The 144179-nt window shown below is 29.2% G+C and overlaps 3 protein-coding genes across 4 annotated transcripts; 2 read left to right on the forward strand and 1 right to left on the reverse strand.

Moving 5' to 3' along the window:
• Nucleotides 1-18710: 18710 nt before the first annotated feature.
• Nucleotides 18711-57702, reverse strand: LOC122855027 (ionotropic receptor 25a). The gene is made up of 13 exons (XM_044156139.1): nucleotides 57444-57702; nucleotides 57153-57356; nucleotides 56877-57043; nucleotides 56597-56788; nucleotides 56311-56484; nucleotides 56048-56248; nucleotides 55726-55947; nucleotides 43415-43692; nucleotides 43159-43342; nucleotides 31384-31505; nucleotides 30968-31285; nucleotides 19415-19536; nucleotides 18711-19278 (listed from the first exon to the last, which is right to left on the reverse strand). The coding sequence occupies exons 1-13, from the start codon at nucleotides 57493-57495 to the stop codon at nucleotides 18983-18985; spliced, it is 2532 nt and encodes an 843-aa protein (XP_044012074.1). The 5' UTR covers nucleotides 57496-57702; the 3' UTR covers nucleotides 18711-18982.
• Nucleotides 57703-83648: 25946 nt separating this feature from the next.
• On the forward strand, nucleotides 83649-91668 carry LOC122855025 (dedicator of cytokinesis protein 1). 2 transcript variants are annotated; one of them, XM_044156133.1, is made up of 6 exons: nucleotides 83649-83933; nucleotides 84483-84721; nucleotides 84794-87142; nucleotides 87546-87644; nucleotides 87784-87974; nucleotides 88049-91668. In XM_044156133.1, exons 1-6 carry the CDS (start codon nucleotides 83900-83902, stop codon nucleotides 91047-91049), a joined length of 5913 nt encoding a protein of 1970 aa, XP_044012068.1. In that variant the 5' UTR covers nucleotides 83649-83899; the 3' UTR covers nucleotides 91050-91668. The 2 variants fall into 2 exon arrangements, with proteins under 2 accessions (XP_044012068.1, XP_044012069.1); XM_044156134.1 differs by lacking the exon at nucleotides 87546-87644 and having other exon boundaries at nucleotides 83720-83933.
• Nucleotides 91669-91685: 17 nt separating this feature from the next.
• On the forward strand, nucleotides 91686-109658 carry LOC122855036. Its single transcript, XM_044156152.1, has 3 exons — nucleotides 91686-93131; nucleotides 93216-93457; nucleotides 109573-109658. The coding sequence occupies exons 1-3, from the start codon at nucleotides 92952-92954 to the stop codon at nucleotides 109598-109600; spliced, it is 450 nt and encodes a 149-aa protein (XP_044012087.1). The 5' UTR covers nucleotides 91686-92951; the 3' UTR covers nucleotides 109601-109658.
• Nucleotides 109659-144179: the final 34521 nt, after the last annotated feature.

Here is a 144179-nt window from a genome sequence, read left to right on the forward strand (position 1 = left end):
GATATCTGTAATTGACACAATTTGAAGGTTAGGCTGATAGTTGAAGACATTTACGTATGTAAATATGAAAATTGAATGTAAAATTAAGAATGAATTTACAAAAAAACTAAATTTAAATAAATTTATGACAACACGAGTACATATTATATTATATTACAATTAGAATAGTATCACAATATAATGTCAAAAAAAAAAGATGACAAGAAGTAGACTGGCGCATCAAAATATTTGGCCGCGTAAAGATACGTATGTTAACTATAAACATACGTATGTTAACAGTTAAGATATCTATGTTTATTGTTAATATATATATCTTAACATTAAACTTTTGTATGTTCAATGTAAACATATTGGTATGTTAACTGTTAACTTATCCTTCTCTGAGTGTAGAAATTTACTAGAAAATGGCCGCCGAGGACTATGTTGAAAAAATGCTGCATGCAGCATTTTCAGCATAGAACCGCTAACTTCACACTAGTTTTTTTTGATACAGCCAACATTAAAAAAATACAACAACAATTGTTTACCATTAATGGTTAGCGTTGTTAATAAATTTCTTTCTTTATATTTACACATGTATAGTACATATATATAATGATTGACTGTCAAAATATCAAATTGTCAACAAATAAAAAAGGTTATATTTTTATTTATCTTTTATGTGTTTGTAAGCAAGTTGGTACAGCTGAAACAATTTCAAGAAACGATTAAAACGCCGCCCTATAGCCATCATATGTAAACTTTTCCTTCCATAGCGCTATGGCATAGAACTTGGTCGAAAAACTATGCTAGATTTTGGGGGCGTGTCCTAAATAAAACCCTATGCTTTTTACATTGTAGATTTTGTCATACCAACCCCAAAAAACCAAAAGTTTGAAGTTTTCGTGATTACTTTTTTAGCGAAAACCATTCTTTTTTTTCTTTATTTATCAATTTTATGCAATAAAATTATATATAATTCAATAAAAATCAATTATATATTAATAAAAAAAATTATCTTATGATATTTATTCATTTCAATATTGCACACAAAAATTTTTTTTTGTTAGTAAGCATCACTGATTTGCACTGATATTGAGTTTTCTATTTATATTCAATTAATATTAATATTCATTATTAATCTTAATTTTATATAGTTAATAAAAACATTTTTAATAATATTTTTATTAACACTTGCATTTATGATGCTCAATTATTTGGTAATTGAGTTTCTTTTGTGCAAATTTAAATTTTCCCGCTATTTCAATATTGCCCAGTTATTATGGCTTCTCATTAGAAAATCATAAAAATCCGTGTTTTTGATAGATAATTTTATTTATTACTCAAAAAGCAGTTTTAAAACCCCATGAGAACAGAACATTAAAAATTTCCTTATTATTTTTACTATTATTGATTAGTTTTTCAAAAAAAAATGAGTGTTAGAAATGTAATTTAGTTATGTTCAAAGAAATTTCAAACATAGCCTCCCATAAGAGCCCATGTATAACCCCTCCAAAAGTAGTCAACTTTTAAAAATTATTAAAAAAAAAAAAAGTTTATAACAAAAAAACTGATTTAACAAAACGATGCATTAATATTTCAACTATCTACTGTATAAATTTCAAGAAATTCTGATTGTTTGGACGTAGCTATGAATGTACCTTAAATTTAATTATTATACTACACTAGCACCGTCGACGGCCGCCTCCGTTGTTGCTATTGCTATATGCCAAATGCCAATGACGTAGAATCATGTGGTGTAAATAACGAAAAAAAAACAAAAATGAAACTTTACATTTAATATTTGACGATGCCTAATAGAATGCGTAAGCCCCAGCCCACGGAAACGGAACCGTTTTAAAATATTCATTGGAAGCCTTTTGATTTGTACTAATTTGTAATAATTTGTTCTATATATTTTATTTACACCTTATGGAAGGGTTGGAGCCTATAGGATGGTTCAATTTTTATTTTAATTAACTCAGAATCATGAAAAAAGTTGCTAAATGATCAGAATTGTTTTTATTAATTTGGACTATTAACATCGGAATTTTCACTTGAAGAATAACGACAAAAAAAGAAAAAAATTACTCCAAAAAGTTTATACAATATACAGACGCATGGTGCCTTTCATGTTAAATTCTTTTTTCATTTGCTTCTTATCTATTTCGAAGAAAATAGACACCTCAATAACAATAACATAGATTGTAAAGTAAAATCATGTAGCTCATATGTCTTTCTATCAATAAATAAATAAGCCGTCCTGAGCTGTACTAAGTTTATAAATAATTTTCATTCAATGATTTATCAACGGTGATGATATCGACTGACCTGATTTATTTCAGCGCCGATTTCCGGCTCTGGCCGCTCCGTTCGACGTCGAAATTCGAGCTCGAAACGATGTCGGAGGGTGACGCTATTCGATGTCGGATCGACGTCGTTTCGGACTTGTTCATAAAATAATCGCTTGCATTGAATTTTGATAGATGGCAGTAGAGTCAAGTTCTACATATAGGTAAAGAAGGCAATTTTTTTTATTAGCAATATCATTAAAAGCAATAAATTAAAAAAAAAATGCCTCATACGCAAGGATGGGCATCTGTGAGTTTTTGAGTTGCTTACAATTTCCCATGAATGAAACGTTTGAAACAGGATAAAACGGATAAAACCCACGTGATCTCTCAGTAGCTCAAATTTTTCAGTTGTCACATGTTAATTTATACAGAATTAATTCAGCCATGGAAATTAACATGTAGACAACCTCCTTTCCATAGCTTTTTATTGATTTAAATAAATAAAAAGCTATAGGAAAAATGGTAGCTATGGAAAAGAAGTTGTCACATGTTAATTCATACAGAATTAATTTAGCCATGGAAATTAACATGTAGACAACCTCCTTTCCATAGCTTTTTATTAATTTAAATAAATAAAAAGCTATAGGAAAAGGGATAGCTAAGGAAAGGAGGTTGCCACATGTTAATTTATACAGAATTAATTTAGCCATGGAAATTAAAATGTAGACAACTTCCTTTCCTTAGCTAAAATTTTTTTAATAGTTTTTTATTAACTTAAATAAATAAAAGCTGTAGGAAAAATGGTAGCTAAGGAAAGGATGTAGTCACATGTTAATTTCTACGAAATTAATTTTGCCAAAGAAATTAACATGCAGACAACATCCTTTCCTTAGCTAATATTTTTGCCATAGCTTTTAATTTATTTAAATAAATAAAAAGCTATAGGAAAAATGGTAGCTATGGAAAGGATGTTGTCACATGTTAATTTATACAAAATTAATTTTACCAAAGAAATTAACATGCAGGCAACATCTTTTCCTTAGCTACTGCTTTTCCTTGGACCTTTTTGATTTTTTTCATAAATAAAATACATGTAAATTTATTTTTAAATAATACAATCGTCCAAGGAAAAGATGTAGCTAAGAAAAAGATGTAGCTAAGGAATTAAGGTTGCCAAAAAATTATGTTTCAAGGGAATAATGTTGCTTAAAATATAATTCTTTGGCAACCTTAATTCCTTAGCTACATCTTTTCCTCAGCTACTGCATTTCCTTGGACATTTGTATTATTTAAAAATAAATTTACATGTATTTCATTTATGAAAAAAATTAAAAAATGTCCAAGGAAAAGCAGTAGCTAAGGAAAAGATGTAGCTAAGGAATTAATGTGAGTAAGGAATTATTTCCTTGAAACATAAATCTTTGGCAACCTCAATTCCTTAGCTACATCTTTTCCTTAGCTACTGCTTTTTCTTGGACATTTGTATTTTTAAAAAATAAATTTACATGTATTTCATTTATGAAAAAAATTAAAAAATGTCCAAGGAAAAGCAGTAGCTAAGGAAAAGATGTAGCTAAGGAATTAATGTGACTAAGGAATTATTTCCTCAAAACATAATTCTTTGGCAACCTCAATTCCTTAGCTACATCTTTTCTTTAGCTACTGCTTTTCCTTGGACATTTTTTATTTATTTTATTAATAAAATACATGTAAATTCATTTTTTAAAAATACAAATGTCCAAAAAAAAGCAGTAGCTAGGGAAAAGATGTAGCTAAGGAATTGAGGTTGCCAAATAATTATGTTTCAAGGAAATAATTCCTTAGTCACATTAATTCCTTAGCTACATCTTTCCCTTAGCTACTGCTTGTCCTTAGTCATTTATTTAACAAATGAAATACATGTAATTTATCCTGTTTTAAACGTTTCATTTCTGGATAATTGTGAACAACTCAAAAACTCACAGTATGCCCACCCTTGCTCAAATTAATGATACGTAAATAAATCTGATGAAAATCACTCACTCTGCCATCTACTGAGCCCTATCATAAATATGTTAATATTATCACCGTATGACGCGCCACAGTCGGATCGACATCGGTTCGACGTCGAGAAACGTCAACTTTCGATGTCGTTTCGAGCTCGAATTTCGCTGTCGAATGGACACTGCGTGTCGGAAATCGACACTAAATTCAACCTTATAAGGTTAAATGTAAATCGCATCGGTGGACAAAGTTTGGGTCCGAGAGGGTGCGCATCTAGTAGAGATGCACACGAGACAAGACCAGTCTCGGCACTTTCTCGTCTCGTCTCGCGAACTCGAGACGAGACCGAGACGAGACTGACAATTTTTGAGGCGAGACGAGACCCCCTGCATGTTTATTGCTGGAGTAGTATTAGTGTCTGTAAATATAAGCCGGCAACACTCACACTACTTATGACGCATCAGTAAAGTGAAAAGATTTTAGGCATGAGAGGGCACTATAATTTTTTTTTTTTAATATGAGTTTATAAGCACCCTTGTGGACCCAAAAAGTCGCCCGATCATGCGATTTACATACAACCTGAAAGATGTGCAAACAGACTGGGACAGTAATTGATTGGTCTATGTCACCATCTCTAAGGTCAATTTCTTCCTTGCAAATATTACTGTTAGTGACTTCATATAAGCCATACATAGACAACCCAGATGTAGTCATGGTGAATATTATTTAACAAACAATATAGAGGTTATGTTGACTCTATGCATTTACTTTTCTATAACACTTAAAAATGTGCCAAGTGAACAAAGACTATATTAAATATCCAGAACGAGAAAAAAGCCCTCAAAATTAAATGTAGATAAGCCTTTTAAATAATTAAATCCTTAAATAAAAAAAGCATTGGTGTCATAGCGGCATAACATGCGTGCGCATTCGAATTTGAATTTGCCGCTTTGGTTTCAAACTTAGCGCCTGATTTTCGAATTTATTTGATTCTGATTGGAGGATCAGATAAGTCACGTGCATATCTTATAAATTATTATAGATGGCACTAAAAACATATATATAATTGTGTAATTGTGTGTGTTGACAGAACATATGTAAATCATAACATCGTTATCTGTCAAAAAATGTTAATAAATATAACCTACAAATTATTTGTTATCATTCAATAGATTTGTTATTAATAAAAAATGTGAACGAATAATAATTAAAGAAATAAAAAAAATGATGAAACAGTTGCTGAAGCAACTGTGCCTGCCCTGCGGGGGGAATTTTAATTTCTTTATTGAAATTCGTGATTACAAATTTTTTTTATTCTCTATTGTTACAATGATTACTGTTACAACTAAAAATTATCCATCATTTTGTTTGTTCCTTCCATATTTTCTTTAGTAAATTTAGTATCTTTACTTGGTTTATTAAATTTTTTTTATTCCAATTTTATTTTACTTCATAATCACTGTCGTCTGCTAATGTTATTGTTCTTTTTTTTAATAACCGTCCTGTCATTGCATATATAAATTCTACTTTATTTATTGCTATTATGACTGCCCTGGCAGAACTGGCGTGGTCGCTTTTGTCGCCAAAGCCAAAGCAAAACCAGAGCAAAGCCAGAGATAATAAAAACAGAATATTAACGATATCAAACGTAAATTTGGGCTTCATATGGATATATTATTTAAATTAAATTATTATTAAACTTATTTTTAGCAATAATATTGATGTAAAGAGATAAATATAAGTATAACAAGTAATGTAAAAGTTGACAGATTTTGACTTTTTGAGGTTGACTTGAATCGGCTAAACACAAAAATCCCTAGCGTGAAGCAATAGCAAATCCAGACCTTTTCCAGAGTAAAGCCAGACTTGTAAAAAAGACATTTATTTATAACAATAGCACTAACTATTAATTAACAATATTAAATTAATCAATTTTAATAACTTTTAGAGACTTTTTTAATAATATAATTAATGTTTCGCGTGAAAAAAAAAACACATCAATTTCTGGCAATACAAAAGCCAGAGGAGAGCCAGAGTAAATCCAGAGTAAAACCAGACAAAAGCCAGAGCAAAGCCAGAGTAAAGCCAGACTTGCAAAAAAGACATTTATTTATAACAATAGCACTAACTATTAATAAACAATATTAAATTAGTCAATTTTAATGACTTTTAGAGACTTTTTTATTAATATAATTAATTTTTCGCGTGAAAAAAAAAAAAAAACACATCAATCTCTGGCAATACAAAAGCCACACACAGAGAAGGATATGTTAACAGTTAACTTATCCTGTTTAATGTTAACATATGCCATGTTAAAATGGGTGGTGGCTGATAAGTTCACATCAAAGATATATATATTAACATTAAACATACGTATCTTAATAGTTAATATGCGTATGTTAACTATTAAGATATCTGTAATTGACACAATTTGAAGGTTAGGCTGATAGTTGAAGACATTTACGTATGTAAATATAAAAATTGAATGTAAAATTAAGAATGAATTTACAAAAAAACTAAATTTAAATAAATTTATGACCACACGAGTACATATTATATTATATTACAATTAGAATCGTATCACAATATAATGTCAAAAAAAAAAGATGACAAGAAGTAGACTGGCGTATCAAAATATTTGGCCGCGTAAAGATACGTATGTTAACTATAAACATACGTATGTTAACAGTTAAGATATCTATGTTTATTGTTAATATATATATCTTAACATTAAACTTTTGTATGTTTAATGTAAACATATTGGTATGTTAACTGTTAACTTATCCTTCTCTGAGTGCAGAGGAAAGCCAGACTTGTAAAAAAAACATTTATCTATAACAATATCACTAATTATTAATAAACAATAATAAATTAATGAATTTTAACGACTTTTAGAGACTTTTTTATTAATATAATTAATTTTTCGCGTGAAAAAAAAAAAACAAACACATTAGTCTCTGGCAATACAAAAGCCAGAGGAAAGCCAGAGTAAAGCCAGAGTAAAACCAGACAAAAGGCAGAGCAAAGCCAAAGGAAAGCCAGACTTGTAAAAAAAACATTTATTTATAACAATATCACTAATTATTAATAAACAATAATAAATTAATGAATTTTAACGACTTTTAGAAACTTTTTTATTAATATAATTAATTTTTCGCGTAAAAAAAAAAAAAATACACATCAATAAATGTCTTTTTTACAAGTCTGGCTTTACTCTGGCTTTGCTCTGCCTTTTGTCTGGTTTTACTCTAGCTTTACTCTGGCTTTTCTCTGGCTTTTGTATTGCCAGAGATTGATGTGTTTTTTTTTTTTTTTTACGCGAAACATTAATTATATTAATAAAAAAGTCTCTAAAAGTTATGAAAATTGATTAATTTAATATTGTTAATTAATAGTTAGTGCTATTGTTATAAATGAATCTCTTTTTTACAAGTCTGGCTTGCCAGAGATTAATTTGTATTTTTTTTTTTTTTCACGCGAAAAATTAATTATATTAATAAAAAAGTCTCTAAAAGTCATTAAAATTGACTAATTTAATATCGTTTATTAATAGTTAGTGCTATTGTTATAAATAAATGTCTTTTTTACAAGTCTGGCTTTACTCTGGCTTTGCTCTGGCTTTTGTCTGGTTGTACTCTGGCTTTACTCTGGCTTTCCTCTGGCTTTTGTATTGCCAGAAATTGATGTGTTTTTTTTTCACGCGAAACATTAATTATATTAATAAAAAAGTCTCTAAAAGTCATTAAAATTCATTAATTTATTATTGTTTATTAATAATTAGTGATATTGTTATGAATAAATGTCTTTTTTACAAGTCTGGCTTTACTCTGGCTTTGCTCTGCCTTTTGTCTGGTTTTACTCTAGCTTTACTCTGGCTTTTCTCTGGCTTTTGTATTGCCAGAGATTGATGTGTTTTTTTTTTTTTTTTTCACGCGAAACATTAATTATATTAATAAAAAAGTCTCTAAAAGTTATGAAAATTGATTAATTTAATATTGTTAACTAATAGTTAGTGCTATTGTTATAAATAAATGTCTTTTTTACAAGTCTGGCTTGCCAGAGATTAATGTGTATTTTTTTTTTTTTTCACGCGAAAAATTAATTATATTAATAAAAAAGTCTCTAAAAGTCATTAAAATTGACTAATTTAATATTGTTTATTAATAGTTAGTGCTATTGTTATAAATAAATGTCTTTTTTACAAGTCTGGCTTTACTCTGGCTTTGCTCTGGCTTTTGTCTGGTTTTACTCTGGATTTACTCTGGCTTTCCTCTGGCTTTTGTATTGCCAGAAATTGATGTGTTTTTTTTTTCACGCGAAACATTAATTATATTAATAAAAAAGTCTCTAAAAGTCATTAAAATTCATTAATTTATTATTGTTTATTAATAATTAGTGATATTGTTATAAATAAATGTCTTTTTTACAAGTCTGGCTTTACTCTGGCTTTGCTCTGCCTTTTGTCTGGTTTTACTCTGGCTTTACTCTGGTTTTTGTATTGCCAGAGATTGATGTGTTTTTTTTTTTTTTTTTCACGCGAAACATTAATTATATTATTAAAAAAGTCTCTAAAAGTTATTAAAATTGATTAATTTAATATTGTTAATTAATAGTTAGTGCTATTGTTATAAATAAATGTCTTTTTTACAAGTCTGGCTTTACTCTGGAAAAGGTCTGGATTTGCTATTGCTTCACGCTAGGGATTTTTGTGTTTAGCCGATTCAAGTCAACCTCAAAAAGTCAAAATCTGTCAACTTTTACATTACTTGTTATACTTATATTTATCTCTTTACATCAATATTATTGCTAAAAATAAGTTTAATAATAATTTAATTTAAATAATATATCCATATGAAGCCCAAATTTACGTTTGATATCGTTAATATTCTGTTTTTATTATCTCTGGCTTTGCTCTGGTTTTGCTTTGGCTTTGGCGACAAAAGCAACCACGCCAGTTCTGCCAGGGCAGTCATAATAGCAATAAATAAAGTAGAATTTATATATGCAATGACAGGACGGTTATTAAAAAAAAGAACAATAACATTAGCAGACGACAGTGATTATGAAGTAAAATAAAATTGGAATAAAAAAAATTTAATAAACCAAGTAAAGATACTAAATTTACTAAAGAAAATATGGAAGGAACAAACAAAATGATGGATAATTTTTAGTTGTAACAGTAATCATTGTAACAATAGAGAATAAAAAAAATTTGTAATCACGAATTTCAATAAAGAAATTAAAATTCCCCGTAGGCAGGCACAGTTGCTTCAGCAACTGTTTCATCATTTTTTTTATTTCTTTAATTATTATTCGTTCACATTTTTTATTAATAACAAATCTATTGAATGATAACAAATAATTTGTAGGTTATATTTATTAACATTTTTTGACAGATAACGATGTTATGATTTACATATGTTCTGTCAACACACACAATTACACAATTATATATATGTTTTAGTGCCATCTATAATAATTTATAAGATATGCACGTGACTTATCTGATCCTCCAATCAGAATCAAATAAATTCGAAAATCAGGCGCTAAGTTTGAAACCAAAGCGGCAAATTCAAATTCGAATGCGCACGCATGTTATGCCGCTATGACACCAATGCTTTTTTTATTTAAGGATTTAATTATTTAAAAGGCTTATCTACATTTAATTTTGAGGGCTTTTTTCTCGTTCTGGATATTTAATATAGTCTTTGTTCACTTGGCACATTTTTAAGTGTTATAGAAAAGTAAATGCATAGAGTCAACATAACCTCTATATTGTTTGTTAAATAATATTCACCATGACTACATCTGGGTTGTCTATGTATGGCTTATATGAAGTCACTAACAGTAATATTTGCAAGGAAGAAATTGACCTTAGAGATGGTGACATAGACCAATCAATTACTGTCCCAGTCTGTTTGCACATCTTTCAGGTTGTATGTAAATCGCATGATCGGGCGACTTTTTGGGTCCACAAGGGTGCTTATAAACTCATATTAAAAAAAAAAAATTATAGTGCCCTCTCATGCCTAAAATCTTTTCACTTTACTGATGCGTCATAAGTAGTGTGAGTGTTGCCGGCTTATATTTACAGACACTAATACTACTCCAGCAATAAACATGCAGGGGGAAGTTCCAAAACCGTAGATTCCGAACGGTGGTATTGGAACGTACCCCAAATTTTCAATGTAATTCAGCCGGCTGAAACCCGTAAATTTCAAAAGTAATTAGCCAATATCTTTGAAACGGTGTTGAGGAAATGAATAATTTTTTTTTATAACTTTTGGAATTCTACAAAGTACAAATCTGTAGAAAAAAATCAAAATTTACACAGAGAGAAAAAAATATCAGGTTTTACTAAAAAAAAACGCTGGATTTTCTATGTTTTATAGTACTGGTGGATGTTTTGGGAAATTTAGCAACATTTATCATGTAAACAGTGAGTTTTACTATGTTTGAGAATTTTAATCAGACGTAGTAAGTATCATAATACTCAATCGTAAAAATGGCCATGTTTAAAATAAAAAGTACTATGTTGTATAGTCAAAAATATATTTGATTAAAAAAATATTTTAAAAATTCGTCATTTTATTTTCTGTTGTATTATTAACGCAGAAGCTTTTGTTTTGTTTTGTTTGTTTTGTTTTTTTTTTTTCACACTCTGACCGGGGATTGAACCGGCGAAGTATGTATTGACGTGGTGTCGGATACGCTTTAGACCGCTCAGCTACAGGACTAAACTGGAATTAATGTAAAATTGACTCTTTTGTTTGATATTTCGTCTTTCTGCATTTTTTACCATGTGAACATAGTAAAATTCGCTTCAAATATCGTAATTAATATAAAACACACAGTAAAAATTAAATCGGGAATCGTATTGTTTAAAATTGATGAGTAGTATAAATAACATTGTTCGAATTTAGGTACCGAATGATTATTTTAACGAGCGTCAATTGTCAATTCTACTATGCTAACATAATAAACATTAATCTACACATACACTGAGAGAAATTTTAACTAAAAATTAAAATCATGGTTGAATAGAAATTACTATAGTACTTTGTAATTTTTGTTTTAATTCTGGGACTGGCCGCGAGAGTTGGAATTCTACAATAAAATTATGTAAAATGTGTAAAATGTCAAAACATTGCTAGGTTACTTCAAGCCTCTATACATCGTTATCCATTGCAGATAGACATGGGGTTGAGTGAAGTTTATTATTGAAAATTCAATTCTAAACAATTTATGAAGAATTACTTTTTTTGATTAGTCTCTTAGATTATGAGTTATGAGTTAATTAAATAAAGAACATACATGTTTAGTGAAAACAATAAAAATTATTATATGTTTGAATGAAAAATACTGCACAATTTAATAAATATTCTTACATATATAATAAAAATTATCATGTAGACATATAAAAGTTAGCATAGACTTAAATATTTTTTACTATATAGCTTTGTAAAAATTCTGCTTGTGGGGCGAAATAACACAAAGATGGCCGACCAATTGAACAAATGATTGAACTGTCATGTAATTTCAAGCATTTCTACAGCCTTATCTGTTGAAGCTAGGTATGGGGTTAAGCGAGGTTTATTATTAGTTATTTATTTCTAAACAATTTATCAAGAATAACTTTTTTCTATTTAACAATTAGTTTTCGAGTTTTGAGCGTGTAAACAGAAAAGAAAAAATGTTGCCGGGAATTGATTGCTATTCTCCGTGAATCTAGCACAAACTGCCCAACTTAACACAAAAAATGTCCAACTTTTAAATAAAATTTGTAATAAAATTTAGTAAATTCTAAAACTGGTAGTGGGTAAATTCTCAGTCTGCTAGAATTTACTTGTGAGTGTCGTGAATTTAGTCATTTTTTTAAACAGAAATTACAATAAAATTGTGTAAATTTTATGGCTTAGTAGTGTATATAGTCAATGGCCAGATTTTTTACATAATTTTATTGTAAAAATTATTTATCAATATACGAATAATTCTTATAAATGACGGGGGAACGCAGTTTTTACTATTTATTTTGTAATTTTTTCTTTCACGTTTGTAATTCTTAGTTAATATTTCTCTCAGTGTAGCACTTTGTAACTACAGTTTATTAAAAAAAAAGATTTCGTTAGTACTTTCGGCTATGTCTTCAGTAAAAAAAATCTTGTTCCATAGTCTGATTACAAATGATTTAATTTACTATGTGCCTTTATTAAAATATATAAAATAAATAATAAAAAATATAAAAAAAATATTATATCTTATCAAAAATCCGAAAACATCCACCGGTACTACAGTAGCATAGTAAAACATAATATTTTTTTCTCTCCGTGTAAATTAAGAGTTTTAAAAATACAAGCGCAAACGTACCTATACTCCCTATGCTTGCGTGTTAAAGTTGCCAACTTTAACACTAATTATCTGGATTTTCGCGAAGAGGAAAATTACGAAAAAATTCCACCAAATAGATAATTATTTCATTTAAACATTAAAAAAAAAAAATCGAAAATTAAATTCAGGGAAATCCATTCATATACAACCTTAAATGTGCAAAAGACTATTTCATCAATTGCAATGCTGCTTTTGCTGACATTCTGAACAATGTTGATGACGTAAAAGCTCAAGTACAGGATGACTGTCCCTGTTGTGGTATTTTGGACAATGCTGACGGAGAATTCCTATCTCCTAATGAAGACTTACTCTCACCTAATATCCATGTCACAAATAAGTTTATCAGTACCACTCTGGGTACAACAACTGTCACCACAAGTGCTTGTGCTGTTCCTAGTACGATGGTCACTTGTAGTACCAACAATGTCACCATGTCAGCAATGTCATCAATATCTTCTGCTAATACCATGTCTCGTCCTCACTCCTCATTTTCAGTCAACTAATCAGGACAGAATTGTTGATGCTGGCTTAAAAGCACTTGAGGCTTTGCCTAATATCTTGTCCAAACTTGATAATGTTTCATTGCAGTTGAGTACCTTGTCTCAGAGTCACATTATTCTGGGGGGCTATTCTCGAGTGATGTGAGTCGATTCACTCACACGGATTGAGATCCGTGAACGGATCTACTTGAACGACGAACTGAGATACGTTCACGGAAAACAGTTCGTATGAGAGCAGCCAGTCCGTCCACGAATGTAAATATCCGTCTCTCATACAATTTGAGTTGAGCGCGAGACAATTGCTTGTATTTTTTATTTTGTTTTATTGTTTATTGAATTGTTTTTTAATTGATGATAGAATAAAATAAATAAAAATACAACAATTGAAATAAACAAGCAACAATAAACCAAAATAAAAAATACAAGCAATTGTCTCGCGCTCAAATCAAATTGTATAAGAGACGGATATTTATATTCGTGGACGGACTGGCTACTCTCATACGAACTGTCCTCCGTGAACGGATCTCAGTTCGTCGCTCAAGTAGATCCGTTCACGGACCTCACTCCGTGTGAGTGAGTCGACTCACATCATTCGAGAATAGCCCCCCTGGATGCACGTGTTACAGACATCAATGATACAACTTTATCTACTTTTAAGGTTGTTGGCTCAGAACTTAACAAGTTAAAGTTGAGAATTGCTGAACTTGAAGCAAAGATATCAGCTAATCCATTGACCATAAATAATCCTGTAAATTCATCTGGTAACCAAGGACAAGCTAATCCTTGGTACAATGAATTAGTTGGATTTAATTTGCCTTTGAAAGTGTTAAATAACATTGATTCATTAACTGGTCAATTAAAATCCATACAAAAACTTCGATCATCATCAACACAATCTTCAATTACATCTAATTTAAATGAGCATAAAAATGAAAGCAGCAAATCACCCTGGTGGAAATCTAACTCCGAATTTGTCCGAATTTCTCCCTGATTACTCCAAATTTCTCCGCGGTTACTCCGAATTTCTCCGCGATTAGTCCGAATTTCTTCCAAATTGACCCATGCGGAGAAATGAGTGGAAAAATTTTCTCCTCGTCGTTGATTTCGGAAGAATTTTTCCGTGGTAAAATTAGTTTTTTCATATGTTTCTCCGCGTGTGTTTCTTTTCGTGGAGAAATATTTCCGAACGTTCTCTTACCCAAGTTGATTCGGAGAAACGACGGAAACATTTCTCCTCGTCGTTGACTTTAGAAAAAATTTCTCAACAGTAAAAATATTTTTTCACCCGGTTGGAGAAATGGTGGACAAATCCTTCCACCCTTTATCCAACTTTCTCCACCATTAGTTCAATTTTTTTCCAACTTTTTCAATTTTCAATTTTTCCAAAAAAAAAAATGACTAATTATTAATTGTTACATAACGCAAAGCATAATGATGTTTATTTTTTTTGAAAAAAATGGAAATTGAAAGACACTTTTTTTCAAAAAAGTTGATATACCTGAAGTACTTTGTATACAGAACTTCCGTGATCGTTTCATCAAATTGATAAGTGTGGGGAAATGAGTGAAAAAATTTCCCCCGTCGTTGATTTCGGAAGAATTTCTCTGCGGTAAAATTTTTTTTTCACACGCTTCTCCGCGTATTTTTATCGCGGAGAAATATTTTCAAACGTTCCTTCATCCAAGTAGATTCGGAGAAAATTCGTAAAAAATTTCTCCGCAAAAGAGTCGCGGGGATAATTTCTCCGTGGTAAAATTATTTTTTTTACATGTTTCTCCGTGTATTCTTATCGTGGAAAAATATTTCCGAACGTTTCTTTTCCCAAGTTGATTCGGAGAAAATTCGAAAAAAAATTTTGATAACTTTCTCCACTGGTTTCTCCGCATGGGTCAATTTAGGAGAAATTCTAAGTAATTGCGAAGATATTCCGAGTAATCGCGGAGAAATTCTGGAGAAATCGCGGAGAACTATTTTCACCAGGTGTCTTTTTTGTCACCACGAATATCAACTAGCTCTTTTAAACTTAAAGAGGTAAAGTTGAAAGATTTAAAAAAGGCTTTCTGTAATGTATCAACAGCTTCAGTTGGCTCTGATGGAATTTCAATCAGTCATTTAAAAGCATTTGGTACTGGTATTATACATTTCTTAACGTGCATCTTCAATTATCTGTTAAAACCCCTGGTGGAAATAATTTCTCCGTAAAATTCCGGAAAGCCCCGTATCGCTCCGGAATTGGCCCATTAAAATCTTTTGGTCGTTTATTTTCCTTTATTTGATTTCCTTCAGTGATTCGAGTATTTTGTAATTGCTACGGATTTCTCGTATTTTTCCGAATTTTTTCGAAGTGAGCCAATTCCGGAATAATCCGATGCAATTCCGGAGCAATTTGGAGGAATCCGAAGCAATCCGGAGCAATTCGGAATAATCCGGATAAATGTTTCCACCAGGGACTTCGTGTTTTTCCTAAGTGTTGGAAAAAATCTATTGCTCTACCAGTTGCAAAAATAGCACACCGACTTGATGAATCACACTTTCGTGGTATTGTGTTACTACCAATTATATCAAAGCTACTTAAAAGAATTGTTCACGATCAAGTCTCCACTTATCTTCACGATGCTGGATTGCTTGATAAATATCAAACAGGTTTTAAAAAAAACTCAAATACACTGTCATCAATTACATAGATATTAGACGACATTAGGTTTAATATGAATTGTAATGAGTTTACTATTGCTGTTTTCTTTGACTTCAGCAAGGCTTTTGATATGATTGATCATTGTCTTTTGTTAGATGGATTGGATCATTACGGTATACGTGGTGATGCTCTTAATTGGTTTTCGTCCTATTTAAATGGAAGAACACAAGTAACTGTCATTGATGGATTAGAATCGTCAGCACTTACAGTAAAAACTGGTGTTCTCGAAGGCTCTGTTTTGGGTCCACTGCTGTACTCTGTATATATTAACAACATCTCTTCAGTTCTAAAATACACTAAGCATTTACTATTTGCTGATGACTTGGTAATTTATCTTAATTCATCATTAGTTGACTTGTCTAATTCCATCAACAAAATAAATAAAGAAATTAACTCAATTTTAAATTGGGCAAATAGTAAAAAATTAAGATTAAATCCTGATAAAAGCCAAGCTATCATCTTTGGGAAAAAAAATCAATTAAAGAAATTAAAACAAGTTCCAGTACCTGATGTCACTGTCAATAATATTATTCTACAGTTTAAGAATGTTGTTAAATATTTGGTGTTCACTCGAATGAAAATTTATCTTAGAACTAACAAGTATCTTCCACATGTTCTCAAGTTTATGCTGCCTTGCATAGGCTGCATATAAATTCTGACTTATTAACTTCAAAGGACATTAGAAGGAAAATGGTTTCATCATTAATTACACCAATTTTTGATTATTCTTTGTTGGCCTTAACAGATATTTCTAATCAACAATTATCTAGATTACAAGTAGCTTTTAATTCTTGTGTGAGATTTATTTCGAAAAAAAATAAAAGAGAACATATATCAGCTGATAGGGTTAATCTAGGATGGCTTACACTTAAAACTAGAATCAATTTTTTAGCTTCATTATTTTTAAGTGCTATAAAATCAGGCGAAAATTTGTTATTAAATGAAAAAATTAAATACAGGCAAAGTACTTTGAATTCATTAAGAGCAAGAGCTGTGACCAACGAACCGCATTATCCAGTATCGTGCTCCCATAACTTGGAAAATAGTTTGTATATTTCTGGTGCTAGGCTTTGGAATCATCTTCCAACTTATCTAACGTCATTGAGCTCATTAGATGCATTTAAAAATAACTATTTAGATTTCTTACTAAACCAAGAAAAAAGAAATATCTAGTCATCTGTTTATTCGTTAATATTATAATTTAAAAAAAAAAAAAGAAAAGATGAAATATTTTTTATGTTTACTTAGCTAATATTAAGGCAGTATGTCAAAATATTGAAAAAAAATTCCCTCTCACAGATTTTGATCAAAGAAGGCTTATTTTTTAAGTGAAATAAAGATCTATTTTATCAAATTTTTTTTGTAATTTTCTACGACGATTTGACCGAGATAATTAGGGTCAAAGTTGACAACAATTTAACACTTTAACACACAAGCATAGGAAGCATCGGCACGTTTTCACTTCTATTGAAAAAACGCTCTCACAGAAAACCTTTATTTTACTACAGCTTATACTTCTTTTAATAACAAAAATAATTTTAAAAAAATCATCGATTTCTACCACGAATTTTAAAAGTTATTAATTATTTAAGACGAAAATTTAGGGTCAAAAACAGTCAAAAAGTACCAGGCGAAGCATTGAAAATCTGCTGAAGTAGTATTAGTGTGTGTAAATACGAGGCGCCCTCACTCATACTTCTAAAGACGCGTCAGTAAAGTATAGAAATTTTAGACATTAGAGGGCACTTATTATTTTTTTAAGCTATGGTTACAAGGGTGCCTCTTTGAACCCAAAAAATACCCTTGGGATTTACATACTGCCTTAATGTATAAGAAATTATATGTATTTATTACATGTAATTTTATATCAATTTACATGTGATGTGTTATATAATTATCTAATTATTATATTATCACATATGTAGCCCAAAAAATGTAATGTTAAGGGCAATTTAAATAAATAAATAAATAAATAAAAATTTCCTAGAAAAAAAGTTCTATTTTCAAGAAGTTTTGTTATCAAATATAAAATTTTTTTTTACAGTATACACTGAAAAAAAAACTTCTATCTGACAGATTTTTTGTTCTTGGAAATTTTTAGTATTGAATTATGAAAAAGATGTCTTGATAAAAAAAAAAAAAAATTCTCAATCAAAACCGTAAATCTTCTTGAATCATTAAATATTTGATTCAAATTAAAACTAAACTGTATTTGATAAGAGTAATACTTTTCTTGTATCAAAGAAAAATTTCTTTAATTAATTACTGTGGAAGTATTGTATTAAAACATAAATGATTTGAAACAATACCTCACTGTCTTGATTCATGACTACACTGCCTTAATTTTAGAAGTTGGTTGTATAAAATAAGTAAAAAGGATACTTACCCTCGTTTATAGTGACTGAAATAGTAAAAGAAAACTGTTTTATACAAATAATAAGGGGAAATAATATAATATTAAAAAGAAATTCCGATAAGGTAGAATGAAAACCCAAAAAAAGCTTAAAAAAATAAGCCCACCTTTTTTTAGTTTGAACAAATATTGACAAAGTTGTGCTAGCTTAAGCTAATTAGGCTTAAGGTAGCACAACAATAGACTTAAAAAAAAAAATTCACTATGACAGAATGAAAACCCAAAAAAAGCCCAAAAAAATAAGCCCACCTTTTTTTAGTTCGAACAATTATTGACAACAATGCATATAAAAAAATCTACAACAGCCCAAAAATCGATATTACCACCTAAAAAATGCCCAAAAAGAGCCAAAAATTCTGATTACAGCCTTTTTTATTTGTGCCCATGTTGGTGAGCTAGCTTTATAGAAGTTATCTTTTCTTGATTCTTATTTGAAATGACTACATATATACATAGTATCATCATAATTCATAAAGTTTTTACTCTTTTAATTTTATTGTGAAATTTTTTTATATTTATTAGCTGTCAATTCAGTGTGATTAAGAGCTAATTTTTTAACAATGTAATGTATTACAAATCCTGAAGCTTTTTCGAAAAATATGTCATGTACCGCAAAAACTGAATTAATGGAAAAATATATTTGCATTATTTAAAAGAGCACGTAATTTCTTTCTAAATTGAAAACATTTTATAGAATAAATTTAAAAATATTCAGTACAAAGAATTTCTATCAATCGTTAAAAGGAAAATTTTTTGGGTGTACTGAAATATGTGATATACGTGTTTTAGAACCTCGGCGACGTGAAAGGCCTAAGGAAATGGCAGGTGATGATTTTATTTGTATTTTTCCTCCTTTTTGGGTGATCCTCTGTATGAATTTACTATTACCAGAACGTAGACGGCCTCCACTTTCCTGTTTTTGTTCCTTACCACTGACTGTATTTTTGCGACGATAGTATATGACTTCACCTGCTAGAGTTATCATTGCTAGGGCCAAACCAAATAATGTTGCAATGAATACTCCACCTATTTCAAAATTAAACAAAAATACTCAGTGCCAGACCCTTGTTCTTCTTTTGTATCATTATGATAATATAATCTAAATAAAAAAATCTACAACAATAAAGAGTTGTTTGTAAAAATATTCATTTTTTTTATTTACCCAAACTCTCTAAAGTTATTCCTTCATTTTCATCGGCAACTGCGCATTTGCCTTTCAACGATGAATTCCAATACTTTGCGGTGAGACTTTCAAAGTATCTATTTCTTTGTAATTCTAAAATACTAAAAAATTAAAGAAAAATGTTTATATAATTTTTTTTTTGTTCAAGAACTAGTTGTACTAAATCCAAAACACTATGAGTAAATAATATGTTTGATTGCGTAGGTTTACTTGATATCAAGTATAAATTCGCGGTAAGGAATCGACATAAGCTATCTCGATAATAAGTCGGGTAAACGGTCGATGTGACGTCGATATCGCCTTAATATCGACATTGTAAGAAAACCAAAAATATGAAATTATTCACATCGACATTGTAAAAAAACCAAAAATATGAATTTATTCACATTTAGAAGAGAATTGTAAGTATAAAAAATTATAAATAACTATATTTTGATACAATTATTGATAATATTTTTTCATTTCTTGATAACATTGTTAAATTTGTTGTTTTGAAATTTTTATATCGATGTCATTAAAAATTATAACCTAGAAAACAAATATTGAAAAAAAAAATTTTGTGAGCCATCTAGACTCGCGGGTTTATCATGTGTAAACATCTTCGGCGTGTTTCTACGAAAAATTCCTACGAATGCGCAAAGTGGTTAAAAATAAGTTGAAATATGAAAAAAACGGCTATTTATCGGTTATATGTCGTATAGTTATTGAAATAACGAATTATTCTCAAATTTAATAATGGCAATCAATAGAAATCGTCGGGGAGAAGAAAATGTTTTTAAAAAAATTTCGATATCTCGATTTTTTTTTATTTATTTATTTAATAATGGAAGTCGACTAAACTCATCAAGGAGAAAAAAAAATCGAATACAATTTTTTGATCGCGCGAATAGTTTTCGAATTATCGATATCTTTCTAATGTTAATGATAATTTTTTTCATAATTGATAATATAATAGAGCTAAGTAAAAAAATAAAGCTAAGTAAAAAATATAGCTAAGTTAAAAATATAGCTGGTAAAATTATGTAGATATTGTGTGTTTGGCTATAAATATATAGCTAAGTAAAAAAAATAGCTAAGTAAAAAATATAGCTAAGTAAAAGATATAGCTGGTAAAATTATGTAGGTATTGTGTGTTTGGCTATAAATTGTGACGAGACTCGCTCGTCTACCTTAAATTAAAATTATATTTATTTTTCTTGAATATTTTTTCTTAATTATTATTATTGTACGGTTGACCAGTGACGCTTTTATTATTTTTATTTTTGTGAGTAAAGAGGGGAACAACCGGTTTGTACACTAATAATATCCCCTCTAGTACTACCATTCCCACCGTGTGCCCTACTATGATTTTGACTGGTCAATTTGAGTAACTTCATTGAGATTGGTGCATATCAGTCATACTGGGAATAAAATTGGAAAGGGTAGAATCACAGCTATTTAAGCTGTGGCACAGCACACACAACACTCATTCCCTTGCCTACAGCCGCAGTGAGTCCAGGTTCTCTGGTGAGCCATCCCAGAACCTCGGACAACCCCTCCCTTGCCCCCTTGGAATTGGAGTCATCCATACCATAGTCTTAGGAAGCGGAGCCATCCCTTCCACCAAGGTCTAGGAGCAGGAGTCATCCATCCTAAGATTCCCCTTTATCTTGGTCATTGTCAGTATTGTGTAGTTCTTTTGTCTCCCTTTGTTAGTAAGCGTACTTGGTCAATCATTTATTGTGTTGTATTTGGATATTTGATAAACTTTCGTATTTAATTATTAAATAAACTTGGTTAATTTTGAGTACATTAATTATCGTTTTGTTGAGTGATTTATTTTCCCATTGTTTTATTATTTCAGTGACGTAATTTTAATATTCTTTACCCGTCCCTCTCTCCACAAACCAGCATACTAAGCGACCCAGGCAAACCCCTCAACTTAATTTTAAGATTTACTATTGCAGGTCCGGATCAACATCTTTGGATTATTGTGCGTTATTTGGATTCTTTGGATTATTGTGCGTTATTTGGATTATTTGGTTATTGTGTGTTATTTGGTTATTTGGTGCTATTTGGTTATTTGGTATTTGGTATTTGGTTATTTGGTATTTGGTATTTGGTTATTTGGTTAGTTCTAAGGTCGTTTTGTTGTTTTAGCGGCGTAGAATAAAGCAACTGGCATATTTTAATTGTCGTTTTTTGGTGATTTTAGCGACGTAGAATAAAATCTCTGTGTAGTTTTAGTGACGTTTTTGGTTTGTTTTTGCGTTGTAGAGTAAAATTTACCGTCCCCCCTTTGTCTGAAAAATAAGTTGATCCGAGCCTGTAGGTAAGTCTGAGAATTGAGTGAGAAGGTAACATGTCACGTTACAAAATATAGCTAAGTAAAAAATATAGCTAAGTAAAAAAAAATAGCTATGCAAAAAATATAGCTGAGTAAAAAAAATAGCTAAGTAAAAAATATAGCTCAGTAAAAAACCTAGCGACCAAGTAAAAAAAACTTGGATATATTTATTATTTTCGAAAAAAAAATATATATTCGTGCTTACCAATACGCGACAATCAATAATTAGCAGTTTTTTGGAAGCGAGTTTTATTGATTGCCTTTATTAATATTAAAAAAAAAAACTTAATATATCGAAATATATAAGTTATTATAACTCGACAACTATTCGCGATATCGAATTTTTTTATGTTGACTTTTTTTTTTACTTGACGAGATTCATTGATGGCCATTATTAAATTTGAGAATTAATCGTTATTTCAATAACTACACGATATATAACCGATAAATAGCCGTTTTTTCCATATTTCAACTCCATTTTTAACCACTGCGCATTCGTAGGAATTTTTTCCGTATTTTTCCCGTAATCGTAAGAAAATTTTCTATAAAAACCGAATAAAAAAACATGTTGTCTCGGTTATGATAATATCTTCTGAAATTCTTCTGTACAATTACAATAATAATTTTCTCTTTCAAACTAACACATCAGTCATCAATGTCTATTTCTCTTTTTTTAAAACATAAAATTAGTCAATATTATAAATAAATTATTATTGTATAATAATTCAATATTATGTCTTGTATTTAGGAAATATTATTTTATATAAACAATAAAAATAGGTAGATTAATCTTGTAAATGAAAAATACTTGCATATGCATGTATATGGGGCATTCTGAGTCAATTCAGCTGGTCATCTGCCTGACCCTCTCGGATTGAGTTAAAAATTTTTTTATATGTTGTTTTTGGCTTCTTATGCAGCCTGAATTTTTTCGAAAATTTTGTGACGTATTTTAAAGGGTGTTGTTAGTGTTTAATGTTAATTTTTTTCATATTAAAAAGCCCCAATTTAAAAACATGAAATTTTTTCATAAAAAAAGGTATTTCAATCAAATGTTCGTGTGTTCGATTAAAAATTAGAGTGGGCCGAGACGTTTTTATGCTTTTTTTTTTTTTTTTTCAATTTTTTTTTTCAAAATATTTTGAAGAAAAAAAAAAAAATTAAATTTTTAAATACAAAAAAATAAAACAAAATTAAAACACTCTACTTTCAGGCTGCATAAGAAGCCAAAAACAACATATAAAAAAATTTTCAACTCAATCCGAGAGGGTCAGGCAGATGACCAGCTGAATTGACTCAGAATGCCCCATATATATGTACAATATGAACTTTACTTCGCCTAACAAATGCAAGTATAACTAATAAATACAAATAAAATACTTGTATATTAATATATACAACGGCGCATATATATATATAATAATAAATAAATTAAATATATAAATACGCGCATTTAAATTCATCTATACTGCAGAACGTCTGATGGTAACGGTTACCGACCGATTACCATGGCGCTGCAAGGCGCAATGTAGACTGACAGAAAATGGATTCCTGCCCAGATCCGTTACCGGATCTGACGTCTGAACTCTATGTTTTTTCCTTTTACTCTAACCCAACCCGTGCCTAAAGATGTTTACACATCAAAAAAAAGTTACTAGGTAATGTTGAGTGATTTCACCGACAGACGTATCCATTCTTCTTTTTAAACTCTAAATTCTTGTCTTATAATAATTGTGGTTTAAATATTTGATAGATATGTCGGTATGTCAAATTTTATTATGTACAGTTTTGTCAATAAATAAGGCAGAAAAAAAAATAGATTAGAAAAAAAAATTTAACATTTAGAATTAGAATTAGAATTAGAATTTTTATTAAATAACCCAGCTGGCAAAGCCAAATGATAGGGCCTTTCATGAAACATCATTTACATTTCTTACAAATTTTCTTCTTATGGTGTTAATAAAGTACAAATAATAATTAATAATAAACAATAATTGGAGATATGATAATAACTAGATTTATACAAAATTATTTCTTTTCTAATTAGTCTTTTAGTGCTCATGGTGATCTATGGTGAAAATCTTCTTTTACTAGGCTTACTTTCAATCCTTTTAAATACTCTCTTTATTTCTATACCTAATATATCATTAAATCTCTCAATTACCAAATCAACATCATCATATTCTAACAATTGCGACCAATTAACAAATGAAAGATTAAATTTAAAAATATCAAACAATTCAGTGTCAAAGAGAAATTCATCATGAATCACCAAGCCACTAATATTATCATGATATTTAATTGAAGTTACAAGGAATAATTTAATACTTGACATATTCAAACAGCATATCTATCAAATCATAATACAATTTATAATTAATATTATATTTTGGTGGTAAATAAACTACTATGATATTAAACACTTTTTGATACAAATTCAACTAGCAATCATATCCCCATCCACAAACTTATCCCTTAAACCAAGTGGTACATCCACTTCTTGAGAATAAATCTTCTTAACAATTGCAATGAAGACACCACTACCAGTAGACTTGCTGGAATCCATACACTCCATACTATCTCTTACTTCATTAATCTTGTTCAACAAGCTCATAACATTTTGGCAAAACCAATTAATTTCAACCCCCTTATACTTAGTATCATCATTGTATAACAGATTAAGATGATGATTAAATCCTTTATCTGGGCCAGAAGTGTTTCCTGGACCATCCGAGAATAAAGTGACATTTTCATTTGGATTTAAGCATCCATCTGACTCCTCCGTTGCTGAGCATTGCGATGACCTCCCGGATTCGTGACAATGACAAATTTCCCATTTCTCTCCCGAATGAACAAATCTCTCTCGCCCAATCTCTGTCTCTCGGTCAACTTGCTCTTTGACAATGAAAATTGTTTCCTTTGGTATAATGTGCGATCTGGAGCAACTGAGACATTCACAGTCTTTAACAATACACTTTGAGTAAGCAAAATTTTCTTTGCAGCCTGTAAAACATATTTAGCAGTGGTAGCATTATCGAAACGTACTAATATTGGTCTTGGTCTGGCTAGGTCCTGACCACGAGCACCAAGTCTTGCAAACGAGTAGCTAAATGTATCAAGCCCAGTATTGAATTTATTATTATTCCAGGATAGGTTAATAAGTTTCTTGATGAAGTTCAAGTCATCTCTATTAACAGCATCATTATTATCTTGTAATTTAGACTCACCATTCGAGTGTATCATTGAGACTTGCTTGTAGCCACCAACAAGACCATCAGCCTCTTTCAGCCCATGTACAATTAAATTGTTCTTTTTTTGTTGCTGCTCTATCACCTCAACCAAACAATCCTTCATAATATCATTTTTAAACTCAGTACTATTAACCCCACCAGACTCCAAATGATTTTCAACAACTTCTTGAAGCGATGCATCCATCCTGGCAACCTCAATTTCAATTTTAGTAATTCTGGCTTCATTATTCTTGACATTGACACTTAACTTTGACACTGATTTACTGAGATTGCTAACTGAGTCTTTAATATCTTTTATTTCTTGACTCTTGCTGAGTGCTCTCAAGACAACTGCCTCAAGCTGCTCAAAATGAGTTTTACCAGGTGTTTCATATTTATCATTATCTGATTCATCATTATCATGTCCCTGCTGACTATTATCCTGTTGAGATGATGACGACGATGATGATGATTTTAGACTTCTATTACCTCGACTGGTACCACAACATGCGTCCATGATTCCCTCAGCCTGACCACATGCTTGAACAGCACAAGTTTTTTGATGGAACTTGTTGCCACATTTGCACAATACCAAATCATCATCCCTGACCTCTACTTTGCATACATAACACTTATCCATCTCGGCCACTCCAACAACAATCAACAACAATGTTTAAGCAATTTATTCCACCAGCTTGTCAGATTAAAAATTAACCTCAAAATCACCACTTTAAGGCTATGATTATTATCGTCACTAATAAGGAGTTTCTCAATGCAAAATATATATTATTTAAATCAATAATTAACCACTGATACTTTATTAATTCAAAAATAACTTATAAACCACGATTTATGTAAGAAATTAAATGATTAATTGATAACATTCACGAGCTACAACATACCTGCGCAGCTCGAGGTGCGTGATAACGTTTTTAACGTTTTTTAAGGCAGCTTTTATGAGAACGAGTGAAAAAGGTAAAGTTCGCGTTTTTGAAAATTGACCGCAAGACGCAAAAATAAAACGCAAACGTAAAAGTTATCTTAGTATGTATATTTATTCAATAAATTAATTACATGTATTGGCAACGTTAATGTATTTTATGTAATAAATGTAAGAAAACACCGCAAGGACAAGCAATAGCTAAGAAAATAATGTGGCCAGAAAAATTTTTTTTTAAGAAACAATAATTTCCTAGCTTCATCTTTTCTTTTCTAAATACTGCTTTTCCGTGGAAATTTTTATCTTTTAAAAAAAAAGTAGATGTATTTTCTTCAATAAAAAATCGAAAATGTCTAAGGAAAAGTAGTAGCTACGGAAAAGATGTAGCCAAGGAATTATGTTCGAAGGAAATAATGTTGCTTTAAACATAATTTTTTCAGCAACATTTATTCCTTAGCTACTGTTTTTCCTTGTACCTTATTATTCATTTAATAAATGAAATATATGTTAATTTATTTATTGCCATTCATGTATCGAAACCTCGATTTTCGATGCATGCGTTCAGCCTCAAAAACGGCATATTCCGGAACTTCTCCTGTCGGCGTAGTTTTAGACACTGCGAAAATTTTATACACTCTCGGCGTAGTAGAGAACTGTGTAGAAAATTTTCTACACATTTCGAAAATTTTGTGCACTCCCGGCGGTGGATTAGCACCGGGGAAATAACATTATTCAAGAGTCACGTTGGCTTGATATTTTATTGTCATGTATCTGTTTGTGTGACGTGTGTTCGTTGGTCCTAAGTCAATAGACCACATTATAATGAATTCAACTGATTAATGTCATTATTAAATTTTAATTTAATTAATTGCTATTATTGATTGATTATAATTATCAATTCAATTGAATATTATTATAAACTAAATTAATTATTATTATTTATTGAACTAATTATTATTATTAATTAAATTGATTATTGATATTGATTTAATTAATTAATATTATTAATTTAATTGATTATTATTGTTTATTGAATCAATTGATATTATTGATTTAATAAATTTCTATTTTTAATTTAATTGATTATTATGATCAATTCAATTGAATATTATTATAAACTAAATTAATTATTATTGTTTATTGAACTGATTATTATTATTAATGAATTGATTATTATTATTATTTATTAAATTGATTTTTATTGTTTATTAAATTAATTGATATTATTGATTTAATAAATTTCTATTTTTAATTTATTTGATTATTATGATCAATTCAATTGAATATTATTATAAACTAAATTAATTATTATTATTTATTGAACTGATTATTATTATTTATTAAATTGATTATTATTATTATTCATTAAATTGATTTTCATTGTTTATGAAACTGATTATTGATATTGATTTAATTAATTATTACACGGAGAGAAAAAAATATTATGTTTTACTATGCTACTGTAGTACCGGTGGATGTTTTCGGATTTTTGATAAGATATAATATTTTTTTTATATTTTTTATTATTTATTTTATATATTTTAATAAAGGCACATAGTAAATTAAATCATTTGTAATCAAACTATGGAACAAGATTTTTTTTTACTGAAGACATAGTCGAAAGTACTAACGAAATCTTTTTTTTTAATAAACTGTAGATACAAAGTGCTATGTGTAAATTAATGTTTATTATGTTAGCATAGTAGAATTGACAATTGACGCTCGTTAAAATAATCATTCGGTACCTAAATTCGAACAATGTTATTTATACTACTCATCAATTTTAAAAAATACGATTTCCGATTTAATTTTTATTGTGTGTTTTATATTAATTACGATATTTGAAGCGAATTTTACTATGTTCACATGGTAAAAAATGCAGAAAGACGAAATATCAAACAAAAGAGTCAATTTTACATTAATTCCAGTTTAGTCCCGTAGCTGAGCGGTCTAAAGCGTATCCGACACCACGTCAATACATACTTCGCCGGTTCGATCCCCGGTCAGAGTGTGAAAAAAAAAAAAAAAAAAAAACAAAACAAAAACTTTCTGCGTTAATAATACAACAAAAAAAAAAATAACGAATTTTTAAAATATTTTTTTAATCAAATATATTTTTGACTATACAACATAGTACTTTTTATTTTAAACATGGCCATTTTTACGATTGAGTATTATGATACTTACTACGTCTGGTTAAAATTCTCAAACATAGTAAAACTCACTGTTTACATGATAAATGTTGCTAAATTTCCCAAAACATCCACCAGTACTATAAAACATAGTAAAATCCAGCGGTTTTTTTTAGTAAAACCTAATATTTTTTTCTCTCCGTGTATTATTGATTTATTTGATTATTATTGTTTATTAAATTAATTGATATTATTGATTTAATAAATTTTTATTTTTAATTTAATTGATTATTAATGTCACATGCATCGAAATCTTGGTTTCGAAACATTCATGGCAAAAAATAGTGTGTGTAACTCGGGCATAAAATTGAGAACTGTGGATGTGTGTGTGCGCGCACCCACTCATCCACAATTCTCAATTTTCTGCCCGAGTTACACAAAATACTATTAAAAAAATAAAAAAGTGGAAGGGAAAGCAGTAGCTAAGAGAAAGATGTAGCTAAGGAATTAATGTTGCCAAGGAATTATGTTTGAAGGAAATAATGTTGGTTGAAATATAATTTTCTCGGCAACATTAATTCCTCAGCTACATCTTTTCCTTGGACCTTATTATTTATTTAATAAATAAAATATATGTTATTTTATTTTTAAAGAATAAAAATGCCCCAAGGAAAGTAGTGGCTACGGAAAAGATGTAGCTAAGAAATTAAGGTTGAATGTAAATCGCATCAGTGGACAAAGTTTGGATCCAAGAGGATGCGCATCTACATATGGTTATAAAAAATATTTTCAGTGCCCCTCTGTCCAAAATATATTCACGGGGACGTTCCAAAAATCACTCGGAAACCCGGACTGGCGCAGTAGATGAAAAAATATAGAGATAAAATAAACTTAAAAGTAACTAGAGGTTACTGTAGATATTGTAAGCAACAAAAACAGCCATATTGCATATGCCATTTACTTTTGTTACTTATTACAGTTGTGAAAAGTATTTTTTATAATTATTATTAATAATTAAATAATAATAAATAATTTATTGTATTGTTTTGTGCCTATAAAAATACATGAACAAAAAATCATGTCTACCACAACAAAATATCAAAAATTTTCTATGATCACAATCTTGACCTTCCGAGTTTCCGAGTGATTTTTGGAACGTCCCCCACTATACTGACAGGCTCTTGGTAGTATGTGTGTATGTAGTCTATCTGGATAGACACACACATACTACCATAGCCAAAAAACATGAGACAGCACGACGAATAAAAGAGAGAGAATGACGGCTAATGATAGAAAATTTTGATTCCGATAATTGAATATCTTTCAAAATCAGCAGACGAAATCGATCGTTGAGGGCTTAAATAATCCGTATTATCATAAACTACAAGCTGATAGTAAATTAAGGAAAATCGTATAGAAACTTTTTGAGCTACAGGAGAAAATATGTGTTCGGTCCCTATACCTACGTGTTAAAGTTGTCAACTTTGACATCAATTATCTAAAAAAAAACGACCCACGGAAATTCTGAAAAAAATCAACAAGGTAGATAATTATTCTAGCTTTAATATGAAATCAAAAAATCAAAAATCGTATAGTGGGAAATTCTATTCACATTCAACCTTAATGTAGCCAGAAAAATTTTTTTTTAAGCAACAATAATTCCTTAGCTCCATATTTTCAATGGACCACTTTTCCTTATACATTTTTGATTTTTTAATAAAAAAAATACATGTACTTTTTTTAGAAAAGATAAAAATGTCCAAGAAAAATTATTTTTTAAGCAACATTAATTCATTAGCTCAATCTTTTTCTTAGTTACTGTTTTTTTTTTGGACACATTTATTTTCAAAGAATAATTCAGATATTATATCTCTGTTGGTAAAGTCACTTGACATTACTTAGTTACTTTTTTCTTTTACTAATATTTGTTTTCTAGGTTATAATCTTTTGTGACATTTTGATAAAAAAAATTAAAAACAACAAATTAAACAAATGTTATTAAGGAAAAAAAGAATGATACCAATAATAGTATTGTAATACAACTATTTATAATTTTTTACACTTACAATTCTCTGGTAAATGCGAGTATTTTCATATTTTTGGTTCTTCACAATGTCGATCTTACGGCGATATCGACGTCACATCGACCGTAGACCCGACTTATTATCGAGATAGCTTATGTCGATTCGACGTCGATTTTCGCGTATTTTTCTACGTTGTATTTAGTTGTAGATGAACCCTTAGATTTTACTCTCAAAATTTTTTTCTAAGCTTTTCATCTTAGCCAATACACTATTTTGATTATCAAAATTAGTGATCGAAACGATTTCGATTGAATGAATTAATTAACAAAACTAGAATTTAATAAAAATTTTATAAAAAAAAAAGATTTCTAAAAAATTATTTGCCAAAAAAAAACTTATTTCAAGTCAATTGAATTATTTTAGTTTTGATTTGTTTTGTTATTTATTTCCCATTTCGCAGTAGTTAATTAATTCCGGAATGAATTAAAATAAAAAACAAGCAGACTTCGAAATTATGTTGAGACAATTTCCGGTGAGAGAAAAAATTTGAAAGGGTCAAGGATAATGACAACCTTATTAAATCTTTAAGTCACAGTATCCACATATCATTTATGGTACTCAACAATAAATAAAATATTTTAGAAATGATAGATTTTTTAGAAAAAGCAAATTTAAAAAAAAAAAAAAGATTTTACAGTATATTTTTTAGAAAAAAATTTTTAGGAAAAAAGTTCACCCACTCATAAATTTATCCGTCAAAAAAAGTTATGCCTGACAAAAAAATAAACCTCCCATATAGTTTACGGAATTATGATATGACTCAACGGTACTAGTGATGATTAAAATTCATTTGAATTCGATTAAAATTGATAATTATTACTTTCTGCTTATTTCTTCTTGCAAATGGCTCCCTTGCTGAACTGCAACTGCATAAGGTTGTTCAGCAAATGTTTCACCAATTTCAGTCAGGTTGCAATTTCTTGACACTTCATACTTAATTTCCGATGAATCATGGATAAATGCAAATTCAGCTTCCTCACTTGCAATGACTTTTTGAAAACCCTCTGCAACGTTTCTTACTGGACCCACTGCAGTTATAGATTGCAGTATATGACCATATTGTTCTTTTATTGGGTAATCCCACACTCGATATTCAACTTGGTCACTTGTGCTGTTCAGTGTTATTTCTTTCCACACACTGTTATCCAAAAAAAAAAAAAAAAATGGAAAAATAACTTATTATGTAAAGTTTTCATAGTTTTCAGTTAATTGTATAGAAACTATAGTGAATTTTACTTGTATAATTTTTCCTCAGCGTTTTTCATGTTGATAAAGTACTGATGAGTTGGTGATTTAGCGACAACCGTGTAGTTTATTCTTGACTGACGAGCCAGTTGTTCTAGCGATTGAACTTGTGCCTTTAAAATAATTATTGACAAAGATGAAAATAATTATTGGTGGTTAGAAAGTATAATAATATTTTGTTATTTCATCTGTTAATACATATAAATACATGTACTAAGGAACAAATTATATCTATACTTGAATGATATGTATACCATGACGATGACATTATGTATTTATAAACTTGCTCTGGTGCAAATAATATAACATAATCTGACATTTTTGTTTTCCAGAATTATTCGGAATTTCTCAGGTTATTTGGACTTCTAAGAAATTCCGATAATTACATTAAAATATAATAATTAAGACAAGAAACTAAGGGATCTAATTTTTTAAAGGGTATATGGAAAACTTACTGAATATAAAGGAAAATACGATAAACATGTAAAATATCAGTAAATATGAAGAAAAAATCACTGAATATAAAAAAAAATACAAATCTAAAATTTTTACTGTAGTCTACCGGAATTTTTGGAAGTCTTGGGTTAATAGTATACTTTATGCCAGAAATTACTGTAGTGTACAGCAGGTTTTCCCGCCAGATGACACGACTATTTATTGGAAATCAAGTGTGTTCCTAACCTCTTTTAAAAAAGTTTATTGTTTTTATTTTATTCATGAATCTAAATAAAAATACGGTGAAACACATGAAAATTCTAGTCGATCCTGGTGGCCTCTCCACGCAACTTCTCAATTTCCAGTAGACTACAGTAAAATTTGTTTAATACTCTACAGCATTATTTGCTGCGGATTTCTCTCCGTGAAAAGGAAAATATCAGTAAATATAAAGAAAAATGTAAAAAAAAATAGAAAAATATCAAAGAAAAATCAGTGAATATAAAAAAAATTACGAAAAATATAGGAACATATCAATTAAGTTCTCCCCCCTCTCCTAACTATAGTAGATCCCTCGAAAATTTTCTAAGTCCCTTTATTAATCTGAACACGATAAAATGGAAAAATATAGAGGAAACATCGTAAACATAAAGAAAAATATCGAAAAATTTAGCAAAATATCATGGAAAAATTACTAAATATAGGAAGAAATATGATAAATATGGAAAAATATGAAAGAAAAACCACTGAAAATATAAAAAAAAAATATGATTTTAATTATTGTTTCCATTCAAGAAGAAACTGAACTCTTGTAGTCTTGTTGATCCGATTAAATATGATTCGTAAAATTTCTCTTGTTATTCGTATCGGAATATGTATACCCTGGTGAAAAAAATCTGGCAGATTCTGCAAGATTCGACAAAAAATGAAAAAATCTGGCAGATTCTGGCAGATTCTGCCAGCCAAATATTCGGCTTTCAACAGTCTGCCAGATTCTGTCAGATTCTGCTAGATTCTGTCAGGTATTGCCAGTCAAATACTCGGCTTTCAACAGTCTGCCAGATTCTGTCAGATTCTTCCAGATTTTGCCAGCCAAATACTCGATCTTAACAGTCTGCTAGATTCTGTCAGCCACATATTTGATTTCCAACAGTCTGCCAGATTCTGCCAGATTCTGCCAGTTCAATTGATAAATATTGTTTTTTTTTCAATAAATTGATTTTTTTGAATTAATACAACTGATGAGGAGACATCAAGTCGTCATCGAACTATTAGTATGTTATAATTTATTCTTTTATATGTCATTTATCATTATTTTACGTTAGTTGTTATTCAACGATTCTCACATGTGCTCAGGTCAGAGTTAATTCACATATATAGGAACTGAGATTATGATACTTAAAAATTTATAAAAACACACTTATAGAAGGATAAGTTAACAGTTAACATACCAACATGTTTACATTAAACATACAAAAGTTTAATGTTAAGATATATATATTAACAATAAACATAGATATCTTAACTGTTAACATATACGTATGTTTATAGTTAACATACGTATCTTTACGCGGCCAAATATTTTGATGAATCTGCAAGAATCTGTCATAATCTGCCAGAATCTGTCATAATCTGCCATAATCTGTAAGAATCTGTAAGAATCTGCCATAATCTGCCAGAATCTGTAAGAATCTGGAAGAATCTGCCAGACTATTTTTACAAAAAAATTCTAAAAAAAAAATTCTGGACGAATGATTGTGGTTATTACAAACATCACGGTAAGGTATCAAGAAACTTTAATCTCGAAGCGTTGCATTTTTTTTTTAAAACTTGAATATGTTTTTATAAATTTTTATAAGTATCATAATCTTAGTTCCTATATATGTGAATTAACTCTGACCTGAGCACATGTGAGAATCGTTGAATATCGATAAGTTCGATGACGACTTGATGTCTCCTAATCAGTTGTATTGATTCAAAAAAATCAATTTATTGAAAAAAAAAACAATATTTATCAATTGAACTGGCAGAATCTGGCAGACTGTTAATAGTCAAATATGTGGCTGGCAGAATCTGGCAGACTGTTGGAAATCAAATATGTGGCTGACAGAATCTGGCAGAATCTGGCATGCTGTTGGAAGTCGAATATGTGGCTGACAGAATCTGGCAGAATCTAGCAGACTGTTAAGATCGAGTATTTGGCTGGCAAAATCTGACAGAATCTGGCAGACTGTTGAAAGTCGAGTATTTGACTAGCAATACCTGACAGAATCTGGCAGAATCTGACAGACTGTTGAAAGCCGAATATTTGGCTGGCAGAATCTGCCAGAATCTGCCAGATTTTTTCATTTTTTGTCGAATCTTGCAGAATCTAACAGAATCTTCCAGATTTTTTTCACCAGGGGAAATCTTAAAACCAGTGTCCAAGAACAAATCTTTGCAGTTTCAAAGCTGATTTACGTGATTTCTGTTTTTTTACTGTCACCAGTTTATACAACTCATGGGATTTTCGAATTTCGGTTAGACAAACTGACAAAAAAAAACTCACCGATAATGTTCAAAAAACAGAAAGCTTTTACAAAAGTTGTATTCCGATAAAGCGGATTAAATTTGACACAATATCTTGAGTACCAGGCAACAAATGTCGTGTATTCTTTGTTTTTTTGGTGATTACCGGGACTGTCATAATGTTTCTCTCATCACGAAAATCATTGTTACCATTTAATACACACATCAGTAATTAAATTTTACCAATCTAACCGGACGGTATATACTGGCTAGTTTCGTAACTGCCACCAAACAGTACAATCGGTCACGAAGTGTACAGTTTCGTGACTCACCTTGTTAACAGCCAATAATTCATAGATATGATGTCTACATATAGTATCTTCCGATATACAATACTCCTTGATAATGTTTCCAATCGATTTAAATAACGTTATATTGTTTCAATGTGATTTAAAATCTTTTAATTCAAATTACTGAATCTTTTAGCTTTTTCACCATTATTTTGTCTTTATATTCATTTTTAATATTTCTAACTTCTTTAATTATAATCGTTATCGATTGAATAAACTATAAAAGTCATCTTGACTGTTTGTAGTCCATTAACTACAAGATTATTAAGGTTTTTCACTATTTCTGATAAAGCGGCTCTTTTCGTGACAGTCACCAGAGTAGACAAATCGTACGATGTTAGATTGGTGACGGTCACCAATCTAGCCAAGATCTCCCTACACAGGTACCTGCTCGTTATTAATAAAAAGAACATGAAAATAATTACAAATCTTTATCTTTTATTAAAAATGATTTTGATAATGGAAAAGAAGGCGTAAGTCTGAACATACGCCTTTTATCTTATATCAAAAATTGTTACGCCCTTCTTCCTTTTTTTTAACTTTAAAATTAGATGAAAAACTCGAAAATTTATGAATTTGCATTTACGCCCTTTTCCTTTCAATAAAAAAAAAATTCCCAGAAATGGCACTTACGCCACTCTTCCATTAATGCGACGATATTAATAATAAAATTTATAATAATAATATTCGAAGTAAAAATACTAATAATTATTAATATTTATATTTGAATATTATTGTCAGTATTATTATTATTATTCAGCGAGATATTCAGCGTGACATGCAACTACTCAGAAAGAAGTTTCACTTCCCCCGCGCATACTCGCAACACGCTAATTTTTTTTTTATCTAACAATATGTAGTGTCAGAATTTGTTATTTCAAAATATTTCTGAAACTGCACTGAGAAAACTTTTGGTTAAAAATAAGAAAAAATTATTCTTGTAGTTAGAAGAAAACTTCATAGCAATATTCTGTTTTGAAAAAAGAAAAAAATAGTATATTATACAAACCAATTATTGTTTATAGTAAACTATTTTTTTTAGAGATGCACACGAGACGAGACCAAGATGATACTAGCATTAGTCCGAGACTTCTTGCGAGAGTCTCGCCGTGTCGTCAATAATATCAAATTTGGTTTTCTTAATTTTTTTTTTTTTTTTGTGATGCCTTTTTTAATATTAAGTTCTTATACATATTGCATTTATATAATAACCATATAATATATAAAAAAAATATATAAATTGAATAAAAATTAAATTAAAATTCAGCTTAATTTACAAAAATAATGGTAAATTATATTTTAATTTAGACGTACTGAATGAAGAACATCTTCACTATATATGTTAAATCAAAGTATAACTAAGCATTTTTTTTTAAATTTAAACTATTGATTTATTTATTGCTAATTTATATTCATTTTATATATTTTCTTGTTTGTTGTTCAGTACAATTAATACGTAATTTTTGAGTTAAAATGAATGCAATATTCATTGTTAATTAATAATTGAAAAAAAAACTAATAAAGTACACATACGTTATAAAAAAATAGAATAGAAAAAAAAATATTTTATATGCATATATTACGAGAATGTATATATTTAAAAATGTTGTATTGATAATAAAAAAAAAAAATTTACTTTTGTTCACTTTATATTTATACAGTCGAGATTAGACGAGACTCTGATCAAGAGGCACGGTAGTGCCTCGCGTCAAGTATGAGAAAAAAAAAGAAAGTGGGGAAACGAGATAACTACCGTGCCTATTATACACGGCATAGAGCTAACCCCTCACTGTCATATTCCTTTGAATTTATTTGAAATATGATTGAGATCAGATAAAAATATTCTGTCTTCTGATCATCCTATAAATCAATACAAGCTTTTTAATAAAAAAAAAAAACAGATATTTTAGATGTATACTTTCTTTTTAAACTTCAAAATCATTTTCAGACATTGCGTTTTTCTTGAAATTCTTTATGAAACCTTACCGCACTCTGACAAACATTATAAAACCAAATCAGATCAAAGCATTATGGCTTCCAAGTCCAGAAAAATTCAACAACATTATACAATAAAATTGAGCAAGAATCCCGGGAAAAAAGGTTTATACCCGTGTAGGAATCGCCAAGCATGGAAACATGGCCATACACTGGCCGATAAACGGCAGCCCATGATTGGTAGCCAAGCAAGGGCCATTAATGGGATATACTTGGCAAACGATCGGTCCATTATTGTGTTGCCAAGATTGGCAGTCTTGTCTTGGCCAACGTCTGGCCATTAATTGGCTGGCCATTCAATGGCTGCCGTTCATTGGCCGATCCTTGGCAAATTCATGGCTGGCCATTTAATGGGTACCATTCATCGGCCAATTCATGGCAAATTCATGGCTGGCCATTTAATGGCTACCGTTCATCGGCCAATTCATGGCAAATTCATGACTGGCCATTAATGGCTGCCGTTTATCGGCCAATTCATGGCAAATTCATGGCTGGCCATTTAATGGCTACCGTTCATCGGCCAATTCATGGCAAATTCATGGCTGGCCATTTAACGGCTGCCGTTCATCGGCCAATTCATGGCAAATTCATGGCAAATTCATGGCTGGCCATTAATGGCTACCAACCATCAGCTAATTTTTGACAAAAAAAAAAACAAGACAATAGAAAAAAAAAAATCAACAATGGAGCATTAAAATTAAATGGATAAATAAATATATTTGTATTTGAATAATCATCTTCAAAAAAGTCTACCAAGTCTACGAGTGAACTTAATTCCTACAAGAGAACAAAAAACTTCCGAAATATATATATATCGCGCTCGTGGCTCAGTTAGTTAAAGCATAGGTTTAGTGTAGGTTTAGGTTTTCGGTCGAGAGTTCGCGCCTGGCGAGAGGCAGGAAAAAAAAAACATTTATTATAAAAAAAAACAGAGTTGGACTCGATAATCTATATATGCAATTGAAAAAAAAAATATTTTTTTTATTTTTATTTATAAAAAAATTGATTTCGCAAGTAATGGGCCAATCTTGGCAAATGTTAATGGACCAATAATGGCAGCCAATATTAGAATGGTGTAACGCGCCAGGCCCGGCGTATGAGTGGCCCATTAATGGCAAAATTTCGCCATGCATCGGCCGTTGCATGGCCGTGTTGTAGTCTCCTACACGGGGTGTTACCCGGCTTCGCCGGCGTAAGTTCAGCAATTAAATATGACAACAATGGTTCAATTGAACTTCTTGATGCTGGCAGTTCAATTTTACCATTTGCACAATATAAACCACTTGATTCTTTTTTGTATTTTAATGCTTTGCAATAAGTACATTCATTATCCATTAAACCAATTGAAATATTATTTTCGAATTCATAGTCAGTTTCTTGATTATAGGAAAATGCTATCTTTTTAAATTTTTTTGAAACTTTTCTTTTCTTTGTCTGGTTCGTTCACTACTGTAAACTTCAGGGATATGATTATCATCATCATCATCATCACCGTCATCATCATCATTTTTCTGTTTATCGATATTTTTTTTGAACTTTTTTTTATTTATAGAAGAATATGATGATTTTCCAATTATTTTTCTTTTTCCCATACTTATAATTATATTAATAATCGTTATATCTTATCAATAAAACGATAAAACTTACCTAGACCAATATATATCAACTTCAATGATCACCTCATATGAAAAAATCAAAAACACTCATTTATATTAGAAGTGAATGTTATAAATTTTAAAGTAGTATTTGAATTATTTCATACATAACAACATATCAACAAACATCAGTATTTGTTCATTTATTTTCTGTTATATAAAATAATAATAATAATAATAATAATAATAATAATAATAATAATAATAATAATAAATGATTTAATTACATTAAATATTGCTCACAGGGTTATTTTGACCTACTTTAAGATATATTTAATATATATGATAATTAAAATATATAAACGAACTCATTGCTTACAGAGTTCTTTTTATTTGATTTTTAAATTTTACGAATAAAGCTTATTGCTCACAGGGTTCTATTCGTATCATTCAAAAATCAGGTAAAAACTCATTACTCACAGGTTTATTATTACTGATATTATTACACAATAATATTTTACAGTAGTTATATATACATTCATTTGTATATATATAGTATTTGGATAATAATAATAATATCAATAACAATAATTGCTCACATGGTGAAATTCTTGTCACTTCCTGTAGAACAAGGATGCATCCTGACATGAATATAATAGGCGATACGTTCTTCTCCCGACAAAGAGATTGTATGGAAAAAAAAATAAAGTGAATAGGTCTAGTAGTTTTGGAGAAAAATGGTTACCAGTATCTCGCCACTTAATTTTATTAATAAGAATAAATTATTTATAATTATCAGTAAACAATGAATAATTTAAAAAATCCTGCCATTAATAAATTTTCAATAAAATTGGAAATACGACCTTTATCTTTTATCAAAAATTATTTTGATAACGGAAAAAAAGCGTAAATCCTTGGACATACGCTCTTTATCCTTTATCGAAGGTTGTTACGCCCTTTTTCCCTTTTTTTTTTAGTTTTGAATTGAGATGAAGAACCCGAAAATTTATAAATTTGCACTTACGCTTTTTTTCTTTTAAAATTGACGTTTTTGGCGCTTACGCCCTTCATCCTTTAATGCGACGATATAATTTATACTATTGATATTACTAATATTATATTGATATTATTGTTTATCATAATGGAATTATTGTTATTTATAATGATATTGGTCATATATAACCATAGTATGAATAAAATAACAATGATTCCAAAAATATCATCGATAATAATAATATCAATGTAATATTAGTAATACTAACAATGTTATCAACCATATTAATAATAATAATGATAACAATAATAATAATAATAATAATAATAATAATAATAATATCGATATAATACTCATAATAATAATAAGAATCATATTAATATTGACAATACCATTCATATATAAATATTAATAATAATTAGTATTTTTATATTTAAAATATTATCATTATAGATATTATTATTATCAATACTATTGTGAATAGCTGATAATATTATCAAAACTGTTGTTATAATTATCATCATTTATATATATTTATAGAATGAATATTAATAATAACAATAATTTTATTATTATAATAATATTTATAATAATAACAATATTAATTAGAATATTTCAAATATGATCTATACTCAGTTAGGTATACTGTTTAATAATATTTAAATAGAAAAAAAAGTTTCAAGTCGCACAAGCCAGCTGACGCTTCGAGTTTGTACGCTACCCTGGTGAAAATAATTTTGACAAAATTTGCCAAAATTAGTTAAAGTTTGCCAAAATCTTCAATTTTTGGCAAACATTGGCAAATTTTGACAAAATTCAACTAATTTTGGCAAATTTCGTCAAATTTTTTCTTTTGATAAATTTTGGAAACATTTGACAAAATTTGTCTAATGTTGACAAATTTTGTCAATCTTAATAAATTTTTTTTTTGATAAATTTTGTTTAACTTTGACAAATTTTGTCAAATTTTTTTTGTTAAATTTTGTCAATATTTGTCAAATTTTGTCAATCTTAATAAATTTTTTCTTTTGATAAATTTTGAAAACATTTGACAAAATTTGTCAAAATTTGTCTAATGTTGACAAATTTTGTCAATCTTAATAAATTTTTTTTTTTGATAAATTTTGAAAACATTTGACAAAATTTGTCAAATTTTATCTAATTTTGTTTAACTTTGAAAAAATTTTGTCAAATTTTTTTTGTTAAATTTTGGCAATATTTGACAAATTTTGTAAATTATAATAATTTTTTTTTTTTGATAAATATTGCCAAAATTTGTCAATATTTGGCAATATTTGTCAAATTTTGTCAATTATAATAATTTATTTTTTTTTGAAAAATTTTGAATACATTTGACAAAATTTGTCAAAATTAGACAATTTTTCTCAAACTTTGCCAAATTTTTTTTAAACCGTTAATTTAGAAGAAACCGAGGGGGAAGTCACTTGTGTAATCTGGTGTACATCGGGAGAAGAATCATCAATAATCTCTTGTAATCTTACAGAAATGATCACGGAAAAATCTTGTAATCGATGTAATCTAAAGTACTCTTGTAATCTTTTGTAATCATCAATAATCTTTAAAAATTTTATGTAATCACCAGTAATCTTACGTTGTATATCTGTAATCTTCAAAAAATTCTTATAATCTTGATATGCTTACAGAAAATCTCAGTAATCTTCCCTTGTTCACATCAGATCGCGCATGCGCGTGTATATATGTACATGTATAGTATACTAATTTTTTTTTTCTTTATTCGTTTTTAATTAACTTTTTTTTTCTTCTTTGAATTGTAAGTGTAATCATAAAAAATTACAGGGAATCTTTGTGATTACCAAAAAAAAAAGTAATCTTGTGCAATCATTAGGAGTATTGCATGATTACAGGTAATCTGTAATCTGGTGTAATCTTCAATAATCTCGTGTAATCTTTTTGAAATCTTTGAATTTTAAGTGTAATCATAAAAAATTACTGGGATTCTTTGTGATTACAAAAAAAGTAATCTTGTGTAATCAATGGAAAGATTACATGATTACCGGTAATCTGTAATCTGGTGTACACTAAATTTTGGAGTGACTTCCCCCTCGGAAGAAACTATAGGTATTTGATAATTTTTTAAAATTTATCTATAAACCGGAAGATATCGTCGAATTGTTACCTTCGTTGCTACTGATGATAATAATTAATTAAAACAAAATAGAAAATAATATATTGATGAATGTTTCTCGCATGCAGGCATGTAATGTTCTGTTAGTATATAGAGAAAATCATATATCCATCACTCATATGGTAATATTGAACAGATAGACAGATTTCTATAGATGATGTGTTAAACTTATGAAAATGATATATAATTGTCGGAAATTGGGTACATAATATGATTATGCAGACAACATAACTAGATTTTTTTTTTTTTTTTCAATTCAAATAATTTTAGCAAAATTTGTCAAATTTTGACAAAATTTGACAAAATCATCTGACAAAATTGACCTTAATTTGACAAAAATTAGATTGTCCGTAAATTGAGGAGTCCCAATTTCCTCTCAAAATTTGCCAAATTTTGACTAAATTTCTCATAATTATTTGACAAGATTTGACAAAATTTGACAAATAGTTTTTGACAAATTTTGTCAAAATTATTTTCACCAGGGTATCATACGCTATAGTGTATGCTTGCCAGTTCCCTACTCTCTCTCTATGTAATTCTCCCCTCTTTATCCGCTTGTGACAGAGAGTATAACAGAACGCGTGATAGAGCATGTGATAGAGCGTGTGACACTCAGCGTGACGCTAGCGGGGCCTCGAATTTTGTCGCTACCCTCCGTAAAGAAGTTTCACTTCAAAAAGTAAGGGACCTAAAAATTTTAGAAAAATATCGTAAAGTCTACTAGTGATGTGTTGTCGATTGAAACATTAGTCAACGTAATCAATCAGTTTTAGCTTGTGGGCCCAGCTCTGAAATTAAGATCAAATATTTATTAAGGCCCAAATAATTCAACAAAAAATCATATCGCTTTTGAAAAAGATAATGCAACAAAATGTGCATTTCAAAAGTCAATTCAATTTAGAAGTTTAATTTTTATGGAAGGCTGTCGATTCAGCTGTGACTAACCCTTCTAGTACTAATGACCGAGTCAATTACCATTGAATTTTTTGAGGATCAACAGCTTTTCAACTCCCGAAAAAATCCCAAAGATACCCAGAGATACAGTGAAGATATCAACAGATACCCTATTTGATTTTATCTCTAAAGACATGCGCAGACCTTTCTAAATCTTTGCATACCTTCCAAGATGAACCTTTGCATATCTTCCCGAATGTCTCACTAATAGGGTAAAATTTTGAACTCTAATTTTAAAGTTTTTTTAAGAATATACAAAAAACCTAATATTTCCTATGAAAAGCTGAGAAAATTCTACGTAAAAAAATATTATTGATTGAACTTTTATTCTGTTCTCAATTTTTACATACAAAAGTAACTCATTTTTTTCCTTTTTAATAAAAAAAATATGTGAAATGAAAAATATGAATAAAAAAAATTGGGTGGTTCTTTCGAAATTACAAAATCAAATTTACAAACTATCTATGATATAACCACCAATATATGTAATGTTTTTTATTCAAATTTTTTTTTTTCAGGTTCATGAATGAAATAAAAATAATAAAAAACTTTAAAAGAGGTTAAGAACACACTAGATTGCGCTAAATATTAGTGTCATCTGCTGGAAAAATTACTTTAAAATACAATAGTATTGAGCATAAAGAATTGCCTATAATTTATTCGATGTATCGACACCCAATCGAGCTCGCTGGGTGCAGCTGACGAACTAACTAGGCAAGTGCCACGTATGTAATACATTATATAGAAAAACAAAAAAAATTAATTTACCTGAAGTCTTTCAACAGTCAAAAATGCAGCAAGGTTCGCTGTGAAAGTTGCCAACATCAACACAACAAAAAGCCAATAAGCTGCGACTAATGTTCGACTCGATAGTGCCTTTGGTGCTTCACCACCACCTTGAGGAGTGAATGATGTTAAAGCGAACCAAAAACTTTCCTTCAACGTGAACTCTCTGAAAATAAAATCAAAAAAATTTATGACAATCAATCCAATATAACTTTATCTGAAATTTAAAATAAAATACCTGCAAGGATATGGATAATTTTTTTTATTATTTTTTGCACTGTAGGGTGAATATTTATCTAAAAGCCATATCATTATTGCAGTTAGCGTGAGTGCACCAACAATACTAAGCCAAACTTCGACTCTGAGTACAGTCATAAATTTGAATAATGATGTTTTTCTGACTGGTTTTCTCATGACAATGAGAATTCCTGATTGTTCGAAATATGGAGCAACAAAATCGATGACTTCTTCACGTTCTGATGTCATTGTCAACGCACCAATTGCAATATCTGTTTCCTACAAAAATGTAAAAAATAACCCATCAATGATTTTTCTTATTCCATTTAGTGAAGAGAAAAAGTTGAAGTCTTGAAAAAAAAAAAAACTAGCGTGTTGTGAGTACGCGCGGGGGAAATGAAACTTCTTTCGAAGTAGTTGCATGTCACGCTGAATAATAATAATAATAATAATAATAACAATAATAATATTAATACTGACAATAATATTCAAATATAAATATTATTAGTTAATAATAATTATTAGTATTTATATTTCGAATATTATTATTATAAATTTTATTGTTTATATCGTCACATTAATGGAAGAAGGGCGTAAGTGCCATTTTTGGGAATTTTTTTTTTTTCTGAAAAAAAAGGGCGTAAGTGCAAATTTATAAATTTTCGGGCTTTGCATCTAATTTTAAGGCTTAAAAAAAAAAAAAGGACATATGTTTAGGGACTTACGCCTTTTTACAATTCTGAAAATCATTTTTAATAAAAGATGAAGATTTGTAATTATTTTTATGTTTTTCTTATTAATAATAAATTATTTATAATTATCAGTAAACAATCAATAATTTAAAAAATCCTGCCATTAAATAAATTTCAAATAAAATTGAAAATACGCCGAAGGGGAAGTCACTCCAAAATTTAGTGTACACCAGATTACAGATTACCGGTAATCATGTAATCTTTCCATTGATTACACAAGATTACTTTTTTGTAATCACAAAGAATCCCAGTAATTTTTTATGATTACACTTAAAATTCAAAGATTTCAAAAAGATTACACGATTACAAGATTATTGAAGATTACACCAGATTACAGATTACCTGTAATCATGCAATACTCCTAATGATTGCACAAGATTACTTTTTTTTTTGGTAATCACAAAGATTCCCTGTAATTTTTTATGATTACACTTACAATTCAAAGAAGAAAAAAAAAGTTAATGAAAAACGAATAAAGAAAAAAAAAATTAGTATACTATACATGTACATATATACACGCGCATGCGCGATCTGATAACAGACAAGGGAAGATTACTGAGATTTTCTGTAAGCATATCAAGATTATAAGAATTTTTTGAAGATTACAGATATACAACGTAGGATTACTGGTGATTACATAAAATTTTTAAAGATTATTGATGATTACAAAAGATTACAAGAGTACTTTAGATTACATCGATTACAAGATTTTTCCGTGATCATTTCTGTAAGATTACAAGAGATTATTGATGATTCGTCTCCCGATGTACACCAGATTACACAAGTGACTTCCCCCTCGAAATACGCCCTTTATCGCTTTTATCAAAAATTATTTTGAAAACGGAAAAATGCGTAAATCCTTGGACATACGCCCATTATCCTTTATCAAAGGTTGTTATGCCCATTTTCTCTTTTTTTAAGTATTAAAATTAGATGAAAAACCCGAAATTTTATAAATTTGCACTTACGCCCTTTTTCCTTTAAAATTGACGTTTTTGGCACTCACGCCCTTCATCCTTTAATGCGACGATATAATTGATACCATCAATATTATTACTAATATTATATTGATATTATTGTTAATATCATAATATTATTGGAGTTATTATTATTTTTAATAATATTATTCATAAATAACGATAGTATAAATAAAATAATAACAATGGTATCAACCATATTAATAATTATTATTAATAATAACAATAATATTATCGATTTATAATAATATCAGTGATATTAATAGTATTAATAATAATATTGACAATAACATTCATATATAAATATTGATAATTATTAGTATTTATATTCAAAATATTATTATTATAGATATTATTATTAATATCAATACTATTGTGAATAATTGATAATATTATCGAAATTATTGTTATAATTATCATCATTTATATATATTTATAGTATGAATAATCATAATAACAATAATTTTATGAATAATAATATTAATTACGATATAATATTGATAATATTATCAATATTAATATTTTGAATATGATGAATAATCAGTTATACTGTTTAATAATATTTAAATTAAAAAAAGTCGCACACGCATACACACATAGCAGCTGACGCTCCGAGTTTGTACGCTATATGTAGTACAAGTTAGATGCTTTCCAGCTCCCTACTCTCTCTATGTAATTCTCCCCTCTCTATTCGCTTGTGACCGAGCGTGTGACCAAGAGTATACCAGAGAGTATACGAGAGCGCGTAACGCTAGCGAGGCCTCGAATTTTGTCGCTACCCTCCGTAAAGAAGTTTCACTTCAAAAAGTAATAATAAACTATAAATTAGCATTTAAAAAAATACTTTTTTTATAACATTTTTTACGAGCTGATATAAAAGTAAATTTTGCGTTTGACCATAGTAAAAATTGCTATGAAACACTGAAAAAAAATACTTACGCGCACACACGAAATTTAGCTATGAAAAAAAAGTGAAAATCAAAAAAAAAGAGTTTTTTTTTTGTGTTTGAAAACTTTGATTATATAGAAGAATAATTTTTTCTATGATTGTTTAGTAGAAAAATAAATAGTATTTGAAAGACGCAAAAACATTACGACAATTCTATTTAAATTCTATAAACAAAAAATATAATTTATAATGATAAAATTAAATTGAAAAAAATTCTAATGTGCCTACAATTATTTGAATATTATTTATCTGATATTAATATGAAATTTTTGAATTTCGAAACGTCGAATCGAGGCTAAAAAGCGGTTGAACCGGGTTAGAATAGGAAAATACTTGAAAATCAATTTAATTTGTTATTCAATTAATAATAATCATCAGTTTCGTTGTTATTTATAATAAAACTATGATAAATCAATTAAAGAATAACAATTTTAAGATTTTTTAACTTTTTGAAGTGAAACTTCCTTACGGAGGGTAGCGACAAAATTCGAGACCCCGCTAGTGTTACACGCTCTCGTATATTCTCTGTCACACGCTTTCGTATACGCTTGGTCACACTCTCTGGTATACGCTCGGTCACAAGCGGATAAAGAGGGAATAATTATATACTACTCCGAAAGAAGTTTCACTTTCCCCGCGCGTACTCGCAACACGCAAATTTTTTTTTTTATAAACTCGATTAAGTCTCGTTTCGACGTCGAATCGAGGCTAAAAAGCGGTCGGGCCGGGTTAGAATACAAAAATACTTGAGAATCAGTTTGATTTGTTATTTAATTAATAATAATCATTAGTTTTGTTGTTATCTATAATAAAACTATGATAAATCAATAAAAAAATAACAATTTTAAGTTTTTTAAACATTTTCTTTTTTTTCAACTCGTTTTAGCCTCGTTTTGACCTCGAATCGAGGGTTAACCAGCACAAATTTTGAGGGGTAAGTTAGTAAAGAAAAAAAAACAAAAAAACCACCGAAGGGTTTGTATTTGTATGGTGCTGTTGGTGGTGGAAAAACCATGTTGACGGATCTCTTTTATGATTGTTGTAAGGTAATTTATTATAATTATTTTAATAATAATATAAATTAATAATTAATAAATATTATTGTTTACAGATTGAAAAAAAAGGAACGTGTACATTTTTATTAATTTATGCTAGATGTACATAGTAAAATTCATCAAGTTGAAAAAACAATAAAACGTGATTATAGTAGTACAAAACTTCAGCCATTTGATCCAATACCACCAGTTGCTGATATGATTATTGAAAAATCATGGCTATTATGTTTGGATAAATTTCAAGCAAGACAAAATTAAATTTATAAAAATCATATATAACGAAAATTAAAATTTTCAATACTCCGGTGGGTTATGTGCAATTATTAGTTAGTGTAATTTTTTTTTTTTCAAATAAAATGTCATATTGTTTAGTCACAGCACAACGAAATTTTATCATAAACATATGTTCATCTGTGTGAGTGAGCAGGACTGCCAACACTGCGCGTTGAATCTCCACAAAACATGATTTTGTTGGGTTCCAATGTAAATCGGGAAAAAAACAGCCACATCAAATTTTTCTATTAGAATTCTAATAACTCCGTGAGTTTTAAAGATATCGTTTTCAAAATAGCGGCGATTTAAAGATCAAAATAAAAGGAAACTTTTAATTAGTCGGTGCAAATCGATCACGCTTGCAGATAAAAAGTTATTTAATATTTTTTAAAAAAAAGAAAAAAAGGTTTTTAACATTTTTGGCTCTGGCAACTTTAATAATTATTTGAGAAAAAATCGAAAATATACAAATTAAAGAGATTGAAAATACGCTTCTTTTGATTCTAACATGAAGTGTCTCTGACAATTACTGAAGTAATGAGAGCGTTTTTTAATTTTCGGTAGACAAATCCAATACGTAGGTGACGCGAAGCGTGATAAAAAATCATATGTAACGAAAATTAAAATTTTCAATACTCCGGTGGGTTTTGTGCAATTATTAATTAGTGTAATTTTTTTTTTCTTTTTTCAAATAAAATATCATATTGTTTAAACAGGTTATGTTGTTTAGTCACTACACTACGAAATTTTATCATAAACATATCCGAGTAGAAATTCAGTTCAGGATATGATCAAAACTTGATCAAGCAACTTGAATTCAGATCAAGTTTTGATCACACAACTTGATCAAGAATTGATAAAAACGTAACGCAAAAATGGATCAAGGCTTGATCAAGATTTTTGATGAAAAATTGATCAAGAAACATTATCAAAAAATGACAAAAAAAACTATTTCACAAATCATTTTTTTTCTTTTTTTTTTGAATCAGGTAATTACTTATTATTCCTGGGATAGAATTAGAGATACATGTGCTGAAATGAAAGACAAAGAATATAATTAAGTATATTTGCGCAACTAGACGGAATCGAACCTACGAACAACGGATTACTATTCTACACGCACGCTTTAGACAAATCCAATACGTAGGTGACGTGAAGCGTCCCACCTACGTAAAAATCATGATGAATTAAAAACATTAAATTTAATATTTGATAATCATAGCCTATCTAACAAATAAAATTGAATTAATACAATATAATAAATTAAAATACCAAGAACAAGCAGTGGCCAAAGAAAAAATGGAGCTAAGGAATTGATGTCGCTTACAACATAACTTTTTTGGCTGCATTAATTCCTTAGCCACTGCTTGACCTTGGTATTTTTTTTGTTAAAATGTATTGCTTTAATTTTATTTGCTAAATAAATAATCTAATATTTAGTTGTATTATTTTTTTACAAAAAGGAATACTCTAACTGAACTACATAAAAAAAAAAAAATAAACAAAAACACCATATGACTTCGGATCTTATTGCCTGTAGCGCCGTCGCATAATCCCGAGTGGAAATTTCAGTCCGATTCGGATCCAGGTCGGATCCGGTTTACCTGATTACATATCCGAATCGGATCCGGCCATCCTGATCCGATTCGGACTGAAAATGTAACGCCAGCTAGGCTCCGAATCGGATCCGGTGAACCGGATCCGGTTACAATAAGGACACCGTGGCTAAATCGGATACCAAATTATGTATCCGAAATTACATTCAAATCGGATCCGATTTTACATTCAAAACGGATCCGATTTTATGCTTAAACTGGATCCGAATTTATATTTAAACCAGATGTAATCATATCAAAAATGCACCACAATCTAATTATATTTAAGCATATGGAATTAGATCTGAGTAGACTTGATCAATGTTGCCTTAACTCAGGAAGCCTGATCAAGTTTTGATTAAGATGCTTGACTAAGGCTAACCTGATCAAGAAAGCATCGAGAATACTCTAAGTCATCCTTAATAAAGCCAGCCTGATCCAAAATTTATCAATAAATTAATTTATCTTGACTAAATTGATTTATTATTACCTTTAATGTCGTATAAATTTCTAAATTGTAATAAAAATTATAATTTAACTTCTGAGAATAAAAAAATATTTTTTCTCATCATCAAAGTTATTTTATATTATTTTTATTATTATACGATTTTTTCTTTTAAGGTGTTACTCGAGTAAAGTCAAAATAGTTAGAGACCAATGTAATTAATAAAAAACGATTCTATGCAAAAAAATACATCTATTCATAACTTTTTTTTTGTCCAAGGTAACTTTGTTTATTTATAATAAACTATTAAATTTGCTATTTTTTTCGAGGTTAAACACGGTGAGATAGGGAGATTTTACTTTTTTTTGGGTACAACTTGAACTTTCATATAAAACTAAAAGTTGGAGAATTCTCAAAAACTATCAGTCTGTAGAGAAAAAAATCAATATTACAGTTGCTGAAGCAACTGTGCCTTCCCTTCGGGGGGAATTTTAATTTCAATTTTTAGTCTATTGAAAATTGAGGTAATGAATAAAAATGATTCGTGAATAGAAATATTTATTTTTTATTGTTATAATGCGTAAAGTTTATTTAATTTTCGTTCATTTTGCTTGTTCCTTCTGATGGGTCATCTTCATTTCCGGAATCGCTTTCTTCTACCTTTTTAAATTCTTTGTTTTTATTTATTTTGTTGTACCATGATTTTACTCTGTGAATGTTTAGAATCTATTTATAAATTTCCATATTATATTTTATTTCTTTTACTTTACTTTTTTCCCTCTGTTGAATTAGAATTTAGTGTTTTTGTCGTTGTCAAAGTCGTTGTTAAGTTTTTAATCTTTTTATATTTATTTATTTTCAACTCTTTCAGCGTATCACGTCACCCTTTTTTCCCTCAAAACTTTCTGCCTCTTCATTTCACATATTTAATTCAATCTGAAATATATATTTTTTATTTTGGTCATCTTTTATTCTTTTTTTTTTTTAAATAAATATTTTCAGGGAAGGGAGGGTGAAGGGGTAGGAGGAGGGTGGGGAGGGAAAGGGGGGGGGGAGTAATTTATATGTTCCCATATTTATCGTGTTTTTCTTTATGTTCAGTGATTTTTCCTTTTAAAATTTCTCATATTTATCGTATTTTTCTTTATATTTAGTGATCTTTCCATGAAATTTTCGTATATTTTCTTTTATATTTACTGATATTTATGTGATATTTTCCAATATTTATCGTATTTTTATGTATTTTCCTTTATATTTACTGGTATTTACTAGATATTTTCCCATTTTTATCGTATTTTTCTTTATATTCAATGATTTTTTCTTTAAAATTTCTCATAAATAATTTATATGTTCCCATATTTATCGTGTTTTTCTTTATATTCAGTGATTTTCCTTTTAAAATTTCTCATATTTATCGTATTTTTCTTTATATTCGGTGGTTTTTCTCGATATTTTCATATATTTTTCTGTATTTTCCTTTATATTTACTGATATTTTCCCATTTTTATGGTATTTTCTTTTATATTCAGTGATTTTTCTTTATATTTACCAAATTTATCGTATTTAAATTAATTAAAGGACTTAGAATATTTTCGGGGGGGGGGGGGGGGTCCAGCTGAAAAGCGAAAACAATAGGAAATTAAAATTCCCTAAAAAAGCCGAATTTTTTAGTTAAATAATAATTTTCTGACCTAAAATATTTTGTTCATAGAATAAAAAAAACAATTTTTGTCTTTGTCTAAATACATGAGTGGAAGTGAGAAACAATATTTTTTTCTTTTTTCTATCCTTTTCGCACTCATAGAAAATATTATGTTTTCATACGACATTCGCCAGAGGTCTCGAGTTTACTCGAGTAACACGTTAAGACTGAATGTCAAAATATTGATAAAAAATTCCATCTCACAGATTTTGATCAAAGTAGGGTTATTTTTTAAGTGAAATAAATTGATTTCTACCACGGATTTTGAAAGTTATTAATCATTTAAGACGAAAATTTAGGGTCAAAAAGTAGCGGGCGAAGCATTGAAAATCTGCTGAAGTAGATTAGAACCTGTAAATACAAGCCGCCCACACTCATACTTCTAAAGATGCGGCAGTAAAATATAAAAATTTTAGACATTAGGGAGCGATTTTAAAGTTTAAACTATGGTTACAAGGGTGCCTCTTTGAACCCAAAGAATTGTCCTACCTTGGAACTTACATTCAGCCTTAAACATTGATAAAATATTTTTTAGTGCATTGTTTCTTTTGGTGGCCAAGCGGTGTAAAGCGTTTCCTTGACTACGCCAAATCTATGCTTCGCACTTCGGCTCGATCCCCCCGTCAGCGCGTTTTTGAAAAAAAAAAAGAATTCTTTTTTTTTTTTATTGGTACAAGTTAACTTTTGCGACCTATAAATCTCTAACTCTTCTCCCTGTGTAGGAATTGCTAAAACTCCCAACACGGCCAAGTCTTGTACCAATAATGGCAGCCAATCATGCATCATCCATGGCTGACTCTTGGCTGGTTATTTGCTTACCAATTCGTAGGTAGAAATCCGACCTCGTTTCGACGTCGAAACAAGGCTATATTCCGAGCTTGACGCTCGAATCGATGTCAGCGCCGAGCTCGATTCTATGTAAAAGTACTACACGTTTCGACGTCGAAAGGAAGTCAAAACGAGGTAGAAAATAAAAATCGCACAAAAAGACTTGAATAATGGATATTATACTAGAAAATCAATATTATTAGTTATATTAAACAAAAATATAAAAATAATAATAATAATAATAATAATAATAATAATAATAATAATAATAATAATAATAATAATAACAATAACAATAACAATAACAATAACAATAATAATAATAATAATAATAATAATAATAATAATAATAATAATAATAATAATAATAATAATAATAATAATAATAATAATAATAATAATAATAATAATAATAATAATAATAATAATAATAATAATAATAATAATAATAATAATAATAATAATAATAATAATAATAATAATAATAATAATAATAATAATAATAATAATATGTAATAATAATAATAATAATAATAATATAATAATAATAATAATAATAATAATAATAATAATAATAATAATAATAATAATAATAATAATAATAATAATAATAATAATAATAATAATAATAATAATAATAATAATAATAATAATAATAATAATAATAATAATAATAATAATAATAATAATAATAATAATAATAATAATAATAATAATAATAATAATAATAATAATAATAATAATAATAATAATAATAATAATATGTAAATAATAATAATAATAATAATAATAATAATAATAATATGTATAATAATAATAATAATAATAATAATAATAATAATAATAATAATAATAATAATATGTAATAATATAATAATAATAATAATAATAATAATAATAATAATAATAATAATAATATAATAATAATGTAATAATAATAATAATAATAATAATAATAATAATAATAATAATAATAATAATAATAATAATAATAATAATAATAATAATAATAATAATAATAATAATAATAATAATAATAATAATAATAATAATAATAATAATAATAATAATAATAATAATAATAATAATAATAATAATAATAATAATAATAATAATAATAATAATAATAATAAAGTGACGACGGGCACAAGCCTGTGTCCCGGCTCTCGGGCCTGTGTCAGGCTTGAGACACAAGTCTGTGTCAAGTTTGCAATGTTCACGATGTATTTGCTGGTGTCGGACTAGTGTATCGGGCTTGACACAAGCTTGTGTTCCCAGGCTCGACACAGTTTTGTGTTCCCAGGCTTGACACAGTCTTGTGTTCCCAAGCTTGACACTGGCTTGCAAAAAAAATTATAAAAAAATATAAATAAACAATTATTATTAATTTATTAAGGTACAACCAGGGAAAATTAAAAATAATGACGATTTCACGAATTTTATAAAGTAGATAATTGAAATAACGATACACCTTTTTCTTCAATCAGTTTTTTTGTTATAAGATGTTTTTTTGATTAATTAACTGTTAAAGATGGTCCTTTTTTTTAGGTTAAACATAGGCTCTTATGGAAAATGATGTTCGGCTTTTCATAATACCCCATCGAAATACTTGAAAAAATAATGCCATATTTACCAAAAACTAAAGGATAAAACTAGAAAAAAAGACGAAAAATCATCACCCAAATTTAGTATAGGTTCTAATATTCAATTTTAATTAAGGAGGTTATGCAGAAATTACTCTTTTTTTAAAAAATATAATGAGAATGTTCTGAAATTTCTTACACGAGTAGATTTTTTCATTCTGAATACAACGGTATAATTATTTTCTTATGTTGATCGGTTAAATTTTTTGTAATTAATTATTGAAAATAATATTTAACATTGGCTCTTATGGAGATTTCAACCATTTTTTTCGGATAGAAAAAATGATGAAAAAGTCTTGAAAAAAATCACACATATACTAGAAACCGAGTTTTATTGATTGCGCGAAAAATTTTCATATGTTGATCGGTCAATTAATGAGAAATTAATTATAAACTTTACAAAAATTAGATGTGGCAACGTATGGCATGTTCAAACACACACACATACCCGCAATCCCATATATTGTATACGGGGCGCAGGCGCTTTTCACTTTATTTTTTTACAGTGTAGCCAGATTTCAGTTTTGTCTGTGACGTCAGAAGCGCCCCGCAACACCCGCAATGAATTTGTACATAACCTCCTTAATAGAGGATAATAAATTTTTGTCTTTGTCTAAATACCTAAGTGGAAGTGAGAAACAGTATTCTCTTTCTAATCTTTCGTCCTTTTCGCACTCATGAATATATAATGTTTTAAGCAAACATCCGCCAGATGTCTCTCATTTTGCCCTGGTTGTACCTTAAGTTGACATTATTATTTTTTACGCGATACAATTTGAATTAACGATAATTATATGAACGAAAATAAACGACGTAACGGGGGATCGATCCTAGGTCACTCACGTGGAACTCCAATGCTCGATCAAGTCAACCACCGGGGTATTAATGAAAAAATCAGTCAAAATTTTCTATATAAATGAATTTATTTGAGAGTCAATTCACAGTCCTTGTAAAAGCCTGGCACGACAGTCAAAACTTAGTAATTGTTATTTAAAATTTCTATTTACAATTTATAGATAATTAATATAATTTTTTTTTTTTTAATTGAATATATGCACAAGTCAAGTCCTGTGTGAGGCTTGGTAAAACGGGCTTGACACAAGGCTCGTGTGAGGCTGGGGAAAACAAAAAACACAGGCTTGACACAGAATTGGATTATTGAGGCCTGTGTGAGGCCGGTTGAAAACAACGGGGTCAGTCTTGTGTCAAGCCTGTGTTAACAAGGCTTGTGTGAGGCCGGGGAAAACAATGGGCACAAGCTTGTGTCACGACACACAAGCCTGGCACAGTTGTTCAAGCCCGAGAACTCCTACCTGGGAATATTATTTGGTAATAATAATAAAATATTAACTTATATTATATATTATTATTATATTGTATATTATTGTTGTTTTATAGAGGCCTAAGGGCGCTCCCTACAATAATAAAAAAAAATATATCGAGATGCTCTTGATCTGCCAATATTTATATAATTAAATAGCGGCTAATAAATAAAAATGTCCAAGGAAAAACAGTAGCTAAGGAAAAGATGTAGCTAAGGAATTACAGTTGCTAAAAAAATTATGTTTTGAGCAATATTATTTCCTTAAAACATAATTCTTTGGCAACATTAATTTCTTAGCTACATCTTTTCCTCAGCTACTGTTTTTCGGTGGACATTTTTTTCCTTTAAAGAGAAAATTACATGTATATAATTTTTTAATAAATAAAAATGTCCAAGGAAAAGCAGTAGCTAAGGAATTAATGTTGCCAAAAAATTATGTTTTAAGGAAATGTAGATATTGATTGTGTGGCTACAATTACAGCTAAGTAAAGAATCTAGCTAAGTAAAATGATGTAGATATCTTGGCAAAACTAGACGAAACTAGTCAAAAAATAAAAATGACTACGGACGGTCATGGAAGTTAGAATGGACGATAAGTCACGTTCCGCATCCCTGGAGCGCTTGGGCCTGAGTTCGGACGTTGCCATTCGGTATCAGCCCGAATTTGGGTACAACCGTTTATCAGGAAGGGTCACTTTTGTATTCACAAATTAAGGATTTTGTTTTGATGTTATAAATTTTTCAATATTAAATCTCATCTCGAACTTACCCCTCTCGCTAAATCACCGATAAGACCTGTCCATTTACCATTCGATAATTTTTCACCAAATGTTTTATCAGCTGGAATTATCAGGTCATAATCGAAATTCATTTTAATTGACAAAGTTTCAATAAAATCTATACAATAACCCTCCCAAATTATGTTTCCTTCTGAATCTTTCATAGGTTCACCAGTTTCAGGGTTTTTTTTTATTGTCGACCATGGCAGAGCCTGTAAAAATAAGTTATTTCAAAATAATGAATTTTTACAACCAATGAAAACAAGCTTATGAAAACATTTTACTTATTGTATTTTTCTAGAAACAATATACCTCTGCTGTTCCAACACGAAAGTATCGTTTCGACGGTTTTATTTCTTTACCAGCTGCTTCAACAATACCATTTCTCTTTGTCCAATTAGCAAGTGGTTCTAAATTCTTTCCATCAAGCAGCTCAATGTCAATAATTGCACGATAACTTATTAAATATTGATCTTCACGGTATAAAAATATTCCATTATAATCTTCAATTTTCTGAAAATACTCATCATTAATCTAACGTATGCATTTAACAAATACGAATTTAAATGACCTACATCACGAAGTGCACTTATAAATGCATTGACGGTAATATTGTTATCAGCAGAAGCAAGAACTCCATTTTTTTGACAATTTGCTTTTATTGGTTCCAAGTTAATACCTGATTCTTGAATTTGAATTACCGTTGACATTAATAAAAACATCAGTTTTTGTAAATACTTTGCTCCAATCTAAGGAGACAAAATATGTATAAAAATATTTTTGATCGATAAAAAAAATATTTACTCAAATAGATCAATTGTAGGTGCTTTGTTAATTTATTGTATAAACTAGAATGATTACTTGAATATCCGAAGGACATGTGCAATAAGTTTCCGTAACTAAACGACAACAATATTCTGAACTCATTGATAAAATTCCAACAGTAACATTCAGATCATTTTTACCAGCAATCAAAGAGAACTTTTTATAATCCATGTCTGTGAAAACAAGATTCCAGATTGCATCGCGCTTCACCAGTCCTCCATGAATAGCCTATCCATCATAAATATTGATCATGAATATTTTTTTTTCTGCATTCGAACTTCCAAAGCTAAAAATGTGTCTTAGTTCATTTAATTACCGTTCTGAAGAGGATTTCCATTTTATCTGTTGATGCGTAAATAACGTAATAGGATGGTGAAGGTCTCATTGTACGTATTTTTGTAATAGTCAAATCAGAAAGTTCGTCAATAACAACTAGACGAATTATGGAATTACCAATCAAATAATACAATGAGTGATTTAATTCTAAGGAAAATTATTTCAAATGAAAAAAAAAATATATTGATTACAATAATAATTTTTATATATAAAATATGTATATGTTTTACAAAAATATAAACTTTTTTGTACTGACCTTCTTCATTACCGAAAATAAGAGCTACATCAGTTGCATTTTTTTTAAGAAGAAGATCGTCAACTGCATTGACATATGGAATTATACTTCCTGATGATCTTACGTAAATTATTCCATTTTGTAAAGCATAGCTACGAATTTTGTCCCAGCCTGTGTATGTTGTATCCAAGATAATAGTCACTCCATTAAAGACAACGCTGCACACTAAGGTAAAAAAAATTTTGGAGCAAATCGAATTATTTAAATCAAAATAATTGAAAATAATGGTAATTTATTAGAGATAAAAGTGACCTTTCTGAAAACTTTCTTTACTATTTTCTCGATCAACTCGAATAGCTATCATATCAAAATTAATTTTGTCTGGTCCGGAATTTTTTTCTATATCTGGTAAAATGTCGTTCAATATTTTTAAAGTATTTGTTTCTGACTTTTCTATCAAAACAACTATTAAAAAAAAATAACACAAAAATTTTTTAGTTACAAGAAATTTTTTTTTTAAAGTAAATCATTTTATTGGATGATTTAATGCAGGACAACTTACGCAATTTAATAGTTGATTGTGACAAAATACAATTTAAAAAAAAAAAAAAAAAAATTATTCTCAATGTTGAATGAAACCACATGTCGAAACATTGATGTGCTTATATAGAATAAAAGTATTGTAATAATTTGAGTTTCCCTTCCTTACACCTGATCTAACGAAGAGTTACGCCTGCGCTTCCAGAGTATTTGCCCTCAAGGTAACAATGTATCGAACATATGAATATTTTATTTTTAACCATTGAAGCATGTTCCTTGTTTTCTCACGAAATCACAACTATTTTGAGCTATAATTCAGACAATAAGAAAAAAAAATTTCATGTTCATTTCTTAACTATTGATACTCAACGAAATTGATGAAAAATTAATAAATAAATAATTTATTTGTGTGTTATATTAAACAAAATTACTTTTTTGAGAAATTAATAAATTTAAAAGAGTTAAATGCATATCTGTTTCTACGTATGGGACCCCTAAAGGTTGCCACATTTATTTAATTTGTCTGAAAATCGGTTCTTTTTCAAAATGTTTTTAAAGCCATAAGTGCGGTAAGAAATCTTTTTGTGTCGTTTATTTTACTTTGAATAACTTTCAAACTATAATTCTGATTAGTATTGAGAAAATAACTGTCATTTTTTTTTGTTATGTCAGAAAAAATGACAGTCATTTGACGTCAAAAAACTTCTTGTCAGGAATTCTGAACTCGTTATTTTTTTATACGGCAGTTGTTTCATATAGGTATATAGTTTTTTATAATATATATAGTTGTTACGTATAATATATGGTTGTTTCATATAATATATAGTTTAAAATATTATTTATTAAATATGATACTTTAATGTTACTAAATTTTATGTTTTGAAATTTTTTCTTTTTTTTTCTTATTTACTTGGTTAATGCCAAAAATCAAATTGTCTATACAGTTGTAAAATGACATGACATTGTCAGGTTTTGTGCCAGTCAAAAAATTGTCAGACTATTTATCTCATGTCATTTTTGACATGGATCTGACATCTCACAAAAAAATTTCTCAGCACGTATTGTGATCAAGTTGCACTAATTGTATGTTTCCTCAGATTTTTCTCCATAAATCTCTGTTGTTTTTAAGATTGATATCTCGACGTATATCGTGAAATTATTAGTATTCTCTTTCATAGTAGAAAGAGAAAAAAAAAGCATTATATATATATATATATATATATATATTTTTTTTGGTGATTTGAGGTTTGTACAGTCGAAAGTACTCAAAAAATCATTTTATATAGAGATTGGATCTCGCAATATTCAGTCTTGCTTGCCAACGCATATAAACGCATATTATTATAAAACCCTCCTCCGTGTAGAAATTACCAAGCATGGAAACATAGCCATGCATTGGTTGATCAATGGCAATCCATGATTGGCAGCCAAGCATATCCTGGTAGAAATATTTCTCCAACATTTTTTCAACTTTCTCCACCTTTTTACGAAAATGTAAAATTTCTCCAACTAAAAAATTCTCCAACTTTTCTCCACCCTTTATCCAACTTTTCTCCACCATTTCTCTGACTTTTTTCCAACTTTTTCAATTTTCGATTTTTCCAAAAAAAAATTACTTTTTATCAATTTTTACATAACGCAAAGTATGATGATGTTTATTTCTTTCGAAAAAAATAAAAATTCAATGACACTTTTGTTCCGAAAAGTTGATACCTAAGGGACTTGGTCTACAAAACTCCCGTGATCGTTTCATGATGGAAAAAGGTTTGTATAAATTTCAGGCGGAGAAGGTTGGAGAAATGGTAGAGAAAAGTTGGAAAAAAGTTGGAGTAAATTTTAGGTTGGAGAAACAGCGGAAAAAAGTTGGAGAAAAGTCGGAGATATGGTGGAGAAAAGCCATGGGTCATTTTCGTAAAAAGATGGAGAAATTGCGGAGAAAAGTTTGAAAAAAGTCGGAGAAATATGTCTACCAGGGTAGGCCATCTGACCATTTACCAATCATCGGCCAATTCTCGGCTGGCAATTAGTGGCAGAATATGCCAAAAATCGGCCGATGATTGGCAGACATTTATTAATTATTGTATATGGCCAAGATCTCTGATCATCGGCTGATTTTTTTCTCTCATACTTTCTTTTTCACTATAATCGCTATTTTTTTGTTATTTTCAAATTTATTATAGTTCAGATTTCTCTTGTTACGTTGGTAATATCTTTTTGTGAAGTATGTGTCAAAGTTACCCCGAGTGGAAATTTAGTTAAGGTTTTGATCAGAACCGGATCAGGGAACCTGATTTCAAATCAGAACCGGATCTGGAATCCTGTTCAGGAATGGATCAGAATGTAACGCTCTTTTTAAAGATTCTGATCAGAACCGGATCAGGAAACCTGGCCAGATTGTAGGGTTAGAGCCAGGATACCTGAACAAGAATGGATCAGGATTCCTGATCTGAAACAGATCAAGTAATTTAAAAAAAAAAATTGTTTTTTATTATTTGATGTTTTGTAAATCGGTTAACTAATTTACTATAGCAATGTCAATGATGAAACAGATTGAACGATAAGATTGTATATACCTAACATAACTTAAATTACCTAACCACTAGCGGGACGCGAACTCGGAACTTTCAGATTACAACTACGGGCCTTAACACGCGCGGCCATGCCGTCTATCGATGATCTGATGTGATTTTTTGCTTTCATAAATTACATCAGCAAAAAAAAACTTAAATTAGAATTTACGACGTAAATTTAACGTAAAAATGAAATATAACAATTTGTTAAATTGTCCGTTGTCATTTTGTTTTAGAATTAAAATTAAAATTAAAATTAAATCCAAAAAATATTTATCCTGATAGTATTCTTGTCAGAATCTCATCAGGATTCCCTTTTCAGGATATGCTCAGGTTTCCTGGTCTTTTTCTGAACAGGAAAACTGAGTGAAAAAAGTCAATTTATTTGATATATTTATCCTGATAGTATTCTGATCAGAATCTTATCAGGGTTCCCTATTCAGAATACGTTAAGGTTTCCTGTTCCTTTTCTGAACAGGAAAATTGAGTGAAAAAAGTCAATTTATTTGATATATTTATCCTGACAGTATTCTGGTCAGGATATTTAGGATATGCTCAGATTTTCCTGTTCCTTTTCTGAACAGGAAAACTGAATGGAAAAAATCAGATTTTTTTTATTCATTCACGTTAAGGTTTCCTGTTCCTTTTTTGAACAGAATTGAATAAGGTCACCTGACTTAAGGAAATCTTCAGGTATCCTGACCAGATTCGAGCCAGAAATGAGTCAGGTTTCCTGAATAAGGAATCCTGATCCGTTTCCTATCAGGTTCACAGGTCAAATAGGGCATCCTGAAAATTTTTCCACTCGGGACAAAACAGTAATTTTGAGGCTGGATTTATATAATTTCATATGATCAAAAGACTCTACAAAAAGATGTAATATCGTAACAAAAAAAAAAAAAAAAAACAAAGTTTTTTTTACGAAAAAGTGTCAAGTGTTCGAAATCGTCACTAATTTTGAGTATATTAATTAAGATATGATACTAGAAACCCAAGAATGAAATACATTTTTGACGCATGTAATCAACTCTGAGCTGTCGACGAAATTTTATACTTCACCACACTTAGTTCTTCGCAAATAAAATTTCAAATATTTTCAATATTATAGATATATATTTTGCATCAAGTGGGGTCAAGTATTATAATACTTTTACCAGTATTTAATTAAATAATTGTTAACAACTGAATTGTAATTTAATTTAAGAAAAATGGCAGATAAACAATGTTAATTAGTACCTAGATAAATATGTTTTTTTTTTTTTATTGTTGTATCTATTTTTATAAATATACATATAAATACGAATATTTTATTCGGCTCGAGATGTTTTTTAAAAATTTATTGAAAACTTATTGACAGTCAACATAATATAGTTTTCTCTCAAATACTAACCACGTGTTTTTTTTTATATCGAATATTAATTTTTTCGTTGTATCTTTAAAAAATCATAATAATACATTACTTCATATCGATTATAAATATAATGACAGTGTTCAAGGAAACTTAACTATCGAATTGTCATATTATATATTTTACCATGTTGCGTCAGCTCTAATTTAACGATCGATGCTCTAGTTTTTTAGCAGTAACTTTCATATTTTCTATGTATTATTTATTATTTTTCATGTAGATTCATCCAACATCGTAGATTCATAAAGAACTTCACTAAAATTGAAGAATACGAAATCTTGGTAATATAAACCGAGTCAAAAAAGTTAATTATTTCTGGAACCACTCGAGTAAAAATACTCAAGCTATATGTAACGCTTAGTTTTAAGATTTGGATCTGAATCGGGTCAGGATACCTGACCAGAACGTAAGGTAAGGGTTCCTGGTCAGAAAACCGGAACCAAAAATGATTAATAAAAAATATTATAAATTGAGAAAAAAATTATTTTTTTTTATTCGTTTACTAATTTCATTATCTATCAAATCAATGCGAAATAATTGAGGAAAAAATACGCAAATAAAAAAAAGATAATATACTAAATTATTAATGAATAATTTATTCTTAGCATTTTTTTTAAAAGACAATTACAGTTAATAATTATTTAAAGTAATAATAATGATAATAATAATATGATTTAATAAAAATAAATTTATAACATAGTAAACTTGAAAAAATAAAATACGTTTATTTGAGCAATTTATCCTATTAGTATTCTAGTCAGGATTAGATCAGGATACTTTGTTCAGGATATATTAAGGTTTACCTGATAATATCCTGAACAAGAAACCTTAATAAAAAATATAAAATTTTTAGAATAATTCATCACAAAAAGATGGTCAGGTCAGGATTGGATCAGGCAACCCTATTCAGAATAAGTTAAGGCATCACACATAAGGTGCTTTCTTTTGGGTGTTTATTTTTTTTTCTGTTTATTTTTGCGCATGCGTAGTTGAATGCGCAGTCGGCAAAAAGTCAGACTGCAACAGCGTAGGACATAAGGAGCTGGATCAGCCATGTTTTAATTCTTATTTTTTAAGAATTATTTGTTTCGACGCCACTGCTCTCTCCTCAATTTTGCATGACATACGCATGTGCATGATCATGCGCATTAAAGTGAAAAAAAATAAACACCCAAAAGAAAGCACCTATATACAAACGTAAGGTAATGTGGCTTCTTTTCTACAGTTTACCAATTATGAAAATTTTGTTTCCAAAAAAATACGTAGACCATTGGAGTTTGTTAGCCGGTGGAATTTCAATACTTCTCAAAACATCTATACTTAAATCTGAAGTATATTATGCCCAAATGTGTCTTTTTGAATTCGTTAAAGATGTCCCTAATTTATATGGGATCGAACACGTCTCATTCAATATACATTTATTAACGCACTTAGGACACAGCGTTTTGAGACTTGGACCTCTATGGACACATAGTGCGTTCATGTACGAAGATTTCCACCAACAACTTAAAAAATTTGTCAAAAGTTCTAACAGAGCTAACTTACAGATCCTACAATCTTTCCGTTCAAAATATGCTTTTGAAAAAATGTTGATCTTATACGAACATGAAATGACAATCAAACAAGGAAAATTTTTAAAAAATCTTCTACAAAAAAATTCACTTCCTATTGGCAAAAAAATAAATGAAAAATTCAGCTTAATAGGAAAAAAAAAACTGCAAAAACATGAACGATGAACATTATTTAGCATTTCAACGTTTGAATATTTGTTTCCCAAGAAATAATCTCGTTGATTATTATAAACGGATTGTCATCAATAATGAATTAATTGTAAGCAAGAGATATAGTAGAGTTGAAAAAAGAAATAGTTACTCAGTGCTACTTAATAACAATCAAATTTTTGAAATAGAAATCTTTATTGTTGTGATTAATGAACGCAAAGAAACGTGTTACGCGTTAGGAAAATATTTTACCAGGAGCTTAAATAATATGTTTCCAGAAAGAAGATTAGAATATATATTTTTTGGAACATGTATGCAATCGTTGATGTCGAAATGATTGAACATCGAGTTAATGTAATTGCTGTTCCGAATGAACAGACAGTTTTAGCTTGCAAGATGCCGAATCGATTTGACTTGTTAAATTGAAGAAAAAAAGACAATATTATCTTAATCAAGTGACTAATCGATGAGAACGTAAACTTTTGTTTATAGAAAAAACTAGTTTAAGATCAATTTTTTTTTTAAATAATAAAAGAAGACTTGAAATAAATAACTGCATATATAAAAATGTAAATAACTTTTGACAGTGACATCTAGTGTCATGTTTTTTTCTAAAAAAAAAAAAAAAAAAAAAAAAAGAACTCATTAAATCATGTGCACATTATTATTTGTTTTTATTTACTGTAAAAAAAAATAAACAATATTATTATGACAAAATTAGAATATAAATGATAGTTACAATTTCAAGTCAGAAAAAAAAGTTTATAAGTTGGTAGAACTGAAAAAAAGAACTCATTAAATCATGTGCACATTATTATTTATTTTTATTTACTTTAAAAAAAAAATTATTATTATTATTATTATTATTAATATTGATATTCATATTATTAATATAACAAAATTAAAATATAAATAATAGTTACAATTTCAAGTCAGGTGGGAAAAAAAAAGTTTATAAGTTGGTAGAACTGGAAAAAAAAAAGAATAGACGATAGAGATTCACTGTGTTTTTCGTCTGCATATTTTTTTTTTCAGTTTCAAACAAGTATCAACGCGTTGGCATACTGAGATTTTTAACAACGGTTAGTCTCGTAACAAAATTATTAAAATTATTATAAACAAACTTATTTTAATTTATTTAAACAATGAATTCTTGAATAGTAAAAATTTTATATAAATAAACAATTATATAATTAGAATTTATGAATATTTTTATTTCAAAATAGATTAACAATGTCATCAGAAAATGAAAAAAAAACATTCTACGCACTTGTGAGGTGGACTAAAGGAGACGAAAAAGGGACATATACAGTTGGTGTCAATACCAAATTAATTAAAGAATTCAGCATTGATGATTTTTTAAATGAAAAAATTGATCCAGAAAAGGAATTTGCTGTCGAATGGAGAGATACAAAAAAAAAACCACTTGGAGGTTGGAATTGTTTCATGGCAACAATAGTTTACATATCAAGTAAGTACAAAAAATTTAAAAGAAAATATTTTTTGGCAAATGTATCATGTGCACCAGGTCAATTTTGAATTACATTTATTGTTTCATACGATATATATATAAATATACTAACAAACAAAATAAAATTAAATATCAATAATTGTCAATTGAACTATTAAATTTAACAAAATGAAATTTTCATACAATATTTTTTTTATACTATAAAATTATAAAAATCAATATATGAATAAAAATCTTTGTTGTAGATCATATGATAAAAGTCTAGACTTATTTTGCGTTTAATTTAACTTCTTGTTGTTATGTATTTTAGAGCGAAATTTTGTTAATAAAGACGGGAATATTCAAATGTCCTGTTTTGACGTATAAAAGTTGAAATATTGTTGAGTTGTAAAACCAAAAAAAAATTAGGCGCTTTTTCGATACATGGTATAATAATAATATAATAATAAAAACTGCAGCGCCTAATTTTTTTTTTAGTTTTTTTTTATCCAGCAAATTATTCAACTTTATACTTCAAAATTTTGACATTTTTTTGGATATTTCACGTCTTTTGATTATTAAAGGTATGATAAATAGACAGGTATTTAAAAATTCAGGCTTTTTAGCGACATTAATTGTAAATTTATGTTTTGTTTTTATATTTGATGTTTATTATATTAAATATTTTACTTTTTATTAATTTTTGTGGTATACCATATTTATTCATTAATTTGTTTTTAAAGTTGGAAATAATTTTTTTTTAATTTTTTTTTTTTTATATTGAGATATCTCATTGATAAACATTAACTGAATAATCTATAATGTGAACTACTTTTTTTTCCCTCAGCATCAAAGATTAATTGTGAAAAAAAGTTTAAATGCTTAGGTGGTGATGATTCAACTCGCTTGTCAATTAAGGTTTTCTATATTTTTTTCTCTATTTCAATTTTTAAAACTATGTATATTTTATAAATATCATTGTGAAACAATTTTTTTTTCTTTTTTACTAGAATAATATCATCAATAATTCTGAAAATAATAATGAAAATGAAATCGTTTTTGAAGTTAATAAGAAATCTAAACTGACCAATGAACAAGAACAACAAAATGAAAGCAGTAGTTCAAGCAGCATCAATAAAGATTTATCTGAAAATAAAAATGTAAGTTGTTAATTAATTAATAAAAATATAATCCATTAATTCATGGAATTTTATTATTTTATCTTATTTGTAAATTTAGTGTACTTATCTGTATAAAATTTTTGTGGTTTTTCACTGTCACTAAATTATATATTAATACTGTTTATTTTTTAAACAATAATAATTTTTTGTTTTTAAAAAATAATCAAAAAAGACAATTGGACTCGTCGAATCAAAATAAGTATATTACTATTGAGGATTTAAAAAAATGTGTGTAAATTGATATTGTTTTATTTTTTAATTCAATTAATTCTACAAATTTTAAGCATTTTTTTTTGTTTACAGTTTTTCAAAGTAAAAAATTTAAATCAACTCCTGAATCATGTAATGATGAATTTGACTCTGATGGTGAACCAATACCTTCTTCTAGTGGGGCACCTAACAATAAAATTAAAAAGAATAAGACTCACAAACGTTCACGTTCACTTCTTCCTGAAATGGTTTTTTTTTTATTTAATTTATTTATTTACTTACAAAACTCATAATTAAATATAAAATTTTTAATCATTTTTCTTATATTTTTATTTAGAAAATGGTTGGTAAAAAAAAAAATTTCCAAATTACAACAAGTCAACATAAATATGCAAAAAACAGGAGCTCATATTCATCAATGGTTTGGGCCTTAATGGATGCAGTATTTACTGAAGAAGAAATGATCATTTCTAATTATGCTGGTGGAAAATCAAAAAATACGCAAGGACAACAAAAAAAAGCTTTTGATAAAGAAAAATTAACTGCAATTGCTGGTAATTTTTATAATAATTTAAAAAATCATAAAGACTAATGGAATCTTTTTTTATTATTCAATCGTTGGTTGATATTATTTTATTTTTTTTTTGTTTCAGAGGAAGTAGAAAAATATAAAGGACCTCCACTGACAAATTCAACATTTGGTACTGCTGTTAACAGCAAATGCAATAATATGATTTCCAGAAATAAAAAAAAACAAAACACAGTAAAAAAGGTAATAATATTTATGTATTTATATAAATAATGATATTTTTCAAATTATTTGACTAATAATTATGTTTCTTCTTTAACAGGATGAACCAAGTAGAGATGATAATAACAAAAATTGGAAAAAAAAAATATAAAAAGGACATTTTCAAAAGAAAAAAATATATAAGTGTATTTAAATAAATTTTTCTATTTAATAATTTAAAAAATACTTACTTCAGTTCATTAATTTGATGACAACTTACACTTAGTTTTCTAATAATCAATTATCTCAAAGTTAATATTCATATTAAAGAAAGTAAAAAAATAATATATATAATTGAGGGTCTGGATGCACGTCACGAAAGTCGAAAATGCTGTGGGGGGGAAATTGTAATTGTAATACAGTAGTCTATAATTAAAAATACGTTTTTCTCCAAATAAACTTATGATATAGTTTACGAGATAAAAAATAAAAACAATTTTTTTTGAAAAATACTTTTTTAATCATAACTGACAACTTCTGTAATAAATCGACTTGAAATTTTGACTGTAGCTTCATTATAAGCTACCGATTGCAACAGTATAATAAAAAAAATCATTTATTCATATTGTTTAATTTTTATTATATGATTATTCAATGTCGAGGAAAAATTCAATTTGTCTAACTTTGAATGAAAAAAGAGTCGGAGAAATTTAAAAATTGAGTAACTTGTCAGTGGCAATATTGTTGAGCAGTATATCAAGAAGTTTTTTACAAATTTTCAGATATTTTTAATAATTATTTACTGAGTTATTAATTTAACAACAAATTGCGAGCTGCCGTTAGGGCTATGTATGCGTGATCGTCAGCCCCCTCTCTCGCGAACGCGTATGTTCGCGCGTTTGTATATCCATATAAATACAAACAGTATACGCGCAATTTGTTGTTAAATTAATAACTCAGTAAATAATTAATAAAAATATCTGAAAATTTGTAAAAAACTTCTTGATATACTGCTCAACAATATTGCCACTGACAAGTTACTCAATTTTTAAATTTCTCCGACTCTTTTTTCATTCAAAGTTAGACAAATTGAATTTTTCCTCGACATTAAATAATCATATAATAAAAATTAAACAATATGAATAAATGAGTTTTTTTATTATACTGTTGCAATCGGTAGCTTATAATGAAGCTACAGTCGAAATTTCGAGTCGATTTATTACTTTTTAAAGAAGTTGTCTCGAGTTATATGATTAAAAAAAAGTATTTTTTTCAAAAAAAAAAATTTCGTTTTTATTTTTTATCTCGTAAACTAATTATCATATAAAAAAGTTTATTTGGAGAAAAACATGTATTTTTTAATTTTATAGACTACTGTATTTTTTTTTTTTTAATTTTTCAATTTTAATTTTTCTTAATTTCCACCCACAGCAACATAGCATTTTCTTGACTTTCGAGCGCTCGACGTGTTATTGCATCCAGACCCTCAATTTATATATATATTTTTTTTTTCAATTTCCTAAATTTTATTTTTTCTAAATTTCACTAGTTACAGCGCCGCATTTATCCAGCTCCGAGCGCTTAGGTCTTTCTTGCATCCAGACCCTCAATTAAATACTTTTACCTTGATTAAGTTCTGATCCAGAATGGATCAGGCTATCTCCGTTAAGGATGTAATAGAGATAGACGGATGCTATCTTGATCAGGCTATTCTTACTCTATCTTTAATAGGGATAGCCTGATCCAGTCCGGATCAGGACTTTAACAAGATGAAATTATTTAAAAATTGAGTAAATTTAATTTATTAATTTTAACTGGATAAGGCTATCCCTATTAAAAAAATAAATCCAGCCTTGATCAGGATGTAATAGAGTTACTTGAATAGGGATAGCCCTACGATATCAGGCCTGGATCAGTGTTCAGGCTATCCTGGGTATTTAAAAAAAATAAAGAAAATGTCCCTCTTATCTTTTTCAATAAGGTGATATTTTTTTTTTTCAATTTTCTAAATTTTATTTTTTCTAAATTTCACTAGTGTTCAGCGCCGCATTTATCCAGCTCCGAGCGCTTAGGTCTTTCTTGCATCCAGTCTCTCAATTTATGTTTTTTTTCAAATATTTTTTTCTTTATCGAATCTTGATCAAGAATGGATCGGCTGTCTCTATTAGGGATGGAGTAAGGCTAGATGGATCCAAAATGGATAAAGAAAAAAGTATTAAATTGACTTCTTTGAATTTTACAAATTGCCCGGTCAGGATAGCATCAGGCTATCTCTATTTTATCCTTAATATGGATAGCCTGATCCATTCTGGATCAAGACTGGATCGTGAAAAAATTATTTGAAAAAAAAATAAATTCAATATTTTTTTCTTGGTCAAGTCTTGATCCAGAATGGATCAGGCTATCCCTATTGAGGATAAAGTAGAGATAGCCTGATGCTATCCTAATCAGGCAATTTGTAAAATTTAAAGAAGTCATTTTGATACTTTTTTCTTTATCCATTTTGGATCCAGCTAGCCTTATTCCATCCTTAATAAAGACAGCCTCATCCATTCTTGATCAAGACTTGATTCACCTAGTATTGAGCTGATGTAACTGGAATATTATTGAAAATCATCGTTTTTCAGTGTGATCAAAAACGAGTTTTTATGTTATAAAAAATTTACAATTGTATTTAATGTAAGGAGTGTTATTAATAATGATCTGTCAGTTATTTTTACTACGTAAATTAACTGTTTTTCAATTATTTCTTCAATTTATAATACATTATCTTTTTCGATCCAGGAAATCAGTTATCAAAATAAGCCAGCACATAAGGATAAAAAACAACGTGTCAATTTGTTATTTAACTTAAATTTAAAAAAATCGGTTCTGTTTTTTTTTCGAAAAATGGCATGTAGTTCAGTAATTTGCTTTTTCTGCCAAAAGTATTTTAAAAATAATGAAAAGCTTTTGAAACATACAAATATTATACATGAAAATGAAGAAACTTTTCAATGTCAAGGAGAAACCTGTCACCGAGTTTATACACAATTTAGGACGTTTCAAAAACATCGTATTAATTTTTATTTTGAACAAAATACTAGCTCAAGTATTATCATCAATCAAATTTAAAAGAAGAAATGATTTATTTGTTGCTAAATTATATAACAATGAATTATTGCCGCGAATCAAGGTCACTGAACTTATCGATGATTTGAATTAATTGATAAAACTTGTTGTTAATGATTTACACACTCAAATTAATTTAAAAAAGTAAACAAATTTTAATGCTTCAAATAATTATGAAACGCATGCTGATATTTCTACAAATTATGATTATTTTTTAAGCAAATTTAAAACTGAGCAGCGAGCTTTTAAATATTTTAGAAATCTTAATACTTTAATTGTATCGGAATTTACCTCTCTACCTAGGTGAGAGATATGAATTTGACAAAAAGAATGATATAATCATTTACAAGAATGTACCAGTTACTGCACAAGTTATTTCAATAAGTGAAACGCTTCAAAGATTTTTTGAAATACCAGGACTTTTTGCAGAAGCATTAAAACATTTAAATTAACTGAATAACACCACTGGAAATATTATTTCTAATTTTGTACAAAGTATCTTTGTGGAAAAATATGAAATTCAATAAAGAACAAATTCGATTTCTATTGTATATTTCGTACGACAATTATGAAACAATTAATCCGCTAAGATCGCATAGAACTATATCGAAATGTAGTGCTGTTTATTTTAAAATAGCTTGTTTTCCTGAAGAGTTACAGTACAAATTAAGAAACATTTTTCTTTTAATGTTATTTCATTCATTAGACAAAAATACTACAAAGTATGGATATATTTTGACCAAATTATTAATGAATTAGAAAGATTAGATAAAGAAAGTAATTCTGTTCGTATTTCTATTCTATATTTATTAAAATATTTGTAATAAAATTATAATTTAATAGTTATTAAACAAATAATAAAAAATGGTAGACATATAAAAAAAAAATTTAATGAATTTATACCATTCCATATAATTTAAATTTAAAAAATTAATTGTTTTTTATTATATATTGTATCAATAGAATTTTTCATATACTATCTTTGAGCTGAAAAATGCCAAATATATGATTTTTTCATATGTACTATATAAAATTTCCATATACCAGCAGATTTGGTGCAACTTTCATATACTGTATATGAAAATTTCATATATTTTTCTCTCCGTGCACATAATGCTTTTTCCTATGAGGGGCGATGGAGTTCCAGAAGATGCGTTGTTTAAGCATAATACGAAGTCTCTATTACAATTTTATCAAAAGTTATTGCTTGCCTAGTTTTCTAGTAATTTTTGGAAAACGCTCTAACTTTTGACAAAATCGTCATAGATACTCTGTATCGGATTTTAAAAGCACGCGTGGTAAAATCTTACAACTTTTGTTCAAAACTTTTTCCAAAAAAAATTAGGCTTAGGGTTAGTTTTCACATTGAAAGTGTACACGATGATTATTTACACTAGACTTTTTAACACGTGAAATGCCTTCACAAAATTCCCCAGGTTGCGTCGATAAAGAAGAAAAGCTCGTGCAAAGAAAAATTACCCCTGTGTAAAACTAATCCGTGTACGCTTTTTATGTGTAAAACTTTTACCTTTGAAATAAATATGTGTAATATATTTAATTAATTTGCGTAATTTTTATATGTGTAACTTTTAATGTGTAAAATAATTATGTGTGGAATAATAATGCGTAAATTATTATGTGTAAAACTATGCTGTGTAAAATTAAATGTGTAAATTATTTATGTGTAAAATTAAATGTATAAAATATTTATGTGTAAAATATTTGGTATAAATTATTATGTGTAAAATATTTAGTGTAAATTATTATGTGTAAAATTATTATGTATAAAATTAAATGTGTAAAATATTTATGTGTAAAACAATTTAGTGTAAATTATTATGTGTAAAATTGGTATGTGTACAAAACGATTGTGTAAAATAAAAATGTGTATATATTTACTGTGTACAAATAATGTGTAAATAATCATTGTGTACACTTTCAATGTGTAAAACTAACCCTAAGCCAAAAATTATAGTTTTCATAAAATAATATAAAATAGAATTTTTGAAATATTTTCGTTTTTTTCTTTTCAAAAATAGAAAAAAATTGACTATTGGAATCAGGATAAACTTCCTGAAGGGCGCTAGATTTTTGAAAACCACGTTATTTGAGCCTAATTTGAAGTCATTCCGTTGATTATAACAAAAGTTATAGCTTGCCTTAACTCTATGTAATTCAAAAGAAAAAAAAAAAAATTATATTTCGTTGAAATCGAAATAAATGTTTCACGAAAAATGTATAATTTTGCATTTAGATACTTAATAATTAGGTCACGGGCCAGGTTTCGGAACGCGGCCCTGTTAGGGAACGATAAGTCTATTTATTATATTTATTAATTGTTGTTGATATATACGATGAAAAGAAAAATTCTATTACAAAGAAAAACTTTTATTTTTGGCGAAAAAAAAAGGATTAATGTTTAACTCTAGTATTAATCACTTAAAAAAAATAAAATATCGTGTAAAAACTTTTCCACCACTTTTCGGTAGTGTCGTAGTTTGTCGTAGTCCTGAACGTTAAGAGTATGTGTTATTTTGTTTGTTAAGATATGATATTATGTAAGTATAAAAAAAAATACATATGAGACATAATCTATTCGAAATTTAATTTTCTTTCATTTTTTAATAAATAATTTTTTTTATTAATTATTTATTTAATAATACTGGAATCCGTAATTGGGTCTCGAAAATCAATGCTTGGCCTGATCACGGATTCCCTATCTTCACCATGTTTAACCTAAAATTGTTGAATTTATTGATTTAATTTTTTTTTTACTTTTTCGAAAAAAAATTAAATATTTAAAATGAGAACTAAAAATAAAAAACGTGATTACACAGATAAAACAATAACAATTGCATTTAAAAAAATATATGATAAACTTAAAAAAAAAGAACAAAAAAAAAAAAAACATAATGCGCGTTCATAGATGACTGTTTTAGAGCCTTCTTATTTTATTTATATTATTGAAATTTATATTTAAATAAAGGAAAAAGATTACTAAAACATTTAAACACTTTATAAGTATTTATTTACAATTATTTTTCCCTGTACGACCAATTTATTTATGAGCGTTCCGTAACTCGTACTTACACGGTCCGAAACTATGGCACCAGATTTTCAATCGTTCCGTAACTCGGCCATTGGGCAAAAATCATTATAAAATCATAAACAAATCATTATAAATAAACCATTATGTTTATTTACTATTTATATTTTTTTTTGATAACTTTAAAGACTATTTTAATGAAAAAAAAAAAAAAATATATAGAAATGTATTTTTTTGGTAGTTTTATAAGCCGTTTTAGACAAAAATTTTCCTTAAGCGTTCCGAAACCTGGCCCGTGACCTTAATATCACTTATTTTAATAAAAAAAAAAAAAAATACATCTACTCATATTTTCCTTATATACAAATTGAAACCACCTTCCTTATCGGCCGTAAAAATGTTGAAACAAATCGTAACTAATTCTATTTTCTTTATTTATTTCCTTACATTTTTTTTCGTTCTGCACTGAGAAAAAAAATTGCTGTTATTGAAAAAAAATTTTCTTCATATTAGCAAATTTTTTCTTGGAACTTTTTTGTCTTAAGTTGAAAAAAAAATAATTAATTCGAGAAAAAATGTCGTATTTAGAAAAAATATTTTTTTCAATTTGAGACAAATTATTTTTTTTTTTTAAAAATATAGAACTAATTTAAGAAAACTTGTGATAAACTTAAGGATATTTTGTCTTTTGATTTGAGGAAAAATTTGCAAAAAAAAAATGACATATACCTCAATTTGAAAGACAAGTCATTCGGTTTAAGGAAACAAGCGTTCAAGTTGAGAGAAAATTTGCTAAAATAAAATAATATATACCTCAATTCAAAACAATATTGATTTTTTTTATGTAAAATATTTATTAATTAAAATAACTTGAGAATTAAATTAAAGCAACAAACGATCAGTTTGAGAAAAAATTTGCTAAAATGAAATGACATATACCTCAATTTGAAAGATAAGTCATTCAATTTGAAGCAATGAGCGATCAAGTTGAGAGAAAATTTGCTAAAATAAAATGACACATACCTTAATTTGAAAGACAAGTCATTCAATTAGAAGCAGCGAGCGATCAAGTTGAAAAAAAATTTGCTAAAATCAATACTGTTTTGAATTGAGGCATTTTATTCTAGCAAATTTTCTCTCAACTTGATCGCTCGATGCTTCAAATTGAATGACTTGTCTTTCAAATTGAGGTATATGCCATTTTTTTCTAGCAAATTTTTCCTCAAATCAAAAGACAAAATATCCTTAAGTTTATCACAAGTTTTCTTAAATTAATTCTATATTTTTTCAAAAAAAAAATAATTTGTCTCAAATTGAAAAAAAATATTTTTTCAAAATGAGACATTTTTTCTAGAATTAATTTTTTTTTTTTCAACTTAAGACAAAAAAGTTCCAAGAAAAAATTTGCTAAACTGTAGCAATTTTTTTTTTGTCAGTGTGATGATTATTTTTTTTGATAATTTTTTTTTTTTTTATTAAATTTTCATATATTAAATACGCCGAGAGAAAAATATATGAAATTTTCATATACAGTATATGAAAGTTGCACCAAATCTGCTGGTTTATAAGAATGTTATATACTGTATCTGGAAATTCCATATACTAGCATATAAAAAGTCCATATATGCTTGGAATCGAAGCGAGTATATGAAAATTTCATATACTGCACATGAAAAATTCCATTAGTACAATATATATTAAAAAATAAATAATTTTTTGAATGTAATATATGGGAAGGTATAAATTTATTAAATTTTATTTTATTTATCTACAATTTTTAATTATTTATTTATGTAACTCATGTAACAGCTATACTAAGTTTAATATTTTTTCAAAAATAATGGGACTAGCTAATAACACGTTATGACAAAATATAATTCTATTTTTTTTTTGGAAATATGCTCAAATATTGACTTAAATAGGAAAATAGACGTAAAAGTATAAACATTTTTTTTATGAAAGTTTTTTTTTTAATCCATACGGGATATTTCACTATAAATATTGTTTTTAAATGTAGTGATAGATATTTGACAAGAATATCTGACCCTGAATATTGTGAAATTAGTTGTCAATGTACAGTAAATTTCTTTCAATCATAACTAATAAATTATTATCAAATTGTTAATTATAAATAATTAATAATAAGAAATATTATAGTACTATCTTTGACGACACTATCAAAGTCTTTGAGGTCAATGAGTTTATAAAATTTTACAAATTCGATTCTCATTGTATACTTCGTACGACGATTATGAAACAAATAATCCGCTAGGATCGCACAGAACTATATGGAAATGTAGTCCTGTTTATTTTAAAATAGCCTGTTTGCTTGAAGATTTACAGTACAAATTATTAGTTAATTAACTAGTTATAAATAATAAAAAATTGTAGATAAATAAAAAAAAGTTTAATAAATTTATACCTTCCCTAGCGAAAATGGCGACACCGATCCGACACCAATCCGACAGTCGGTTTGTGCACTGATCTCATACAAAAACGACACAAAACCGACACACGACTATAAGAATTTCTAAGTCACAAAAATAAAAAGTAAAAAGCATTTAAAAAATAAAATATTATGTCTAAAAATTTCTAAATAATATTCTTATAATTTAAGACACATTAGAATTTTTTTTAAATAATTTTTTTATTGAAAAAACTTCATTCTGTTTATGTATTATAAGCGAGGTTAGCCGTCAGAATCATCTGTACACGACTGTGAGATTCAGTGAGATTTTACAATTCTCACACAATTCCGACACAATTCCGACACACGACTGTGAGAATTGTAAATCCGACACAATTCCGACCAATTCCGACAGACGTACGACAGTATATTTTTATATTTTGTATTTAATATGAAAAAAAGCATTTTATTGATAAAAATTTTTGTTCAATATTAAAGTTATAATATTTTAATAATTTTAGACATATTAGTTTTTTTTTTTGAATAAATTTTGACAAAAAAAATAATTGGAAACATGGGAAACCAAATACATGGTTTCATTACAAATTACATTCGAGTTACAAAAATACCAAATACGTGGGAAACTGATTAAATGTATTAGTTTTGAAAAAAAAACCAAAAAATGATAATTTTCTAATAGAATAATTTTAAAAAAATCTAATATGCCTATAATTATTAAAAGATTATAATTTTATTATTAAACAAAAATTTTTGCAAATCGCAAATTCTCACAGACGATTCCAATTATTTTTTTTATCAAAATTTATTCAAAAAAATCTAATATGCCTAAAATTATTAAAATATTATAACTTTAATATTGAACACAAATTTTTATTAATAAAATGCTCTTTTTTTATATTAAATACAAAATAAAAATGAACTGTCGTACGTCTGTCGGATTTGTGTCGGAATTGTGTCGGATTTACAATTCTCACAGTCGTGTGTCGGAATTGTGTCGGAATTGTGTGAGAATTGTAAAATCTCACTGAATCTCACAGTCGTGTACAGATGATTCTGACAGCTAACCTCACTTTTAATACATCAACAGAATTGAGTTTTTTCAATAAAAAAATTATTTAAAAAAAATTCTAATGTGTCTCAAATTATAAAAATATTATTTAGAAATTTTTAGACATAATATTTTATTTTTTAAATGCTTCTTACTATTTATTTTTGTGACTTAGAAATTCTTATAGTCGTGTGTCGGTTTTGTGTCGTTTTTGTATGAGATCAGTGCACAATCCGACTATCGGCATTTTCGCTAGGGAAGGAATTAATGTTGCTTAAAACATAAGTTTTCTGGCCACCGTAATTCCTTAGCTAAATTTGTTCCTTAGCTACTGCTTTTCTTTAGACATTATTATTTTTTTTGAATACAATGACATGTATTTTATTTATTAAATAAATAAAAAATACCGAAAATACAACATGACGCTGAAGCTGGCGTCCGAGCTAGCGTCTGAATCAGGGGCGTAGAAGAACCGGTGCCCCGAACTGAAACTTTTTTTGTTTTTTTTCTAGACTTTGTTAGGGTTTCACGTAACTATGCAAAATCGATTTCCCTTAAAGTACCCTAATGAGTTTAGCCACTGTAAACCATATTCTGAGTAGTGAAAATAAGAAAAAGGATATCTTAGTAAAAATAAAGAAAAATTAATTTTAATTTTTTTATCGTAATTTTACCGATGTAGAGGGATGAAATTTTGGTAGGGGTTAGAATTACAGCGATAACAATTACGGTAAAAAAATTTCGAGGTAGCTACGAGTAGTTTCGGAGAAATAAATTTTTTTTTATTTTTTATTAAAACGTGTACCTTAATTTCACCCCCCAGAACACGACGTAGATCCTAACCCACTACAAGAATTTCATCTCTCTACGTCGTGTTCTAGGGGGTGAAATTAAGGTACACACTATATTTATACAAAAAAAATTAATTTCTCCAAAACTACGCGTAGCTAACTCGAAATTATTTTTCCGTAATTATTATCGATGTAATTTGAACCTCCTACAAAAATTTTATCCCTCCACGTCGTGTTCTAGTGGGTGAAATTAAGGTATTGTTACGTCTTGGTAAAATTTAGAATTAAAAATCAATAATAAATAATAATCTAATAAATTCAACGCATGTAATATGCCGAGCAAGCAATAAAATTTTTCTTTTTTATTTTTAATTATTTTCTATTTTAAATAAAAAAAGCATTTTACCTTTTTCACACAATATAATATTTCTATTTTTTAAAATTATTTTGTAAGCAGTTTTCAAAGTCACCTCTGCAACGCGAGATACTACATCCGTTGAAATTATTAAATTATTATTTTTTAAATGTTTAAACAAATGGAATAATGCTGACCACTATGGGAACCATTTAATATGATTGGTTCAAATATGGCACCACTTTTTCATCCCTACTTTAAGATATAATTTTATGGGAATTTTTTAATTTTAATTCTTGAGGAGCGTCACTCTCGTGATAACTTTTATTCGACCAACATCTAATTAAATTTAACATCAATCTAATTTTATTTGAATTAAATACTTAATAAAATTTCACAAATTTATAATAAAAATTATTGATTATTTTAATCGATGAAAATATAAATAAAATAATATCAATTCTTTTAAAGAAATTTATAACAAATAAATAATATCATATAGTGAATCGAAACTTAAATAAATAACTGTGACAACTTATTATTCCTACAAACTTTACCCTTCCTAAATCCTAACATTGACTGTGAATTTTTCCGGGGTGTTGTTTTTCTGTGCTGCAAGTTTGTGTTACCTTTCGGATTATCGTTAATTATTAACATCATCAGGCAGCATCCGGATTGAGACGCTTTCTTCAATTTAGTTTTGAATAAACCACAACATCAAGGTAGAATCTACATAATCACACATTCCCTCCTAACCCGTTACCCAATAGGGGCAAGATAAGAGGATCATAAAAAATTACGTTAAATATCAGGCTCATTAATTTGTATTCTTGCTTAATTATTATATTATTATTTTTCTTGTTTAACGTTCTTTCTTTTTTTTTGGTTATTTCCTAAATAATACAAATTAATTAGCCTGGTACGTAACAGTATACACTATATTTATACAAAAAAACTTATTTTCTCCGAAACTACTCGAAGCTACCTCGAAATTTTTCGACCGTTATTATTATTGATGTAATTTCAACCCCCTACAGAAATTTTATCCCGTATATATTTATCTCTTTTTATAGTTTCGGGGAAATTAATTTTTTTTGTATAAATATAGTGTGTACCTTAATTTCAACTCCTCGAACACGACGTAGAGGGATGAAATTTTTGTAGGAGTTTAAAATTACATCGATAATAATTACGGAAAACAAATTTCAAGGTAGCGACGAGTAGTTTCGGAGAAATTTATTTTTTCGTATAAATTAAGTGTGTACCTTAATTTCACCCCTTAGAACACGACGTAGTGGGATAAAATCCTCGTAGGTGGTTAGGATACATCCATAACAATTACGGTAAAAAAATTTCGAGGTAGCTACAAGTAGTTTCGGAGAAAATAATTTTTTTTATATAGATAATTCAGTGTTGGGTAGGTAAGATACCTTGGTATCTTACATCATTGGTTTCATACATCGAGGTATCTTACACTGCGTTCCCAGCGCCTCCTATGATTTTTTGGTGGAACCTTCATGCCACAATTTTTTTTTTATTTGATAAATACATGTCATTTATTTATTAAATAAATAAAAATCCCAAAAACAAGCAGTAGCTAAGGAAAAGATGGAGCTAAGGAATTACAGTTGCTGCAGTGGGTACATGGAGGTGAATAAGGAGTGTAAGCTTTGCTTTTTTACTGTGTTAAAGCATAAGCTGTCACTGAAGCCTCAATTTCGGAGTAAGTCAGTTCGAAAAACTACCAGCTGCAGCGCTGACATCAGCCCTTGACCAAAAAAAAAGACAGAACCATATATGTAAGGGTGCGAACTCACGACACGCAAAAGTTTGCGTTTTATCATGGCTTCCATAATTCTCAACATGGCTGCCGGAATTTTAAACATGGCGCCTCCGTGATCCAAGCTTTGAACACTAGATACACTACACACACATTACACACAACTACATTTTTTCAGTGATATTTTGGTAATATATAGTAAGTTCTAGTGATTTAAACACGCGTGTGAATTTACCCGCTCGACATTGTCGAGCGGGTGGATTAAATCACGGAGGCGCCATGTTTAGAATTACGGCAGCCATGATAAAACGCAAACTTTCGCGTGTCGTGAGTTCGCACCCTAATACTCCTATATTGCTAACGTCCTATCTCTACAATAAGTGGTTTCTTCCATGGGCAACGGTGCAGATTCTATCGTCTTCCTTGTCGTGTGCATACCAAAACGACGCGCGCATGTGACACTCGGAGAACGTCGGAAGCTCACTCACACTACTGCATTTGATGTAAAAATTTTCGTTTGCACCAATACAAACAAATTTGACAATTAGATATAATAGTGTGAGTGAGCTTCCGACGTTCTCCGAGTGTCACATGCGCGCGTCGTTTTGGTATGCACACGACAAGGAAGACGATAGAGTCTGCACCATTGCCCATGGAGAAAGAATCGTGCCTTATCAGCAATATAAGAGTATTACATATATGGACAGAACAAAATATTCTTATTCACTCTAGCCTGTACAACTATGTTTAAGATAAAAGATTACACGTGATACTGTCGTTCAAGTCCGATTCCAGCGCCCTCGTTTACTCCGAAATGTCGGCTTCAGCACCCTGCACCCGTATTCAGAGGATGTTCTCATTAGGGCGTTTTTTTCCGATGGTGGCGTTTGTGAAGCCTTTCTATATGAAATCTATATAAAAAAAATTTTGTCAAGCGCCATCAGCGGAAAAAAAAGCCCTAATGAGAACAATTTTGCCCCGTGAATACGGGTGCGGGGGACGTTCCAAAAATCACTCGGAAACCCGGACCGGCGCAGTAGATGAAAAAATATAGAGATAAAATAAACTTAAAAGTAACTAGAGGTTACTGTAGATATTGTAAGCAACAAAAACAGCCATATCGCATATGCCATTTACTTTTGTTACTTATTACAGTTGTGAAAAGTATTTTTTATAATTATTAGGTGTGTTCGTTCACTATTCACACCGAGCGTATGCACGGAGCGTATGCATGGAAGCGCTAGCGTTTTGCGGTCATTTGAAGAAACTTTAGTAACTAAAATTTACTAAAACATGCGTTATTTTCAGTCATTGTGTTTATTTTGTTAATTTAATAATTTTTTCTCAGACGCAAGAACAAATTACCAATTAATAATAATGAAAGAGAGTGAAAGAACTGGAAAGAACGAATAGCAATAAATAAATAGTAAATTTTCTTACTAAAGTTTCTTCAAATGACCGCAAAACGCTAGCGCTTCCTTGCATACGCTCCGTGCATACGCTCGGTGTGAAAAGTGAACGAACACATCTATTATTAATAATTAAACAATAATAATTTATTGTTGTGTGCCTATAAAAATACATGAACAAAAAATCATGTCTACCACAACAAAATATCAAAAATTTTCTATGATCACAATCTTGACCTTCCGAGTTTCCGAGTGATTTTTGGAACGTCCCCCCGCAGTCCAATTCACAGGGCATTACAATTTAGGGCGTGTTTCCTCCACTGGCGGCGCTTGTGAAGCTTTTGTATGTATAATCTATATAAAAAAAAATTTTACAAGCGCTATCAGCGGCAAAAAAAAGCCCTAAATTGTAAAAAATTTGCCCTGTGAATCGGACTGCCGTATGCAGAGGATGTTCTCATTAGGGCGTTTTTTTCCGATGGTGGCGGTTGTGGAGCTTTTCTATGTGAAATGACCAGTGTTGGGTAGGTACTGTATCTTACATCATTGGTTTCATACATTGAGGTATCTTACACTGCGTTCCCAGCGCCTCCTATGATTTTTTAGTGGAACCTTCATGCCACAATTTTTTTTTTATTCTATAAATACATGTCATTTATTTATTAAATAAATAAAAATCCCAAGAACAAGCAGTAGCTAAGGAAAAGATGGAGCTAAGGAATTACAGTTGCTGCAGTGGGTATAAGGAATTATTTTTTGAGCAACTGTAATTCCTTAGCCACGCATCTTTTCCTTAGCTACTGCTTTTCCTTGGACATTTTTATTTATTTTATGAATAAAATACATGTAAATTTATTTCTTAAAAATACAAATGTCCAAGGAAAGCAGTAGCTAAGGAAAAGATGTAGCTAAGGAATTACAGTTGCCAAAAAAATTCTGTTTCAAGCAACATTACTTTCTTAAAACATAATTGTTTGGCAACATTAATATCCGAGCTACATCTTTCCTTAGCCACTGCTTCTCCTTGGTATCTTATATATTTATTTAACAAATAAAATACATGTACCAACATACAAGGTCCCTAGAATGATTCCCAATATACAGGTCATCCGAAGTAAAATCGTCGATATCCCCAATATGGCGGAGCCGCGCAAATTCAAACTACTACGGCGTCAAGTTATATGAATTGCAGTCACAAAATAAATGATTAAAATTTTTTTTTGCATCTGTAATCATCATTAATGATCAATATATTAATATGAAATAAAATAATAATAAGAATATTAATGTTTATAAAATATTATTGAATAAATTAACCTGAACGAAATTTTTTTTTTTTTCCTTTTAAATAAAATATAATTATGATAATATATTAATTTAACTTTGTCTATTTGAATATAGGAGTACTAATATTATCACACAAATTGCATTTATAATTGAATATCAAGTATCTATAATTACCAAATTAAATTTAATTCAACGTCAGACAATGTCAAATACAGTCAAATATAAACATTGATAAACATGTGTGAATGTGTGTGACTATCCACGCATACATACGTACCTATCTTGTGTACATATACGCATGCACACAACTACTGATCCCCAATATGGCGTCCCAAATTCTAGCTTCGGATGACCTGTCTAAATTCAGTAACTCATCTAGGGACCTTGACCAACATATATCGAGCATGGAGGTGAATAAGGAGTGTAAGCTTTGATTTTTTACTGTGTTAAAGCATAGGCTGTCACTGAAGCCTAAATTTCGGAGTAAGTCAGTTCGAAAAACTACCAGCTGCAGCGCTGACATCGACCATTGACCAAAAAGAGAGATAGAACAAAATATTCTTATTCACTCTAGCCTGTACAATTATGTTTACCTTTTTTGACCATTCAGGTGCAGTTTAATTATTAATATGATATGATATTAATTAAATTTTCCACTGAATTCTAATTTTTTTTTTCGATAAAGTTAAAGGACATCTTACAGCTACTCAAATTGTTAGACAAAGATGTCATGAGAATCTTTTATAATTCTTTTGAAAAATTTTTATTTTTTTATGTGGTTTTAATTACACCCTTTTAGCGATTAAATAAAATAATATATCAATAAAATGTCATACATAAGTTTCAGGATTGTTTGTTCAGAATAAAATATGATCTCTTATAGTGTACAGTTATTCTTACTTTTATTTGATAATACGTTATTTATATTATTTTATACATTTTCATTTTCTCGCAGTTTAATTGATTTATTTATTTTAACTTGGCTATTTTGGTGAGCATTTGTTCTTTCTCTTCTTGATGATAAATAAATATCATTATAACGATTGCAAAGAGTATTCATACGCTAACACACAAGTTCTAAAAAAACAATTAATCTATTAATTAGTTAAATTCAATCCATTTATTGTAAAATATTTGTAATTAAAGTAGATTAAATCTGACATTAACCGTATTTGCGCTACAAACAACACAAAAAGTAAACAAACAGTAAGTAAAATAATACACGTGATACTGTCGTTCGAGTTCGATTCCAGCGCCCTCATTTACTCCGAAATGTCGGCTTCAGTAAAAAAGCAAAGCTTACACTCCTTATTCACCTCCATGATATCGAGCAATGACAGCTAATTGTCGAGTCGACAGTCGGTAAGAATGTTCAAAAATGGCGTCTCAGGTATCTTACAGTAGCTACAGTGTGTTAAAACCTCAAAAATCGACTATTTACCCATCACTGGACTTATCTGGATGCTGGATCAGTTGTCTCACTGTTCAACTTGTGTCACTTGTTTGTGTTATTGTGGATAATATATGAAATGCATGCTTCGATAATCATCATAATAAAAAACAACATTATGGTTTCATTGTGTTATCATACTTGTGTTTCAGTTTGATTTATAAAATTACTTTTATAACTCGATATATATATTCTTATATAGCTATAACTGGTTTTACACTTTTTGGTGATAATCGGTCATTCAGTTACAAAGATGTGGAAAAAAACTAATCAAGATCACGCTGTTGGTATGTATTAATACAATGAATAATTAAATTATTTATTAAATGCTATATCATAACAAATATCCTGATCACACAAATTTGCCAAGCCCTATGGAAACATTTAGACAACACAATTCACAGAGCATAACTGAAGAAAATCATCGTTACGTCACTTTCACATGACAACTTTTACTGATGATATGAGATAAGTTTTAAGTCCTTGATTTGTGCTCAATCTTGTGCATCGCAATAAAATGCATTATTACGATCACAAGGTTTTTATTCGATGATTGTTAGAGATTATTTCATAATAATGCATAATCAATATTTGGAATGCATTTTCGTTAATTAGCTTATGTGCAGATTTTTTTTATTTTACTCTTCTAAATTAATGTTGGATGTCTGATGGGTAACTCCTAACTAGATAAATGTAAAATTTCAAACGTCTTTCTAAACCTAAAATTTTAATTAGTTTTTTATTATGTAGTTTTGTAATTATTTTGAATCTAATATAATCAAATTTTTTTTCAATCTTCCGCTTAAAAATAATATTGGAATTTAAAACGATTCTAGCGATATATAATTATCAACAAGAAGGACCACACAGATTATGTCTCTTGATGGGTGACGTTGTTCAAATTCTTGAAGAATCTACTGATTGGTATTTTGGATGTACTCGGTATAAGGGAACAAAAGGAATATTTCCAAAATCGTATGTATGTCTTATGTCACAATCAACGAACGAAGCCCTTATGCAAGAAATAACAAGTGTGTTGAGAGAATGGGGATACTATTGGAAGCGACTGTATGTTGTAAGTATATATCATTATAACAATATAATATTTAAATAAACACATTTTATTATTTTTGACTTTTTATTTCAGATGAATTCGAGTAACTTTCTCAGCATACAACAGCAAATATTTGAACTCGTTGTTTATAGAAGTAAAATTTTGAGTGGTACATTAACAATTGATGAATTAAAAGATATGAAACGACTGGCTACTGCTCGAATAGATACTGGCAATCAATTATTAGATCTGGATATGGTTGTGCGTGATAAACATGGTAATATACTTAATCCTGAACATACAAGTATCATCCAATTATATTATCAACATGAAAAAGCTACGGAAAGAATAAGAAAAGCAACGACCGACACAAAACCAACAAAACCTCCAGTACCTGTTTATTCTTATACATTTTTTGTGAGTGTTAAAAATTTTGTGTGTAAAATGATGGAAGATGTTGAATTATTATTGCGATTATATGATGCCAAAGATGGAAAAGCTATAACTGAAAATTATATTGTTCCATGGAGTAAAGAAGGCTTAACAAGAGATATTGATCAATTGCACAATTTACGAGTTCTTTTCAGTGATTTTGGAGCTCGTGATTTAATGAGAGATAAGGTTTATTTGGTATGCTATGTTATTCGTATTGGAGGAATGGACATGAAGGATTCTGATCCTAGACGATCGAGTATTCAAAATAATCCAAAACTAAAGACAAGTGTAGAGAACATGAGACGACCATTTGGTGTTGCAGCCATGGATGTATCAGTTTATATAACAGGGAAACTTGAGGCTGACATTGAACACCATCATTTTATACCTTTTCTACAATGTTGTGAAAAAGAGAATCTTGATGGAACATTACGACGAATTCTTGCACAAAAAGAAAATGGTACATTGAGAAACTTAAACACTAGCCCTAATAGTATGATGGCTGGAGGTGGACAAGGCTTATGGGTTAGTTTAAAATTATTCAAAGGAGATATCAAACAAGTACGAGAAGAATATCCACACTTAGTTTTAGGAAACGTTGCAATATCACGTAAAATGGGATTTCCTGAAGTTATATTACCTGGTGATGTGAGAAATGATCTCTATTTGAGATTGTCTCATGGTGATTTTAGCAAAAGTTCAAAATCAACTGATAAAAATGTTGAAGTGACAGTCAAAGTATGTAATGAACAAGGCACCATGGTACTTGGTGTTATAATAATTGGTAGTGGTGTATCACCAATTGATCAGTATCGTAGTATAATTTATCATCATGATGATAAGCCAAAGTGGTTGGAAACATTTAAAATAGCAGTACCCATTGAAGAATTTAAGCAAGCACATTTAAAATTTACTTTTAAGCATCGCAGTTCAAGTGAAGCCAAGGATAAATCAGAAAAGCCATTTGCAATGAGTTATGTACGTCTTATGCAACGCAATGGTACTACTCTTCAAAATACAAATCACGAATTATTAGTTTATAAAATAGATAATAAAAAATATGACGAAGACGATACAACTTATTTCAAATTACCATCGACGAGGTCAGACTTTATTGAGCTTAATAGAGAAAAAAAAATTACTTTAGGGTTTTTAAGCTTATCCTCGAAAGATAGTTTTTTTATATCAACAAATATATGTTCAACAAAATTAACACAAAACGTTGATTTACTTGGTTTACTCAATTGGTCATCAACACCGATGAACCTCAAACAATCATTAATTGCATTCATGAATGTGGATGGGGAAGAAGTTGTTAAATTTTTGCAAGATGTTTTGGATGCATTATTTAATATTTTGATGAGTAATTCCGACTGTGACGATTATGATAACATGGTATTTGAATGCATTTTATATATTATTGGGCTTGTGTCCGATCGTAAATATCAACATTTTCAACCTATATTGGATCTTTACATATCCGAAAGTTTTTCTGCAACATTAGCATACAAAAAATTAATTGCTGTATTAAGAAAACGTATTGATAATGCTGGTAAACAGACCAGTGATTGCCAAGAACGTGATATACTACTTAAAACAATGAAAAGTCTTCAGTATTGCATGCGATTTATTGTCGAATCACGACTACTGTTTACTGAGCTTGATCAAAATGAAGAAGAATTTTCCCTAACACTTACAGATTTATTAAAGTCTATCGTTGACATGATGAAATATGAAACTGACAGTACATTATTGGTACAAGGTGCTTGTCTTAAATATTTTCCAACAACAATACCTCATCTTTTGCGTGTCTACAGTGGCAAACAACTGAGCACAATTTTGACAGAATTACTTATGATACTACCACCCGGAAGACTAACTAAACAAAAAATGATGACTGTTAATGACATTGTTCACAGCCCTCTATTTTTGAATGCTGATTGTAGAGCTATACTATTACCCCGGATAATTGTACTTGTTCGTGACTTGCTGGAAGCAAATGAAGAGGTAATATTTTTTATAATTAAATATTTAATTTTTTCAATAAATTTCTTGAAGATTATACTCAATAGTTTTCTTTTGACTTTCTTTTATTTTTGATAAGAGTTTAAATTCAAATGCTTCGTACAATAGTTTTATTTCATTAACACAAAACTTATTCAGACATTTTAATGAAGCATGACTTTGAATGATATTTTTTAATTAAATAATTTTGGTTGATTTATTTATTTTTTTTTACTGCTTTTGCCAATAAGCATGTAAGTGATTTTGCACTAGTAATGCAACAAAATTGAAAAATAGTTAATTAGATCATTTGATAATAGTAGTGAAAGAAAAAACTAATACTCTGGAAATTTGGTGCAACTTTTTTATCATTTTTTTCGTGGCTTCGGTTGTTTGGTATGTTAAGGGACTTTCGAGTACGCCTGGAAAAAGTGTGGCAAAGGTAGCTAGAGTGCTGGGTGAAAACCGTCATCGACTCAATCAACATCGGGGTTATTCTGAAGAGGTAGTTCATATCTGTTTTTATTAGTCGAGTTTATACTTTTTAAACTGTCCTTTTCCTATTTTTATTATTAGCGATTGCTGTTGACATTCTTCAATATTTGTTTCAAATTTATTATATTTTAACCTTGAAACATTTTCAGGTAGAGTTATGTGTAAAAATATTATCCGATATTTTGGAGTTAACATTTCGAAAAGATGTTGGTTCAACAGTTTCTGACGTGAAAGAAATAATGTTGTGTGCACTGAGAACAATCATTCAAACAGTTATATCAATGGATAGAGAAAATCCCCTTATTGGAAATTTATTTTCTGTTATGCTATCAATATTCAGGTGAGATTTTGTTTTTTTTTTTTTTTTTTCAATAATATTAAAATTTAAAACAATTCTATATTGTTTGTTTTTAGGCAAATGACACCTCATCATTACAACATCTATATTAATCATTTTCCAACCCGTATAGATTTACTCGATTTTCTTATGGAAATTCTAATGGTTTTCAAAGATTTGGTTTTAAAAACAGTTTTTCCAGACGACTGGAGTGAAATGATTATGATACAAAATAGCGTTATTCTCAAGTCTTTGAGATTTTTTTCTGGTACAATAAGAGACTATTTTTTTACTGAATTTGAGCAACAATCATGGTCTAATTTTTTTCATTGTGCCATCGCCTTTTTGACACAAGCACCACTTCAACTTGAAACATTCACATCATCCAAACGAAATCGAATTATTTCTCGATATCACGATATGCGCCGAGAAACAGCCTTTGAAATCCGATCAATGTGGTTTAACTTGGGACAATATAAAATAATGTTTGTACCAAGTTTAGTGGGTCCAATACTTGAGATGGCTTTGATACCTGAAGCAGAATTGAGAAAAGCGACAATACCAATTTTTTTTGATATGATGCAATGCGAATTTTATAGTTCGAAAATAGTAGACGGTTATGGTGATACAAAACGTGATCCAGGTCATATAAAAGGTAACTTCGTTGAATATGAAAATGAAATGATTGCGCAACTCGACATACTTGTTGAAGGTGGTCGAGGAGATGAACAATTTTGTGAATTATGGGTCCAAGTTATGGCTGTACTTTGTGAAAATCATTCAACAATGCGTGAACAGGGTGTTAAGTTTGTTGATGATGTTTCAAAATTAATGGAACATTTATTACAGTATCGTGATATTATTAATACTGAATGCCAAGAACATCGTATGATGTGTACTGTTAATCTCCTTAAATTTTATTCTGACATTAATCGTAAAGAAATGTATATAAGATATGTAAATAAATTATGTGAGTTGCATCTTGAATGCGATGATTATACTGAAGCTGCATACACGCTTAAACTACATAGTGAATTGTTGGATTGGAGTGATCAACCATTACCACCGTTATTGCGATCAAACCGCTACTCGCTATGTCAAACACACCGTGAACTCAAAGAAGCACTTTATAATGATATTATTGAGTACTTTGATAAAGGAAAAATGTGGGAATGTGCCTTAACTGTTTGCAAAGAATTAGTAACTCAATATGAAGAAAAAACTTATGATTATTTGCAGCTTTCTGTAATTTTACAACGAATGGCTAAATATTATGATTCAATTGTTAAACAATTTAGACCAGAGCCTGGATATTTTAGAGTTGCTTATTACGGACGGGGTCATCCTTTGTTTCTTCAAAATAAAATATTTGTTTACAGAGGCAAAGAATATGAAAGACTTAGTGATTTTTGTACACGAACTTTGAATCAATTACCAAATGCTGAAAGAATGAATAAACTTTCCCCACCTAATGATGATATTATCAAATCTAATTGTCAATATGTACAAATTAATTCTGTTGAACCATTAATGGATGAAAAAAAGCATCGTTTAAGTGGCAAGCCAGTAACTGCTGAAGCAGTTTTAAAGTATCACAAAGTTAATGATGTACAAAAATTTCGTTTCTCACGACCAGCACCAAAGAAAGATACATCACTATTTGCTTCAAATAGTCAATTAAATTTCGAAAAATATCACGATAATAATGATATTGAGATTGACGCCGATTGTAAAGTCACTGATTATTCTTCGAGCAATGGAAATAGTAATAACAATAACAATAATAATAACGACAACGAGTTTGCATCATTGTGGCTGGAAAGAACAGTTTTAACGACCAGTAATTCTTTGCCAGGCATCCTTCGATGGTTTCCTGTTATTTTAAATGAAACTTATCTTGTCAGCCCGTTGCGTAATGCAGTTGAAACAATGCAAACTGCAAATTCGAAACTTCGTAGTCTTATAATTACATATAAATCAGATTTAAGTCTCCCGCTCAATCCATTAAGTATGAAACTTCAGGGTATATTGGATCCAGCTGTTATGGGTGGTATTGATAACTACGAAAAAGCATTTCTCAATCACATCTACAAAGAGACCCATCCACAAGAACGTTCTGACTTATTGAAACTCCAAAGTCTCATTGCTGAGCAAATACCATTACTGGGAGTTGGAGTTACGCTTCACAAATCTCGAGCGCCTTCACAATTGGCACTTTTTCATCAACGATTAGAGCAATGTTTTTACTCTATGAAAACTGAAGTTGAAAAAAAATACGGCAAGCGTACATGCGATTTACAAATTGATGCACTGACACAATCAGTCACTTTGAGAAAAGATCAGCATTACAAGAATGATATTTATTGTATTTCTGATATTTCTACTTCACTAAACACATTGGAGAGTAGTTCCATACGATCTCATATATTATCATCAACATCACTTCAGAAGGCATTGGGATCTTCTGGTGTAGGTACTAACAAAAAAAAAGATTCGAAACGAAGACATTCAAGAAAAAGTGAAATATCTGGAAGCAGAGATTGCAAAGAACAGTCGACAAGTCAGTGGTATACAACACCAGAGCTTTCAATACAATCACTAAGTTCTTCAATGTCTTCCTCACTGAATATTACATCAACTCCTGTATTTGAATTGCGACAAGAACTAACATCATCCCGACCTTTACGTTCAGAGATTGAAAGAGAACGAAAGAATCGTTGGTCTGGTCAATCACAAACATATTCATTGAAAAATATGAATGATTATGATATGAGTGATGCTAAAATAAGAAATCGAGATAGTATTGCGACAACAGATAGTAATGCTTCAGAAGATGATCTGCCACCTCCGCTACCATTGAAAATGCGAGATTCTGATTGTAGTCATCTCCCTCAAGAAGAAAATTTATCTTACTCAAATAATCATCTCAACTGCAGTGATGAACTGGAATCGCAGTTTTTAGACTGTCTGAATAAACCACCAACACCTCCACCCAAACCAAGTCGTTCATTTCATATAATCAATAATAAAAGTGTCCAAATAAATGATGAGAATACTCTACAGAATTCGACGGCCTGAAACTCTTATAATACAGTTATATTTAAAATAATCACCAATTGAAGAGCTTGCCATAAAATCATATTTTTATATTTTTGATATATTATATTCTACAATAAGAAATAATTTATTGATATTTTTAATGAATACGTACACATTTTTGATCGTTTTTTTGAACGAAAGAACTATTTTAATTTTAATATGCTATATTTTATCATCTAATTAAATCTATATTTATTTTTTCCTGTTATTAAACATGATGTATAAATGCATTATTTACAATATTCGATTTTATAATTTTATGAATTTTCGTTTTCTGATACAGTTATACCGTTATCAAAAAGCGTTTAAACGTAAGAAAAATCAAGAGAAGAGAAAAAGAGACCAAAAGAAGTTAACAAATAGTTCATAAGACCCTTTTAATTTTTGTTATGTATTTATAGTCCGTAAGCTGATGGCAAAAAAACTAGACTCAACCGTATACGAAAAGAACTTGTCAAATGGTAGTCCTTGGCACCTAGAACACGTTGCACATACCCTCAAGCAGTTTTTTGGTCGCCCGTCCACATGTAAGCCAGGTAAAAAATCGATTATTCAGACTCCTCATAATTACATAATTTTTTGTTTAAATACTTTTAATTTTATTATATTACTCTCAAGCAAATTAATTGTAGCCCCGCCGAGATATTAATTTTTGAAAATTGAAAAAAGCACGATATATAAGAGACGTTAAAACTGATTGGCGAGCTAGGGTATTTTTTTTTAATGTATTTTAAATATAAAAAAAAAAATCTCAAGCAAACAAAAAAATAGCTAAAAGGGTTAAAAAAATTATTAAAAATTAAATTGAATTGTCGAGCAATGCAGGGGCTGAGCGGCATGGGGATTACAGAGGGGCGCGAAAATAATAGAGTAGTGGGAAGTTTTTATCTTTTTTCTCTCTATAGTTTTCCTCTTCTAATATAAACTCCAAGCTGACTGCCAAACTCCCCACCACTCTATTGTTTTCGCGCCGCTCTGTAATCCCCATACCGCTCAGCCCCTGCATTGCTCTATAATTCAAATTTTATGATTTAATTTTTAATAATTTTTTTAACCCTTTTAGCTATTTTTTTTTTGCTTGAGATTTTTTTTTAATATTTAAAATACATTAAAAAAAAAATACCCTGGCTCGCCAATCAGTTTTAACGTCTCTTATATATCGTGTTTTTTTCAATTTTCAAAAATTAATATCTCGGCGGGGCTACAATTAATTTGCTTGAGAGTTTAAAATTAAGTTAATATAATAAAATTAAAAGTATTTAAACAAAAAATTATGTAATTATGAGGAGTCTGAATAATCGATTTTTTACCTGGCTCACCTGTGGACGGGCGACCAAAAAACTGCTTGAGGGTACGTGCAACGTGTTCTAGGTCCCAAGGACTACCATTTGACAAGTTCTTTTCGTATACGGTTGAGTCTAGTTTTTTTGCCATCAGCTTACCGTCTTAGATATCTTTGACGATTTTACTTGTTTACCAAAGAAAGATTGTACATTTTTAAGTTACATTTATAATTTATGTACATAATATGTATCTATGAAGATTTCAAAATAAAATGGTTACAAAATTTTTAGTAAACATTACCAGAAACTGCTTCCAATGAATTTCTAGAAAACACTACCAGAAAGTGTTTTCCGTAAATTTCTGGAAATTTATCAGTAACACAGAACCGGTAATATGTGGTGGTCATCTGGGTAGTTTGAAGTGGTTTAAACATACATACATATATGATTATTCGTAACTAACACCTTGTATCGATTCAACAATGGAATACCTGTCCTTTTTGTATCAGGATAAAAAAATTAATTTTAAATTAGTAGTTAACTATTTGGCGCATAAATCTATTGTTTCTTTTTTATAGTCTGAAAATTTGAGTGCGTAATGGATAAATCACATAACTATCGTGTCAATTTAACAAAGTGGTTACCTTCTTTAAGTCTTGAGCTTGAATTATGTTTTGAAGAAATTTTGGTGATGTGTCATGTTGTAGATGAATTTGTCCAAAACATAGTCATTCTAGTGGGAAACATAAAAGTACTTGATAAGAAACCATATGAAAAGGTAATTTTTTAGTGCTGATTGTGATAATATTGAAAAACAGCAGAGCTCAAAATTTTAATAGTTTTTTATATTAACTTTATACAGATAATGCTATTAGATCAGGAAATCAATAAGGTGGAAGATTTTATAACAGCATTCAATTCAGTCTCGTTAAAGAAATTATATCTTGTTTTTACCAATAAAATATACAAACAAAAAATTTACAATTTGTCATTAAAAATCGTACGAGCATTAAGAGTTATGTCGAAATTTTGTCGAAATTTGATATTTACTATTGTAGATCATGACTCTGAAAGAGATAAAAAGTCCTTGATAATAATTTTAAGGTATGTGTAGTTTTCTTAAAAATTATAAAAAATGTATATGGTAAAACTGGCAAAAGAAGCAGTCGGTTCGTAGTCTGTAGGGTACGTTCCAAAACCGTCGTTTGGTTCGGCATTTCAAGATGGCGGACTTCAGTGTTTTAATTGCCATTTTTGTTATCGCAATAATAATTCAACCACTTATACTTATTATCGATATGAAAAAAAAAATAATATTATTCTCTTTCGTTTACTCAAAAAATCTCAACTAACACTAGTATAGGAAAGTATATGGGGGTGTTTGAAATTTTCTTATATTTGATTTAAATCACCGCCATCTTGAAATACCGAACTGAACGAGGTTTTAGAACTTACTTCTGCGAAGTGCGAATGTCTTCTAAATCAAAATCATGAAGAGTAGAGACCTAGTCTCTAGATCAAAATTAAATAAGGTATCTCTGGGTATTTTCGGGAGTTTTCCTGGATACCAGAAGCATGGAGTTTAACTTTAATAATTGGATAGGCAGCATTAATTTCAGAACTCCATTTTTTCCTTGGCCTCTGCTTGTCTTTGGTATTTATTATTTAGTAAACAAATAAAATTATAGCAATATATTTTAATAAAAAAAAATACCAAGGGCAAGCAGTGGACAAGGAAAAAATGGAGCTAAGAAATTAATGCTGCTTACCACATAATTTCTTTGGTCACATCAATTCCTTAACTTTTGGTCTAATAGTAGCATTTCCATTTTCCAACTGAATCATCTGGGTCTTGTATTTTGATAAAATAACAGCGATTTTTACCTTGTCCAATTTTTAATCTATAATCAATTCCTGAATCAAGTAATAAAACTAAACAATAATTTTTTAACACTTATATAAATGGAATAAAATTTCCTCTTTGTAATCCACTTTCGTATAAATCATCTGGAGCTGTATTACTTGTTGTAACAATATGTTAATGATTGCAATAATTACACGATCAAATAATTCAGTAAATAATGGTTTCAATATCGTTGCATCAGCAACATCATCAAAACATATATTAGCCATGATTTTTCAATAATCATATCAGCAACTAGTGGTATTGGATCAAATGGTCAAAGTTTTGTACTACTATAAACACGTTTTATTGTTTTTTTAACTTGATGAATTTTACTATGTACATCTAGCATAAATAAATAAAAATGTACACGTTCTTTTTTCTCAATCTGTAAACAATGATATTTATTAATTATTTATTTATATTATCATTAAAATAATTGTGATATAAATTATCTTACAACAATCCTAAAAGAGATATCCATCAGCATGGTTCTATCACCATACAAATACAAATCCTTATTATTTATTCCAAATTATTTATTTAACATTAAAGTAAAAAACATTATCATAAAAAAAATACCAAATGAAAACAGTAGCTAAAAAAAAAGATGAAGCTAAAGAATTGATGTGATTATAAAGAAATTACCTATATGGTAAGCAACATTAATTCCTTAGCTTTATCTTTTTCTTAGACACTGCTTGTCCTTGGTGTTTATTTTATTAAAATAAATTGCTTTAATTTTATTTGTTAAATAAATAATGTATTATGTAGTTGTATTATTTTACGAAGGCTAGGAGCCGAAAGGCTCAGCCGCAGTATTGGATTTATCCCCCAAAAAAAAAAAACGTTCATAACTTCTAAACTAATTGTCGTAAAGACTTCGGATTCGGCTCAAAAGAAGCGGCTCTGGAAATTCTATCGCCCCTAATAAAAAAAAACATTATCTATTCGGCCATTTTTTTTTTTTTCCCAAAAAACGAAAAAAAAAAAAATTGTGTTTTTTTTTTTTTTTTTTGCACGAAAAATACTATTTGTACGATAAAAATTCATTTAAAAAAGTTATAGAATTTTGAAAAACGATTATTTTAAGCCTAATATGAAACCTCTGCGACTACTCTATTTTGAGTTATAGCTTGTGCCGTTTTCATTTTTTAGGCAAACGATAACTCATGATGAAATGGTGTTAGAGACTTCATATTAGGCTCAAAACATGCGTATTCAAAAATTCTATCGCCTCTCCGAAAAAATTTTGATCTATGAATCATATTTTTCATAAAAATTAAAAAAAAACCGTTTTTTTTTTTTTTCAAATTTAGTTTTTTAAAAAAAAAAAAAAAGTGACTAAACAGATAATGCTCTTTCTCATAAAGGGCGATGGAGTTTCAGAAGACGCGTCGTTTGAGCCTAATACGAAGTCTCTACTACAATTTTATCAAAAGTTATTGCATTCCTAGTTTTCGAGTAATTTCTGAAAATCGCTCTAACTTTCGAGAAAATCGTCCTAGATACTTTGTATAAGACTTAAAAAGCATGTGCGGTAAAATCCTACAACTTTTAGTCGAAACTTTTTTCAAAAAAAATTATAGTTTTCATAAAATAGTAAAAAATAGAATTTTTGAAATATTTTTGTCTCTTTTGTTTCAAAAATAGAAAAAAATTGACTATTGGAATCAGGATAAACTCCTTAAGGGGCGATAGAGTTTTAAAAACAACGTTTTTTGAGCTTAATATGAAGTCATTCCGTTGATTCTAACAGAAGTTATAGCTTGCCTTAACTTGAACGAAAAAAAAAAAAAAAAAAAATCGATTTTCAGAAAAATAAAAAAAAATATACTATTATTGTATTGTTACTTTTGAAAACCATTTAAGAGATAAAATTTAACACGGCCCTAGCCGGAGTATTGAAAATTTTTAATTTTCAACGGTAACGCGGGCCACACGCCCCAACTAACGTTACCAGATCTTTTTTTTACATAATGAAGGAAACTGAGCTACACAAAAAAAAAAAAATATATAAACAAAAACAACATGTGACTTTGGATCTTCTTGCTACTAGCGTCATCACCGGCAGAAAAACGTACTGACTTGCTCCATTCTGTGAGCTTCAGTGAAATTCGAGAGATTACCTTCCTTATACACCTCCATGACCAGAAGTAACAGCTTGAATATAACCTTAAATAAAAAAGACCTGGTAACGTTTTTTAAATCGTGTGGCCCGCATTATAATACCCGGCTATACCCGTTAAAAATTAGAAGGGGATATTATCATATCCGAGACGACATGTTTTTTTGTTGGTTCTTATAGGGAATTTTCTCAAGATTACTCAAGTCCTCAAAGTAATTAAAAATCGAGTTGAAATATCGAAAAAACGGCTATTTATCGGTTATATATTGTATAGTTATTAAAATAAAGATTAATTCCAAAATTTAATAATCGCAATCAATAAAGCTCCTCAAAGAGAAAAAAATGTCTTGCGAAAATTTTCGATATCTCGAATAGTTTTCGAGTTATGATAATTTAAAATTTTTGATATATTGATTTTTTTTTTTTTTTATTCAAATATAATAATTGCAATCGATAAGACTCGTCAAGAAAAAAAAAAAGTCTACATAAAAATTTCGATATTTCAAAAAGTTTTCGAGTTATAATAACTTATATATTTCGATATATTAAATTTTTTTTTTTTTGAATTTTAATAACGGCAATCGATAAAACTCGCTAAGTTAAAAAAATAAGCCCAAATAGAAATTTTACACAACGTTTTTTTTTAGATAATTAATGTCAAAGTTGACAACTTTAAGTTTTAACACGTAGGTATAGGGACTGAACACATATTTTCTTCTCTAGCTCAAAAAGCTCTATACGATTTTACTCAATTTACTATCAGTTTGTACTTCTTTATAATATGGATTTTTTAAGCCCTTAATAATCATTTTCTACAACGGATTTTGAAAGATATTCAATTATTAAAATCAAAATTTTCTATCATTAGCGGTTATTCTTTTTCTTTTATTCGTCGTGCTGTCTCATGTTTCTTGGCTATGGTAGTATGTGTGTGTTTATCCAGATAGGCTGCATACACACATGCTACCAAGATCCTGCTAGTATAGCGAATATATATTTTGGACAGAGGGGCACTGAAAATATTTTTTATAACCATATGTAGATGCGCACCCTCTCGGGCCCAAACTTCGTCCACCGATGCGATTTACATTCAACCTTGAAACAATAAAAAAATATTTTTTTTAATAAAATTATTAAATTTTCGGAAGTCTTGGCTGAGTGTTGGCAGCCAATGCTTGGCCCAGTATTAGTATAGCCAAGCTTAAATTGGTGTCAATCCCCAAGTCTGATGCAAGCCTCAACCAAGACTGGCAGCCAAGACTTTGATCCAGGCTAGATTTGTTTTAAATGGGCATTTTAAAAAAATTCACCCGATTTTGACGAAAAAATTATTTTAAGGGTATTTCGACCTAAAAAAATTCTATCCCCCCCGGAAAGGGTTAAAAAAAATTAATTAAAAATAAAATAATTGATTCGGCGATTCCTGTTAGAATTAGAAAAAAAAGTTCCAAATAAAAGTTGTAGAGAATAATATTTTAGAGGGGGGGGGGGGGGGCAAGTCTTATAAGTTTTTTTTTTTAACCATCCGTTTTCGCGTAATTAATTTTTAAAAAAGCACCCCTTTCCATTAAAAATTAAGAACGCGTCGCGAGAAAATAGAAATAGCAGTGTTATCATTAGCATTCAATAGTTAATTCAATTTATAATACGACGAAATAAAAATTCTTCAAATTGATGCATTTTTGAATGTTTGGGGCTAGTTGTTAAGATTTTTTTTTTATTAACAATTGCTTTTGTTGTTATTCCGGCCCGACGATGCGAGAATTGAGAGAATTGATTGAAATCGAATTTAAAAGTTTATGTCACCAATACTTTTACGGTGCGTGTAAATACAACAGTTGTGTATGTGTTTGCGTGTGCGTCGAGTCGGTACAGTCGAGTAGCGTTGGGTACCCAGTAACCACAACTAATAGGACGATATGCTACCGGTAATCTACTGGAATTCTTCTGGTAGATACTACCGGCAGTGCCGTAACAAAGAATTTTCGCGCCGGATTCTCCGGATTTTCTACGTAATTGAGACTTCCGGAGATATTTACGGAGTAATCTCCAGACTATTTCTATAATATCTCCGGATTTTTTCCGGAATTTTGACTTAAAAAAACAAACACAAAAAAATGGAAAGATTAATAAGAAAAAGTAGAAATAAGAGTTTACATACGATAAATAAAAAAGAAATTTTTTCTGAAAAAATCCGGAGAAAACCTGAAAAAACTCCGGAATAATATCTCCGGAAGTCTCAATTGCGTAGAAAATCCAGAGAAATCCAGAGAGATCCGGAGAAATCCGTAGAAATCCGGAGATAATCTGGAGAAAATCCGGAGAGATTATTTCTACCAGGGGTGATATAGATGAAGAATGAATCATCACGAAATCAAAACAGTTTTTGTCTTCTAGCATTGTCGCTGGAAAATTCATCTATGGTGCCTCCTGTGAGGTGTTTCAATTGTTTTGTGTTTCATTTGTATTCATCTATCATGATGTCATCGAAGTCTATTGAAGATACAATCAATTTGGCACAATAATCCTATTTTATTATAGAAAAAATTGCAGAGAAATTAATCTAGATTATGAAATAATTTATTTGGTTACATCCAATCCTTAGCAAAAGTTGCCAATAGCTCTTTTTGATTAATTAATTATGGCAAATGTATCTAGGGAAAGAATGTAACCAAATATATTAATTCCTTGTCTACATTGATTTTTTAGCAATATCTCCTATCATAAATTGAAATTATTGTCTAAAATAGCTATAGAATTTATTTATAGACAATATTTGGCAATAGCTTTTTTATTAATTAATTATGGCAAATGTTGCTAAGAAAAGGATGTGACCAAATAAAAAAATTCGTAATCTGAATTAATTTCTCAGCCATTTGCCATAATCATCTCAATTTATGTCAATAAAAAAATGATAAGCAAACCTTTGGCATATAATCAATACAAGTAGAATAAAAATCGGTCCATCATTTAACCTGCGTTCGTGGTTAAGTCTGTTAAAGTACGATGTTAGTGATAGGTAGAATTAGGTAGAATTTTAAAGTATAGAGGATCGTGTCTTGGCCGTTGTCAGAAGAAACAAAAAAAAATTTCAATCGAAATTATCAAGTATTTTTTATTTTACGTCGTATTTTTCATTTTTAATATTGTTTTTGGACGATTGTCTCTAAACGAACAATGGCAATAATAAGGACGATTACCTTCAAATTTAGAAAGACAATCATGTTTATGTAATACCCGAATGATCATAAATGACAGTAGTCAATTTATTTCCTGAAAATAAAATTTTTTTTTCAATTGTTTTAAAAAGAATATTTTTTTTCTTGTCACGCGCTTCTAAGTGTGCCCCTCTTTACACTGCGCCCTGGGCAGTTGCCCCTCTTGCCCACCCCTTGTTACGGCACCGGTAGGAACTACCAGTAATCTACCAGTAAAATTCCAGTAAAAAAAATTGCTGGTAGGAACTACCAGTAGTCTACTAGTAGATTACTGGTAAATCATTTTAGTAAACCCGAAAGCCTCAACATTATAATGTATACTCTATAGAGTATTTGCCATGATCAATAATACGCTTGCTTGTATATTATTGAATAAATTAATATTTTACGGCATACAGCTAAAGTAGGAATGCAGCTTAGAGAATTTATTTTTTTTTAAAACAAAAACGTCCCAAAAAAAGATGTAGCTAAGGAATTAATGTTGCTTAAAATATAATTTTTCTAGCCACATTGATTCTTGAGCTACATTTTTCCCTTAGCTACTGCTTGTCCTATATATATATTTATTGATTTAATAAATAAAATACATGAAATTGATTTTTAAAAAATAAAAATGTCTAAGGAAAGGGGTAGCTAAGTAAAGAATGTGGCTAAGGGATTAATGTTGCTTAAAACATAATTTTTCTGGCCGCATTAATTTCTTAGCTACATCTTTTCCTTAGCTACTGCTTTTCTTTGGGATTTTTTTTCATTTAATGAATAAAATACATGTAATTTTATTTTGAAAAAATAAAAATGTCCAAGGAAAAGCAGTAGCCATGGCAGTAGCCATGTAGAAATATTTGTCAGCCATTACTACGGCTTTCTCCGGAATTTCTCCGTTTTTGGCCCATTTCGAAGACATTACGCCAGCGTGAGGTTGGTGGCGGAGAAACTATTCCAGTATGGGATTGATGGCGAAGAAATTATTCCGGCATAAAAGTAGTGGCGGATTAATTTTTCCGACGTTAATCTCATGTCGGAGTAATTACTCCGCCATCAAGCTCATGTCGAAGTAATTTCTCTGCCACCAACCTCATGCTGGATTAATTTCTCCGAAAATAAGTCAAAAACGGAGAAATGCCGGAGTAATATTTCCACCAGGGCAAGAAAAGGATGTGGCAAAGGAATTATTGTTGCTGAAAGTCCTTCGCCACATCTTTTCTTTAGCTACTGCTTGTCCTTGAGATTTTTATTTATTTAATAAGAAAAATACATGTAATTTCCTTGTAAGAAAAAAAAATGGCCAAGGAAAAGAAGTAGCTGAGAAATTAATGTTGCCAAAAATCTACGTTTTAAGAAAGATTAATTCCTTAAAACATAATTTTTTGGCGACATTAATTTCTTAGCTACATCTTTTCCTTAGCTACTGCTAGTCCTTGAAATTTTTATTTATTTAATGAATAAAAAATATGTCATTTTATTTATTAAATAAATAAATATATCTAGGACAAGAGGTAGCTAGGGAAAAAATGTAGCTAAGGAATTAATGTGGCCAGAAAAATTAAGTTTTAAGCAACATTAACTCCTTTGCTTTTCCTTGGACATTTTTTTTTTTTTCTTAAATAATATGATATGTATTTTATTTAGTAAATAAGTCAAGGACAAGCAGTAGCTAAGGAAAAAATCTAGCTAAGGAATTGAAGTTGCTTACAAAAAAATTTTTCTCGCCACATTAATTCCTTAGCTACTTCTTTCTCTTAGCTATTTATTTTTATCGGATTTTTTTTATTAAAATAAGTTGCATTAATTTTATTTGTATAAAATTAAAATATTCAAAAAAAAATCAATGGATTTAGTTCTGGTAATATGAAAGTAATTCAACAATTATTGATACATTTAATAGCAACTTATTATTTTTCAAACTGTGAATTAATTGACTGCCAAAAACTACCAGTAAACTACCGGTAGATTATTGGTAAGTCTTTCCGGTATGTTCTACCAGTAATCTACTGGTAGATTACTGGTAGGACTTACTGGTAGATCTTACCACCCTGGTGAAAATAATTTGGCGGATTATGTCATAATATGGCATAATATGACATAATCTGACATAATATGACAAAATATGCCATATTCCGACGAAAATTTCTTTGCCAGAAAATAGTATATTCTGGCATCCAATAATCATGTCAGAATATGCCATATTCTGACATATTCTGACATATTCCGACAAAATTCATTTGTCAGAAAATGGCATATTCTGGCATCCAATAATCATGTCAGAATATGCCATATTCTGACATATTCTGACATATTCCGACAAAATTCATTTGTCAGAAAATGGCATATTCTGGCATCCAAAAATCATGTAAGAATATGTCAGAATATGGCATATTCCGACAAAAATTCATTTGCAAGGAAATGCCATATTCAGACATCTAATAAGTTTGTAATGTGTTACGTACCAGGCTAATTAATTTATTTTAACTATGAAATAGCAAAAAGAAAAAAGAACGTTTGACAAAAAAAATAATAATATAATAAATTGACAATAATAAAAATTAATGAGCCTGATATTTAACGTATTTTATAAAAATCCTCTTGTTTTGTTTTTCCCTACAGGGTAACAGGTTAGGAGGGAATGTGTAATTTTTGTAGATTCTACCTTGTTGTTGTGGATTATCCAAAATTGAATTATAGAGAGCGTGTCAATCTGGATGGTCGCGCCTGATGATGTTGATAATTTAGAATAATCCAATAGGTAACACAAACTCGTAGCACAGAAAAACAACACCCCGGAAAAATGTCACAGTCAATATATTTTTAATATTAGGAACAGTCAATTTATAAACGGAAAAATAACAATTGAAACACAAAGATTATTTAATTTAAATTCACTTTTAAAATTTTATTGATTAGAAAATTAAAAGTTCAATTGATTGTAATATTTAAGTAATAAAATATAAAATTTAGAATTAATTTAGATATTGTCCAAACAAAAGTTGTCGCAAGAGTGAAGCTCCTTAAATTCTAAAATAATAATTCCCATAAAAAATGAAATTAAAAAGTAGGGATGATCTTAGGTGGAAACATCTTAGCCAATTATATTTTACCTGTCCCACGATAGTCAGCATTTAATAATTTACTTAGAGAATTATTTGTAACGTCAACGGATGTAAAATATCGAGTAGCTAAGGTGACTTTGAACTACGGTTTGAGAAAATAAAAATTAAAATAAAAAATAATATGTGAGAAAAAGGTAAAATGTTGATTTTGCTAAAAAAATATAAAAATAATTATGAAAAAATAAAAAGAAAAAAATCTACATGCTTACTCAATATTTTATATGCCCTTGAATTTACTAAATATTTAAATAATTAATTTATTTATTATATTGATACCAAGACGTAACAAATGGCAAAATTATTTTGATAATTGTTTTTTTAGTATAAATAATATTTTCTTCTCGGTCACGTCGTTGTTTTAATTATGTGACTTTGTTATTAAATTATTACGCAAGAAATTTTTTGAGTGATACCATTTTTTTTACATTTCTTCTTGTACATTGCTTTTTGAAGTTTCTCGCATGTGATCATCTCACAACTAGTTCTTATATATACGATAACGATATGGATCCATCATATTCATATCCAAAAAATATGACGATATAATAATACAAAAATTTAAATAATCAATGTTTCCCGTAATTGTTTGAAAGAAGTAAAAATGAATACTACGTAAATAGTTATGTTTAATAAATATCAGAAATTCGCCAGATGCCATAAAATGCCATAAAATGCCATAAAAAGTTGCGGCGGATTATGCCATATTATGACATAATGTGCCATAAATTGCTATAAAAAGTTGGCGGATTATGTCATATATTATGGCATAATATGCCATAGAATGCCATAAAAAGTTGGTAAATTATGTCATATTATGACATAAAATGCCATAAATTGACGTTAAAAAATGGCGCATTATGTCATAATATGTCATAATATGACATAATATGGCATAATCCCCAAAAAAACTCTTGTAAGAATTTGTCGGAATTTGTCGGAAGTCTAAATAACCTTAGAAATTCCGGCATTTTCCGACAAATTCTGAAAAGTAATAATGACAGAAGATGCCAGATTATGTCATATTATGCCATAATTTTCCTGTCATTTTATGACATATTATGACATAATGCGCCATTTTTTAACGTCAATTTATGGCATTTTATGTCATAATATGACATAATTTACCAACTTTTTATGGCATTCTATGGCATGTTATGCCATAATATGACATAATCTGCCAACTTTTTATAGCAATTTATGGCACATTATGTCATAATATGGCATAATCCGCCGCAACTTTTTATGGCATTTTATTCACAAAGGGAGTGATCAAGCAATTTATTGGATAGAAAATAAAAATAATGATGAAATTAAAGAGTATCAATCAGGAAGATATATTAGTAGTAATGAGGCAGTTTGGTGAATACTAGGTTTCAAAATGCATGATCGATATCCAAGTACTTACTTACATGTACATCTCGAAAATTGTCAACGTGTTTATTTTTCAAATATAAATGTAGAAAAAAAACTTTAAAAACCACCTGAAACATCTTTAACAACTTTTTTTAGTTTATGTCAGATATATAATTTTGCGAAAACCCAAGTATTTCACGTAGAACATTTCAACAGAAAAATTTTATCGGAGTAAACAAGGGACACCTATTGGAAAGGATCTTGACATTTTCGAGGCTGATATACTTGGTCGAATGTATACTATTCACCCTAGCAACGCAGAGTGTTTTTTTAAAGAATTCTGTTACATAACGTCACGGGTCCAACATCATTTGAAAACTTGAGAACAGTTGATGGTGATATTTATGAGTCATACGGAGAAACGTGTCAACAGCTTGGGTTACTTAAAAATGATTAGCATTGGGATAGTGCATTATTTGAAGATGGTATATCCAAGAGATCGAGTGAAATAAGACAATCGTTTACAATTATTTTAACTTCATGTAATCCATTGAATCCACAACAATTATGGGAAAAATATAAAAAAAATATGACTAAAGATATATTCTCCTATTATAAAAAGTGATAAAAAGAAGAACTGTAATACCGGTTCTTTGTCGTGTGATCGGTTGTCTCTCGGGTCCCTAGCTTGATTATCTTCCTCTCTCTCTCTCTTTATTTTAATTGAAAAAATGAATTTATTATTTTGTTTCTTTGTCTGTCCTTTCTCAATTTTTTTTTTTTGTTAATTTTATAAATATTGTGGTTGGCAACGGATGCTGTGGGGTCAAACATTCTATCTCTTTTTTTTAAATAATAAAAGAAACTTATTATTCTGTTCCTTCGTCTATTTTTTAGGTGCGTGAACCAACCATGCATAAGTTCTAGAAAAATTTTCAAGGATACTCATTAGAAGCGTCTTAATTTTTACTATTTTGTACCGTAATTGTTTTAATTTTTATCTTAAAATTAAAGGAAGCAGAAAGGGTTAAAAATCTACTTTTTTTTAGATGACTTAGGGGGAGAAAAAATTATTACAAACGCAGGATAATTTGTACTAATTTGTACCACCAAGCCCGAAATTCGAACCTGAAAAATAACAAAAAAAAAAATAAATTATTTACTTCAATTGCATATCTGTTTTAATAATCAACATATTTCGATGTTTTTTTTTTCCAAAATTTAGAGTAAGTTGTGCTTTAATTTGTACTATTCAATTTAAAATAAAAAAAAAATTATTTAAAAATATTTATTTTTGGAAGCAGTATAGAAACATTTTGGAGTAAATATTTTTTCTTTGTTTTTTTTTTTTGAGGTACAAATTTCGAGTTTGGTGGTCGAAATATGTTGATTATTAAAGCAGATATGCAATTGTTAATTAACATTTTGGAGTAAATAAATTTTTTTTTTGTTGTTATTTTTCAGGTACAAATTTTTGGCTTGGTGGTACAAATAAGTACAAATTATTCTGCGTTTGTAGTAATTTCCGCCACCCCCCCTAAGACATCTAAAAAAAAGTAGATTTTTAACCCTTTCTCTACCCTTTAATTTTGAGATAAAAATTAAAACAATTACGGTACAAAATATTACAAATTAAGACGCTTCTAGCAAGTATCAAAGAGGTGCGTCATTCAAAAATTGCATTGTTGTGATGATTTAGATTATACAGATGAAATGTTCAATCACGCTCTTATAATTATAGAAGATATGTGCTTATTAATTACAGGAAAAAATTTAAGTGAATGGGGCATATCACCTCTACGGATACAAAGAGTGTTCAAAGGACAAAGATACAGAAATCATCCGAGAAACTTCATATAACATTGAAAATTTAAATGAATATATATTACTAATAATAAACCATTATTGATTGGTAGTCAAAAAGAAGCGTATGAAAAGATTATGGTTTCTCTTATTATTTCAATATTATTTCAACTAAAGAATATATTTCCTTACAAAGGGGACATTAATGAGGCATTAGTTCCTCATGTTGATTTCCGGTTCACCAGGAAGTAGAAAGTTGTTTTTCAATCATCTTCTGGGTTTTTTTTCTATCAAATAGTATATTTGCATAAGTCCAGGGTGTGAAACCATGATAGGACTACAGTACATTTAGAACATTATATTAATAATCAATTACAATTAAAAGTGACTATGTGAAGCTGATTCCATATTAATCAATATTAAATTATACAAATTAAGTATAATTAAATTAAAACTAGTTTAGAAAATTGAGTTGCTTAAAAAATTTAAAGTTAAGTTAAGAGATTGTATATACTGTGTGTACCTAAGTCTCAATGATTCTCAAGCACTCACATACAAACTTAGGTGATACATTTTTACACTGAACAATTTTATCCAAAAGCGTTGTTTTACGACAAATCTTGCTGATTAGATTAACCATGCCTTGGAGAGAAGTTGATGATTTAGTGTTGTAATTAGTCTTAACAGTGGAAAAAGGAGTGTTGTTGCGAAGTCTACTTGTTGACGTGTTAATTTTGATATGAGAAACGATTCCAGGGCAATCAATAGCTCCTTGAATGATTTTGATAAAAAATATAACCAATGAGACCTTTCTTTTAATAATGACTGACTCCATGTTAGTTCTGCTAATTAAAACACCATCATCAATTTGTCTTTCAGGAAAGACACCGTCTATTTTTAATAACATTAATTTCAGGCAGTGTTTTTGAACCTTGTTAAACAATTTGATCTGTTTTTTATTCCTTAGATGAATTATTGAAGAACAATAGTCTATCTTATGTATTATAAAGTTTTAATAACAATTTGATTTGAGAAATTAAGAGCCAGCCTCCACACAAAACCCAAGGCCTTTATACCAGTTTTCACAATTTTATCAACATGCTGGTCAAATAGCATTTTGTTGTCAAAAGCAACACCCAAATCAGTTATTATATCTTCTCTTTTTATTGATACGTTCTTGATTGTGTAACCGAAATCGATTACTCTTTTGGATTTGCAGTATGACATTATGTTGCAGTTATCAATATTAACCTGAAGTTTGTTAATTTCACACCAAGATACAAATTTGTCAAGATTGTTTTGTAGGTATTTGCAATCATCAATAGATTTAATTGACAAGTACAACTTAACGTCATCTGCGTAGATTAGATTATGACAAGATAAATATTCTAGTAAATCATTTATGTAGATATTAAATAAAAGTGGCCCCAAGGTAGATCCTCGAGATACACCAGATGTTGGTGATAAAGGTAGTGAATGTTCTCCATTAACACAGACAATACTTTGGCAATTATTGAGATAAGACCAGATAGTTCTGATATTTATTGGTAATATGAATTAATTTGTGAACTAGGACTACCCAGTCTATCTTGTCAAATGCCTTTGACATGTCTGTGTAAATAACGTCTAGTTGTTGTTTATTATCAATCTTGTTGACAAAAACAAAAGACAAAAAAAGTATGACAAAACAATGTTAAATAGAATTTTTTCAAAAATTTTTGAACAAACAGGTAAAAGTGAGACTTGTCTGTAGTTGTCTGGTAGTGTTATGTCATTCTTTTTATAAATTGGAATAACCCGAAATTTTTTCCAACGATCTGGAAAATTTCCCGTTTCAATTGAAAAGTTAAATATATACCATAGTGGAACAATGAAAGCATTAGGACAAAGCCTGATGATTGTCGAGGATAGTTCATCTGACCCTATATATAACTCTATCCTCAGATTTGATACAAGTAATTTTTTATTTAGTTTTTTTAGTGCTATTAATATGATTCCAAAATACCCTTGGGTCTGTGTTAAGGCTGCTCTGAATTTTCTCATTGAAACAACTAAAATAACTATTAACTTTTGACTTAATTTCAGAGGCAAAAGCTTTAATTTTTTCACAAATAATAATTGATTTGTTTTTCTTATGGAGTTTCTTAAATTTACGTTTAATGTTTATTAGATTAATTAATTCACGCGAGAACCATTTAGGGTACTCCTAGGATGAGTTTTATTTTTAACCCTTAAGCTTATAACCTTATATTGGTTGGAAAGAATTATTTTAAATATTTCTTTATAAAATATATGTAACATTATTGATTGATAAATTCCCTGAGTTATTGTTAACAATAAAAAATGATTAAAACAATTTGACTCAGTGACTCAGTCTAAACCACGCATTTGTTTCTTAAAATTATTTATTTTATTATAATTTATGTTTATATTACGTGGATAACCATTATTAATAGTACCTAAATCATTAGAATAACGTGTCGGTAAATGTTTATCATTTGTAATAAACAAAACTAGTGGAGGATGGTAAGCATCAGCATTTACCAATGGGTCCCCCATTACAACGTGACAGTCGCTTGAGTGTCGCTGATAATATTGTTAATAAGTACTAAATCAAGAATTTTCCCGAAGTTGTTTGGTATTGTATTAATCTGTTTTAAGTTCAAATTAGCTATGAAGTTCATCATAGTTAATATTATTTCAGTATGATGTTTATTACGGAGGCGAAGCCATACGTATTGAAATCACTCGCAAAAAATAAATAATGTTCATATCTTCTAAACTATTTAAAATAGAGAGTTTGAAATAGGCTTGAATTAAAGGTATTAAAAAGATCTACAACCAAGGATATGAAAGAAAAAATTTCGATTATGAGTTAATTAATCGTTGATAAAAATAGATAATGAAAAAATTTTAAGCTCGAAATATTAAGAAAACTAAGAACAAATCATGGATGCAATTTTTAGCCAGGATGGTTCTTTTTTAAAACTCTACAAGATTACGATTTTTTTTTTTTTTTATTGTTGCTAGAAATTTGTTAATTAACAGAATATCAGAACTTGTGTTTTTTTAGGCACTTCTAAAAATTATTTCACAGAGTTCTATTTGGTCTTAAAATTTTTCTCATCAAAATCTCTACAGCCAAGGCTATATTTAAAAATATTAAAACCACCCATTTTCAATTGCAAGACGATTGTTTATAATAATAGGTGTCATCGCGAACTTTGTAATGAATGAAGCGTCTTGTGGGTGCGAGTTTTATGAATTTCGCCGAAACTGGCTTATAAAAAATTTTTTATAACGAGAGTGTACAATTATCATTGTTATTATTGTGTACAATATTTATATTCAAATAAATATTTGAAAAAAAAATTATATTATGTATAATAATAATAATGATGAATATGGTTCCGTAATTAACAAACCCGCATTCGCCGGAGTTTTGAAAATTTTTTATAAGCCAGTTCGGCGAAATTCATAAAACTCGCACCCCCACCATGTTACTCACGTCGGAGAATGAAAATTTAGTTCCGTTCTCCATTTACAAGCCAGTCTTAGCAAAGCCTTTTTTGAACCTAAAAAATCAAGAACTATGTACTTGAATGAACATTTTACTAAAATTTTTTTAATAAATATTATTATTATTATAATTATTAATAATTTTGTTTTGTTTTCATTCATTTATTATGTTTTAAAAAATTTTTTAGAGTTGTAATTAGTCACAAATTTCAATAAAACACAGTGGATTATAAATAGAGAAGAGAATTTATTTGACGTTATACGAAAGAAGGAGAAATGAGTCGGAGAGTGGGAGTATAGGTCTACCGAAAAATTTCCTCTCCTCTTACCCATTGACTATCTTATAAAAAGAGTGTACTGTATTTGAACCTAATCTCAATATAACAGGTATATATTTTTAACTATATACATATATATGAGCAGAAACGCCAATTCGAGACGTCAGTTTGGATAACCCATCCTCAGAACTTTATGAAATTTTGACAGATTATAGTCCTCGATAAAATACACTTACGTATTTTTTTTTTTATTTTTTCGTCAATTATTTTGGCAGTTATTGTATGGGGCATTTTATCAAAATTGAAATTTTTTTTTTTTTTGGTTCATTTTTTTAGTATTTTTTCGGCGAATGAAAATATAGAGAGAAATTGTTTTCTATGTAAAATTTTCTCAGCTTTTTGAAAAAAATATTTTCAAACATGTCAATTTTGGCGCAACGTGACTAAAACAGCTTTTTTTGCGAAAAACTTGATTTTAAATGTGTTATAAATGTCAAAAAAAAAAAGTAATATTTTTTTCAAAAAGCTGAGAAAATTTTACATAGAAAACAATTTCTCTCTATATTTTCATTCGCCGAAAAAATACTAAAAAAATGAACCAAAAAAAAAAAAAATTTCAATTTTGATAAAATGCCCCATACAATAACTGCCAAAATAATCGACGAAAAAATAAAAAAAAAAATACGTAAGTGTATTTTATCGAGGACTATAATCTGTCAAAATTTCATAAAGTTCTGAGGATGGGTTATCCAAACTGACGTCTCGAATTGGCGTTTCTGCTCATATATATTTGTTGTTTTTTTTTCTAGTTGTAATTCCATTTCTAAAAAAATTTTAAAAAGTTAACAGTTATCTTATTTTTTTACTTAGATCAAAAACTTTTACTATTTTTATTTTTTTTAATTTTAATCTTACTATTTAAATGAAAGATCGATAAAAAGAAATACCGACTTACCGATCAAAATATATTTTTTGATTAGTGCATGCGTACAAACTTTTTATTTAGAAGAAATTGTTGTAAATAATAAATCGGTAATTGTTTGGACACCCGATAACTTTTGAATAAATAAACGCGAAAAAATTATGTTGCATTCAAAAAATTCTTTATAAAAATTGCCACAGCCAAGGACATGATAGAAATTCCATGATGTAATGATAATAATGTAATTTTATCTTTTTAAAATTTGAAATTATGATAACTTTTCCAATTTTCAAAATAAATACTTGAATTAACAAAGTGTAAGCTTCCGCTACGATCGTAGGTCCGTAACAAACGTATGCGCACTCTCATATTGGCAGCGGCAGCCCACACTTTGTTAATTAATTAATAACTTGGTTAATTATTGCTAAAAAAATTTGAAAATTTGAGAAAAACTTCTTGATATATAGATGAACAATGTTGCCACTGACAAGTTTTTTAATTCTAAAATTTTCTCGACACTTTATTATCTTAAATTTCCAAAAATGTATTTTCCGACTGGCATTACTCAATAAATTAATAAAAAAAAAAACAATACAAGTAAATAGTATTTTTAATGTTATTTTTATTATCGCTAAGGTATGACAAAACTATATGCCAAGTTTTCAAGTCGATTCATTAATCATTAACAAAGTTATGACGACTTAGACCTGGAAAAATAAAGGTTTTTTTAAAAAAAAAATATTAAACTTTATTTTTTCATTCATTAAATAATTGTAATTGAATATCATTTATTTGTAAGAAAATATGTTAACAAATTAATTAATTAAATAGTAACAAGTTATTATTCGAAGAAAAAAATTAATATTTCTGTTAATTCCAAAGTTCTTTATGTATCAGAATTAATTTTCGATTTCTATATTCGATCTCGCGGTCAATCGGATAACGCGCTCGTCTCTCACCCCATAGGTTCTCGGTTCGATCCCCGTCTTTAGATATTTAGTTTTGGAAAAAAAACATCAATCACCTAAAAATTGATTGAATTAACAACAATATAAATAATTAACTACGAAAAAAAATTAATTTTTTTTTTCATTTTTTTTTCCACATTTTCAACATATCATTAGTTTGATTAGAAAAATAAATCGTTTGTATCAAACGAAAAAATTAATTCCTTGAAAATGCTTTTTTGTTTGTAACAAATTATAATTTATTCAATTCATTACTTTTATTGTTTATATTAAATCATCTGTCATTTGACACAAACATTACATCATTTTAAATAAATGATGATTTTTTTTTTACAAACAGCCACCGTTTGAATGAAAACACCACGTGCCATAACTTTAGAAGTTTATCTCTTAAAAAATACCCCCTGCCGTTCGAAAAAAGAATGTAGTCTATTATAGGGAACGTAGTAGTGTTAGTGTCAAGGCGTGGTGGGGATACTTTTTAGAAGTTTTTTTCTTGATGAAAACGATCTATCCTTCACACAAAACGCCATCTGTATGAAATAAACGGGGTTATTTAAATAAAATGCAGTTTCATGCATCAAATATCTAGCATTTTACTCGAAAATTACACTACAGTGGTATAAATGGTTTTCCCGTACTGTACATTAAAATCCTAGCGTCATACTCGAAAATTACACTACAGTAGTAGAAATATTTTTTCTAACTGTGCATTAAAATCCTAGCATCTTACTCGGAAATTACACTACAGTAATGGAAATGCTGAAATTTTTGACAGTGTTGTTTTTATAGATCTGCCAGTTTCATAACAAAGTTATTTTCGACGAATTATTGTCGAATTTATTTTTTTTTACTAAATGATACAGACTTAATTTTTCAGTGGACTTGAACTTGGACATTAATTAAAGACAGTTTCACCACAATACATACTACTTTTCCAAACCGGCAGAATTATTGTTAGATAGGTTTTTTTTACAAAAATAACGAATATGCAACCGGGTATTTATGTCAAGAAAAATTTATAAAAACTTGCTGCTTGGATTTTAATCGGTAAAATCATTTCATGATAATCGATCAATTAAATTGTGGATGAGGTAAGCTAATTACTTGAAAAATCAGTATAACATAATCTTGACTCATCGAATAATGTCCTCAAAATCAGTGTTAGACCAAACATATTTATTAGGGACCGTCCTCAAAATCCTGCTCTTAACTATACACGTCTTCGAGGACGATTTTGAATTTTAAGGACTGTCCCCGAAGTTCGTTGAAAAAATTGATGACCCGAAAATATTCCCACAGAACGTATAGTATTATCGAGGACGGTTCTCAAACTAACGTCTTCACCTAAAAACTAACGGGGACCATCCCCAAAATGATGAAATGTCCTCAAAGTCCAGCGTAAATGACTGAAATGGTCCCTGAAAGCACGTCCACACAAACATATAGAGGTATATATATATATATGTATATATATATTTTTTTAAACACGCCGGCAAGGTAACAAGATTGTACGCTGCCAGTCCTAAGCCTAGATAAAATGTGAAGGGTATATATATATAATAATGGATAATTGGAAAATACCATTAACTCTGTTGTCGAGACGTGTGTAGGCTTCAAATTTTATTTGGGAAGAACGGGCGGGGTCAAGTATAAAATTTTGTCAAAGATTAAGGCTTAATTATATGCGTTAAATATATCCTTCTTGACTTATTTTGGTATTATATCTTTTTGTATGTAAAAAATTAATAAATATCAATATAAAATAAAATTACTATAATCACATAATTAGTGGGGATTTCGAAAACTTGACGCTCCTTTTTGTAAAAAAAACTGTGTTTCTTTTTTTGTTTAGATATTATATCGTGGACATTGCCAGAGGACGTGGTCAATATCCTCGATAGACGTTGCACACATACACATTAAAGAATCAACAATTTTTATGCGTGCCAGTGAAAACGCTAGATGATAGTGGTTAGCTCTGGCTCTGTTTACCCAGACTGTAAGGTGACGTGTGTATTTTTTACCATGGAACCATGGTCTGCTACGATTGTTGTAAAAAAGTTCAAAATACGTTTTACCTTTTATGTTACTCTCTTGTTTAAGCAAGAAGTTTGAGGTACTAGTGGCATTTTTTTTAAATTGTTCCCGATAGTCTGTGAAGGGTACTTTGTATTGAGAGCACGGTTGTCTATTTGTAGCTCGTTTGGCTAATTGATCAGCCATTTCATTTCCCTCGATACCTTTGTAAGCTGGGACCCAAATGAATTTAACACACTGGTTGGCTGACATATTACTAACACATTTATTATATCAAGAGACTCGGTAGAGTCTCGCCTCAATTTTTAAAAAGCGAGACTCTTTACCGGGTATAAGTATCTTAAGTCAGTGGTCCGTGACGTCATCGTTTTTAATTTATCAAATGGCGTTCTAATTATTTGTTAAAAAAAAAAAATAAAAATAGTTTCAGTATGTATATCGATGCCTCTCTTTCCAATAAGCCTACTCTCGATTTTTTCCAACAAATAATAAAAAAGATATAAGAGTCAGTAAAAGCCAGGTATTAAATCTTACTAAAAAATAAATTTTCAAGCTGAAATGTCTAATTTCTTCGGATACGTTGCGCATACCCCGCGCCTATCCCTACTCCTGAATTTTTTTTTACATGCATATATGTGTGTGTATTCAGCCGCATGTGTTAGTTATTTATCATTGATGGTATAGCAGAATTTGTTTCTTTTTCCTTTTATTCAAAGCGTACATATATGTATAGTATATATACACGTTTAAATTTTTATATTCCAGAAAATTAGTATTCGATTATTATTTATTATTTATTATGGTATTCACGGTCAATTTAAAGTAGACGAATTACAAATATAATTTATTATTAATTTGAACAAAATAAGTGAAATACAAACAAAACATAAATTTACAATTAATGTCGCCAAAAAGCCTCAATTTTTAAATACCTGTCTATTCATCATACCTTTAATAATCAAAAGACGTAAAATATCCAAAAAAATGTCAAAATTTTGAAGTATAAAGTTGAATAATTTGCTGGATAAAAAAAATTTTTTAAAAAAATTAGGCGCTATTTCGATACATGGTATAATAATAATATAATAAATAATAAAAACTGCAGCGCCTATTTTTTTTTATCCAGCAAATTATTCAACTTTATACTTCAAAATTTTGACATTCTTTTGGATATTTTACGTCTTTTGATTATTAAAGGTATGATGAATAGACAGGTATTTAAAAATTGAGGCTTTTTGGCGACATTAATTGTAAATTTATGTTTTGTTTGTATTCAGTTTTAATTTCTATATTAAATTTTTTTATTTTTATCATTTTATTGCGTTAAACTTTTTAATAAGTTAAGGGAGTTCGAAGGAAAAAAGTACAAACAAGAAATGTGACCTAGTGGGCCCCTCAATGCTATAGTAAAAATTTATAAAATTTTATGCGGCACCCTTCACTTTTTTCTGCGTAGACGGTCCTGTTTTCCACCAATACATGTGCGGTTGTGTGTATCTACATGCACACAAACGTATTTTGTTACCTCCACTCCTTCACTCTTTGACTTTTTTTTTTTTTTTAAACAATGATTGTTTAACTTTCTAGCAGATAACTTGATTTTTTTTTTTTTCTATAATTATTCTAAGATTTTAAAGTTTCATAAAGATAGTTTTTTATTTAGGTCTGAATTTAAGAACACGGTAAAAATTTGATATCTGTTGTTTTTTTTTTAACATTTTTCGACTTTCCCGTAAACGTACACGTTAAAAGTTGTTGACTTTAAACATTAATAACTATTTTACTAGCAGGTATAGACTTCTGAAATTTTGGCATAAGATGGATAACTATTTCATAAACCTACTCTAAAAATTTAATAAAAAGTTAAATAGAATCGAGTGTTGTTCGAACTCCCTTAAAGTCTTGTATAAAATTTTTCTTTGTTTAAAACTAAATTTTTCCGTATTAATTAATTTGTCCGTCGGAGAAATACTTAGCGAAAATGTCATTATCTAGGTCGGGGCCGGATCGCCCTTCACTCCTATATATGAGGAGATAGACCTACACGCTGAAGCAATGCGGGGGAGAAAAATTGATGGGGAAAATTTAAAAACTTTGCTTACCGGAATACGATCATGCGCTAGCGAATTTTTGGAAATAATTCCTACTTTAGAAATATTTGATGTAGAAAAAAATGCAGATGGAATTGAATATACTAATACTAGAGAAACTATTGAAAAACTAGAGCAACATGCTGAATGGGGAGATAATATGGTTAGTACGGTTGATAAAATAAAAATCGCGGCTGACCTTGTTATTACTGATAATGAACAAATGTCAAATGAAATTTTAAATTTAACAAAACGTTTGAGTGCTGAAAAAAAGAGAATGAATGGTTTGAACCAGGAAATGAACATTTTAAGAGATAGAAATAATACTTTGAGCGAGGGAGTCATACATGCAAATAAAAACCTTGAGAAAGTAAATCAGGAAAAGAATGAATGTCGTCAGCAACTTGAGAGATTAGAGAATGACCGTGAAACATATAATTTTATTATGTCAAGTGAGAGAGAGAATGCTTTGAGTGAGACAATTAACCAGCTGCAATGCGAGAACGAGACCTTGAAAAAAGAATTACAAATTAAAAATGACTGTCTTATTTCATTTACGAAAAATTTTAATCAACAAAGTAAAGATAATTTTAATTCAAATTTTTTTTATGATAACAATGACAATCATGTAAATTCTACTTTAAAAATTGAACGTCCAAATTCACAATTAAATGGGCCATTATATTCTGTAATAATTCATAACAATCAAACTGTAAAAACATTAGAGCCAGTTGAAACAATTACGGTCGGTAAATGTTCCTTACGAGACGCTCTAGACGTAATTCCTAATTATGACGGAAAAACAAGTTCTATTCGCGGATTTATTAGTAGTTGTCGCTCAGCTTTAAAACTTTTCGACCCACAATGGACACAAGCTTTTATGCTTTCAATCAAAAATAAAATTACAGATTCTAAAATCAGTCTAATTGCTAACAAGGAATTTTCGTCTCTTGATGAGCTAGAAGTATTGCTCCGTACAGTTACATAAACGGGAAAAAGTTTCGAGTCACTTTGGAATGAATTATCTATCGTATTAATGAATGACAATGAGAATGTAGATGAGTATGGAAGTAGAGTATTGAAATTATTTAATGATTTGATTGATTGTAATGAGGGTAACAATGATGGTTTTGGTACCATGAGTAAATCTAAAATTGAGGAAAAAACTATACGCCAATTTATTAAAGGATTATTGCCTGAAGTATGTTTGAGAGTTGAATGTAAAAATATAGATACTACAAATTTTTTGAAAGTGTGGAATGTTACTAAAAAAATTTATAATGAATATATTGACAGTTTAAAGCTTAGGAAATTAAAAGAAGTTAAAACCATGCAAGCAAATAAAATCGAGAACCCGTCGGAAGTAGTTGCGGTATCAAATAATAATTTTTCTCGGAATTCTTCAAATCAAAGATACCATAATAATTTTTCAAGAAATAATAATAATTTTAATAACAATTTTAGTAATTATGAAGTAAACGAACCCATCGTTTCAAGTCAAAATATTGATTTAAATACGCAAAAAAATTCAAATGTAAATTCACCCGAGATCTTTAGTTCGAATCCAGTCGAGAACAATAATAATAATATTAATAATAATTCATACTATAATTCATATGAAAATTCGACAAATGATTATTTACAACAATCTTACAATATTATCTATGATTTTTATAATTTTAATCATTCTTATGCGCCAATAAATGATTCAATTCATAATAAAAATTTAAATAAAAATGTTTATAATGATAATGGCTTTATGTCATATGATAGTAGTCAAGATGAAAAAGATTATAATGAAACAAATAATAATTTAGTTTGTGGTTTTTGCCAAAAACCGAGACATGATATGAATAATTGTTTTGCATTACAGAATGCTCAGAGAAAATGTCTTGAACGTCAAGCTCAAAAAAACGGGGATGGGCCGGTGGACCTAGAGAGAGAAAAACAAAAATGGCCAATACCTCAATCAGATCAAATAATACAGTCAAATTAATTTTGAAATCAGAAATGAATGAAATATTAAATTCTATTACTGAAATTGAAAATAAAGAAAATAAATTTGAAAATAATAATAATATAATTAATCCAATACCATCAACATCAAAAGATACTGTTGATAATAATTATGAACCTATCGTGCGAACTGGAAAAGTAAACTTTAATACTAAACTCGATAAAGAAGAAAATAAAAATAATAATATTAATGAAATAAAAAGAGTAAATTTTATAGATGAAATATCTGTATCGGAAGACTCATCGAATAATAATAATGATAATAAAATTGAAATGAATGAAAATAAAGATTTAAATATTGCTACGCAAAATATAAATATTACTATTGCAAAAGAAGTTAACGAAAAAATTATATTTATTGAAGAAACTAATAATGAACGTAATCAAACAAAGATTTTCCCCGATAATGACGAAATATTTTTGTTTAATAAAAAAATGCTAGAAAAATCGGGAAAAATACTCGAGGAAACTAGAAAAAATATTGACAATGAAATGTATAATTTAAGTGATAATAAAAATGATGATGATTTAAATGATGAATATAATAATGAGTCTGATAATGACAAAAATTTTATTGATGATAATTTTAATGAAGATATTGAGTTGAAGAATAATGAAACTAGATGTTTAAGTAACAATGAAATAAATGACGAAGCAACTGTCAAAAATAATAAAAATATATGCGTACACGCAAATAAAATCGAGAAAAATGTTAATAATGATTACGTTGATAAAAAAAGTTTAAATAATGATAAAAATAATTTTAAAGTTAATGATAAAAAAATAATTTGCAAAGATAGTAATAATAATATTGAGAGTGTAACAAAAATAATTAAATCGTATGGAAAAACCGATGATGTGTTAAATGAAACTGATTTAAATAAAATTAATAAAAATAATAAAAAGAATAAAATGAAAAATAATATGAGTCTAAAGAAATTAGATATTAAAGTGAATGAGTCCCGAGATGACCTAATGAAAACATATGATGAAAAATTAAAGTCGGATATAATGAAGTTTAAAAATAAAGTTATTGACAAAAATAAATCGAAAATTAATATTGTAGACAAATTTAAGGGAGATCGTAGACCGGATAGGGCGAGACTTAAATCGAATCTAAAATATAATATACCTGGTAAAAATTTGTTGAAGGAAAAGCTGCTAATAATTAATACACGAAAGAAATATAGATAAAAAAAAAATATAAATAAAATAAAAAAAATAATTAACAAAAAAAATTTAAAAACAAAAAAATTACTAATGATCGAGATAAATATTCCTAATAAAATTAAAATTTAATTTTTTTTATATACATATATATATGAATTGATGTTATTTTTTTTTACACAAAACAAACACACAAATATTATTAAATTAAAATGAACAAATTGAACATAAACAAAAAAATATTTTGGGAAATGCTAAAAACGGTAATATAAATTAAAATTTTTTTTTTAATAACAAATTTTTTTTATATTGAGAAAAAAAATGAATTAAAATTGAAAACTATTTATTATGAATTCAAATTTCATATTAAATTTTTTTAAAAAATAAAAAAATATTTTAAAAAAATTAAAGGGTAATTCGATTTTTATATTGCCGATTTGAAGAACGGTGGAGTGAATAGTAAAAAAGTAAAAAAAAAAGTAAACGATTTTCATATTGCCGATTTGAAGGACGGTGGAGTAAAAAGTAGAAAAGTAAAAAAAAAAAGTAAACGATTTTTATATTGCCGATTTGAAGGACGGTGGAGTAAAAAGTAAAAAAGTAAAAAAAAAAGTAAACGATTTTTATATTGCCGATTTGAAGGACGGTGGAGTAAAAAGTAAAAAAGTAAAAAAAAAAGTAAACGAGTTTTATATTGCCGATTTGAAGGACGGTGGAGTAAAAAGTAAAAAAGTAAAAAAAAAGTAAACGATTTTTATGTTGCCGATTTGAAAGACGGTGGAGTAAAAAGTAAAAAAGTAAAAAAAAAAGTAAACGATTTTTATATTGCCGATTTGAATGACGGTGGAGTAAAAAGTAAAAAAGTAAAAAAAAAGTAAACGATTTTTATATTGCCGATTTGAAGGACGGTGGAGTAAAAAGTAAAAAAGTAAAAAAAAAGTAAACGATTTTTATATTGCCGATTTGAAGGACGGTGGAGTAAAAAGTAAAAAAAAAAAGTAAACGATTTTTATGTTGCCGATTTGAAAGACGGTGGAGTAAAAAGTAAAAAAGTAAAAAAAAAAGTAAACGATTTTTATATTGCCGATTTGAATGACGGTGGAGTAAAAAGTAAAAAAGTAAAAAAAAAAGTAAACGATTTTTATATTGCCGATTTGAAGGACGGTGGAGTAAAAAGTAAAAAAAAAAGTAAACGATTTTTATATTGCCGATTTGAAGGACGGTGGAGTAAAAAGTAAAAAAGTAAAAAAAAAGTAAACGATTTTTATGTTGCCGATTTGAAAGACGGTGGAGTAAAAAGTAAAAAAGTAAAAAAAAAAGTAAACGATTTTTATATTGCCAAATTGAAGGACGGTGGAGTAAAAAGAAAAAAAGTAAAAAAAAAGTAAACGATTTTTATATTGCCGATTTGAAGGACGGTGGAGTAAAAAGTAAAAAAAAAAAGTAAACGATTTTTATATTGCCGATTTGAAGGACGGTGGAGTAAAAAGTAAAAAAAAAGTAAACGATTTTTATATTGCCGATTTGAAGGACGGTGGAGTAAAAAGTAAACGATTTTTATATTGCCGATTTGAAGGACGGTGGAGTAAAAAGTAAAAAAAAAAAGTAAACGATTTTTATATTGCCGATTTGAAGGATGGTGGAGTAAAAAGTAAAAAAGTAAAAAAATAGTAAACGATTTTTATATTGCCGATTTGAAGGACGATGGAGTAAAAAGCTAAGGAATTACGGTGGCCAGAAAACTTATGTTTCAAGCAACATTAATTCCTTCCCTAGCGAAAATGCCGATAGTCGGATCGTGCACTGATCTCATACAAAAACGACACAAAACCGACACACGACTATAAGAATTTCTAAGTCACAAAAATAAATAGTAAAAAGCATTTATAAAATAAAATATTATGTCTAAAAATTTTTAAATAATATTCTTATAATTTAAGACACATTAGAATTTTTTTAAAATAATTCTTTTATTGAAAAAACTCAATTCTGTTTATGTATTAAAAGTAAGGTTAGCTGTCAGAATCATCTGTACACGACTGTGAGATTTTACAATTCTCACACAATTCCGACACAATTCCGACACACGACTGTGAGAATTGTAAATCCGACACAATTCCGACACAAATCCGACAGACGTACGACAGTATATTTTTATTTTGTATTTAATATAAAAAAAGAGCATTTTATTAATAAAATTTTTTGTTCAATATTAAAGTTATAATATTTTAATAATTTTAGGCATATTAGATTTTTTTTTTTTTGAATAAATTTTGATAAAAAAAATAATTGGAATCGTCTGTTGTGTCGCCGTTTTCGCTAGGGATATCATTTATATATATTTATAATAATTTTATTGTTATTATAATAATGATTCTTTAAACCCGCGAGATAACTATTGCTTGATACGTTCAAATGAATTTTTTTTAAAAATCAATTATTTAAGTATTAAACTCAGTTGAACTGTTTAATAATATTTAAATAAATAAACAAACAAAAAGTCGCACACGCATACACACATAGCAGCTGACGCTCTAAGTTTATACGCTATATATAGTGCATGTATAATGCTTGCCGGCTTCCCCTCTCTCTATGTAATTCTCCTCTCTTTTTCCGCTTGCGACCGAGCGTATAGCAGAGAGTATAGCAGAAAGTATACGAGAGAGTCAACGCGAGAGTAAACACCAGAGTAAACGCCAGAGTATACGCGAGCGCGTAACACTAGCAGGGCCTCGAATTTTTTTGCTACCCTCCGTAAAGAAGTTTCACTTCAAAAAAGTAAACGATTTTTATATTGCCGATTTGAAGGACGGTGGAGTAAAGAGTAAAAAAAAAGTAAACGATTTTTATATTGCCGATTTGAAGGACGGTGGAGTAAAAAGTAAAAAAGTAAATAAAAAAAGTAAACGATTTTTATATTGCCGATTTGAAGGACGGTGGAGTGAAAAGTAAAAAAGTAAAAAAAAAAAGTAAACGATTTTCATATTGCCGATTTGAAGGACGGTGCAGTAAAAAGTAAAAAAGTAAAAAAAAAGTAAGCGATTTTTATATTGCCGATTTGAAGGACGGTGGAGTAAAAAGTAAAAAAAAAGTAAACGATTTTCACGGGGAGTCGCGAATTTTCGAGCCTGAGGACTTTATTATTATAAATGGCAACGCCGCAATATTGCATCTAATTCAATGGTAGCAGTCGAAAAATTAAAAAGAGAGAGCAGTGAAAGAAGAAAGCAACATCAGTCAACATGCATCAGAAAAGAAATTGAGGGGAGTTCATCAAGTTAGGCGCGTCAATGGAAGCCGGAGATGAGACAATGCAAGCAGGTTATAGGGGTAACAGATTACAATACAAGGACATCGTTCACACCATCGGATGATTCAAACTACGTCACCGTGAAGTACATCGATGGAGAGGAATAAAATAAGTTATATTTTATATGTTTTTTTTTAAATCTCTTTTACATTCCTTTTTTTATTTTTTTTATTTTTTTTATTTGAAATAATATAAATTTATTAGGGGAAAATTTATCAATCTTTTCGAACTTAGTTTTTTTTTGGGAATTTAAATAAATTTTTTTTTACTTTTTGAAGAATGATAATAATATTTAAATTAAATCTAATTCCAACATAAAATTTTACTACAAACAAGCGTAAAATTTATTACAAGAAAATATCAAACTTTACTAAAAAGAACAGTAGAATTTTACAAAAATATTATAAAATTTTATAAAATACAAAATTTAGAAAAAAAAAAAAACAAAAAAAATCGAATCAAATAAATAATGTAAAAATTTGGAAAAACAAAAAAATTTAAATTTTACTCTTAACTTTTACTTACAACTTTTAATATTTTAAAAAAGAGGAATATTCAATAATTAAATGAAATACAATATTTTAATCAATAATATTAATTAAATATTTAAACAAAAAAATAAACAAAAATATAAAAAAAAATAATAAAAATTGATATAAAATTTTACAAAAAATTTACAGAAAAATTACAACAAAAAAACAAACAAAAATATTATAATAATAAAATTTTTAGCTTAGAAATTTGTAAGGGATTTCTTACTGCACGCGTCGATGGTTAATGAATCCCGTGTGGGCGGCTGATTTACCAATAAATAATTCAATTTGAAATCAAAATAATAAATAATAATAACAAAAATCCAAATATAAACAAAAAATAATATCAAAAAAAATATAATAAAAATAAAATTCATTCTACATCGCTGAAAAACCTTAGATAAAAAAATATAAACAATCAATAAATTTTCAATAAAAAAAAATCACAACAATACATTTTTTTAAACAATAAAAAAAAAAAAAAATAAAAAAATAAATTTGATATTAATCAATTTTCAAGGTTAGATAAAAGAATGAAAGCTCAACAATATCACACTGAAATGAAACTTGAACCGAATAAAAAGTAGGTCACGCTCGACTCACACGGAGTAATTCTAGCCGTCGATCGTCCGTAAGAGGTCTCGAATAGGACATAGAAATTTATTTTTGGATTAACTTAATTTTTTTTTTGGGATTTAATGTTTATAATAATTTTAAGTAAACAAAATGTAACAACAATTGATAAATTTTTCTTTTCATTTTTTTTTATTCGCTGCTGTCGTTTTGCAGACAGACAACGACCTTTTTTGGGGGGGGGGGGGAGAATTGTTACGTCTTGGTATAATTTAGAATTAAAAATCAATAATAAATAATAATTTAATAATTTCAACGAATGTAGTATCTCGCGTTGCAAAGGTGACTTTGAAAACTGCTCACAAAAATTTGTATAGAAATAAATTGTTTTGTAAAAAATGCAAAATGTAGATTTCATTCCGTGTGAATAAAAAATAAAAAAAAAAATAATTTATTATAAAAAAAGAAAATTTTTATTGCTTGTTCGGCATTATTGTATCTGTTGAATTTATTAAATTATTATTTATTATTGATTTTTAATTCTAAATTATACCAAGACGTAACAACTGTATTTATTAAAAAATCATATTTAAACTATTCAAACTATTTAATTTGGCATTCTTGAAAACTGATTGATTTTCCCATTCACTTGGATCAACTTTAATGAAATCATATGACAGACTGAGTTGTTGAAACAGAACGATAGATTTTTTTGACACGAAATCACTCAAGTCTTTTGATAATAACAAATTGTAATCATTTTCATTAACAATATATTTTTTTGAATAGCTAGTCACAGCATCTCGATTAGTTATTGCTGAAACCATTTTTCTTTTTATATCTGTTGATACATTTTCGTCAAAAAGTGCTAAAGCAATGAGGTTTTCTGAACAGTACCATAAATGTCTCATCAACTTCAATAATACTGTGTCTATTTTTTCAAATTTTATCAAATTTTGTATCAATTGTAAATCATTGTTTGGTGCCTGTATTGCTACTGTTGACGTAAACCAAGATTAAATGTAAAATTTAACTAAAAAAATACAAGTTTTTCTGATATACTGTTCTTCTTTATGATATAATTTAAATTGTTTTTTAAACATGAATATTTTTGAACTGTATATTGCTTTAGCCATAAATCTTGCGTGATGCATTGCGCCTGGTGTTTTAAAAGAAACACCACGAGGAGGTATTTCTCCTAAAAAAATATAAGCCAATGCTAAGAGCTCCTCGTAATTGATTATCTTATATATAAAAAAAACCTGGTAACGTTTGTTGGGGCGTGTTGCCCGCGTTACCCGTTGAAAATTAAAAATTTTCAATACTCCGACTGGGGCCATGGTTATCTTAATTTTTCAGATATAATAAAATTATGGTTTTTAAATAATTTTATGGTTTATTGATAATAAAATTATTCAAAAATAAATTTTTATCTTTATTTTTTTTTTTTCTCAAAAAATATTGGAGATAGCAGAAAGAACCCACAATGCGGGCGATAGAGTTTTTTGAGACGCAAAATGAGAGCCGATCACGAAGTTTTCAATCCAATTCTACGTTGAGTTATTTATTGCCTAATTTTTCGAAATTGTTAAAAAATTGATTAAAAATGCTATAACTTTCAGGATACTGAAGATAGAAACATTGTATTAGGCTCAATTGAAAGTTTTTACTGCTGGCGAATGGCTAAGGAATCGGTGTGTTTCACCTGTTAATTTCTGAGCAATTAATGTAGCCAAAGAAATTAACAGGTCAGTCACATATTTTTTTTTCAAATTTCAAGGTTTTTTTTTATTTGGTTCAAAAACTATTGTTCGGAGCAGAAAAAGTCCATGATGCGGGCGATAGAGTTTTCAAAAACGCATTTTTTAAGCCTAACAGGAAGTCTCTATTTTAATTTTTTTAACGAGTTATTGTTGGCGCCGTTTTTCGTTTTTTTTCGGAACACCATATTTGGAGTTATTATCATCATAGAGACTTTGTATTAGGCTCAAAAGTAGCTCCTTCGAAAGATCTAGTGCTTTTCAAAAAATTTTTGCTCCATGATGCATACTTTTTAAGAAAAAAAAAAAATGTCTTATTTTTTTTTTTAATTTCAAGGTTTTTTTTTTTTGGTGCGAAGACTATTGCTTATGGTGGAAAAAGTCCATAATGCGGGCTCTAGAGTAGTTGTAGACGCATTTTTTGAGCCTAAAACGAAGTCTCTACCTTCATTTTTTTTACGAGTTATTGCTGGCGCCGTTTTTTACAACAATTAAAAATTTTTGTATAAACGTCTGTCTTTTTCTCATTTGGTTGCTAATTCACTTTAAAGAAATAGAATATGATAGAGAAATTTCTAAAGGTTATATCAACTCTCGTGACTTATACTCTCAGATTCATAGTTTAGATGGTATTAAATACCGAAAAAAAACAAACATTTTCCAAAAATCGATACTTTATTTTTTTTTTCAAAAAATATTAATTACAGGAGAAAAGTTTATGATGGTCTTAGAAGAGTTTTTCGAAGCGCTTCTTTTGAGCTACGAACGAACTTTCTAAGTTCAGTGGCTCGAAAGTTATAGACTTTTTTTTTTTTTCGTTGATAATCCCAATACTGCGGCTGAGCCTATGGCTCCTAGCCTCCGTAAAATCTTGCGTTTTGTCATGGTGTTTGTCCGTAAACTCCTCCGAAACCACTCGACCGATTTTCTTCAAATTTTGAATGGATGTTTCTTAGGTATGCAAGTTGAAAGTTATTTATTTTTCAACCCCCTAACTTGTAAGGATGGTTCACTCCAAAGTTCACCCCTATACTTTATGAACAGAGAAATTTACATAGAATATTATTATAAAATAAAAGTAAATATTGCGATTGGGCTTTGTATCGCACCACGTATCCAAATATACCACGATAATTTCACAAGGGTTGTAAGGCCTTGAGTTTGATACAGGGCTATCAAAGGATGTGGAGGATAGGTTGTAAATTGAAATAATAGGAATAACACTTTAAATAAATCCAAACACTGTGGCTTAAATTCTATTAATATATTCACTTTATTATTTCACTAAAATTATAATTAATTGTATTGTATATTGTATATTGAGTTGACTCTAACAAGTGTTGTCATGGACAGACACTACTATTTTATATTGTAAGTATAAAGAAATCCCGTTGTACGCGAATCAATATTAATTAGAGATGTTACGTAAACGAGTGTTGAAGAGCAACTGATTTCTCAGTTTGTTGAAAATTGTTAAGTCCAAAAAATGAGTGTATACTTAGTTAAAAAATTAGTTTTAATTGGTCAAAAATTAGTTCAAGAGAGGGTAAAAAACTAGGTGTAGGTGGTGGGATTTTTAGACATAAAATTGGGCCTTGTGTGGTCCAAAGGGTGACATAAAAAATACCATGTGTAAACAAAAAATATAGATTTTACGACCGGAAAGTCCAAGACGTTTTCATGAATTTAGTTTGTTTTAAAAAGTTATAAATTTACTTTTTTATTGTCGATTTTACGATCATTCTGTGTATCGAAAATACGTTAGTGCAGTTGTATGACAGATGTGAGATTTTCTCTAATTCTTGACAAATAATATTCTAAAAAATATGTTATAATAGTACCAAAGAGAAACTTGAGTTTATGGTTTTATTTGTTACGTGATTTTTACTCAAAAGTCTATGCATGAGTTGACCATGTGTGGGAATATTCGAATTTGTAAAAAGCTATTAAAAGTACATAAATTAAATCGTTGTTTAAAATATTTTAGAAAAAATATAAACCAAAATTGTTAGTAATATGTTATTTGAAATTGTATGATCTCGTGATCTAGCCATAAAAAACAGAGTAATGTTTAAAACTTATCAACTTATTGTATTTTGTTTAAAAAATAAAAGGAATAAAAATCTGGTCAGTCTGGGACCGACAGACATGTGGTTCGACCCGGAACAGGCTTTAATTATTTTATGAAATATTTCGTTTATAACTAAATCGTTAATTTGAACTATTTTTCTAGAATATTCAGAGAAATTAAAAATGTTCCACGTAAAAAATAACCAAAATTTTTTTTTTCTAGATAAATTATTCAAGAAACAATTGAAATTTTTTGATAAATAATTGAACCGAAAAAAACATTTTTTTTGAAACTTTATGGAACTTTTATTCTTTTTCTGAATTTTTTATTGAAATTGTTTAAATGATCGATATTGTTATAACCAAAATTTATTATAAACAATTTAAATCTGATCGATAGCAGTTTTTAGTCTTACAATATCAAAATATTCTATTTTAGATAAAACGAAGGAAATTATTGAACAAAAAATCAAAAGAAAGCAGTTTTTAAATTAGAGCCACTTTTTCTCACCACTATAATAAAATATTTAAACAAAAAATTTCTATATAGCATGCTATCGAGATTCGAATTCTTCATAATAAGTTTCGTTTACAACGGTATCGATCATTTATTTAGTTTTTTACTTGATTGAATGTAAAGTATATATATTTTGAATACAATATGTACATCCCATGTAGGAGTTCTCGGGCTTGAACAACTGTGCCAGGCTTGTGCGAGGGTCGTGTATCAAGCCTTGGGAGTACAGGCTTGACACAAGCTTGTGCCCATTGTTTTCCCCGGCCTCACACGAGCCTTGATAACACAGGCTTGACACAAGACTGTCCCCGTTGTTTTCAACCGGCCTCACACAGGCCTCAATAGTCCAAGCCGGTATCAAGCCTGTTTTTTTTGTTTTCCCCGGCCTCACACGAGCCTTGTTAACACAGGCTTGACACAAGACTGTCCCCGTTGTTTTCAACCGGCCTCACACAGGCCTCAATAGTCCAAGACGGTGTCAAGCCTGTTTTTTTTGTTTTCCCCGGCCTCACACGAGCCTTGTGTCAAGCCCGTTTTACCAAGCCTCACACGGGACTTGACTTGTGCATATATTCAATTAAAAAAAAAAAATTATATTAATTAGATCTATAAATTGTAAATAGAAATTTTAAATAACAATTATTAGGTTTTGACTATCGTGCCAAGCTTTTACAAGGACTGTGAATTGTCTTTCAAATAAATTCATTCATATAAAAAATTTTGACTGAGTCTTTCATGAATGCCCCGGTGGTTGACTTGATAGAGCCATGGAGTTCCACGTGGAGAGACCTAGGATCGATCCCCCGTTACGCCGTTTATTTTCGCTCACATAATCATCGTTAATTCAAATCGTATCGCGTAACAAATAATAATGTCAACTTAATAATTTAATAATAATTGTTTATTTATATTTTTTTATAATTTTTTTTGCAAGCCGGTGTCAAGCCTGGGAACACAAGACTGTGTCAAGCCTGGGAACACAAGACTGTGTCAAGCCTGGGAACACAAGCCTGTGTCAAGCCCAATACACTAGTCCGACACCAGCAAATACATCGTGAACATTCCAGACTTGACACAGGCTTGTGTCTCAGGCCTGACACAGGCCCGAGAGCCGGGTAATCAGGCTTGTGCCCGTCGTCACTTCCTACCTGAGATGGCAAAACAACGTTTGCCGGGTCAGCTAGTTATTCTATGAATTAAAAAAAAATAAGATCAATAATAAATAATAATGTATTAATAACCAGCCAACAATAGAAGAAAAAGATAGATCTTTCAATCCGTTGGAATTAAAATTTTTTCTTACTTGAAATTGTTTGATAATAAAATTAATTATTTCATGTTTATCTCTACCCAAAATTTTAACCAATTTTTTATTTTTTTAACCAGCTTCATATTTAGATTGATCTATAAGCTTCCATTGTTTTTGAAATTTATTGAAAAGCACTACGTTTGGCCCAGTTTTATTTTCAGAATTAATTTCAAATTCTCTTCAATAAAATTTTATGTATATGATATCAACAAGGTAAGTAAAGCAAATTCTTTTGAATTGCTTTTTCAATTAAAACAACTGCTCCATTATTTCTCCCTAAAAATGTCAATTATATTCAATGTAAAATAAAAATAAATAAAAATTTTCTATGCCTAAAACTAAATTTGATTGATATATCCTCTGAATTTTTATTTTTATCAAATTTCTTCTAATTGGGCAAGAAATAGCAAGCTAAAATAAAATTCTCATAAAATTTGTGATTTGTCAATAATATAAAAGTAATAACAATAATAATAACAATAAGGTTTTTTATTAGAATATTTACCAGTGTTGGCACTTGTAGTGTCAAAACAAAGTCCCTTCATAAGGTGTAGCAAGCCCCAATCTTTCAATGTCTCTACAACAGCTTTTGCTTGGTTCATACCAGTACCACTTTCAATTTTTGGTGCACCAAGTACATGACTTGTCCCTGAATCAGATACTGCAACAACAATTCTATCGACTGTTTCACAACCGACCAAATCCTCCATAATTTTACCATCAAAATGAAAAATTAAATTAGATGAAGTTTGCAAATGTTTTTTCAATTCAAGTGCAAGTGTTTTATGATTTTCTATTCGGGCACGGTGAATAGTACTAGAACTTAAAGAAATATTGTCCAAATCATGTTCTAAACTGATGGCAGTTGCAGCAATTATAAAATTTGCATTATGATCCCACTGGCAAGAATTTGTGTCATTATTTTAATTTTTTTTTTGGCACAGCTAAATCAAAGTCTGGATCGAATTTCTCCTCACTTAAATCAGAATTCTCCAAATTGTCAGAGGTACTATCAAAAATTTTACTTGATTCTAACCGATTTAGCATTTGTTGGAGATCTAAAAAAGTTGTAAATATAAAAATAGATAAAAAAATATTATATACTTGAAAAATTATTGCATTATATTACTATTGCGTTATGTTACCTGTGTCTTTTTGAATTATTAAATTTTCCTCATGGACTATTTCTGAAATGAATTTATTATATAAAATTATATTCACATGGTATTGAAATGTTTGAAAAAACAATTCAAATGAAATGTATAATTTATAAAAACAAAACATAAATTTACAATTAATGTCGCCAAAAAGCCTCAATTTTTAAATACCTGTCTATTTATCATACCTTTAATAATCAAAAGACGTGAAATATCCAAAAAAATGTCAAAATTTTGAAGTATAAAGTTGAATAATTTGCTGGATGAAAAAAACTAAAAAAAAAATTAGGCGCTGCAGTTTTTATTATTATATTATTATTATACCATGTATCGAAAAAGCGCCTAATTTTTTTTTTATCCAGCAAATTATTCAACTTTATACTTCAAAATTTTGACATTTTTTTGGATATTTCACGTCTTTTGATTATTAAAGGTATGATAAATAGACAGGTATTTAAAAATTGAGGCTTTTTGGCGACATTAATTGTAAATTTATGTTTTGTTTGTATTTCACTTATTTTGTTCAAATTAATAATAAATTATATTTGTAATTCGTCTACTTTAAATTGACCGTGAATACCATAATAAATAATAAATAATAATCGAATACTAATTTTCTGGAATATAAAAATTTAAACGTGTATATATACTATACATATATGTACGCTTTGAATAAAAGGAAAAAGAAACAAATTCTGCTATACCATCAATGATAAATAACTAACACATGCGGCTGAATACACACACATATATGCATGTAAAAAAAAATTCAGGAGTAGGGATAGGCGCGGGGTATGCGCAACGTATCCGAAGAAATTAGACATTTCAGCTTGAAAATTTATTTTTTAAGATTTAATACCTGGCTTTTACTGACTCTTATATCTTTTTTATTATTTGTTGGAAAAAATCGAGAGTAGGCTTACTGGAAAGAGAGGCATCGATATACATACTGAAACTATTTTTATTTTTTTTTTTTAACAAATAATTAGAACGCCATTTGATAAATTAAAAACGATGACGTCACGGACCACTGACTTAAGATACTTATACCCGGTAAAGAGTCTCGCTTTTTAAAAATTGAGGCGAGACTCTACCGAGTCTCTTGATATAATAAATGTGTTAGTAATATGTCAGCCAACCAGTGTGTTAAATTCATTTGGGTCCCAGCTTACAAAGGTATCGAGGGAAATGAAATGGCTGATCAATTAGCCAAACGAGCTACAAATAGACAACCGTGCTCTCAATACAAAGTACCCTTCACAGACTATCGGGAACAATTTAAAAAAAATGCCACTAGTACCTCAAACTTCTTGCTTAAACAAGAGAGTAACATAAAAGGTAAAACGTATTTTGAACTTTTTTACAACAATCGTAGCAGACCATGGTTCCATGGTAAAAAATACACACGTCACCTTACAGTCTGGGTAAACAGAGCCAGAGCTAACCACTATCATCTAGCGTTTTCACTGGCACGCATAAAAATTGTTGATTCTTTAATGTGTATGTGTGCAACGTCTATCGAGGATATTGACCACGTCCTCTGGCAATGTCCACGATATAATATCTAAACAAAAAAAGAAACACAGTTTTTTTTACAAAAAGGAGCGTCAAGTTTTCGAAATCCCCACTAATTATGTGATTATAGTAATTTTATTTTATATTGATATTTATTAATTTTTTACATACAAAAAGATATAATACCAAAATAAGTCAAGAAGGATATATTTAACGCATATAATTAAGCCTTAATCTTTGACAAAATTTTATACTTGACCCCGCCCGGTTCTTCCCAAATAAAATTTGAAGCCTACACACGTCTCGACAACAGAGTTAATGGTATTTTCCAATTATCCATTATTATATATATATACCCTTCACATTTTATCTAGGCTTAGGACTGGCAGCGTACAATCTTGTTACCTTGCCGGCGTGTTTAAAAAAATATATATATACATATATATATATATACCTCTATATGTTTGTGTGGACGTGCTTTCAGGGACCATTTCAGTCATTTACGCTGGACTTTGAGGACATTTCATCATTTTGGGGATGGTCCCCGTTAGTTTTTAGGTGAAGACGTTAGTTTGAGAACCGTCCTCGATAATACTATACGTTCTGTGGGAATATTTTCGGGTCATCAATTTTTTCAACGAACTTCGGGGACAGTCCTTAAAATTCAAAATCGTCCTCGAAGACGTGTATAGTTAAGAGCAGGATTTTGAGGACGGTCCCTAATAAATATGTTTGGTCTAACACTGATTTTGAGGACATTATTCGATGAGTCAAGATTATGTTATACTGATTTTTCAAGTAATTAGCTTACCTCATCCACAATTTAATTGATCGATTATCATGAAATGATTTTACCGATTAAAATCCAAGCAGCAAGTTTTTATAAATTTTTCTTGACATAAATACCCGGTTGCATATTCGTTATTTTTGTAAAAAAAACCTATCTAACAATAATTCTGCCGGTTTGGAAAAGTAGTATGTATTGTGGTGAAACTGTCTTTAATTAATGTCCAAGTTCAAGTCCACTGAAAAATTAAGTCTGTATCATTTAGTAAAAAAAAATAAATTCGACAATAATTCGTCGAAAATAACTTTGTTATGAAACTGGCAGATCTATAAAAAACAACACTGTCAAAAATTTCAGTCCAAAATTTACTGTACATGTACAGGCAGCACTTGTACAAGCACATGTACACTAACTCGTTTTCTTGTACATGGTACAAGAAAACCATTTCCATTACTGTAGTGTAATTTCCGAGTAAGATGCTAGGATTTTAATGCACAGTTAGAAAAAATATTTCTACTACTGTAGTGTAATTTTCGAGTATGACGCTAGGATTTTAATGTACAGTACGGGAAAACCATTTATACCACTGTAGTGTAATTTTCGAGTAAAATGCTAGATATTTGATGCATGAAACTGCATTTTCCAAAAAAATTTGCAGAGCGTTTACATAACAATTTTTATGCTCACTAAATTAATCGAAATGACTCTAAGGAGACTACACGTTCGAGACCTACATGCCTAACTATCTGACCGATATTTAAACCGAACGCTCTACCGCTGCACCATCGGGGTGACTTGTAAACTGAGGTTTTTTTTGTTGAATGATTAAAGAAACTTAACAAATAACATTTTTACTACTGTACAATAATTTTCATGTAAAATGCTAGAATTTTACTTGACAATTACAGCACAAGAAGTAAAATCCAAGCGTCTTAGATCAATATTACTGTACAGAATTGAAAATGGTTTTCTAGTACTGTGCATTAAAATCCTAGCATCTTAGTTGAAAATTACGGGACAGTGCATGATTTAAAACTACGTTTATTTTCAACAGTGAATATATCATTTTCAGAGAAGATAAAAATGTCTTACGAGTACATAATAACATATAAAATATAGGTATAGATTATAGATATTCGTTGCTTGAAACCACATTGAAAAATAAATACTTCCTAAGATCAATTGGATTCAAATTAGTACTAAGGGTATATATAAATGTAAGTCAGTGAATCGTGTAATTTGGGGACAAATTCCTCGATATAGCAATGAATTCGAGGACTGTCCCCAAACTAAAGGACTTGTCATTTTTTTTTATATACTTAGTACTAATTCACAATTGAACCGATTCATCAAAATAAAATGATTTTTTCAATAAAAGTTCAAATATTAAGTTATCATATATTATATTTGTCATTAATATTCGGCCGCATATTCATTATGTTTGTGACAGAAGGTATCTAACAATAATCCTGTCAGTTTGAAAAAGTAGCATGTATTCTGGCAAAACTGTTAATAAACAATGTTCAAGTTTAAGTCCACTGAAAAATTTGTAACGAACTTATAAAATTATGCAATATATATATTTTCTTGAAATTGTGGATCATGGATAGGTTCGTACAAAAAGTTATTATATTATTGCTTGGCTCAGTATAAGTAGGTGGTCCAAGGTCTTCACTGGTTAAATCAATGATGAGTACAAGTTTTTAAAATGAAAGAGTTGATGTTTATTAGCAATTTTAAATATCGGCACACACGTTTCAATTATCAAATTATCAAGTACACGTAGACAGTTAGTAAAACCCACTATTGGAACTCTCTGGTCACTCGTTGACTGGATCCACGCAACTTGGGTCTGATATTTGGTCTTGGATAGTCTGTGTCACCACGCGACTTGGATCTGGTACTTGATCTTGGATATGTTGGTGTATCCACGCAACTAGGTCTTGGTCTTGGATAGTCTGTGTCACCACGCGACTTGGATCTGGTACTTGGTCTTGGATAGGTTGGTGTATCCACGCAACTAGGTCTGGGATAGCCTGTGTCACCACGCGACTTGGATCTGGTACTTGGTCTTGGATAGGTTGGTGTATCCACGCAACTAGGTCTGGGTCTTGGATCTTGGATTGGTTGGTGTACCCACGCAACCGGGTCTTGGTTTAGTTGGTGTATCCACGCAACTTAAAAGTCTAAAAAAAACGTTCTTGTCGTAGCCAAAGCTAGGCGAGCTAGATCGTGCTTTTCCCTTTACTTGCCAGCTAGTTATTACCTCAAGCGTACAAAGCGTTTGAGAAAAACTTACGCCACCTGTTGGCCGATACGGAACTATCATATATTTAAAGTTCTCAGATTGAGACCTTCAATATTATTAAACGCCGTCACAAATTAAGAGTGTATCATCTAGTACAAAAAAATAAATCCGACAATAACTTGTCGAAAATACCTTTGTTACGAAACTGGCAGATCTAAAAAAGAATATATCATTTTTGGAGAAGAAAAGTATGTCTTACGAGTTTACAATATAACATATAAAATATATAGATTATAGATATTCGTTGTTTGAAACCACATTGAAAAAATAAATACTTGATCAAGATCAATTAGTTTCATTCAATTAGGATTCAAATTAGTACTAAGGATATATATGAATATCGGTCGGCGAATCTTGTAATTCGGGGACGAATTCGTCGATATAGCAATGAATTCAAGGACTGTCCCCAAACTATAGGATTTGTAATTTCTTTTATATATACTTAGTACTAATTCACAATTCAGACGATTTATCAAAATAAAATGAATTTTTCATCAAAAGTTCAAGTATTTAGTTATTATATATTTTATTCGTCATTAATATTCGGCTGCATATTCATTATGTTTGTGACAGAACGTATCCAACAATAATTCTGCTGGTTTGAAAACGTAGCATGTATTCTGGCAAAACTGTCTATAAACAATGTTCAAGTTTAAGTCCACTAAATAATTGAGTCTGTATCATTGAGTACAAAAATGAAAATTAACAATAATTTTACAAACATAACTTCGTTATAAAATCAGCAGGTATAAAAATAAATATATCATCTAAAAAAAAAAGAACAAATGTCTTACTAATTTAATAGAGCTAGAGAAAAGAAAAAAATATTGACCCTGTTTTTTAATAATAAATATATGTAAGGATATATATAAAAATGAATTTGTGCATCTAGTAATTTGGAGACAAATTCATCGATATAGCAATGAATTCGAGGACTGTCCCCAAACTAAAGGATTCGTAATTTTTTTCATATACTTAGTACTGATTCTTCATTCAATCATTCAATAACGTATAATAGTATAATCATTCAATACGTATAATCTTTCCAATAAAATTCGAGCAGTTACTAGACTTTCTTGACGAAACTTCTGCCAAATACCTTGAAAATTTCTGTCACAAATACAGTTCGTTATAGTTTGTGGACCTAAAATTTGTTGAAAATATCATAATATATTGTTACATTTTTTGAATTGTCAATAAGTATCAAGTGTATGAAAAAAAATTTAGGAACTTAGTATTTTGGAGACAGTCCTCGAACTCACTGCCATATGAATCGATTTATCTCAAAACTACAATATGCACAAACTCAAATCATATATATATATAAATTTAATTAAATTAATAATTTTATCAATAAAATAACATATTATGACTTCTTTGCTAATGTTTTGAGCATCAAAATATTCCAAATTATATTCGTCATACTACGAATCGGTTAAACATTTATTATTCATCTTCAAATAGTGTTTCCAACATTTTATTTACTTATTCTCATGAATAACTTTCAACTTGTATTTTGAATCTGTATTTTCCTTAACAATACGGATGTGAATGTTTTCAGTGTTTCAAGCGTATATATGTACGAATAGTGATAAGTATATAAAGAGAAAAATGGAAATCCTATAGTTTAGTGGTCCTCGAATTCATTGTTATGTCAGTGGATTTGTCCCCAAATTACACGATTCACAAATTTATAACTATATATATCCTCACTACTAATTCAAGATTTAATTAATTTATAACGAATCATTATTTTTTCAATGCAGTTTCAAGAATATTTAGATATTCTATTTGTTATTATAAACTTGTAAGACGTTTGTACTAGATTCTTATTTTTTGTACTAGATGGTCCAGACTCAATTGTTTAGTGGAATTGAACTGGAACAGTTTTGCCAGAATATCTACCACTTTTACGAACTGGCAGAATTATTTTTAGATATGTTTTATCAGAAAAAAAATGAATTTGCAGCCGAATATTAATGTCAAATTGAATTTATAATAACTTACGGCTTAAATTTTTATCGAAACAATCGTTTTATAGTATTGAATATATTTTAATTGTAAATTAGTACTGAGTATATAAAAAAAAAATTACGAATGCCATAGTTTGAGGACAGTCCTTGAATTCATTGATACGTCGGTAAATTCGTCCCCAAATTACACGATTTACAAATTTATATTTACATATCCTTAGTACTAATTAGAAATTTCAATAATTTATAACAAAGTATTATTGTTTTAATGTATTTCCAAGCAATAAATAATTGTGTATTTTATTTGTTATCAGAAAACGGAGTCGATATTTCTAATTAATTTTTTTTTTTCTGTTCAATAATATATTCACTTCTAGATCTGCCTGTTTAGTAGCAGAGCTATCTCTAAAAATTATTGTTGAAATTAGTTTCTAAAATTTGTACTTGATTATATAGCATGAATAGTGGCCTGTAACGGGAACTTCTTTTAAAGAGAGCTTTGAAAAAACACATGGCATTTCAGAATAATCAGTATGCCCATTTTGAAATGGCAATTATTGTTAAATATATTTTTTCACAAAAAATCGAATATCGAACTTGTTTATGATATTAAATGAAATTTGTCGTTTCAAACTTTATTGAAACATCTTGGGTCGATAAATCAATTTGATTGTAAATTTGTACCAAGTATATAAGGAAAAATTAGGAATCCTTTAGTTTGGGGACAGTCCTCGAATTCATTGCTATATCGATGTATTTGTCCTCAAAGTGCACGATTCACAAATTTATATTTATATATATCCTTAGTACTAATTTAAAATTGATTTATTGTTACTTTTTTTAAAACTCGATTTCACACATATCGTCTCTAACTTGAAAAAAAACTTGGTCAATTCATTTTTTTTGAAAAAAAAATAAAAAAAAAAACAGAAACTTAGAAAAAATGAAAAAGTTCCCCCGCCGGAGATCGAACCCACGTCTCATGCTTACCGGGTAAACGCCTCGACCTCTAGATCACAGTGCTTCTTGGTTTTTCTGAGTTTCATCAAGTTAACTCCAACGTCCTTCTATCCGTCTATACATTTTATACAAAAACCAGAAACTTACAAAAAATAAAAAAGTTTCCCCGCCAGGAATCGAACCCGCGTCTTTTGCTTACTGGGCAAACGCCTTGACCACTAGAACACAGAGCTTCTTATTTTTTCTAAGTTTCATCAAGTTAACTCCGACGTCCTTCTATTCGTCAATTCATTTTTTTAGAAAAACCAGAAACCTAGAAAAAATCAAGAAGTTTCCCCGCCGGGAATTGAACCCGGGTCTCATGCTTACCGGGTAAATGCCTTGACCTCTAGACCGTAAGGCGTCTTGTTTTTTTTAAGTTTCATCAAGTTAACCCCAACGTCCTTCTATTTGTCGATTTATTTTTTTTTTTTTTAAATAAAAAAAAAAAACCAGAAACTTAGAAAAAATAAAGAAGTTCCCCCGCCGGGAATCGAACCCGGGTCTCATGCTTACCGGGTAGAAGCCTTGACCTCTAGACCACAAGGCTTCTTGGTTTTTCTAAGTTTCAGCAGGTTTACCCTAACGTCCTTCTATTCGTTAATTCATTTGATACGAAAATCCGAAACCCAGAAAAAATAAAGAATTTCCCCCACCGGGATTTAAACCCACGGCTTTTCCTCACCGGGTAAATGCCTTGACCTCTAGACCACAGGGCTCTTCATTTTTTCAAGTTTCATCGAGTTAACTCCGACGTCCTGCTCTTCGTCAATTCATTTTATACAAAAACCAGAAACTTGGAAAAAAATTAAGAAGTTCCCACGCTTGGAATCGAACCCGCGTCTTTTGCTAACCGGGCAAACGCCTTGACCTCTAGACCGCAGGGCTCCTCAATTTTTTTAAGTTTCATCGAGTTAACTCCGACGTCTCGCTCTTCGTCAATTCATTTTATACAAAAACCAGAAACTTACAAAAAACTAAAAAAGTTTCCCCGCCGAGAATCGAACCGGCGTCTTTTGCTCACTGGGCAAACGCCTTGACCACTAGAACACAGGGCTTCTTGGTTTTTCTGAGTTTCATCAAGTTAACCCCAACGTCCTTCTATTCGTCAATTCATTTTTTTTTTTTTTAAATAAAAAAAAAAACCAGAAACTTAGAAAAAATAAAGAAGTTCCCCCGCCTGGAATTGAACCCGCGTTTTTTGCTTACTGGGTGAACGCCTTGACCTCTAGACCACAGGGCTCCTTGGTTTTTCTAAGATTTATCAAGTTAACCCCAACGTCCTTCTATTCGTCAATTTATTTAATACAAAAACCAGAAACTCAAAAAGAATAAAGAATTTCCCTCGCCGGGAACCGAACCCACGTCTTTCGCTTACCGGGCACACGCCTTGACCTCTAGACCACAGGGCTCCTCATTTTTTTCAAGTTTTATCGAGTTGACTCCGACGTCCTGCTCTTCGTCAATTTATTTTATACAAAAACCAGAAACTTACAAAAAATGAAGAAGTTTCCCTGCCGGGAATCGAACCCGCGTTTTTTGCTTACTGGGCAAACGCCTTGACCACTAGAACACAGAGCTTCTTATTTTTTCTAAGTTTCATCAAGTTAACTCCGACGTCCTTCTATTCGTCAATTCATTTTTTAAGAAAAACCAGAAACCTAGAAAAAATCAAGAAGTTTCCCCGCCGGGAATCGAACCCGGGTCTCATGCTAACCGGGTAAACGCCTTGACCTCTAGATCACAGGGCTTCTTGGTTTTTCTGAGTTTCATCAAGTTAACCCCAACGTCCTTCTACTCGTCAATTCATTTTTTTTTTTTTTAAATAAAAAAAAAAACCAGAAACTTAGAAAAAATAAAGAAGTTCCCCCGCCTGGAATCGAACCCGCGTCTTTTGCTTACTGGGCGAACGCCTCGACCTCTAGACCACAGAGCTCCTTGGTTTTTCTAAGATTTATCAAGTTAACCCCAATGTCCTTCTATTCGTCAATTTATTTTATACAAAAACCAGAAACTCAGAAAGAATAAAGAATTTTCCTCGCCGGGAATCGAACCCACGTCTTTCGCTTACCGGGCACACGCCTTGACCTCTAGACCACAGGGCTCCTCATTTTTTTTTAAGTTTTATCGAGTTGACTCCGACGTCCTGCTCTTCGTCAATTTATTTTATACAAAAACCAGAAACTTAGAAAAAATAAAGAAGTTCCCCCGCCCGGAATCGAACCCGCGTTTTTTGCTTACTGGGCAAACGCCTTGACCACTAGAACACAGAGCTTCTCATTATTTCTAAGATTCATCAAGTTAACTCCGACGTCCTTCTATTCGTTAATTTATTTTATACAAAAACCAGAAACTCAGAGAGAATAAAGAATTTCCCTCGCCGGGAATCGAACCCACGTCTTTTGCTTACCGGGCACACGCCTTGACCTCTAGACCACAGGGCTTCTTGGTTTTTCTAAGTTCCATCAAGTTATCTCCGACGTCCTTCTATACGTCAATTCATTAAAAAAAAACCAGAAATTGGACAATATGTGACGAAACTTTCACTTTACTTCCCTGGTCAAAAAAATCTCGTTACATTTTTTTCGGATTTCTACGCAATTGCGACTCCTGGAGATATATGCGGAGTATTGACAGTCTCCAGGATATTTTTATAATATCTCTGAATTCTTTTCGGAATTTTTGCCTACAAAAATCAGAAATAAGAGTTGACATACGAAAAATAGAAGCGAATTTTTTTTCTTTAATCCGGTAAAAACCCGAAAAAACTCCGGAATAATATCTCCGAAAGTATCAATTGCGTAAAATCCGGAGAAAATGCATGTAGCCTCCAACAATGAATGGTTTAAGATTCGTTTCCCCATCTTAAGAGATCGAAGAGAGTGAATTTGTATCAACAAGAGCGAAAATTGTACTTTAATATAATCCAAAGAAGAATTCACTTCAAATCGTTAATTTAGAATGCTCCGTCGTTAGGAGTACAAATTTTTTATCGTCACAAATAAGACCTTTTACACCTCTTTCAAAAGAATATTTTGCAGCACACTGCAACTTTAATCTATATACCGAAACGTCCCCAAAATAACTTATGAATAGTATTTCGTTTGTATATGGTAGTAGAAAATAAAATATCTTTATGAAAGTTGTTATACATATCTTCTACTGTGATATATTGCCTTTATATACCCCAATTAATCTTTATATACTATTTATTTTTTTTATATATATATGTTTCTACAGACGTCCCCGAAATTTCGTTTATATAAATGAATGTCCCCAAAATCATTTGTTTATAATAAATTGTTGATAAATGTCACTAAATCAAGAATTATTTTGATGAAAATATTTATACACGATTTGTATAAGTTTTTTGGACTTATATATACCCCCACCCTATCGCCCGGAAAATGTCCCCAAAAGCATGTCCACACAAACATATATACATATATATATATATACTTATTTCGTCAATCAACAATTCAATAATGAATGCGTATGACACAATATGACACGAGCGCCGAATATATATTTTACAGTGTAAAAGGTGGTGTCCACTATGCAATTTTCCCAGATATCACCAAAAAATCTAAATGAATTTAGTTACAATGCTAATAAGCTAAGGGTTTAAACTCACGATAAGCCTAGTTTCGCTTGTAAAGCACACTGAGCCCGCGCAACAAGTTGGGTTGTGTCGAACTTGTAAACATGGCCGTCCTAATTCCCATGAAACTAGTAATATGTCCCCAGCCATCGTGGTTTTTCTAGTAATTTTACGTGTTGCGCATGCTTAGATCACTCAGAAATACGTCAGCCATGTTTACAAGCAAAAGTTAGCTTGTCGTGCGTTTGAGCTCTAAGACATTAATTTAATATACTTCAAATACTTTTCATAGATTTTCAAAAAAATCACACTTGTCACGCTCTATTCTTGTCTTTTTTATATGAAACTACTATAATAAAGTTGCAAGGTTGTGACTGCGCATACATTTATGTTGAAAGTGAACGACTACTAAATTTCAGTAGATCTGCATTAGTGTGAAAGTCTTTAAATTTTATTTGGGAAGAACCGGGCGGGGTCAAGTATAAAATTTTGTCAAAGATTAAGACTTAATTATATGCGTTAAATATTTCCTTCTTGACTTATTTTGGTATTATATCTTTTTGTATGTAAAAAATTAATAAATATCAATATAAAATAAAATTACTATAATCACATAATTAGTGGGGATTTCGAATACTTGACGCTCCTTTTTTAAAAAAAACTGTGTTTCTTTTTTTGTTTAGATATCACATCTTTTTGTAAAGTCCTTCAATCATTCGATAGAAAAAACTATAATATTAAGAAGTATATAAAATTACTTGGTACCATCCGTATTAATTTTTGTTCGTTCTAAAAAAAAAATATGTAAGCATTTTTTGCATTACTTCACCAGTTTTTGCTGGCAACGAACAAAGTATCAATTTTCATCCAGCTAGTATTTTTGCGGAAATAACTGACAAAATAACCAGTGTTGCCAGACTTGACTAATACGATGGCGCTAGACTCACCATCAAAAAGCGCCATATTGGAGCTCAAGGCGCTAAAATTTAATATTGATAAAATATAGTTATTTTTTTTTTTAACTGAAAGAATAAGTAGGTAAATAAAATAAATACACATAATATACATATCTAATTAGTGAAGTTTATTTTATATTTTATATTTTCAACACATGATTTTTTTTCATCTCCACCTGGGTCAGATGTTAACCAGCCTATAGAGAGTGCAAATAATCAAAATTAATACGTATAAATATACGAGTATTTGAGTCAATTACTAATGTATACAATGAAAAAATTTTACTACCTTTACATTCGGTTTTATTTTCCCACAGCTTTCGGTGACTTTGTAAATAAGCATTTTTTGTTTTTGGCATTTTTTAATTAAAAATTACTTGAAATAAACTGAAAAACAATATAATTATTTAGTATGAAGAACGATAAAGCATATGCATATATATATATATATGCCTAAATAATATCAACTAACCTTTAATACACAATATGCATGTAAATAATAAATTCACAAACTGTAATCACAATGTCCATATATGAATAATTTATTTAGCATATATGATACTATAAATTTATTTTACATTAATTATTTACGATTTTATAAAGCAATTTTGGAGATGACTATATCAATTGACTTTGACTGAAAATTAAAATGACAATATTTATCCAGCTTCTCAGAAGTACCAACATAATAGTGATGCTCATCTGAAATCTATGTAAAAGTTGACGACCCTGCGTCGGCCATCTTTTTCAGTTCTTTCAATATAGACCAATCATATCAGTGCGATACTGCAGGCGCGAAAAAAAAAGCCAATACTCAAGGAGCTAGAAAAAGAGCTAGAAAAAAATCATGGAGCTAAAAAAAGAGCTAGCAAAAATGAAGGAGCTAGAAAAGGAGCCATAAAAATTAAAAGGAGCTAGATCTAGCTCCAAAAGCGCTGATCTGGCAACACTGAAAATAACTAACTTTATACGTAGAACCCAATCAGCGCCAAATTGGCAAATTTAAGAAGCTCGAGGTACAGGACATATTTTGTCCCATTTCCAATGTACGGAGTTGACTCTTCTTCTTTCTAGTCTTCTTGGTAGAACCACAAATGTGAATTTTAGAAGTAGGTATTCCTTTGATTAAGCAATTATCATTTTTACTTGACCATTTAAATTTATTGATGTGGAGTAGACTCAAAACAATGATATCATTAATTTTGAGGACTTCAATCTTTCTTAGAATTTTCGTTGATCTAAAACAATCGACACATGTACCAACCCCTTCGTGCCACAATGATAGTGATTGATCGATAAGTTTCTTGCAAAGTGGATGTGTTATTTTTATTTGGTATTAAAAGATTTATCATAAATTCGTTTGACAAGGAAACATTTGCATATGAACACGATTCACAATTTTCTAAATACTTTTGTTCGTAGCTACAATTGTAGATTGCTAATGAAAAATGAATAACACCATAGAGCTGTGAAGTCGTAGAGACCGAGCGGAGACTCGATTCGTCAGTGAGCGAGAAAACTTACCGATGAGGGCACTCATTCATGAAGCATAAAGCATTGCAGCAAAAACTTGCGTGTGAACACACAGCTCTAAAATTGAATACACTTGACAACAATAGAAAAATATATAAAATATCGATAATTGATAAAACAATAATAAAAAAATACTAATAAGCCAAAAATAACAAAATATAAAATACACTTTATTTAACATGGAAATATTTCAAAAACAGTTTTTTTTCGAAAATTAAGGGTTTTCTACAATCAAATAACCAATACTTGACATCAATTTTAGGGTGCTAAAATTTCCGCTTGTTAACATGGCGGCTATAAAAATCACCAAAAAGTAACTAAATTTACTAAATTTATCGCGAATCCGTGATTTTAGAACAAGCTTGGTGGTGTCAAGCTTGTTCTGCAGTCACGGAGAGACACCACGGATTTGC

The sequence above is a fragment of the Aphidius gifuensis genome, linkage group LG4 (assembly GCF_014905175.1).
Source record: "Aphidius gifuensis isolate YNYX2018 linkage group LG4, ASM1490517v1, whole genome shotgun sequence".
In the NCBI taxonomy this organism is placed as follows: domain Eukaryota; kingdom Metazoa; phylum Arthropoda; class Insecta; order Hymenoptera; family Braconidae; genus Aphidius; species Aphidius gifuensis.

Excerpts from the sequence above, each read along its gene's own strand:
- LOC122855027 (XM_044156139.1), bottom strand. The coding sequence starts at position 57,495 with ATGATAGCTATTCGAGTTGATCGAGAAAATAGTAAAGAAAGTTTTCAG. Across the intron at positions 55,948-56,047 it reads TTCGTGTTGGAACAGCAGAG|GCTCTGCCATGGTCGACAAT; the intron begins GTATATTGTTTC and ends TTATTTTTACAG. Across the intron at positions 31,286-31,383 it reads GCTGAGGAAAAATTATACAA|TGTGTGGAAAGAAATAACAC; the intron begins GTAAAATTCACT and ends TTTGGATAACAG.
- LOC122855025 (XM_044156133.1), top strand. The coding sequence starts at position 83,900 with ATGTGGAAAAAAACTAATCAAGATCACGCTGTTG. Across the intron at positions 83,934-84,482 it reads TAATCAAGATCACGCTGTTG|CGATATATAATTATCAACAA; the intron begins GTATGTATTAAT and ends AAACGATTCTAG. Across the intron at positions 87,143-87,545 it reads TGCTGGAAGCAAATGAAGAG|GGACTTTCGAGTACGCCTGG; the intron begins GTAATATTTTTT and ends TGGTATGTTAAG.
- LOC122855036 (XM_044156152.1), top strand. The coding sequence starts at position 92,952 with ATGGATAAATCACATAACTATCGTGTCAATTTAACAAAGTGGTTACCT. Across the intron at positions 93,132-93,215 it reads ATAAGAAACCATATGAAAAG|ATAATGCTATTAGATCAGGA; the intron begins GTAATTTTTTAG and ends AACTTTATACAG. Across the intron at positions 93,458-109,572 it reads TCCTTGATAATAATTTTAAG|AGTTGTAATTAGTCACAAAT; the intron begins GTATGTGTAGTT and ends AAAATTTTTTAG.